This window comes from Eulemur rufifrons, chromosome 7 (assembly GCF_041146395.1).
Source record: "Eulemur rufifrons isolate Redbay chromosome 7, OSU_ERuf_1, whole genome shotgun sequence".
NCBI classification, from domain to species: Eukaryota; Metazoa; Chordata; class Mammalia; order Primates; family Lemuridae; genus Eulemur; species Eulemur rufifrons.
This window is the reverse complement of record NC_090989.1, coordinates 197,269,449-197,413,627: the sequence shown is the minus strand read 5'-3', so window position 1 is coordinate 197,413,627 and position 144,179 is coordinate 197,269,449. Positions and strand designations below refer to the sequence as shown.

The following is a 144,179-nucleotide window of genomic DNA, read 5'->3' as shown; positions in this document are numbered from 1 at the left end:
CGCACATGAGAAACATCCCCAGATCCCATCTCCTCCTCTGCTGAAGTTTGCCCAATAGCGCTGCATGCAGAGACAGTGTCCAGCCATCTATTTCTGCATCTCCAGAGAGGCGAGCTAACATGTTCATTGGAAATGCTACAGCAGAGCAAAAATTCCAGGCAAATAAAAAAACAGTATCTCATAAATAAGAGCAGCATTGTACCTGATAAATTGCAGAACTCTAATAAGCATGGAAAAGTCCAGACCTTTAAATTATTGTGAAAATTATAATCATCAGCCTTTGTTATGGAGTAGAGTCTTACAGAATATAAAAATATGACTATGGCACTGATGTGTTGTAAGCTTTCTATGCTGTTGGATGGTTTATCCATGAATAGACTAATGTTGGCAGCAGATGAATAATTGCTCTGCGTGTACTAAACATAACAGAGCAGCAGAGAACATCACTTGTCAGCCTTATTTGTTTAAATGAGAAAAATGCTGACAGCAGTTATTGCTATAATTCCCCTATTTGCCAGACAGGAAACACTAGTTACTCTTAGCAGGGCTAATCCTACTGGGAGACTAGAAGTTAGAGAATTTTCAAACTAATTGAAGGTATATGCTTCATGGTTCAAGGAAGGAAAATGTATAAAAGAGCACAGGACAGAAATAAAGAAGGAAAGAGAATAAAAATAATTTATTTCTGGTCAACTTTTAATAAAAGGGCTACAGTTTTAGTGTAAGATCCTAGCTTGTTCTGGAGAAATAAAAGACTTCTGGACTAGTATTTATTAATAACATCCAGGACCATGCAGACTCCAGGCTGGTACCACGAACACCTGGCCCCACGCCTGTTATCACCTGCTCATTGCCACGTTGACACAAAGCCTGTGGCAGCATCCTTCCCTGCTTACTGTTGCCATCCAGTTCCCAAATACACCTGGTGACTTGGGAGGAGCTTGACACAGTTCTCAAATGCTTACCTGTCCTCTCGGCCTCATGTTCTTCAATCATTTGGACGTTCTCTGTAGCAGGATGCTTGGCGTACTAAACTGAATCACTAGGTCCAACAAGAAGTGAGAAGCCCTCTTCTCCTCTAAGATGTTTCTCTTATCCCCAACCACATGGAAGCAGAATAAGACTATCCAGTTAGGCTTTTTGGTTGAATTGTTTTCTCATCCCAGTCTCTGTGCCTGCTTTCCTGGGCCCTTTTTGCCTACAGTGTTCCTCTCATCACTCTGTACCCCATTTTCTACATTGTAATGATTCATGATTATTCAGCTTTTCATAAACCAAGCTCCAAAGAACTATTCCAATACACCTTCATGAGTAGCATAGGGCCTCGCTCAGTTCTTTGGGAGAGAAAAAAAAATAACTCCCTATGAAAAGCAACAGTCTCTCGCTAACACGCCATCACCTCCCCAAGTATTTCAGCTCCTCCGATACCTGGACTTGGCTCTGAGGTAGTTACTTCTTACTCCCTGTCTACTGAGCAGACAGAAAATAGCCCATTGAGTGGGAAGAAGTGAGTCTACCACTTATGTAAGGGAATGTCTTCCACTTGTTTCTTACTGGTTCAGGACTAGAGCCTAGAAAATATGCTTGAACAATGGGAATAGCCTTCATATTTTGAATATTGCTGTTATTATGAATTGATATTTATCTATTATATTTGCTAATGCCATCACGTCTATTATCTAATTTCATCTTAACAGTATGTTACTATTATTTCTACTTTTAGTATTACTATTTTGCCCCAAGTCCTATACCATGAGAGATAGATCAAAGATGTCATAAGGTTTGCAACACATGTTTATTTGAAAAAATAATTATTGAGTGCCTCATATGTACCTGCCATTGTGCTAGGTGCTGAGGATATTGTGACAAGAAGATGGTCAAGACCTCTGCCTCAAAGAGCTTCCAGGCTGGAGGGGAGACATTTCAACCTGCCCCAAGAAGCCTGTGTGACAACTGCTAAGACACCAGAAACACAGAATGCTACAAGTGCATACAAGAGGGGCTTCTAACCTCTCCATGGGATGAGGAAAAGCTTCTAGGGGTGGGTACCACCCTACCTAAGACTGAAACTCTGGTCTCATCCAATACATAGCTTGGTTTCTAGAACAAGGCTCTAGGATTCTGGTACAAACACATGAATCTCTCGAATATCTGAAGTTTCAAAACTGAGATATACGGAAGAAATGTCATGGAACTGTGTCTCCATATCTTGGAGAACCTTAGATGTCTTCATGCCACTATCTACCAAGAACAGTAAATTAAATATAGATAATTGAAAGACAGAATGATATTTCATTTTACTGGCAAATGATTAATTAGGGCTAAATATCTTTTACCACCTCATCCTAGTAACAAGGTAAAAATGTATTTTGACCAAAAAAAAAAAGTCATCCTTTGAATATTCATGTACACTATACCTATTGAATACTCTTTAGCTTCCCTGGGATAATAAGCACCCCGTATATTCCTCAGAAGCACCACGAGTTCCGTCTTAAGTACAGAAATGAAGAATACACCCAAGTTCTCCAGTTTCTTCCACACCAGAGATTAGAATTGATCAGCCCAGAGGGGTCTGGCACAGGAAAGAAAATTAACTTGATAGTGTTGTCGGAGAACAGCAAGATGGGAAACTTAGAGGCAGAAGTGGACATGGGCGGGTTATTTAGAGGACAGTCTCATGTGAATGACTCACCCCCATGTCATTTTCACAACATGGTGGGAAACACAGTCATGATTTCCAACTCTGTTGCTCTAATCAATGACTTTCCATTCCTGCAGTCACTGAAATCACCTCCTGCTTGCAGTTTATGGCCTGAGGTCAGGGCAAATATCATACCACCTGTATGATCCACAGTGCTACTACCCCAGGCTCAGAGAGTAACATGAAGACACACTGTAAACTGAATGAATGAGTCACATGCAAGTAATGCCATGTTATTCTATGAAAGACAAATATTTACCTGTTAATAATATTAGCCTTTATATCTTTTTGGAATTTTTTTTTGTTTGTTTATTTTTCAGCTCATTATGGGGGTACAAAAGATCAGGCTATATACATTGCCCATGCCTCCCCATCCCCCCCGAGTCTGAGCTTCAATTGTGTCCATTCCCTAGACAGTGCGCATCACACTCATCATGTAGGTGTGCACCCCTCCCCTGCCCCCACCATGTTATTCTATGAAAGACAAATATTTACCTGTTAATAATATTAGCCTTTATATCTTTTTGGAATTTTTTTTTGTTTGTTTATTTTTCAGCTCATTATGGGGGTACAAAAGATCAGGCTATATACATTGCCCATGCCTCCCCATCCCCCCCAGTCAGAACTTCAAGCGTGTCCATTGTCCAGACAGTGCGCATCGCACTCATCAAGTAGGTATACACCCATCCCTTCCACCCAGCCCCGAGCTCTGTCCGATACCCAATTGGTGTTATTCCCAAATGTGCACTCAGGGAAACCAGTTTGCTGGTGAGTACATGTGGTGCTTATTTTTCCATTCTTGGGATACTTCACTTAATAGAATGGGTTCCAAATCTCTCCAGGAGAACCAAAGAGATGCCATATCACCATTATTTCTAATAGCTGAGTAATATTCCATGGTATACATATACCACATTTTGCTAATCCATTCATGAATCGATGGGCATTTGGGTTGTTTCCACATCTTTGCGATTGTGAATTGTGCTGCTATAAACATTTGGGTGCAGGTGTCTTTTTTATAGAATGACTTTTTTTCTTCTGGTTAGATGCCCAATAATGGGATTGCTGGATCGAATGGTAGGTCTACTTGAATCTGTTTAAGGTATCTCCACATTGCTTTCCACAGGGGCTGCACTAGTTTACGGTCCCACCAGCAGTGTATGAGTGTACCTATCTCTCCACACCCACGCTAACATGTATAGTTTTGGGACTTTTTGATAAAGGCCGTTCTCACTGGGGTTAAGTGATATCTCATTGTGGTTTTGATTTGCATTTCCCTGATGATTAGAGATGTTGAACACTTTTTCATATGTTTGTTAGCCATTTTTATATCTTCTTTTGAAAAATTTCTATTCATGTCCTTTGCCCACTTTTTGACAGGGTTGTTCGATTTTTTCTTACTGATTTTCCTGAGTTCTAAATAGATTCTTGTTATCAGTCCTTTATCTGATGTGCAGTATGCGAAAATTTTTTCCCATTCTGTAGGTTTTCTGTTTACTCTCGTGACTGTTTCTTTGGCTGTGCAGAAGCTTTTTAATTTGATCAGGTCCCATTTATTTATTTTTGTTGTTGCTGTGATTGCCTTAGGGGTCTTCTTCATAAATTCTTTGCCTAGGCCAATGTCTGTAACAGTCTTTCCTACATTTTCTTCTTGAATTCTAATAGTTTCTGACCTAAGGTTTAAGTCTGTTAACCACCGTGATTTGATTTTTGTGAGGGGTGAGAGCTGTGTGTCCTGTTTTAGTCTTCTACATGTGGATATCCAGTTTTCCCAGCACCATTTATTAAATAAAGAATCTTTTCCCCAGAGTATGTTTTTGTATGCTTTGTCAAAGATTAGATGGCTACATGAGGATGGTTTTATATTTGGATTTTCTGTTCTGTTCCACTGGTCTGTGTCCCTGCACTTGTGCCAGTACCAGGCTGTTTTAAGAACCACAGCCTTGTAGTATAGTTTGAAGTCTGGCAAATTAATACCTCCCATTTTGTTTTCGTTGTTTAAGATTGCTTTTGCTAAATGGGGTCTTCTCTGGTTCCATACAAAGCATAAAATTATTTTTTCTATGTCTGTGAAAAAAGATGTTGGTAATTTAATAGGGCTTGCATTGAATCTGTAGATAACTTTGGGCAGTATAGACATTTTAACAATGTTGATTCTATGGATCCATGAGCATGGTATGGTTTTCCACCTATTTACATGTTCTGCGATTTCCTTCCTCAGTGTTTCATAGTTCTCCCTATAGAGGTCCTTTACCTCCTTAGTTAAATATATTCCTAGGTATTTTATTTTCTTTGTTGCTATTTTGAAGGGTATTGAGTCCTTAATTTGGTTCTCCGTTTGACTGTTATTGGCGTATATGAATGCCTCTGATTTGTGTGTATTGATTTTGTATCCTGAGACTTTACTGACTTCATTGATCAATTCCAGGAGTCTCTTGGTTGAAACCTTGGGGTTTTCTAGATATAACATCATATCATCAGCAAAGAGTGAGAGTTTGATCTCTTCTGTCCCTATTTGGACTCCCTTCATTCTGCTCTCTTGCCTGATAGCTCTTGCAAGGACTTCCAATACTATGTTGAAAAGTAATGGGGACAGTGGGCAGCCTTGTCTGGTTCCAGTTTGAAGTGGGAATGCTTTCAGTTTTTCCCCATTCAGTATGATGTTGGCTGTGGGTTTGTTGTATATGGCTTGTATCATTTTTAGATAGGCCCCGTCTATGCCTATTTTGTTAAGTGTTCTTATCATAAAAGGGTGTTGAATTTTGTCAAATGCTTTTTCTGCATCTATTGAGAGAATTATATGATCTTTATTTTTGCTTCTATTTATGTGATGAATTACATTTATAGATTTGCGTATGTTAAACCATCCCTGCATCTCTGGGATGAAACCCACTTGGTTGTGATGGATTATTTTTTTGATAAGCACTTGGATTCAATTTGCTAGAATTTTATTGAGAATTTTTGCATCTATGTTCATAAGAGAAATTGGTCTATAGTTCTCTGTTTTAGTTGCATCCTTTCCTGGTTTTGGTATCAGGATTATGTTGGCTTGGTAAAAAGTGTTGGGGAGAATCCCATCCTTCTCTATATTGGAGAATAGTTTATGTAGGATGGGCACCAGTTCTTCTTTGTAGGTATGGTAGAATTCAGGTGTGAACCCATCTGGTCCAGGGCTTTTCTTTTTGGGAAGGTTTTTTATTGCTGTTTTGATTTCAGATCTAGATATCAGCCTATTCAGGAATTCTATTTCTTCCTGGTTGAGCCTGGGAAGGCTGTGTGTTTCTAAAAATTTGTCCATTTCCTCCAGGTTTTCTAATTTGTGTGCATAAAGATTTTTGTAGAATTCATAGATGATATCATCTATCTCTGTGGCATCAGTTGTGATTACTCCTTTCGTGTTCCTGATGGACGTTATAAGAGATTTTTCTTTTCTGCTCTTGGTTAGTCTAGCCAGAGGTGTGTCAATTTTGTTTATTTTTTCAAAGAATCAACTTTTGGTTTTATTAATCTCCCTTATGGTTTGATTGTTGTCCTTTTCATTTAGTTCTGATTTAATCTTAATAATTTCTCTCCTTCTGCTGGGTTTGGGATCAGTCTGTTCTTCCTTCTCCAGCTCTTTGAGTCTATTCATTAGATTGTCTATTTGTAAGTTTTCTGTCTTTTTGGTATAGGCATTTATGGAAATAGATTTTCCTCTCAGGACTGCTTTAGCTGTGTCCCACAGATTTTGATAAGTTGTATCTCCTTTGTCATTTAATTCAAAGAATCTTTTGATTTCCGACTTGATTTCTTCATTTATAAAATGATTGTTCAGGAGAAGGTTATTTAGCTTCCATGACTTTGAGTAGAAGTGAGGATTTCTGTTAGGGTTCATTGTTACTTTTATTCCACTGTGATCTGAGAAGATGCATGGTATAATTTCTATATTTTTAAATTTTTTAAGACATGCTTTATGTCTTAAGATATGGTCAGTCTTGGAGAATGTCCCATGAGCTGATGAGAAGAAAGTATATTCAGTGGTTTTTGGGTAGAATGTCCTGTAGATGTCAGTCAGGCCCATTTGTTCTAGCGTTCTATTTAAGTCCACTATTTCTTTGTTTATTTTCTGTTTGGAGGATCTGTCCTGAACTGTCAGCAGCGTGTTAAAATCTCCGGCTACTAAAGTGTTGTTATCTGTCATTTGGTTCAGATCAAGTAGGGTTTGCTTTATGAATCTGGGTGCACCTAGGTTGGGTGCATATATATTAAGTATAGTTATGTCTTCTTGTTGAATTGTACCCTTCACCGGTATATAGTAACCATCTTTGTCTTTCTTTACTTTTGTTGATTTAAAAACTACGTTATCGGAGATTAGAACCACCACGCCAGCTTTCTTTTGGGTTCCATTTGCTTGGAATATTGATTTCCACCCTTTTATTTTCAGTCTAAATGCATCCTTGCAGGTTAGATGAGTTTCCTGAAGACAGCAGATATTTGGCTTATATTTTTTTATCCATTGGGCCAGTCTATGTCTCTTGAGTGGGGAATTCAATCCATTCACATTTAATGAGAGAACTGATAAGTGAGACAGATTGCTGTTCCTCATGTTGGGTTGAATTTCATTGATCTGTTTTCTCTCTTGAGCCATTATGATAACTGGGTTCTTATATTTATCTCTTGATTAGTGTTACATTCGAGGGTCCTTCTTGTGCTGGACCATGTGTAACTCTGTTTTGAGTACTTCTTGGAGAGCTGGTCTTGTCTTGGTGAATTCCCTGAGTTTTTGTTTATCTGAGAATGTCTTAATTTCACCTTCATATATAAAACTGAGCTTAGCTGGGTACAGGATTCTAGGCTGGGCATTATTCTGTTTCAGAAGAGTGAGAATGGGGCCCCAATCTCTTCTTGCTTGTAAGGTTTCAGTTGAGAAATCTGGCATGATTTGGATGGACTTTCCTTTGTATGTTACTTATTTCTTTCTCCTTACAGCTTGAAGAAGGGTCTCTTTCGTGGATATTTTGGTCAGTCTGATGACTACATGACGTGGTGTCTTCCTATTTGGTATGAATCTCCCAGGGGTTCTTTGAGCTTCTTGAACCTGAATCTAGAAATTTGGCAAGGCCTGGGAAATTTTCCTCAATTATATCTTCAAATAGTTTATTCAACCCTTGCTTATTGTCTTCTTCACCCTCAAGAATGCCGATAACTCTCACGTTAGGCTTCTTCACATAATCCCACATTTCTTGTAGATTCTGATCTTTTCTCATGTTTCTTTGCTCTAACTCTGTGACTGTCTTATTTAATTGGAAAGTGTTATCTTCGATCTCTGAGATTCTTTCTTCTGTTTGTTCTACCCTGCTCTTGAGACTTTCCACTGTATTTTGTAGCTCCTTGAATAAATTCTTCATTTCCAGGAGTTCAGTTTGATTTTTCTTCAGTATTTCAATTTCTTTGGTGAATTTTTCTTCCAAGTCCTGGATCTTTTTTGTGTTTTCTTTGTGTTGATTATCCATTTTTTCTTGCATAATGTTCAGCATATTTATGATCCATGTTTGAAATTCTTCCTGTGACATGTTGCTATTTGGAATCTGGTTTGTGTTAATTGGTGGAGAACTAGTAATCCTCTTTGAAGGCAAGATTTCAGCTTGATTCTTTATACTCCCAGAGTTCTTTCGCTGAGCCCTTCCCATCTGGATGAATCCTTAAGATCCCTTCTTTCAGCTTTCGTCTGGATAGGGGCACATCATGAGCACCAGGTAAGCTGCCTCGTCTGTCGCTAGGGAGAGCCCTTCGCGTGTTGTTCAGGATTTTGCTACCTCCGCTGGGGGGGCTGCTCCTCTTCCTCTCCCGAGGTGGTTTCCGTCTCTCTCTGCGAGAAAGACAGTGGATAGGGGGAGGGGAGCGGCGCCCTCATTCGCCCAGTGCCCCAGCTGCTGCAGTTCCCACGGGCGATGGTCCGCCCCGCCCCAATGTCCGCAAGGTCCACGCTCCACTCTCTCGTGACTGGGGAACCACTCAGTGTTCACACAAAGGCTGAGCTCCTAGTCGGGGTCCGTGGACTAGGGAAGGGAGCCGCCCAGGGAGCCACCCGGTACCCAATCGCTCTGCAGCGTTTAGGCTGTGAAACCCAGCAATGGCGGCCGCCCTTCTGCAGATCACTGTCGCTGGGGTTGAACGCTCAGGGACCGGCAGAGGCCAGAGGAGCCGGGACTGGGAGAATCCAGCCGCCCTCCTAAAGGAGACAGATGGGCGTCTGCTAGAGCCGGGACTGAGGCAGCCCCGCCGCCTGAGTATAGGAGACAGTTGCTAGGCGCCTCGGCCGCACACAGCGCTCCAGGGTCCAAAATGCCTCCTGCTAATGTCTCCTCTCTGCAGAGTCCCATGTCTCCCGCAGCGATTCTGCCCTGACTTCAGGCAGATCCCCAGTTGAGTGGGTGTGGAGGTCAGAGGGGGAAGAAGATGCTTTCCTGTGGGGCTGAACCCACCCCACTCTCTGGTGAGGTGGATACAGCCGTCCTGCGCTCCCTTCTTTATTGACCATCCCGCACTCTCCAGATTTACGCGATTTATTTCCCGATCACCTCAGTCCTTTTTCGCTCTCTCTCTGTCCCACGCTGATTCTCCATGGATTCACACCGCCGTTCTTGTGGGGGAGTGAACCTCTAGTGTTGTGGCAGTCCGAGACCCATGCCTTCCACTCTGGGAGCACGAATCCAGGAGGTCACCACCATTCCGCCATCAAGGGCCTCCTTCAGTCTTCTTTCTTTTTGGAATTTTAAAAGCACATAATTATGTATTTGTTTTCTGAATCATAATTACCAGCCACTTGCCTCTTTCAAAAAAATAATAAAATACCAATTTTATATTCACCATTTTAGGGGCTTTCTTTTTCTTTTCTTTTCTTTTCTTTCTTTCTTTCTTTCTTTTTTTTTTTTGAGACAGAGTCTTGCTCTGTCACCCAGGCTGGAGTGCAGTGGTGTCATCACAGCTCACTTCAGCCTCAACTCCTGGGCTCAAGCAATCCTCCTGCATCAGCCTCCTAAGTATCTGGGACTACAGGCACAAGCCACCATGCCTGGCTAATTTTTCTATTTTTTATAGGGACGGGGTCTTGTTCTTGCTCAGGCTGGACTTGAACACCCGAGCTCAAGTGATTGTCCTGTCTTGGCCTCCCAGAGTGCTAGGATTATAGGCATGAGCCACCATGCCCAGCCAAGGGCTAACTTTGTTTGAATACTTGCTATACAAGGGTCCCTGGGCTAAGCGTGTCATGTATATTAGGTGCTGTAATTCTCACAGCAATGAAGGTGGATACAATTTTTATTACTGCCATTTTACACATGGGGAAACAGATGAAAGGAAGCTAAGTAACACACATACCCAAAAGAATTTATAAATGAAGAGCCAGATTTCAAACATGGTGCCATCTAACATTAACACCCATGCTTTTAACCACTATGCTATCATCAGATTTCAAGTGTGTGTGTGCGCGCGTGCGTGTGTGAGTTTTGCTTTTTTTTAGATCCTTTAATTCCCACTTAAGATGTGTTTGGCTTGTTGCTGTTGTGGATATGAATATGTGTGTGCCTGCCTACTATACTAAAGCTCTTAATTTCCGTGTTACTGAACACTCCATCCTTTTCACAGGGGCATGATTCCTGGGTTGAGATTGCTTCTCAACTCTAAGCATCCAGATGTTAACAGAGAAACACCACAAGGAAGAAGAGTTCCCATATTTCCAAATGAAATGAGGCAGAACAAATGAAAGAGGATCCCTTAGCTTGTGCAAGTGTACATTTCTAAGAGGCATAGCCTTGTCTGTGGGAGCACAGTAATTCATGTCAAACAAATTGTATTGATACTTTTTGTACTCTAGCTCTGGGTTTTCCAAGCTAAATTGCATAAAGACATGCAATACTTTCTCTTCTTATTTGAACTGTTAGATGACAGGGCCAAATTACCAGAAAGACCAAAGGCAGTTTGCAGCCTTTAACAATGGAAAGGACTTATTGCTTTCAATTTAGGACACACAAGATTCTGTGTCTACTCCAAGCACTCCCAGGTCTTATGCATTTCCCATTAGTTCTGTGAAGAAAGCAAGCCTGTGAATGAAAAGAATATCAAAATCCTCTGGAATTTCAAAAATGGAGGGAACATTTTCCAAAGACATATAAGGAGTTACTTCAAATAACATGGACAGTTCTCTTTCTTTCTTTCTCTCTGGTCTAATGTGGTCCCACTGTCCTTGGCTTCTAGGTGTCATTCACTCCTACTGGACTAATCACTTCACCTCCCAGAAGCCAGAGGGATTGACCCTCAATTATCTCAGGGATCTAAGTGCTCCCCAACTGGAGCCTACACCTGTGCTTTTCCTTCTGCCCAGGATGCAGATGCTCCTGTTTTGCTTCTGGCCCATTCTCATCCTTTAGGTTCAGCTTAGTTGACACATCTTATGTGAAAGCTCTCCCTGAGCCCCCCAACTCTGGGTTGGTTACATTCCTCTTCCTTGCCCTTCCATAATACTTTGCACCACTATAAAACTATTCATCTATATCAATGCACCTTGCTCTAGACTGCAGGTCCCACGAAAGCAAAGAGTGTGACACTCTTGTTCATTATATATATCCCCAGTAGCTAGACAGCTCTGAGATTCAACACAAGCTTGTCAAATAATTTTTTAAAATCAAAAACAAGTAAATGAAGCCATGAAAAAACTTCTCACTGTTATCTTTGCAATAAAATGTACTGAGTGCCAATGACGCATTGCTAATTTGTTTTCAAAAGGACTAAGCAAATTGATATAGGTACCAGCATTATAGGATTTTTATCAAGTTTCCTCATCCTCACAAGCTTTAAACATGATCTTTCTTGAGATATTTGTTAATTAATGGGTAAAAGGGATATCAATCATTTAATATATACTTCTTAATTACTAGTAAAGTTAAATATTAAAACATGTTTATCAACTATCTTCATTTATGTTCTTCTGAATTGCTTTTCATTTTTTGTCATTTAAATTTTATGTTTTACTGCGTTTTCAGGAAATTGTAGCTGCATAATATCTAAAAATAAGTAAAACATAACTTGAATGTATAGATTCCACTGTTTTATCATCAAGTGCTTAAATGATACCAATAGTATCTTGCATTTTAAGTTATTTCTTCCAATTTATTAATTCCTTCATTACTACATTTTTGAAAAGAATTTTGTGTTACAGCATCAGGAGATCGGTTTCACTACTCCAAATGCGACAGAATTTTGACAAGAATAGTTAGCTCTAGACTAAAGAAGGTCTTATGCACGGAAGAACATACATCTTAAAAAAAAATCAATGTTTTGTGTGGAAGATTCATAAAGAAAAGGCAAAAGAAACAAGATTTGTTTTACATTTCTTAATGAGGTGACCTTTTTTGCACAACAAAGTCCTTCTTCTGGAAATCAGCTAAGATGTTGATATGAGGATAAAGTTTTGATGCTCATATGAAATCCTTTAATCCCTTTGTTATTTTTCTTAATACATGGATTTAGTTGAGTCTGTTGGGATGTGGTATTTAGTAAAGACTGACAATACGCCACATGGCACCAGTGTCCAGCAATAGAAGCTGTGTCCGGATTTAACAGCATCTGATTGGGATGTGGAAGCTGTACAATAGAAGGGGCTTAATTTCCTTATACTCCTAAGAGAAGATGCTAGACACTGTCAGAAACAGGTTATTACCAAGTTGTATTTGAAGCACAAAATATTATTACTCCTGATAAATTTTATCAAGAGGCAGCCTGGTACAGGGGAACAAATGTGAGCTTTGGAGTTAAGACAAAGCTATACTCAAATCCAGGCTGTCTTATGAATTATCTGTATGGTCTTAGGCAAGATATCTAACCTACCTTAGCCTCTATGTTTTCCCACATAGAACAAGAATAATATAGTACTACAACGCTATTGGGCACATTCAAATAGTTAAATATGAGTGAACTGCAATATTACATGGCATATGATAGGCACTCAACCTATAATAGGAATTATTGTTAGGATATTATTATTAATTAAAGAAAAATTAAAGGATAGATGGCTGGTGAAGGATGAGACACAGGGAGTTGTATCCTGTAGAGTTTTGTTTGTTTGTGAGGGAGAAACTGCTAGAACAAGAGCCCCGTTTACTCAGCAGCACTCCAGGAAATGCCTGAAAATTTTACATATTTTTTCCTTACAAAACAATATTTAAGATTATAAACCAGTGACCAATTCTGGGGCCTCAATATTCTTAAAGGCTACTCGCCTTTGCTGCAGTGTGTTTGTAGAGCTTTATGTGCATCATTTGAAGACCTGCAGTTATACCTCAAGAATTTTGCCTTTGACTTATGGAGCATAAAAGAAAAGCAACAACAACTAAAAAAAAAAAAAGCCTACTACATACTTGAGTGGCTTAGTATCACCTATTACCTAATCAGTGTAACTGTAGTGGGGTGAAGCATGGTGTGCACACTGTCAGCAAGAACGGGGAGGAAAAGAACACTAATAGAGTGAGTTTAATTGCATTATGTGAGTTCATTATTTAGCTCTCTCAGCACCTTGTCTCCATGTACAAGTGAATATGAATCAGACAATCATGTGCATGTTGCTGGGCCTTTGTTTGCTATTTATCATCAATAGGTTGATAGCTTGCAAGTATCTATGGCTTATAGCATGCACTTAAGTTTGATGGCACCCAAGGTCTGGGTCAGGACATTGGTAATGACCTGTATTACTACTGAACAGGTTTTGCAATTAAAAGAAACAACCAACACTAGTTAGTACTTTGGGGGAAGGTATTAAACCATCAATCAAGTGGGTCAATGTGCCCTAAGAGGAATGAAACATTCCCTAACACTTAGAGGTAACTTCCAGAGCAAAGATATAGGGAGTCCAGAGAGCATCAAAATTTTCTTGTTAGGTTCAGTGAGCATAAGAAGAAGGGAAAAGAATGGATGTTGATAACATTACACTATTATTTTTTTCTCCTCTAAGAATTTTTTTTTTTGGTACCCTAAATATACCTTAAAATAAGTTTGACTACAGTGTTCTTCTGGTCAAATACAATTTCTGTAGCCATTCCAAATATTAAATTACAGAAACAATGACACTGCAAAATCCAAGGAAGGACATATTTTGTGGTACTTTTACTTAAAAATGGAACTCATACTTTTGATATATGGTTTATTTCTATCTTTCTTTTTTTTTTTTTTTTTTTTTTTGAGACAGAGTCTCACACTGTTGCCTGGGCGAGAGTGCGGTGGCATCAGCCTAGCTCACAGCAACCTCAAACTCCTGGGCTCAAGTGATCCTCCTGTCTTAGCCTCCCAAGTAGCAGGGACTACAGGCGCTCACCACCATGCCTGGCTAATTTTTTTTTTGTTGTTATTTGTTTCTATTTTTATTTGCCAGGCCAATTTTTTGATTTTTAGTAGAGATAGGGTCTCGCTCTTGCTCAGGCTGGTCTCAAATTCCTGACCTCAAGTGATCCTCCTGCGTTGTTCTCCCAGAGTGCTGGGATCACAGGTGTGAGCCACTGCACCCAACTTCAGATATGGTTTCATCTAAATAAGTAAACACAGTTAGTTTTAATTGGTCTTTAAGTAAATCTAGAACTATCAACACAAGGTCTCTCAAACAGAAGACCAGTAAAGGTGCTTATAGTTGATGTCACATTAGGATTAGGCTTTCGCATAATAACAACAAATCAGAAATAAAGCACACTTAATACCTATATATGAAGACAACATAACATCATTAAAAGACACCAAAATCAGCATTTAGACAGTTTTTACAGTTGACAGTATAACATAGACAATGGAACAACAGTGTCAGACAAAGCTGAGAAAAAGAACATTACAAGTTGCTCACTGGAAAAAAGCCTAGCTATATGCTACATTACCATTTCATCCCTATAATACAATTTATGGAATGTAACACTGAAAAAAAATTGAGACTCAGAAATTATTTTTTCCATTGATGGATGATAATATATTATGTCAACTATAAACATTACCAATTGCTCCCAGAAGTCACAATAAACCTGATTGGGCATCATTATGAACTGAATATTGTGTCCCCGCAAAATTCATTTGTTGAAAGTCTAATGCCCAATATGATGATGTTAGAAGGTGGGGCCTTTGGAAGTTAATTAGGTCATGAGGGTAGCGACCTTATGAATGGGATTAGTGCCCTCATCAGAAGAGCCAGGAGAGCTTCCTCTCCCTCTGCTCTCTGCTTTGTGAGGACACAAGGAGAAAATAGCCATATGCAAATAAGGAAGCCAGCCTTTAGAAGACACCCAATCTTCCAACAACTTGATCTTGGATTTCCCAGCCTCCAGAACTGTGAGCAATAAATTTCTGTTGTTTAAGCCACCCAGTCCATGGCATTTTTGTTATGGCAGCCTGAGCTCACTAAAACAGATATTGTCCATCTTTCAGGAAAGAGCCTCAAGAATACAATGATGATCATCACATGCAAGGAATTCAAATCAAAACAATCCCTCCTTGTTCATCTGCTACATATGGCACTAGAAAAACAAGAGACAGCTCTGAAGGCTCTTGAAATAAAGAAATTGGGGGAAAATCCTAAAAGTCTCAATTTGGAACAAGGAGAAAAAATATAATCAAAGAGCAGCCTACAATTTTTACTAGTGAATATGTAAGAGTGCAACTTACAGGTGTTTCTTATTTCTTTAAATATATTTTTCCTATGTTACACTCTATTATAGAGAGACCCCCATTATAAAATGTGATGAAAACAGAAGTAAAGGCTCACAAACTTTTGAGCCATCATGAATACAAATAGTCATTTATGCACTCATTTATAGACAGAGCCAGAGAGAAAGCCAGCGTGCCTGGAGCAGAGGGAGTCATGGAGGGTATTGAGTAGTCAGCTAGGTCAACATACAACATGCACTGAACAAAACTGGACATTTATGTGCCATTTAAAAATAATGGGGGGGGCATTTGAATACTCAGAGGAAACCGGCATATATGAGATAAGCATTTATCCTTCTTGGTTAACCTCCTTTTCTTAGATGGCAGAAAATAGATTTTCTTCATATGGGGAAAATAATCTTTCATCTATCAATATTTAAAGTTCTTGGAAATAATTCTATAGAGATTAAAATGTTAACATTGTGAAAAACAAAATTCACTGGTGTTTCTTTTTACCCATGAATGTAGTCCCCCCTCCCACCCCACATTAATTCCAGATAAAACAATTGTAACAACCACGTCAACATTTCGGGAAGAAGAGGCCACAGATGTAGAAATCCACTTGCCTTCCAAAGTACGAAATGCTTTTGAGGCAGTGTCCATGTGCAGAACCAGCAAAGGTGGGTGAGCCCGGCTCCCGCTCTTGTTCTAGCTGCAGTGTCCAAGGGCTCTGAGGAATGTGCTGCTCTCTCTGGGACTACAGGCATCAATGTAAACCTTCAAGATAGATGTGGACCCTGGATTTGGTTGAAGGTCTAGGCCTGTTGCAAATGCAGATTACTAGTTTTCTAGTAGAAAGTGGAAAACACCAGACCCGAGTTAGATTAATTATACATCAAAGCAATGCTCTCAATTGACAACAGACTTAAAGGTAAAACCACTAGAACAGAATCATGCTTTTCCCTTTGTTTCTCAGGGAACTATTTCACTGCTGGGCCACTGTTACTCTGCAGTGATTCACAGAAGAATGTGATGCTTAATGAGCCTGATATGAAGATAATCATGCTTTAGAGGATGTTAGGAAAGGCATAAAGGCCTGGGTGAAGGGACTGTGAGAAAGGTGGATATCTGGCATTCCTGCAAACAGGACTTGGGATATGATTGTTTTCAGCCGGCCGCACACAACAGGCTTTGGAATGTATGCAAGCCTGACTGGTGTTGGGTCCCTGCCTTTTTCTTTATGGCCTTAAGGAACAACAAGGGAATAACAGGATAATTATAAATTTAATGTATATCACTAAATAGACTTGTTTACAATATGCTTACTATATGACACCAAAGATTTTATCTATATGTTCTTTACTGTAAACATATATACCTTTCCCTATAATAAATATGGAGATATGGAGAGGTTTGAGGGCTCTTTGAAACGAAGAGTCTCTCCTCCTCCTCCAGCCTGAGATTGTGGTCTGGAGCATTCTCCGTTGGCCGTGACACTAGTAGAGTCGCTGGACGATCTCTGCACATGCCAGTTATATTTGGGTCACACACAAAATAACACACTGTATTTGTAGACTATGAACACTGCAGGGCAGGGAGAGAAAAGAGTTTCTTTTTAAATAGCTGAACTAGATTATACTGTGACTAAATACCTTTGAAGGGACACATTGCTCTTCTGCCTGATTAAAACAACAAAGTGAGTTGAAAAGAGCACATTCCTAATTTCAGGGTTCCAAAAAAAATTTGAAGTTGTTCTGTAACCCCAACTAGATTTTAACCTTATGACTGCCAACCGAATAATCAGATCTCTCATTTCTTGAAAATTATCCACTTATACAACAGTATCTTTTCATAGCTGCTGTATTTGATTGTGAATTAATATTCCAGATAAGCCAACACAACTGCACTATTGTAATTATGAATAAAAATAAGTTTTAAATCACAAAGCAGTTAAATACTTATAGATCCACTTAATATTCGTTATTATGTTAAGTTGCTAGATACCAAAGATAATCATTAATTGGTAATTATTATTAATCAGGTTTATTCAATTCAAGAAAGTTTTCAGAGCAAGAATACAATTCAATATTATGTTGTGTTTTGAGAAAACATGTGCTTATGAAAAAAATTTAGACAGATATTTGAGGAGTCTTTGTCATGGAAAAAGCAGAAAGGAATAGAGTGGACCAAATCTAGCTTTGGAATCAATGCACACTAAGGCTGCAAAAGACCATACAGATCATCCAATTTAACTCATATTTTACAGACAAGAAAAGTGTCAGTCATAGAATCTAAGTAACTTGTCTTGGTCTAGTAGGTAGTTAACAGCAGAGTCGAGGTTAGGAGACTAGAAACCCAAAGTTCCACAATACACTATTGAGAGTCAAGTGAACAAAATCTGACATATAAACCCAAAGTTGACTTAAACTATTTCTTTCCTTCTAGATGAAACTTCCTCTCTTTGCATAAACAGCTCACAGGGTAAAAATATCCCAAGGCATTTCAGGAAATGGTTGAAATCACCAGCTCATTGTAATCATCTTCACAGGCTCTTGGAGTTCAGTGAGGGCTCCTCTCATCAGAAAAAAGGCAAGTGAAACATCTATCTTTGAGGGAATTTAGGTTCAGCTCCACATGAGAGCTCATCAAAGACTAGGAGAATTGAGTTTGAGTCAGATTACTGCCAAGTGGGTGCACAACTGATTAAAAAAGTGATTCCTAAAAATCAGATTTTAGACATCCCAGTATGACACCCGTTACCTAAAGCACTGTCACAGAATTTATTCCAAAAATACACTCAAGCAAAATAAACATTTTAAAATATTAATTTTAGAATTAGCAGATATTATGCAAAGATAATAGGATTAGTAGGGGTGTTGTGCATAGTGCTTGTGCGGGGAGTATGGTATCCTGAAATCTAAGACTGCGTGCTCAGTTATGTGGGCTGTTCCTCAACGGGTCTCAACTTTAGTTTCTCAGGGAAGCACATAAAGCCTGATAGCTGATCACCGCTTTATTGATTGATTGATTGACTGAATCTCGCTCTGTTGCCTGGGCTGGAGTACCCTGGCATCAGTCTAGGTCACAGCAACCTCAAACTCCTGGGCTCAAGTAATCCTCTTGCCTCAGCCTCCCGAGTAGCTGGAACTAACTACAGGCACTTACTACCATGCCTGGCTAATTTTTTGTTTCTATTTTTAGTTGGCTGGCTAATTTTTTCTACTTTTAGTAGAGATGGGGTCTTGCTCTTGCTCAGGCTGGTCTCGAACTCCTGAGCTCAAGTGATTCTCCTGTCTCAGCCTCCCAAAGTGCTAGGAGTACAGGCATATGCCACTGCACCTGGTCAAATTTTTGTGTATGATGTGGGATAAGTGTCTAATTTCATTTTCTGCATGTGGATATCGAGTTTTCACAACACCATTTATTGAAGAGGCTGTCCATGCCCCATTGTGTGTTCTTGGCATCTTTGTCAAAAATCAATTAACAGTAAATACATGGGTTTATTTCTAGGCTCTCTATGTGTCTGTTTTTATGCCAGTATCATGCTGTTTTGATTACTGTATGTTTGTAGTACATTTTGGAGTCAAGTAGTGTGATGCCTCCAGCTTTGTTCCATTTTTGCTCAAGATTTCTTTGGCTCTTTGGGTTCTTTGTGGTTTTGTATGGCTTGTATGATTTTTTCTTTCTGTGAAAAATGTCATTAAAATGAAATCTGTAGATCATTTTGGTTAGCATGGACATTTTAACAATGTTAATTTTTCCAATCCATGAACACACACTATCTTCCACTTATTTGTGTCTTCCTCGGTTTCTTTCATCAATATTTTCTAGTTTTCAATATACAGATATTCACCTCCTTGGTTAAATTTATTCCAAAGTATTTTATTTTTTTCTGGTTATTGTCAAATGAGATTGTTTCCTTAATTTCTTTTGGGGATAATTTATTGTTAGTGTATAGAAATGCACTGACTTTTGTATGTTGATTTTTGTATCCTGCAAGCATACAGAATTCATTTATCAGTTCTAACAGGTTTGGGTGGAGTCTTTAGGGTTTTCTATAAGATCATGTCATCTACAAACAGGGACAATTCAATTTCTTCCTTTCCCAGTTGGATCCCTTTTATTTCTTTCTCTTCCCTAATTGCTCTGGCTAGGACTTCTAGTACTTTGTTGCATGAAGTGGCAAGAGGGGGCATCCTTGTCTTTTTCCTGATCTTAGGGAAAAACCTTTCAACTTTTCATCATTGAGTATAAAATTGGCTGTGGGTTTATTATACATAGCCTTTATTGTGTTTAGTTGCATTCCTTGTAAACTTAATTTGTTGAGAGTGAAACAAATGAAAGGCTGCCAAATTTTGTCAAATGCTTTTTTTTGCATCTATTGAAATGATGATACCAGTTTTGTCCTTCATGATACTGTGATATATCATATTTATTGATTTGTGTATGTTGCATCCCTAGGATGAATCCCACTTGATCATGATGACAGATCCCTTTAATGTGCTGTTGAATTTGTGGAAGATTTTTGCATTTATGTTCACCAGGGATATTGACCTATAATTTTTTTTTTGTAATGTCTTTGTCTGGCTTTGGTGTCAGTGTAACACTGGCCTTGTAAAGTGAGTTTGGAAGTATTTTCTTTTATTCATATTTTTGGAAAACTTTAAGAAGGATTGGTATTAATATTTTAAATGTTTGGTAGAATTCAGTAGTGAAGCCATCAAATCCTGGGCTTCTCTTTGATGGAAATTTTTTTTACTGATTTAATATCTTTATCCATTTTGTCTGATGTGATTTTCTATTTCTTCATGATTCAGTCTTGGTAGGTTGTATGTATCTATGAATTTATCCATTTCTCTTAGGTTATCCACTTTGTGTATAATTGTTCATAATAGCCTCCTACAATACTTTTATGTCTTTGGTATTAGCTTTAATGTCTCCTCTTTCATTTCTTATTTTATTTATTTGAATCTTAGCTCTTTTTTCCTTTGTCTAGATAAAGGTTTGTCAATTTTGTTTATGTTTCCATAAAACCGACTCTTAGTTTTGTTGATCTTTTTTGTTGTTGTCTAGCCTCTGTTTCTGTCCTGAACATTATTATTTCCTCCCTTGTACTAACTGAAAGCTTAGTTTTTTTTTTCCTAGTTTTTTGAGATATAACATTAGGTTTATTTGAGCTCATTCTTCTATTCTTATTTGGGTAATTATTGCCATAAACATTCCTCTTAAAACTGCTTTTGCTCCATCCTATAAGTTGATAAGTATGTTGTGTGTGCATTTTCATTTGTTTGAAAGCATTTTTTAATTTCCATCTTAATTTCTTCTTTTATCCATTGGTGGTTCACAAATGTGTTGTTTAATATCCATGTATTTGTGAATTTTGCAAAATTCTTCCTGCTATTGACTTTAATTTTCATTCCATTTTCATTGTAAAAGATACTTTTTTATTATCTCAATTTTCTTAAATTTGGTAATACTTGATTTGTGGCCTAAATATGATCTATTCTGGAGAATGCTCTGCTTGCACTTGAGAAGAATGTCTGTTCTGCTGCTGTTTGATGGAATGTTCTGTATATGCCTGTTAGGTCCTTTGGCCTAAATAAAATCTGATGTTTCCTTATGGATTCTCTGTTTGGATAATCTTTCCATTGATATAAATGGAATATGCAGTCCTCTACAATGATTGCATTGTGGTTTCACTGTTCCTTCAGGTCTATTAATATTTGCTCTCTCTCTACACACACACACACACACACACACACATATACATATACACACATACACACATATGTATGTGCTCCGTATATATGTGCTGCAATGTTGAGTGTGTATATATTTATAATTGTTATATCTCCTTGATAAATTGATCCCTTTATCATTATATAATGACCTTTTTGTCTATTTTTACATTTTTTTTACTTAAAGCCTATTTTATCTGATTTAAGTATGTAGCTACCCCTGTTCTCTTTTGGTTTCCTTTTGCATGGAATATCTTTTTCCATCCTTCCACTTTCAGTCTGTGTGTGTTCTTAAATGTGAAGTAAATTTCTTGTAATCAACATATAATTTGATCCTTTTTTTAAATCATACAGCCATGTTATGTCTTTTTTGGGGGGGGGTATCCATCAACTCAGGTGTTTATTATTTCTTTTTTGTGTTAGGAACAGGATATCCATAGGCAGAAGAATGAAATATTTCTTTTAATAAAGAAAACTTTTAAGTCCAGATGATTTCACTGGAGAATTCTACCAAATGTTTAAAAAATTAACACCAATTCTACACGATCCCTTTCAAAAAAACAGAGGAGGAGGCAAAACCCCAATTAATTATATGGCAGTAGCACTACCCAGCACCAACACCAGTCTCACACACACACAGTCCAGGATCTCTCGTGAAAATAGAAACAAAAATCTCCAACAAAATACTGCAAATCAAATTCATTATACATATGGCATGATTAAGTGAGATTAATTCTAGGAACGCAAAGCTGATTTTACTATTCATTCAACATAATCTTTTATATTAGCAAAATAAAGCCAACTTCATTGGAAATTCATTTTTGGCTGGGCAAACTATGCTGATTTATTGAAATTGAAACAGTGAAAGTTCTGAAATGATTTGAGAAAGTAATTAATTTGATTTATGGACTGGACAGATTTGACAATTATAATTTTTATGTTTTTGTTAAGAACTCAAACTAGCGTGTAGGAAATATGACATAATTTTAATATAGTCATTGATGAAAGCATAAAACATATTAAAAAATTTATTCTCTTTTTTTTTTTAATTTCAGAATATTATGGGGTACAAACATTTTGGTTACAAGTAATGCCTCTCCCAAGCCAGGGCTAGAGGCATGCCCTTCCCCCATACAGTGCTCTCTGTCTTCATTAGTTGTGAGTTTATCCACCTCCACCCCCCACCTGACCGGCACCCAATAAATATTACTGCCATGTGAGCACCTTAGTGTTGATCATTTATTATCAATTTGATGGCAAGTGCATGTGGTGCTTATTTTTCCATTCTTGTGATACCTGACTTCAAAGGATGGTCTCAATCTCTATCCAGGATAATATAAGAGGCGCTAGATCACCATTGTTTTTTGTAGTTGAGTAGTATTCCATGGTATACATATACCACATTTTATTAACCCACTCATGTATTGATGGGCACTTGGGTTGTTTCCACATCTTTGCAAAAGCAAATAAAAATATACATTGGGGAAAGGAATCTCTATTCAATAAATGGTGGTGGGAAAACTAGATAACCACAGCAGAAGATTGAAACTGGATCCCCACCTCTTACTTCTCACAAAAATCTCAAAATGGATAACAGACTTAAACCTAAGGCAGGAAACCTTTAGAATTCTGGAAGAAAATGTTGGGAAAACTCTTATGGACATTGGCGTAGGCAAAGAATTTATGCAGAAGACCCCCAAAGCAATCACAACAGGAACAAAAATAAATAAATGGAACCTGATCAAATTAAAAAGCTTCTGTTCAGCCAAGGAAACATCATTAGAGTGAATAGACAACCTACAGAATGGGAGAAAATATTTGCTCTCTACACAACCAATAAAGAGCTGATAACAAGAATCTATACAGAACTTAAGAAAATCAACAAGAAAAAAAATCAAACAACCCCATCCATAAATGGGCAAAGGATATGAACAGAAACTTTTTGAAAGAAGACAGAGTAACAGCCAGCAAACATATAAAAATGTGCTCAACATCTCTAATCATAAGGAAAATGCAAATCAAAACCACAATGAGATATCACCTAACTCCAGTGAGAATTGCTTTTATAAAAAAGTCCCAAAACAACAAATGGTGATGTGGATGTGCAGAGAAAAGAACACTCCTACACTGCTGGTGGGCCTGAAAATCAGTACAACCCCTGTGGAAAATAATTTGGAGATACCTCAAAGAGCTAAAAATAAAAATATCATTTGATCCAGCAATCTCACTACTAGGCATCTACCCAAAGGAAAAAAAGACATTCTAAAATAAAGACACGTGCATGCGAATGTTTATGGCAGCACAATTCACAGTCTATGTCTTTTGATTAGAGAATTTAATCCACTTGTGTTCAAGGTAATTATTGATAGGGAAGGTCTTACTACTGCCATTTTTTTAGTTGTTTTCTGGTTGTTTTGTAGATCCTTTGTTCCTTTCTTCCTCTCTTGGTGTCTTCCTTTTTAATTAAGTGATTTTTTCTCGTGATATGTTTTGATTCATTACTTCTTAATCTTTTGTGTATCTATTATTGGTTTTTGCTTTGTGATTCCTGTAAGGATTACATAAAACATCTTCTATTTATAAGATGGTATTTAAAACTGATAGCAACTTAAGTTTGATTGCATAAAGAAAACTCTACATTTTCACTCTACCCCCTACGCATTTTATGTTTTTGCTGTTACAACTCATATAATTTATATTGCATATTCCTAAATTATTATAGCTATTAATATCTTTAATGTTTATCTTTTAACCTTCACACTAAAGACATAAGTTATTTACACATCACATTTGCAGTATTAGAGTATTCTGAATTTGACTGTGTACTTAGTTTTACTAGTGAGTTTTATACTTTCATATGTTTCATGTTACTAAGTAGCATCATTTTCTTTCAGCTTGAAGAACTCCCTTTGCATATCTTGTAAGACAGGTGTGGTGGTGATGAGGTCCCTCAGCTTTTGTTTGTTTGGGAAAGTCTTTATTTCTCCTTCACTTCTGAAGGGCAGCTATGCCAGGTAAAATATCTTTGTTTGGCAGGTTTTGCTTTCAGCATATTGAATATATGCCACTCTCTTGGCCTGTGAGATTCCTACTGAGAAATCTGCTGTTAGCCTTATTGGAACTTAAGTGATATATTTATTTTATTTTGCAGGTTTCAGGATCCTCTCTTTGTCTTTGATTTTTGATAGTTTGATTATAATATATCTTGGTTAGTCTATCTGGATTGAGTCTTATTAAAAACCTTTGACCTTCCCGTATCTGGATATTTACATCTTTCCCCAGCATTGGAAAGTTTTCTGCTTTCGAGTTTTCTGGCTCTTTGTCTCTTCTCCTTCTTTAGCTTCTGTAATTTGAATATTTGTACTTTTGATGCTGTCCCATAAGTCCTATAAGCTTTCTTTGTTCCTTTCATTTCTTTTCTTTTTTCTTCTCCATTTTCAAATAATCTGTCTTTTAAGACACAATTTTTTCCTTTGGTGGTCCCTAATGTGCACTTACGCTTCAGTGGACATTTTGATGCCTGTCAGGAAGATACACACTGTACCTGTCTTCACAGAGCTCGCAGTGTCACAGGAAATGTAGACATACAACAGTGTTCATGTCTCATCTAATTTATGATTATTCTTATTATTTACCCCAATGTGCTTTGTAAAAAGTAGTTCAGAATCACCTTCTCATTAATGTGTTCTTGTTCTTCCTCAACAAAATACTACCAAGTCTAACCCAGAAACTTATAAATGTTATTATACTTCATGACCAAGTAGCATTTGCCCTAGAAATTTAAAGTTGGTTCAACAGATAGAAATCAATCAATGTGACATACCATATTATTAATAATGGAATAAAGGACAAAAATCACTTTGCCAGTTTATTGTTTCTTCAGAGGACAATTCAAGGCATTCACATTTATTGAGAGGATTGATATTTGGGGTAGATTTCCATTCATATTGTTGGGTGAATTCCTATTGTTTTGTTTTACTCCTCAAGCCATCATGGAATCCAGGTTCTAGACTTTAACTCTTGAGTGATTTTACTTTGGTATGTTTGTTGGCTATTAGTCTATCTTATTCTGAAAAGTTTATGTTCATGTCTTCTCCCACTTTTTAATGGAGTTGTTTGATTTTTTCTTGCTGACTTGAGTTCTTTATAGATTCAGGTTATTAACCCTTTGTCAGATGTATAGCATGCCTTATTTCCTTTCTCTTGCCCAACCTTCCTACCAAGCAGCAAGCTCCAGAGACAATGACTGTCATTACATGTGTCAGTAATTGGTTTAAATTCTGATTGATTTAGTGGAAATTGACGCAATCCATGCAGATGAAGACCTTCACTAATCAGCATGAGTGTTCTGAGCCTTGAGATCTGGCAGGCATGAAGCCTAAGATCGTTTTATGTCTTTCCTGGCCATGCATCATATCCAAGTGTCTGTGTATGTGCCTGTGTGTGCATTTTTTCCAATTCCTCCATACACATGGATGCTTTTAAAGGCCCCAGTTTCCCTGAGAGTATTGCCCCTTGCTTCTCCTACCCATGGGTACTTAGCTGTTCAGTGTCATTCTTCTGTCAATGATCTCTTCTCTGGGAGTGTCTGGTAGTCTGTCCTCCCCTGTGGCTTTCATGAGCCATGACTCCTTTCCGTGGCTTTTCCTAGCCTGAAATCTGAGCTGCACTACCTTTGGCTGTCTGAGCTCTGCCTTAGGTGGCACAGAGACTAATCCCTCGGGCAGTCCCCGGACAGGACAGAATGCTGCAAATCAGGTCTGCTCTGCTCTCTCCAGGTTGAGAAAGAGAAGTGGGGATCCGGCCACCACCTCCGCCAAACTGCACCACGCCCCGTCAGGGAGGTGGTGGGGCACGGGCGAGTAAGATGCCCTGAGTGTGGCTTTTCCTCAGTTGCGCATTTGCTTGTCTCCAATGGATCTTTTTTTTATTTCAAAATATTAAGGGCGTAGAAATGTTGTTGTTACATGGATTCATTGTCTAATGCCAAAGTCAGGGCTTTTAGTGTGCCCATCACCAGGATAGTGTTCATTGTATCCAGTAGGTGAGTTTTTACCCCTCACCTCCCTCCCAACCTCTCCTCTTCTTGGTTTCCAATGTCCTTTATGTATCTTTGTGCCTGTGTGTACCTGTTGTTTAGCTTCCATTTATTAGTGAGAACATGTGGTGTTTGTTTTTCCATTCCTGAGATACTTCACTTAGGATAATGGTCTCCAGTTCCACCTAAGTTGCTGTGAAAGACATTATTTCATTGCTTTTTCTGGCTGAGTAGTACTCCATGGTATATATATGCCAGACTTTGGTTCCCAGAGTTTCTATCAAGTTATTCTGGCCAGTCTCTGGTTGTTTATTTAATCTTTCTGTGGGGAAAGGAGGGTCTAGAACTTCCTATTCTGCCATCACGCTGACATCACTCTCCTTTCCTGCTCTGTTTCAGTCATCTCTTTTTTGGTTCAGTGTTTCTCTGATTGCTATAAACCTTTGATCTGCAAGTTAAACTCTTTCTGACACTCACTGAGGTGTTAACACCCCTGGACGTTTGCACCAGGAATCACTCATCAGGTGGAATCTTGAATGTGTTTTCTCACATGTCATAAAAATTATTACAAGTAAAAATCATACAGGCTTATTGTACATGTAAGACATTAATTTGTTATATGTCATTCTTTCTGCAGTTGGTTCTTTTCCGTATCATTTTATAGGTTATACAGCTTTATTGATATAAGAATCTACAAGAAAAAAGTAAAGTGAAATACATGAAAGTTTGCCTGTTATCATATTAAACAAAATCAACCCATGTAGATGTGTGTGAAGCTAAACCTGAAAACTATACATGCCAAGGCTCATTTAGGATCATATGCATAAATATACACATAAATATAGATATCTTTTAAAAGTTCAACACAATGTTATGGGCATTTTCACATTGTACTTACATCTAATTCATACTCTAACAGTTGCCTGGGAAAACATTTTATCTATCTAGTCACCCATTAATGGCCTCATGTTGTTTTCAAACTTCACACTATTATAAATATCATTTGATAGGAACATCCTTGTTTATAAATCTTTACATGGTATCTGATAATATTTTAGGACAATTTATGAGGGGGTGGAATTGTCAATTAAAAGATAAGATATATTGTTTGGGACATTTTATGATTACTAGGCAATATGACTTCTAAAAGCTAATGTGTTTTTTAAAGAGAACAAAACTTTATACAAATTATATTTTTTCTGAACCACCTCATCATTGTAATATATGACATGAAATTAGAACAAGTATTTTATTTATTTTAAACATTTCTTAAAAATCCCAGTGGTCAGCTGGTAGAGTAAGGTGCACATATTGGAAAGCTGTTCCACTGTTGGTCTCGATGGGATGTGCCGACCTGGGTACAAGTGGAAATGCCAGAGAAGGAGGCGAGGCTGAACCTCAGGTGCTCAGCTTGGCACAGGCTAGGAGGGAGACAGTGCTACTGAAGGAGATCAAAAATTGTACCCCAGAGTATAGTGCTTGGCATATTTTGAGATGGCTGTTCGGAGGGCCTGCAGACAGAAGTCTCTCTGCAAAGCTAGCTTTTGTGGGGGAGATTTGCATTGTTGAGAACCTGCATTCACACAGCCCGGCTTTCTGGGAGGTCCTCTCTTGTCCAGATCCAGGAAAGGCTAACTCAGAGTCTGAAAGAAAAGGTCTGAAAAGAAACATTTCCCATCTATTCTCTCGGAGGGCTGCTCCCTGTGAGGTTTCATCTATCTATACAAGACCACCTCTGCTAGCCAGGCCCCCTCTGCCCTCCCTCCCATAACATGACTTACTGCCATAGCCTGGTTTGGCCATGCTCGGAACCCCCACTCTTTCTGCAGCCTCATGATGGCATAAAAGTGTCAACCATCTCACCACTTCTTGAGTTCTCCTATGTTGTGTCACTCCAGAGCACGTTGATAAATGTGTGTGTCTTTTTTCTGTAAATCAGCCTTTTGTCAGTTGATTATCAGTGAAACTTCAGAGGGTGAAGGGAATGTTTTACCCTTGGCCCTGACACTTCCTTAATTTGGGGTTAGGAAACACACTGGGAGGATGCCCAGCTCACATCTGAATACACTGCATGGAAAGGAACCGTGCAGCAGTCAAGAAGCGCCCAACTGGCCGTGGAGTCCCCATGCGGTGCGCATATTTGCAGGAATGTCCAAGCTAGTGATGGGGACAAGGGAGTTAGCGTCATTTTAGTAAGTACAGTCCAGGGAGAGACAAGATGACTCAGGAGCAAGTGCATTGAGAAGAGGACAAGCTCCAAAGCCCCACGTTAAGGTGCATCCATTTACAGACAGACCATGAAGGAGACAAAGAAAAGGCAGCAGAAAGGTAGGGTGAACCAGAAGAAAAATGTTATAAAATAACTGGTCAAAATGTTTTAATCACATTCTGCAGAAAATGTTCAATTTTAGGACTGAAATCAGAGAAATGTCTGTGAAGGATGAGGATGAAAATTAGACTGGGGAGGACTGAAGACAGGAAAACAAGCAGAGACAAGTGGAGACCATTCTTTTATGAAGCGAGAGAGACCCTCTATGATAGTTCATAAGGAAATAGGGTCAAGAGAGCATTTGTTTGTTTTTATTAATAGAAGAGTGACGTTTAACTAAGTGTTAAAGCTGATGGGAAGGAGCCAGTAGGAAGGGCAAAGTTGAAGACTCCAAAACAAAGGGGCTAATTCCCAGGCAGTAGGAGTAGGCAGATTTGACTTTTCTGAAGGGAGGCCTCAACTGGATGGGAAAGGAAGGGCCATCAAGAATGCCTGGGATGAGGGACAATCTGGGAGCCATGGATCTGAATCTGGAGACAACTGTCAGTGAGGCCTTTGCGAGACTGACTACGCCTTTGTAGAATGTCCACTTGTAGAACGTGTCTCCCTATCTCACAGCAACTGCAACAAATTTCAATTCCAGAGTTTACTACAGTGAGGAGTCAAGACAGAGCTCTGGCTGACGTCTCCTTAATGCAATGACAGTACATTCTATCATCTGGACAATTCAGAAAGCCAGCAGCAGTCAGTCTTTATTATGTTGGCAAACATTTTCAAGTAAGTCTTTGCAACTAAGTAAACAATGTTACCAGGAAGGCTACTGTGGTGTTTTGACATAGATCTGTCACTTGCCTTCTATCTTTTATTTTTTTTGTCACCTACAAATATCATTACATTTATTTAGAAACTAACAATTGGTTTTTTAAAGTGTTTCTCTGGTCCTGTTGCAGTTTCCACATGAAAACACAATACTCTGAACAGCACAACTAGTTTCCCAGTGAGGCTGCATGTACGAAAGGACCGTGGCCAGACCATATGTGACAGCAGAACCCTGACCCACAACCTCTGCAGCAACCCGCCCAGAGCAGTCAGGACTTGGTCAACGAATGCCAACTGCCTTATTTTGCACCCTTGTTTCTAACTCAGAAACATCCAAAGAAGGCCAAGAATGATCCCCCAACCAATCACATAAGGTGCCTCTGTTAGCCTGGTTAGTTCTAGTTTACACACCTCCAGCTTCCCAATCATAGATCCCCGAAGCCTTCCCTTTTGTTCACTTATAAAACCTTCCCACTCCTCTGCCTGTCTGTGGGCCTCTGAGAAGCACAAGTGACAGTGGCTGATTTCTTTGCTATCAAAAGCTCCAAGTACATAACCTCTGATTATTCTCACTTGAGTCCTCTTTATTTCCACACCAATAACTAATTATAGAAATGTTACCATCCCAAGAGTTAGGACACGAGGGCTAGGGATAAATTCCAGTGATGGCAGCGCTGATGTTCAGATGAGAACACAATTACCCTGCTTTATTGGAAGAGAAAACGGCACCATCATTCCATTAGACCACATGTAGCATCTGTTTACTGGAAATGGATCACCAGCACTACGCTTCTCCAGACAGCTTTGCATGGCACTAAACCATCACTGTCCATATGTAAGCAGCAGGTTTGAGGTTATAACTTCCTTATTTTGTGACTTGATGTGTTCTATCTAGGGCAGTGCTTCTCAAATTGAATGTGCTTAAGAATCACCAAGGGATCTTGTTAAATGTAGATTGAAACAAGCTCCTGTTGCATGCTGAAGTCTGGGGAGTAAATATCTAGGGCTATGGTGCCCATCCCCGGGTTGTGGACTGGTACAGGTCTGTGGCCTGTTAGGAACCAGGCCACACAGCAGAAGGTGAGTGGTAGGTGAGCAAGCAAAGCTTCATCTGTATTTACAGCTGCTCCCCATTGCATGCATCACTGCATAAACTCCGCCTCCTGTCAGATCAGCTACGGCATTAGATTCCTACAGGAGTGCAAACCCTACTATAAACTGTGCATGCAAGGCATCTAGGTTGCACGCTCCTTATCAGAATCTAATGCCCGATGATCTGAGGTGGAGCTGAGGTAGTGATACTAGCACTGGGGAGCAGCTGCAAATAGAGGTTATCATTAGCAGAGAGGTTATGTGTAATAATAGAAACAAAGTGCATAATAAATGTGATGCACTTGAATCATCCTGAAAGCCCCCACACCCCACTCCAGTCCATGGAAAAATCATCTTCCATGGAACCAGTCCCTGGTGCCATAAAGGTTAGGGACCACTGATCTAGGGTATTAAGGTTGCTCCTACACATGTCTGCTTACAAACAGAAAATGAATAGATAATTATGAAAAAAATACTAATCAGTATATCTAGCTCCATAAACACTCTCACCTGAAATCCAAGACGAACCTAAATAGAATCAATTTAACATTGCAATGAGTTTGCTGAACTGTAAAGTCTGAGGGCACAGTGCCACAAGACTGTCCTAACTGCAAACACCAGCCACAAGTTCAGGAGTTCCGAGGGCCACCCTCACTGTAGACTTACTGACTACAAATTCAGTGATTCTGTAATTCACTAGCATGACTCATAGAACTCAGGACAGTGCTCTATTTATGATTACAGTTTTATTATAGCAAAATGATAGAAATTAGAACCAACTAAACTAAAAGGTGCATAAGGAGAAGTATGGAAAGGCGCCAAACCTGAAGCTTCTGTTGTCCTAGGGAACACATCACCCTCTCAGCATTAATGTGTAGCATATACGCAGAGTACTGCCAATCCGGCAAGCTCACCCAAGCTTCAGTGACCAGAGTTGTGATTTTATTAAGTAGGCATGATTGATTCAATAATTGCCCAGGTGGTTGAACTCAATCTCCCGCTCCCTCCTCTCCCTAGAGGTTGGGCTAATGTCATATCACTCAAAGTCCCAGCCCTCTAATCATGTGGTTGCTCTTTCTGGCACAACCATCCCCTACTATGAGTGTGGTGAAGCCCACACTCAGCTGTCTCATGAATGTAAATAATCAGGTGTGATCCCAGGGCCCACCATGAATCACCAAGACATTCCTATCACTTGGGAAATTCCAAGGTTACCCCACAGGAGCTGGGGCAAAAGCCAGACCTCTATTTAGTTGAGGCCAAATTCCTATTTACATAACAAGACAATACACATGAGACATATATTATTTCAGTTTTTTTTTTACCAAAAGTAAATTTTGTCATGTTAATTTTTTTAGATGACCATATTTGCCAAAAAAATGCCAGTAGCCTAGTAGAAGTGGTTTTAGTAGGCTTAGACCACTTCCCCTTCCTCTGCATACTTCCTTGACATGATTTACTCTCAAACGGGTGGTTTCATGTCAGGCCACATATTCCTGCTTATTACTGGGTAACATGCACTTAAACAGAACCACATTATAACTTGTGTTGAACATTGCACTTCATCTTAAATTAGCATGTACTTCATTATGTTTTCAAAATGCCCATTCCACCTGATGTGACTCTCAGAATGAGCTTCTTAAAGGAAATTCTGCATGCTCCACCATAAAAATAAAACGAGAGAATTCTGCCCAGTATGTAAAAATTTGCTTTCAGTGTTCATCAAGTGTCAGTGTCTCAGCAAGTACTTGGATCAGCTTCTCAAAGTCCCAAGTTCACTCTCTCAAGCAGTGTCACACAGGCGTCCCTGACAAAGTGGACTCCTTGGATTCCGGGGTCTTGGGAGGGAAAATGTTAGGGAGGCAGCCCCTCCTGTAGAAATCTGTCCCAATGAGACTGTTTCCTTTTAATGTGCTGCATTTTACGTTAATGAACTGTGGATTATGCATTTTATGCATTATTTTCTTGAATTATGCTGCCTACATGATTGCAGACAGGATGAGACATTTAGCATGATATAAGTTAAATATGAAACATAATTAATAGTTTGGCTCCAAAATAATAAAAAATAGGTAGAGTTTATTGTGGGTTACACTACTATTTACTCAAATAATACATCATCACTGATGTGGTGTCCAATATGCAGGGGACCATTATAAAACTCTTCTCAGGTAGGACTTTGACGTCAATGGCGTGCTCTGTTATCCACAAATTCACACAATCCTATTTATGAACCAACTATCCCCGAATCACAAATGTGTCTAAATATAGCTGCAGTGCCATCTGCCTGGGCATGTTTTGATGTGAAGGATAAGCAGCCAACACATCTGACTGTTCTGGAGAAATGGAGGCCCATATGGAGCTGCATGAAAACCCTAAAACTACAAATACTCAAATTACAGTCTAACCCCAAATACGACACTTCCCATGTTCCCTGGGAGAAGATAAAAATCAGTATTTCATGACCAACCTGACTGAATGTATGAACTATTAAAGACACAGATGACAAAGCTTCTTTGCTTAGCCAAACTTTAGTCAGGATCTTGAAGCTTCTCCTAGACCCATCTGTGCACTTCCTCGTGACACCCAGTTTTAGGAAGGACCCTGCTAATTCAGATTCGCAAGAATCCCCTATTGTCGCCCATGGTATCTGATCACATCCCTTACTGCCCACTCTTGGCATCTGATTCAGAGGAACTGTCACGTCAGTTCCGCCAGAATTATCTCCAGACCTGATGTCTCTTCTTAGTAGTTTCCATCCACCAGCCCCTTTCTCCCAACTCCTTGGCTATAAATGCCCTCCTGTCCCTGGCATATTTGGTGTGGAGCACGGTTCCACACTGTGCCTCTCTTCCCCTGTTGCAATAGTCCTGAATAAAACCTGCCTTCACTGCTTAACTTCTGTTTGGCTGGGGTTGTTTTTTTGTTTATTTGCTTTATATATATATATGAAGTAAGTGCATTTTTGTTTAGACTATTTTATTTATAAGCATGCATTTGCATTAACACTTTAAATCATATACAAGATAAGAGGTTAGGCTTGAAATATTATTTATTTCTAAACTCACACTTCATGAAAATGCTTTCATTCATTCATCACACACATCTCTAAGGGCCTTCATCCTTACCTGAGCCACGGTTTGAATCATCCAACAGTTTTCCAAAGCACTTAATCTTTTCCGCCAGCTAAATTGTTAGATTGGTGTTGAATCCATGGGTGACTCTGTGATGATGCTGTCCCTCAAATTTTATCCCAAATTACAAGTTCTTAAATACAAACTGAGATTTCCCCCTTCACTATTACTGCTTTCTTAAGTAATTTGATTATGAAAGATTTATTTACAAAATATTCAAAATCACAATGAGAAGTCTTACCTCTGGGAACAATTACCAAATCTGTGTTAAATATATTTGCCTTAAAATCCATTTACCAATTCCTTTTGGTTATCTGTATAAATATTCAAAACCAGCGGAGTTTGATTGTTTGGTTTTGTCATCGTTGTTGTTGTTTAGTCAGGTTCATATAAATAACCAAGAACTCCCTTGCCTCCAAATTCATCTTCCTCTCCTGGAATACTTACCTTTCTAACAAACGTATAGCGTGCATTGTGTGGCAGGCAGGCACAATCCTAGGATCCTAATGCTATAAACTCCTTTATTATATTAGGATTTTAATATGTGTCTACTCTCTTTACTAAGAGATATTTTTCTTCTCAAAAAACAAACACAATCTGGCATTATATTCCTGCTACAAGTGTCTACACCTGGAGGAATGAGAAATAAATGGTGGTTTCTATAAATATCTCAAGAAAATTAAATATGCTCTATGTTAAAACACTCCAAAATGGTGGAACAGTTCAGGTCTTGGCATCTCCGTCTTTCTATTAGGAAAGGAAAGGAGCAGCTAAGTCTCACTTTTCTTCCTGTATGAGCAGTGGTGCGACAATTTGTTGAGATATTAGATCATGTATTATTTCAGTGTCTCTCCTTCTCACCTTCCAAAAAAGGGCACCGAGCCTTTGTGTCACCTTCCCTCCAAGGAGGCGCCTGCCCTTGTCTGCAGTAGAAATGTCCTGAAGGTCACCTCCCTTCCTGGCTCTTGTTTTCTGAAACCCTGTGGGGCTTAAAGGAGTTACGTAATAGGGGAGAGGAAAGAGGCCAGTTCCTTCAAAAAAGGACAGGTAGAGGAAGAGGAGGATGATTCCCAGGGACTAAAAGCAGAACTTCAGATCCCATGAGAAGTGGAGTCCCCCCGCCATTCCTGGGAGGCCCAGGGGACGTGACAGGGTCCATGAAGTGAAAGCCAGAAGTTAAGAGAAACTTTATCAAGAATTCCTTCACCCACTCTTCTGCTTCAATTATCTCCTTCAGTGTAATGAACCACCCCAAAGCCAAAACAAGGGTGAACATCCCGGGGTACGCTCTATTGGGGCCATGAATGTCACAGGTCACCACATCTTTTTTTTTTTTTTTTTTGAGACAGAGTCTCACTCTGTTGCCCAGGCTAGAGTGAGTGCCGTGGCGTCAGCCTAGCTCACAGCAACCTCAAACTCCTGAGCTCAAGCGATCCTCCTGTCTCAGCCTCCCGAGTAGCTGGGACTACAGGCATGCGCCACCATGCCCGGCTAATTTTTTCTATATATATTTTTAGCTGTCCATATAATTTCTTTCTATTTTTAGTAGAGGTGGGGTCTCGCTCTTGCTCAGGCTGGTCTCGAACTCCTGAGCTCAAACGATCCGCCCACCTCGGCCTCCCAGAGTGCTAGGATTACAGGCGTGAGCCACCGCGCCCGGCCAGGTCACCACATCTTGCAAAGGAAGTGCCATGACCTTGAGGGATTGTACAGATTTGGACGTGGAGGTGTCAGCGGCTGGTGGGCATGAGGTGAGCAGCAGACCATGGGGCTTCTCCAGGTGACACATGAGCCTTCTGGATCCTGTGCTGCCCCCAGAAGAGACCCCCACCCCACCCAGCCACCATCACCAACAAAAACAAAAATAAAACAGGAAAGGCTGAGACAGATTTCCCAGGCAGGTAAGTATGACAATAGTGCAGCACAACAGTATGACAGTCACTGCGGAGATTTCAGATCAGCCCAGACAAGGCCAGGCCAAATTTCCCAACACTCAGCTTTGGTCTCATTTGTGTATGGCTGTCATTTGCTTTCCTAGCCATCCGAGTAATACTGTAGTAATATCAGTTTCCTTAAATTACTCTGGGAAAAACCCGGCACAAGCGCACGGTGGGGAGGAGGGGGCGCATGTGCACTCCAGTGCCTTTCCTGCTCTGTGCCCACCCCTGACCTGCCTGTACTCCTAGTGCCCTGTATCGCCTGTGCTTTGCCAAAGCTGAGCCAAGGCTTCAACGGGGTTCTCACGACCACTCAAGGGGGCTGTTCTCATGACATGTTTCACGGCCACATAAGTGAATTAAAGCAGCACTTCGTCATCACAATAATTTGACTTAGAGCAGATATAACACACCAAGAAGAAATCTTACTGGAAAATAAAATGTTGCTTGGAATCAAAATCCTGTATCATCATAAAGTATCAATTTTTAAAAAGTATTATCATTATACCTATTTATGTCACATATTTTCCACTTGGGCTATTTCTTTGTCCTGGGTTACTAATTATACAATTGAGACATGGACTTATACATAATTCAGATTTCACTCTTCCGTTAATTAATAGAGTTGAGAGTTTTTGTTTCTGCTTAGCTGCTGTTATTTTTTATTGTCACTATTGTGCCACATTGTGGCAATTTGGAAATTCAATTACTTAGTGTTAAAAATCACTTTAGGTGTGACTATCTCTTAAAAGCTATTTCAACCTGCAAAACATCTAATACAGTAGTGTCTGCATATCTGTCTCATTTGCTGTTCTGAAGATAAAAATTAAAAAAAAAAGTCCAGCCATCAAGTTCCCCCTGAAGTGCATATAAATTTGAGTGAATCCCTCTCTTCTTGAAGTACTTAAATATTCTAAGGTTTCTGATCTGTCATGAAGTGAACTACCTCACTCGTTTGTAAGTCTGGCCCCTGTAAGTTAGGTACCAAGACAGTTTTCTCAAGAGAGAATTGAAAGCATTGGCTCCATAATGCCAACTTTAGTTCCTTAAAAGTTGCTGGTCATAGCTGATTAAACAAACATTATTCTCAACTACGACATTCTGGTCAAAATCTCATTGTATAGTCAATTTTTCCAATTATATCCCGCTAAAAAGTAGGGAAAATTGCTGCTGAATTTATGTAAATAACTATATTTCCATGCAAAGTAAAAGGATTCAATGAAGGTGCCTGAATTATGGGGTATGTGTGTTGGAGGGGAGTTCAGTACTTACCATTAAAAATATTTCATTACAGTTTAGAAAAGCGGAGTTTGCTAAATTATTATGAAAGGTTATCGGTCCACAGAAGATGAAGAGTTAAAATGATTGTGGTTTTTTTATTAATGATAATCTTCAAATGTGAAAGTTGTGATAAGAGTTCATAACAAGAATAATGCAACTGATAAGAAAATTTGGCTGATCCTGGGGCATGCAGAACAAGATAATAAAGCCAATTCCCCCCCAAAATTTTAGACAAAATGTCTCTAAGCATACCAATTAAGTGTATTTTCGAAAGACAGCAAAAGTTACATATCATCTATAAAAATGGATGAACATAATTTTTATAAAAAGGAAAAATCTTGACATGTAAATTAATAATTGTGAGATATACATATTATATCATGAATATACCAACATATCAAATAAAGACATTTGATGGAATTTGGAGTAGGTCCTAGACATCTGTATTTTTATAAAACCTCATAGGCAAGTCTGATGTACATACCCAGTGGATAACCACTGGCCTACAAGATGCTAGATTCAAAATGAAAGAGAAAGGTTGTAGCCAAGTGAGCATTTTAAATAACAATTTAATTGTTAACACTAGACTGCTGTTGCCTAATATCAGTAGAGAAAGCACCACCAGGACTCTGAAAATATAGGAAAACTCAACTCAGTACTAACTATTTCAGTGTTTTCCCTGATGTTGAAATATATTATGAAAAGTGGGGACATTGACAAATTTCTGGGGACTTCCCATGACATGTATAATTTCTAAAATATTTTTATTAATTAAATTGTATTTAAATAAATTTACCTTAGGGAGCACTGAGCATCTCTCTTGATCTGACAACTCTTCCTATGGAACTCATCAATAGTCATATATAAAAAAGAAACTATTTCTAGCAGCCTTCTTTTTATACAGTACAAGCATAAATCTTTGTGAATTATCAGGTATCTTCAGAGAATTTAAGAGCTTTATGTACAAAAGATAACTCAAAGATTTTAATTTATTTTTATTATATTTAGGATCTGATTTTATGAAGGCAAACTTTTTTAAGTTGCCAGAGGAGATTTGAATACTTAATTAAGATAGGATTATAGGTGCCTCAAAAACAACACATTTAATCAAAGCAACAACAAATCATCTACAAATAAACATAGAAGTTACCATGATTGTAAAAAACCTTCAGTCATAAGTGAGGAGGCTTTGTTGCTTTTTTTAAATAGTAAAGGAGATAATAAAGATGATATAAAGCAGAGAAAATTATTTCAGTAAATGCCAGAATTTTCACTATCTAATCACATTATATACACCCACACACGCAGTAACCCTCTGTAGTAGGCAGAATTTAAAGATGTGCCCACAAGGTTCCTGAGCCCTGGTTAGTCAGACACTAATTTAGACAATGCTATGAAAGGACTTTTTCAGATGGAATTAAGGCTACTAATCAGCTGACTTTAAAATAGGGAGATTATTCTGGATTGTTCAGTTGGCCCCAGTGTGATCTCAGGAGCCCTTAAAAGTAGAAGAGAAAGGAAGCAGAGGGGGCTGCAGAGATGAGGTAAAAGTGGAGGTCAGAGGGATCAAAATGGGGGCCGTGACCAGCCATTGCCGGTGTTGAAGATGGAGGACGGGTCCCTAGCCAGGGAATATGGGTGGCCTCCGGGAACTGAGAACAGCCCCCATCTGACCTCCAGAAAGGAACTCAATCTTACAGCCACAAGGACTGATTTTGAACAACAATCGATCAACAATAAGCTTAGACGCTAACACTCGCCAGGACCAGAAAGGCAGGTAACCCTGTCAATACCTCGATTTTGGCCTGTGAGAACCTGGCAGAGGACTGGATAAGCCCAGCTGTGCCTGGACTTTTGATCTACAGAACTGTGAGATAATAAACAAGTGCTTGCTGCTTTGAACATCTAAGTTTGTGGTAATCTGTTATGGTGGCAATAAAAAACTCATAAACCATTCACACTGTAGGCAAAGACAGCCAATAGAAACTGTCCCTAATGATGCCCAGATGTAGGACTTAATAGACAAAGATTTTAAATCAGCTTGTATTAGTTCCCTACAGCTGCTGTGACAAAGTACCACAAACTAGGTGGCTTTAAACAACGCAAATTTCTTGTCTCACAGTTCTAGAATTTGGAAGTATAAAATCAAGGTGTTGTGCTCCTCCAAAACCTGTAGGGAAAAACTTCCTGGCTTTTTCATGGATTCTGGTGCTTTGCTTACCTTTGCCTACCTTGGCTCACAGCAGCAGAACTCCCTCCTTTTTGCCTGTGTTATGTGGTGTTTTCCCTGTGTGTACCTATCTTCATGTGACCGTTTCCTTATAAGGACACCAGTCTTACAGGATTAGGAATTCACCCTACTCCAGTACAACTTCTTCTTAACTTTAGCTATTATATCTAGAAAGACCCTATTTCCAAATACGGCCACATTCTGAGATACAGAGGGTTAAGATTTCAACATACTGCTTTTGGGAGGACACAAACCCATAACACAGCTATTTTAAATATGTTCAAAGAACTAAAGGAAATCATGTCTAAATAATTAAAGCATGAGAATGATATATTACCAAATAGTGAATATCAATGAGGAAATGGAAATTATAAAAAAAGGAAACAGAAATTCTAGAATTCCAAAGTACGATAGCTTCAATGAAAAATTCATTAAATCGGTTCAACAGCACATTTGAACAGTCAGAAGAGTCAGAAAACTCGAAGATATGTCATTTAACATTATTTGGTCTGAAGAACAGAAAGAAAAAAGAATGAATAAATATGAACAATCCCCCAGAGATCTGATGGACATGATCAAACCTACCAACATGTGCATACTGGGAGTCCCAGAATAAGAGATGTGAGAAGGGCAAAAAGAATAATTGAAGAAATCATGGCCAATCCGAGAAACTTAACGAACTCCCAGTGGGGTAACCCAAAGACATTACACCAGGACACATTGTAAAGAAACTGTTGAAAATCAAAGGCAAAGAAAGAATTGTGAAAGCCACAAAATAAGTGACTTATCATGTGTAAGAGATCTTCAATAACAGTAACAGTTAATTTCTTAGGCAAAAGCATGTGGGACAACATATTCAAAGTTCTGGAAGGAAAAAAAAAAACGTATCAATCAAAAATTCTGTATCTGGCAAAACTATTCTTCAAAAATAAAAGAAGAATCAAAACATTCCCAGATAAACAAAAATTTCGAGAGTTTGTCACTACCAGACCTGTCCTACAAGAACTACTAAAGGGAGTCATTCAGTCTGAGATGAAAAGATGCTAGATGGTAACTTGAATCCACATGAGGAAATAAAGAACACTGGTAAAGGCAACTGCTTAGGTCAGTATACAAGACTGTATAAAAGGACTGTAATGTGTTTTGTTTGTAACTCCTTTTTCTTAGTTAATTTAAAAGGCAACTGCATAAAGCAATGATTATGATTATAAAACTGCTGGTGGGCACACAATGTATAAAGACATAATGTGCGCCAATACACCATGAAGGGGATGTGTGAGGGATGGAGCTATGTGGGAACAAAAGGTTTTTATACTGCTGAAATCACGTTGATATCAATCCAAATAAATTAATATATTAATTATAACCCCAAAGCAATCATTAAGAAAATAGCTACATAATAAATACATGGTAAAATAAATGACAAGGTAATTTAAAGGATACAGTAGAAAATATCCACTTAACACGAAAGAAGACAGTAATGGAGAAATTGAGGAACAAATATAAGTCAGACGCAAATAGCAAGATGGCAAGAAGGAAGTCCTACCTTATCAATACATCAAATGCAAATGGATTAACATGCAGAAATTATCATACTGAATTATAAAACATGATCCAACTATATACTGCCTACAATAGACACTTTAGATTCAGAGACAAAAATAGGCTGGAAGTAAAAGGATAGAACATGATATTTAATGCAAAAAGTTAGCAAAAATGGAGAGCTGAAGTGGCTATGCTTATTAGACTTAATCAGAATTTAAGACAAATATTGTTACTATAAGAAAGAAATCTTATAATGCCAAAGGATCAATTCATCAAGAAGACATGACAATTATAAACACATATGCACCTAACATCAGACCATGAAGCAAAACCTCATGGAACTGAAGTGAGAAATAGAGTTCTACAATAAATGCTGGAGGAGAATCAAAGATGGCGGAGTGGTGGTGACGGCCCGAATCTGCACTCCCGGGGAGGAAGGCATCGATCCGGACCTGCCACAACGCTAGAGGACCGCTCCCACACAGGAACAGCGGTGTGAATCCACGGAGAATCAGCGTGGGACAAACAGAGCGAGTGAGGTCTGAGGTGAACGAAAATTAGGAATGCGGGACAGACACTAGCCAGCGGAGCGCGGGTTGGTTACACTCGCCCCCAGCCGGGGTGGGTGCAGCCTCTCGGGAAAGCGGCTTGCCCTCCGCTCCCAATTGAACAGAGCCCTGACCCAGGCCAGCGCAGAATCACTGAGGGATACGTGGCGCATTGCAGACAGGAGGCTTTTTTGCGAAATTACCTTAGAAACTGGGGGATCTCAGCTGAGACAGCGCTTGGCGAGGAGGGACGGATCTGCCCCAGGGCGGAAAAACACAAAAAATTCCCGGACAGCAAATAGCGTCGTACCTCGTGCTGCCTTTTTCGGCAGTTCTCCAGCTGGCCACCCCCGGTGCGTGTCCTTGCTGGCCAGCCCCTGGGCAGTGGCGGTCTCTGCCTGCCGGGGAGCCGGTCCCCTCCAGCCCCAGAGCTCGGCAGGCGCCATCTTGAAAGCGAGGGCGAAACGGCTCGGGAGCCAAAAAGTGCCCAGCGGCTCTTTCTGCCCGTGCTGCCTTTTTCGGCGGTTCTCCAGCCGGTGACCCCCAGTGCGCATCCTTGCTCGCCAGCCCTTGGGCAGTGGCGGTCTCTGCCTGCCGGGGAGCCGGTCCCCTCCAGCCCCGGAGCTCGGCAGGCGCCATCTTGAAAGCGAGGGCGAAACCGCTCGGGAGCCAAAAAGTGCCCAGTGGCTCTTTCTGCCCGCGCTGCCTTTTTCGGCAGTTCTCCAGCTGGTGACCCCCGGTGCGTGTCCTTGCTCGCCAGCCCCCGGGCAGTGGCGGTCTCTGCCTACTGGGGAGCCGGTGTCCTCAAGCCCCGGAGCTCTGCAGGCGCCATCTTGAAAGTGAGGGCGAAACCGCTCGGGAGCCATAAAGTGCCGAGCGGCTCTCTCTGCCCGGCGCCCTCCGCTGGTCTCTGAACCAACGCCAGGAGTGCGAGATATGCCGGGGACGCGCTCGGGGTGAAGGGGCAGAGCTGCGCTAAGGCATTAAAAAAAAAAAAAAAACAAGAAGAATAGGCTCGCCTAACTGTATATTTTATTCTTGGTAAATTTCTTCTGGGTTTTGTTTGTTTGTGTTTGTGTTTGTTTTTGTTTTTTTTGGTTTTTTTTTTTTTTTCTTTTCTTTTCTTTTTCTTTTTTTTTCCGGGCCTCGGCAGGCACCTTTGCCCTCTGGGCCTCTGGCTGCCGCGCCTTTTTGAGCGCGGAGGTTGGATCCCCACCACCCTCGGAGCTGTGCGGGCGCGCAGACGCCATCTTGAAATCCACTGGGAAACCGCCGGGGACCCAGCCGGGCGGGCGTGAAGGGGCGGAGCTGCACTAAGGCGTAAAAACAAAAACATTTAATGACCGCTCTGGACCCAGCCGAGCGGAAGTGAAGAGGTGGAGCTGTGCTAAGGCGTAAAACAAACAAACAAACAAAAAAACATTGAGTCGCTGAATTATATACTTCAGATTTGTGTATCTTTCTGCCTTGCGGTGTGGTGAGGTGCTATGTAGTTTGTTTTTGTTCATTTTTGTTGGCGTTTCTGGTGTTTTTTGGTTTGGCTTTTTGCGTTTTTTTTTTCTTTCTTTCTTTTTCTTCTTTTTTTTCTTTTCTCTTTCGTTTTCTCCTCTTTCTTTTCTTTCTTTCCTTTTCTTTTTTCTTTTCTTTTTTTTTTTTTTTTCTCTTTCTCCTCACTTTTCGCCTTCTAACTGGGGACCCACGGTGAGCTTCGGAACGGGCCAGGTCCCTGGCTCTGGTACATACCGGATCCTGAGCAGTCACCCCCAGGGCCGGCGATCTGCAGGCACGCAATCGCCATTCTAGGGCCCACAGCCAAGTCACTGCGGAGCATTAGGGTACCAAGAGGCTCCCTGGACGGCCCTCTCCCCTGGTCCACGGACCTTATATAGGGTCCCCGCCCAAGTGTAAACACTGAATACTTCTCCAGAAGCGAGAGTGTGGAACCTGATCCCTGGGGCATTGGGCCAAGACAGACTTTTGCCCGTGGGTGCTACAGCAACTGGGGCGCTGAGCAAGTGAGGTCACCGTCCTCTCCCCATAGCTAGTATCTTGCCTGCAGATAGAGTCAGAAACCTCCCCTATAGAGGAAGAACCAAAGGGAAACAAACAAACAAACAAACAAACAGAATTTCGGTCTACTATTAGTGTGGACCCTGCCTGCCTTCTGAAAGACCACAACACAGTGTCCTAACTCACCAAAGCGGTCTTGGATCACTCCAATCCTCTAGGATTGGACCCATCGGAAGCAGTCCCTCAACGGAAACAGAAAAATCTCTAAACAATACACAACAGTCTCCCCCTCTTGCCAAAAGAAGCAACATACCTAGACTGTTTCACAGCCTAAGAATAGAGCACAAAGAATCCTGTTAACCAGACTAAATCTATAAGTAAAGATCCAACGATAAATCTAGATGGGAAGGGCCCAGCGAAAAAACACGGAGAGCACAAAGAATCAAATGGAAAGCTCATCCCCAAAGAGAAATACCAGCTCCCAACCATTTGACACAAATCAGACTCAAAACACCAGCATGTCACAGGAAGAATTCCAATTATGGATTATAAACAAGCTGAATAATATACAAGAATCAATGGATAAACAACACAAGGAAAACACAAAAAAAATACAGGATTTGGAGGAAAAATTCACTAAAGAAATTGAAATATTGAAGAAAAACCAAACTGAACTCCTAGAAGTGAAGAATTCACTCAGAGAGCTACAAAACACTGTGGAAAGTCTCAAGAGCAGGGTAGATCAAACAGAAGAAAGAATCTCAGAAATTGAAGATAACTCCTTCCAACTAAATAAGTCAGTCACGGAGATAGATCGAAAAAGTAAGAGAAATGATCTGAGTCTTCAAGAAATGTGGGATTATGTGAAGAAACCTAACTTGAGAGTTATTGGCATTCCTGAGGGTGAAGAAGATAATAAGCAAGGGTTGGACAAGCTATTTGAAGACATAATCGAGGAAAATTTTCCAGGTCTTGCCAATACTCTAGACATACAGATTCAAGAAGCTCAAAGGACCCCTGGGAGATTCATAGCAAATAGGAAAACACCACGCCACGTAGTCATCAGGCTGACCAAAATATCCACTAAAGAGTCACTTCTCCAAGCTGTAAGGAGAAAGAAACAAGTAACTTACAAAGGAAAACCCATCAGAATTACGCCAGATTTCTCAGCTGAAACCTTACAAGCAAGAAGAGCCTGGGGCCCCATTTTCACGCTTCTGAAACAGAATAATGCCCAGCCTAGAATCTTGTACCCAGCTAAGCTAAGTTTTCTATACGAAGGAGAAATCAAGACATTCTCAGATAAACAAAGGTTGAGGGAATTCACCAAGACAAGACCAGCCCTCCAAGAAGTACTCAAAAGAGAATTACACACGGATCAGCACAAGAAAGATCCACGAATGTAAAACTACTCAAGAGCTAAAGATCAAATTCCAGATACCACAATGGCCCAGGAGAGAAAACATCACAATGAAGTTCTACCCAACAAGCTGAACAAAAAACTGTCTCACTTATCAGTTTTCTCAATAAATGTGAATGGCTTGAACTCCCCGCTCAAGAGACATAGACTGGCCCAATGGATAAAAAAATACAATCCAAGTATCTGCTGTCTTCAAGAAACTCACCTAACCTGCAAAGATGCATTTAGACTGAAAATAAAAGGATGGAAATCGATATGTCAAGCAAATGGTAACCAAAAGAAAGCTGGTGTGGCAATCTTAATTTCCAATAACTTAGCTTTCAAACCAACAAAAATAATAAAAGACAAAGATGGCTACTACATACTGATTAAAGGCACAATTCATCAAGAAGCCATGACTATACTCAATATATATGCACCCAACCTAGGTGCACCTAGATTCATAAAGCAAACCCTACTAGATCTGAACCAAATGATAGATAACAATACTGTAATAGCTGGAGACTTTAACACCCCACTGACAGTACAGGACAGATCCTCTAAACAGAAAATAAACAAAGACATAATGGACCTAAATAGAATGCTAGAACAAATGGGCATGGCTGATATCTATAGGACATTCTACCCAAAGTCCACAGAATATACATTCTTCTCATCAGCTCACGGGACATTCTCTAAGATTGACCATGTCCTAGGACATAAATCATGTCTTCAAAAATTCAAAAAAATAGAAATTATACCATGCATCTTCTCAGATCACAGCGGAATAAAAGTAACAATGATCACAAACAGAAACCCTCACTCTTACTCAAAGTCATGGAAGCTAAATAACCTTCTCCTGAATAATTATTCTATAAAAGAAGAAATCAAGATGGAAATCAAAAATTTCTTTGAATTAAATGACAATGGAGATACAACTTATCAAAATCTATGGGATGCAGCTAAAGCAGTCCTGAGAGGAAAATTCATATCCATAAATGCCTATATCAAAAAGACAGAAAACATGCAAATAGACAACCTAACGAATAGACTCAAAGAGCTGGAGAAAGAAGAACAGAACGATCCCAAACCCAGCAGAAGGCGAGAAATTACTAAGATCAAATCAGAACTAAATGAAAAGGACAACAAAGAAACTATAAGGGAAATTAATAAAACAAAAAGTTGGTTCTTTGAAAAGATAAACAAAATAGACACACCCCTGGCTAGACTAACCAAGAGCACAAAACTAAATTCTCTAATAACCTCCATTAGGAACATGAAAGGAGAGATCACAACCGACGCTACAGAGATACAAGATATCATCTATGAATTCTACAAAAATCTTTATGCACACAAACTGGAGAACGTGGAGGAAATGGACAAATTTTTAGAAACACATAGTCTTCCCAGGCTCAACCAGGAAGAAATAGAGTACCTGAACAGACCAATATCAAGAACTGAAATCGAAACAGCAATAAAAAACCTTCCCAAAAAGAAAAGCCCTGGTCCAGATGGGTTCACACCTGAATTTTACCATACATACAAAGAAGAACTGGTGCCCATCCTACATAAACTATTCTCCAATATTGAGAAGGATGGAGTTCTCCCCAACACGTTCTACCAAGCCAATATAACATTGATACCAAAACCTGGAAAGGACACAACAAAAATAGAGAACTACAGACCAATTTCCCTCATGAATATAGATACAAAAATTTTCAATAAAATACTAGCAAATCGAATCCAAGTACTTATCAAAAAAGTAATCCATCACGACCAAGTGGGCTTCATCCCCGAGATGCAGGGGTGGTTCAACATACGTAAATCTATAAATGTAATTCACCACATAAATAGAAGCAAAAAAAAAATCATATGATACTCTCATTAGATGCAGAAAAAGCATTTGACAAAATTCAACACCCTTTTATGATAAAAACGCTTAACAAAATAGGCATTGATGGAACCTACCTAAAAATGATACAAGCCATATATGACAAACCCACAGCCAACATCATACTGAATGGGGAAAAACTGAAAGCACTCCCACTTAGAACTGGAACCAGACAGGGCTGCCCATTGTCTCCATTACTTTTCAACATAGTATTGGAAGTCCTTGCGAGAGCTATCAGGCAAGAGAGCAGAATCAAGGGAGTCCAAATAGGGAAGGAAGAGATCAAACTCTCACTTTTTGCTGATGATATGATGTTATATCTGGAAAACCCCCAGGATTCAACCAAGAGACTCCTGGAATTGATTAACGAATACAGCAAAGTCTCAGGCTACAAAATTAATATACACAAATCAGAGGCATTTATATATGCCAATAACAGTTAATCAGAAAACCAAATTAAAGACTCAATACCCTTCAAAATAGCAACAAAGAAAATAAAATATCTAGGTATATATCTAACTAAAGAGGTAAAGGACCTCTATAAGGAAAACTATGAAACACTGAGAAAAGAAATAGCAGAACTTGCAAATAGATGGAAAAATATACCATGCTCATGGATTGGAAGAATCAACATTGTTAAAATGTCTATACTACCCAAAGTGATCTACAGATTCAATGCAATCCCTATTAAATTACCAACATCATTCTTTACAGACATAGAGAAAATAATTATACACTTTGTATGGAATCAAAGAAGACCCCGTGTAGCAAAAGCAATTTTAAGCAACAAAAGCAAAATGGGAGGTATTAATTTGCCAGACCTCAAACAATACTACAGGGCCGTGGTTCTTAAAACAGCCTGGTATTGGCACAAGTGCAGGGACACAGACCAGTGGAACACAACAGAAAATCCAAATATAGAACCATCCTCATATAGTCAACTAATTTTTGACAAAGCGGGAAAGAATATACTCTGGGGACAAGAATCCCTATTCAATAAATGGTGCTGGGAGAATTGGTTAGCCACTTGTAGAAGACTGAAACAGGACCCACAGCTTTCACCTCTCACAAAAATCAAATCACGGTGGATAACAGACTTAAACCTTAGGCGTGATACAATCAGAATTCTAGAAGAAAATGTAGGAAAGACTCTTACAGACATTGGCCTAGGCAAAGAATTTATGAAGAAGACCCCCAAGGCAATCACAGCAGCAACAAAAATAAATGAATGGGACATGATTAAATTAAAAAGCTTCTGCACAGCCAAAGAAACAGTCCAGAAAATAAACAGACCACCTACAGGATGGGAAAAAATTTTTGCATACTACACATCAGATAAAGGACTGATAACAAGAATCTATTTAGAACTCAGGAAAATCAGCAAGAAAAAATCAAGCAACCCTATCAAAAAGTGGGCAAAGGACAGGAATAGAAATTTTTCTAAAGAAGATATAAAAATGGCTAACAAACATATGAAAAAGTGTTCAACATCTCTAATCATCAGGGAAATGCAAATCAAAACCACAATGAGGTATCACTTAACCCCAGTGAGAATGGCCTTTATCAAAAAAACCCAAAACTACACATGTTGGCGTGGGTGTGGAGAGACAGGAACACTAATACACTGCTGGTGGGACTGCAAACTAGTGCTACCCCTGTGGAAAGCATCATAGAGGTATCTTAAACAGATTCAAGTAGACCTGCCATTTGACCCAGCAATCCCATTACTGGGCATATACCCAAAGGAAAAAAGGTCATTCTGTAACAAAGACACATGTACCCGAATGTTTATAGCAGCACAATTCACAATAGTAAAGATGTGGAAACAACCCAAATGCCCATCAATACATGATTGGATTAGTAAACTGTGGTATATGTATACCATGGAATATTACTCAGCTATAAGGAATGATGAAGATACGACATCTGTATGGTTCTCCTGGAGAGAGTTGGAACCCATTATATTAAGTGAAGTATCCCAAGAATGGAAAAACAAGCATCACATGTACTCACCAGAAAATTGGTTTCCCTGATCATCACCTAAATACAAATCTGGGAACGACACCAATTGGACATCAGACTGAAGTGGGGGGTGGGGGAGGGGATGGGTGTATGCCTACACAATGAGTGCATTGCGCACCGTTTGGGGAGTGGTAACACTTGAAGGTGCTGACTCGGGAAAGGGGGGTGGGGAAAAAATATGAAACTGTTGTTTTTAACTTGCACTGTTCACTTAATAATTTATCATGAATATTTCCCATATTATTTCATATCATTGTACAAGAAATAATGTATACATTATGAGGACATACTGTATCTAACAAGATATACTGTTAGACTCTTTGATTCTGTAAAATTAAATTAAAAAAAAATTAAAAAAAAATAAAAATAAAAAAATAAAAAAAAATAAAAAAAATAGCCAAAATGTGAAAACAAAACAAAAAAAATAAATAAAAATAAATGCTGGAGACATCACTACCTCACTTTCAATAATTGGTAGAAGCAGGACAGAAGACTAATTAGAAAATAGAAGGCTTGATCAAAACTATAAACCAACTAGACCTCACAGACATCTTTAGAACTCCATCTACCAACAGCAGAACATACGTTATTCTGACGCAAATACAGAACATTCTTGAGAAATGTCAGGCCAAAAAAAAAAAAAAAAAAAAAGTCTGAATAAATGTAAAAGCACTGAAATTACACAAAGCGTGTTTTTTGTTCACAAGGGAATGAAACTAGAAATCAGTAACAGAAGAAAATTTGGAACATTTTCAAATACATGGAAATTAAGCAACATACTTCTAAAAAACCAATAAGACAAAGAAGAAATCACATATGAAATTAGAAAATGCCTCGAGATTAATGAAACAGTACACTATACTAAAACTTAGGGGATGCAGTGAAAGCAGTGCTCAGAGAGAAATTTATAGCCGGAAACACTTGTTTTAAAAAGTAAATCTGATCTCAAGTTATTAACTTAGTCTCTCACCTTAAGAAAGTAGAAAAAGAGGGAGGGGCGCGGGGCAAGGGCGCTGTGACCCGTGGCGGCGTCACCGTCAGACCCCGCGGTCCCAGCGAGGCGCGGCTGCAGCCGCGGCTGGCCGGGGGCGCGGGGACGGCTCGGGGCTGCCCTCCCGGCAGGTCCCGTTATCCTGTCGCCGAGGCAGCGCCTGGCCCAGCCGGCTGGCCGTCCCGCAAGAGCCGCAGACGCGGCCCGTTTGCGTCGGCTGTGCGGGTGGGAGCGCTGCCGAGCCGCTCCGCCGACCCGCGGGAGGATGAGAAGGCGGAGGCGCCACTCGCAGGAGACTCCCAGCGGCGAGGGCGGCCACCAGGGGCGCACGGAGACCGCAGCCGCCCCGGAGTGACGGCCGGCGGCGCCCGCCAGGCCGGACGGCGGCGCCCCCAGCGGAGCGCGGAACCGGCTGGCGGCCGACCGGGCCGGCCTCGCCCTGCGCCGCAACTTGCCGACGGGCGGGGAGGGCGAGCCGCCCCGCGTGAACAACTGGCCGCTCTACCTGCTCTACTTCGCCGCGGAGCTGGGTAGCGAGCTCTTCTTCACCGTGTTCTTCCCCTTCTGCATCTGGAACCTCGACCCCCTGGTGGGCCGGAGGCTCGCGGTCATCTGGGTGCTGGTCATGGACATCCGCGTGCTGGTCATGGACATCCGCCGCTGGCCGCGGAAGCACAGCACGCCCGCCACCCGTGCTAAGTCCCGCACCGCCTGCCGCATTTCTACGGTCCCCCTCACCTACGGCTGCTGGCAGTGTCCTCTTTCTATGGACTGGTTCTTATTCCCTGCTGGCGTTCGTTCTCTAGTTCGCCTAAGCAGAATTTACACCGGGAATGCGCTCCATTCTGGGTAGTACTGTTGGATTCCATTTTCATCTTACCTGTCTTCTATCCATTAGTGGCCTGACTGACAACTTCAACCAAACTCACAAATATGCTCCATTAATCGTCATCGGGCTTCATTTTTAGCTTTGGGGATCTTTTCTTTCACTCTTGACACCTGGAGCACATCCTGAGGAGACTCTACTGAGATTCCAGGAAGTGGTGCTGGAATTGCATGTGGATCTCATGGTACTTGGAACATGGGTCTAATGGTGGGACTACAAGTGCGTGCCAAAATGCTGGGCTAATTTTTCTATTTTTAGTAGAGACAGGGGTCTCACTCTTGCTCAGGCTGGTTTCAAACTCCTGGGTTAAAGCAATCCCCTCACATCAGCCTTTCAGAGTGCTAGGATTACAGGTGAGAGCCTTCACTCTCGGCAGATGTAATTCTTAAGATTACTCAAAAAACAGTCATCAGAGCCCTTTGGACAGTAAGTATGTATGCTACAAATGCATAGAAAAAAATACAGAGCAGTAATTGTCCTTTTGAATTCTTATATCTGTGGAAGAATAGATTCCTTAGCACTTGTAAAGTATAAGCGTATTATAAATTCATACCATAAATGATAAAATTAAAATATTTCATTTCACTGAGAACTCATGCAATGCAAGGCCTTTGCAAAATGTAGTAAAACTCTGTTTCTGTTGGTTACTGTAAATTATCTTCTTATGGAACACTATGTGTTTTGAGTTCTGAATTGAAGGTAGTGGAGCAAGTCTGTCAAAATCAATTCAATTGATTTTTATTTATGCAGATGCATTGAGTTTTACAGTGGTTGCAGTTCTTTTTTGAATGTGTTACATTCCAGATGCTGAGCAATTTTTCATATTCCAAATCTTGTACCTCTTCTCTGATACTTTCCACAAATATTTTTCCTTAATAAATAATATGGCAAGCATGTTCACACTATGTTAACTAATTAGTTCTAAAATCGAAAATCTGAAGAATTAACTTTTCTAAAATAAGGTTACTGAAATGTAAAATACAAATAATTCTAATATCAGTGTTTTTATAGAATATTTATATGTTATATAAATATTTTTATAGGGGATAGGCAAAAACATTAACTAATAAGAGCTCTGGCCTCGAGTTTTGAGGGGCCTTCCTGAGACCAAACAAAGGCAAGCAAAGCTGAGAGATCAAAATAGGGAGAAGGACAACTGACACTCAGTTTGAACCCCTGGATTTCAACATTCCTGAAGTTAAACCTATCCCATTTGGACTCCTAAGTTAAATAAATATATACATTCTCTCTCTCTTTCTCTCTCTTTGTCTCTTTCTCTCTTTTTTTTGGAAAAGCTTGCTTGAGGTTTTTGTTCCTTTTGCTTTCAGTCAAAGAGATCTAATATATACATAGAATATGTGTGAACTTAATAGCATTGGGTATGACAGGCATATGTTTAGAGTATTAAAATTATATCAGTGGAATTTTATATAATATCATTTACAATGAGATAACATGTTTTTGTGATGGTTATTTTAGTGTGGAAAATGATAACTATATTAAATAGTCAGCATCATGTATTTTCATAAAATTTAAGAAGACGACCAGACCATTTACCAATACAATGATTATTTAATATTGATTTAATACAATAAAATGAGACAGGAAACATCAAATAAGCTTTATAGCTGCAGGAAAGAAAGATATAACTTTCTGATTTACATAAATAATTTGTGTATCTAGAAAAATTCAAGTCAATTAATGAATTCTCTCACTAAAATTAAGATGCATTTTATAATTAATGCATACATTTAAAGAAATACTGTCATTCATTCCCCTATTCACCTGTTAATCATAATAATAACCATTATTAAATTAGTAGTATTTCTTATCATAAATGGTGTCTGCAAAATCAAGAAAATATGACCCCTTTCTAATATGCCCTGGAGGAATGGTCTGACTTCTGAACATTGAAAAAGTATGAACGGCAAGACTGAAAATCACTGATAAATTGTCAACATGAGACCTAGGGAAGATAATAATTGTAACCAGTGATAGTGGTAAGTGGACGTATGCTGACCGTTAGCCATAAGCAAGGCAATATGATCAATAACCTGCACACAGTATCTCATTCACTTCTCTCAGCAGTATTATCAGATGGGTGGTATTGTTGTTATTATTATTAACTCCCATTTTGCAAATGAATTAAGTGGGGCTTAGGACTTCTAAGTGACTTTTCCAACTTCATGGAACTTGTAAGTAGCAGAACAAGTAGTTAAACTAAGTGCACGCGGCTCCGGGATGAGCAGAACCACATGTGGTTAGATCCCAGGCAGCCTTGAGGAGCACGGAGATTCTACTGTGTAACTTCGCACAAGTTGTTTTCCTCCCCACCCCTGTGTCTCACTTTTCTTATTTATGTGATGGGTATAACAACTAGAAGACTAAGTTAATTCCTGGAAAATGCTTACAGCAATGCCTGGCACAATCTAAAAGCTTTAGAAGTATGGGCTGTGATTAGTGTTCTGTGTTGTGTTCCTATAATTTGGTGAGTTGTCAACAAATACTGGTATTATTATTATTATGAAAATCTGATGGAACATAATTGACAAAAATTGTGAAATTTTATTTTTAAATTTTTTGAAAAAAAATCCATACAAATGCAGATGAAATTACCTAGGTGTACATTATTCCAGTGTATGAACTTAACATCTATTAATTAAACACAACGATCTTATGTAAAATTTTAAATTATCTGTGATGAAAAGAAGGGTAAATGATTTACATTGATTCTAAATAAATTTAAACATTGATTCAGCAAGACACAGTGATTTTTACGTCCCATCTTATATAGAGTGGCTGGAGAATGGTGTTACCTCATTTACTATCACTTACATGACTAAGAGACTTCACAACCCAAGTTACGCAATCAGATTTTTAGGACGTTATTTTGCAAACTTTATTGTTGCTTTATTCATACCCTCAATACGAGTGCAATAAGTTAAAACCCAATAACACTTTCAAATAATTGTTTCTAGATTTATTGCTAAATGGCAGTTAACTTTATTTATTAGAGTTGCAATCATTCACATTACACTTAGCATTATAATATTTCATAGGCTTCCTGCATCTTTAAATTTTTCAAAAAGTTGCCAGTGGTTGTTTATTTGAATATTTGCCTTAGGTGACCCAGAATAAACTCTGAGAGGTCTCCCGAGGGAGAAAAGGTGCTTTCAGCTAGTGAGTAATAGGGCACCTGGACTGACGTTGGCTAAAACACAGAGCTGCTGTTAGGGATATGTCGTCTCCCCACGGGGAAAAAAGTAATTGTTTTGTTGTGAGGATAAGCTTATGCCCAAAATAGTCTTTTTCATAAAGTTGCGCCAGTTGATTCTTTAAATAAACTAGAATTATTTCACGTAAGATATAAGAATAAAACCCTGAAATCATCTTATATTTTCATATACCCAACCTTGAATTAAAATTTCAGTTAGAAATTGTCTTAACTGGAGGGGGTTTGACATGATTTGGAATCTCTAATTATAATATTTGGGACACCACTCTTAGAATCAAGAGTGGCCAAAGTGACAGAGTTCTATGGTACATACAACATATTTCTAAAATGCAAAAGCTGCATAGGCAAGCTTTTGTAAAGCACTTTCAAACTGTTTATCTCATTCACAGTAACATGAAAGCATCGATGCCACTGTAATATACTTTAAAGATAAATTTTAAGAAACCTCGATTGTCATGCTGTTATTTTTACAGATGAGGGAAATTAAACGACATGCTTGGCTCTCGCCGGCGCCCTCCGCCTGCCGCCCAGCGCCCGCCCACCGACGCCAGGAGGTGCCCCCACCCGGCCAGGTCTCCCGCGCTAGGGCGCCTAGAGACGCTTTGTCTGGGGCGGGGCGGGCGGGAGAGGCTGCCAGGTGTCCCCCGCCGCGGGCTGGGGCGGTGGCGCTGGGCCCCGGGGCAGGGGGCTCCCCAAAAGGGGCCCCAAGCGGCGACAGCTGACATTGCGGGAGAAGTCCGGTCATCCAGGAGGTGGAGGAGAACCCGGACCTGCCCAAGGGCGAGATCGCACTGACCTTCAACATCCCGCCGTCCACGTCCACGCTGAGTACCAGCCTGAAGAACAGGCGCTCCATCCTGGCGTCGGAGCGCAAGGAGGGTGTGGCCTCCACCTGCCGCAAGACCAACAAGCTGTCCCCCTACAGCAAGTTCGACAAGTTCAAGGGCCTGCTCACCACCGCCTGGTTCCAGCAGATCCGCGCCGCTGCCTGCAGGTCAAGGGCATCATCCTCAAGGAGAAGGCGCTGCGTGTCAACGAGGAGCTGGGCGTGGACGACTTCACCGCTTCCAACGGCGCCAAGGTGGGGTGTCCTGCAGTGGCGTGGCCCGTGCCCTGGCGCGAAACTGCTGGCTGGCTCCAGCGGCGCCTGCTAGCCCGGCCGCGGTGCCCTCTGAGGGCAGCCGCGGGGGTAGGACAGGCTGGCGCGCTTAAGGCGAGCAGCCACCGTCGGCGGCGGCGGAGGGCTATGCCTCGCAGGACGTGTTCAGTGCTACCGAGACCAGTCTATGGTACAACTTCCTGCCCGACCTGGCTGGGGATGTGCGGAGGCGACTGGACTGCTGAGCCAGGCCACCCAGCGCCTGAGCGTCCTGCTGTGCGCCAACGCCCACGGCAGGGAAAAGCTGCCCAGCTGGTGGCTGGCAAGTCGGCAAAGCCCGATGCAGGCCAAGGCCGCCTGCCCTGCGACTGACTACACCGCCAACTCTAAGGGTGGTGTCACCACCCAGGCCCTGGACAACCGATTGGCTGCAGAGTCTGGACGGGTCCTGTTGCAGCCTGGCCGCTTGGCTGCCCAGTCCCTGGACGCTTCAGGCCTGTGGCATGTGCAGCTGGCTTTCTTCACACCCGGCACCGTGCATCCCCTGGAGCGGGGAGTGGTCCCACAGGTGAAGGGCCACTACCGCCAGGCTCTGATGCTCAAGGCCACTACCGCTCTAGAGGTCCAGGATTGCTCAGGCCTGCAGCTGGGCCTCAGGGAGGCCCTGCACTCATGGCTGCGGCCTGGCAGGCAGCGAAGCATTCCGACATAGCAGTGTGCTTTCTCAGAGCTGGCTTTGCAGGTGGCCCTATGCCACCATCGCTACTTCCCTCAAGAGTGAGGGGAAGGAAGAGGAGGAGGATGAGAAGAAGAAGAGGAATGTGAGAAGGAGGAGAAGGAAGAAGGGGGCAAGGAGAGAAGTTGGGGGAAGAAGAGGAGGTGGAGGAAGAGAGTGATGTTGATGACAGTGATGAAGATGAGGAGGAAGAGAGCTCCTCCAAGGGCTTGGAGGCTGAGGACTGGGCACAGGGAGTAGTGGAAGCCAGTGGCAGCTTCCAGGGTTACAGTGCCCCGGAGGAGGCCCAGTGCCCTACTCTCCACTTCCTGGAAGGTGAGACGGACTCTGAGTAAGACAGTGAGGAGGAGGAGGAGGAGGAGGAGGAGGTTGAAGAGGAGGTTGAGGAAGATGAAGATGAAGATGAAGACGATGCCGAGGATGGTGATGAGGTGCCTCTACCCAGCTTCGGGGAGGCCATAGCTTATTTTGCATGTATTGGTCAAGGTTCAGCTACAAAGAAACAGAACCCTCTCTACCCAGCTTAGGGCACAGTGGGGTCAAAGAGGGGTGCTGAGTGGCTCACAGAAGCAGAGGCAGGACTGGAGAAACAGAAACCACGAGCTTCTGGGAACAGCTGCCAGAGCAGCATCTCTGAACCAGGCCAGCGAGGGTGCACCTGCCCCTCTGCAGTCGGAAAGCCTCTGGCTCCGGTGCCTCACTGCCAGTGCCAAGATGGACCAACTGCCACCAAGAAGCTGCCTCCATCAGAAGGCCCCTGGGATCAGGAAACAGTCTGATGAGAAAGACACTGTGCTCCCACCCCAAGCTCACATCCCCTGCTGTGACCAGTCAAAGGGGTGCTCTGCATCCTGCCTGTTAGCATTCAGGGTCCGGAGACTGGACACTGCTCTGCTCATCCTTCCACGGGCAAGGCAGTGCCTCCGCCACCTTGCTCGCCAGCAAGAACAGCAGAGGCAGCAGGAGTGCGGCCTTCTCAGCACTCTGCCTTCCGAGTCTCAGGCCAAGGCATCTGACTTCCCAAACCTAAATCAAATCCAGAAGCCTGCCTGGAAAACAGTCTCAGAGGCATGTGTTTTATCTTCCCATCTCTGATGCACAGGAGAGGAGAGTGTGTGCAGAGCACTGTTTTTATATTCATCTCAGCTACCCTTTGGCTTCTCCAAATCCTTGTCTCCTATTCCCCCAACAATCACACTTCCTAACAACAGCAACAGCAATCTGCTCCTCCTAGCTGAACGCAACTCTTCTCCTCTCCTGGTATAAAAGGAAACACACCCGCCTTTTCCCCAGAGGAGAACCCGAGTGCCATCAGCCACTGCATGAGTCTCTGAGTGGTGCTCACATCTCACCAGTTCCATAAACATGCAAGATTGGAGTTCTGTAATCACCTAAGGGCTAACTTAGAATGATAACCACCAATAACAAACCCTAAATTAAAAACAAAAAGAGAAAGAGGAGGAAAATGGGTTAACATATGTAAATATAAACTGAAAACTAAAGGAATATGTATATGAAACAGTCCTAATTTCAGCAATTTGCCATGAGGCCAATGGTGGTATAAGATAGATAGATAGAAAAGAAGCTAATATATATCAATTTATTATTAACTATTCATATATGTGTAGCTGCTTATTGATATATAATTCACACATTATAAGTGAACAGTCACTAGTTTTTAGTATATTTGCAGACTTGTGTAAACACAATCATAATGAATTTTAGAACATTTTCATCGACCCAAGAGTAAATTCCGTATCCATCAGAGTCACTCCCCATTTTACTCCCAAATTCCCCCATTCCCGTGCTGGACATCTATTACTCTATTTTCTGTCTCTTGAGATTTTTTCCATCCTAGATATTTCATATAAATTGAATTATCCAATATGTGGTCTTCATTGACCGAATTCTTTTTACTTAGCATAATGTTTTCAAGGTTCATCCATGTTGTAACATGTATCAATGCTTCATTAATTTTTATTGCTGAATAATATTCCATTATATAGGTACACAATATTTTATTTATACATTCATCAGTTGATGGACATTTGGGTCACTTTTACTTTTTGGCTGTTATGAATAATGCTGCCATGAACATGTGGGCATACGTTTTTGTGTGGAGATGTGCTTTCATTTCTCTTGGGTGTAGCTTAGAAGTGAAACTGACTGGTCACATGTTAACTCTCTATTTACCCTTTTCAGAAACTGCCAGACAGTTTTTCAAAGCAGCTGCGCCATGTCACATTCCCACCAGCAGGCCGTGAGGGGTCCATTTTCTCCACGTCTTCACCGGCCTTTGTTATTATCTGTCTTTCGATTGTAGACACTGTAGTTAGCGCGTAGTAGTATCTCATAGTGGTTCTGATTTGCATTTTGCTGCTGCTTAATGAGGTTGAACATCTCATGTGTTTCGTGGCCATTTTTATATATTTCTTGGAGATATTTTTAGTCAGATCCTTTGCTCATTTTTCTCGGACTCCTGAGCTCAAGCGATCCTCCTGCCTCAGCCTCCCAGAGTGCTAGGATTACAGGGCTGAGCCACTGCGCCCAGCCTCATTTTTCAATTAGGTTGTTTTATGTCTTTTTAAAAAACTAAGATGAATAGAGACTAAGTATGTATTGCTGGAGTTTATTATATTAACCTTATTTACCATTTCTGGTGGGCTTCGTTTGTGTCTGCGGATGTGTGTTACCACTGGGTGCATTTCTTTACTTCAGTAAAGCTTTGCTCCCACCACCTCCTTTGTGCTCTTATTGTACATGTCTATATGCTACAGGCCCCCAAACACATTGCATGCACACTACTTTATGCAATTGCTCTCGAAAACATTTAAGAGCATAAAGGAGAATAAATATACATTTATACTGCCTTTCATAATTACATAGAGACCTGTACCAGTGCTGTTTGATTTTCATGTGTGAAGGTTTGAGTGTCCCTCTGGGGTCACCTCTTTCAGCCTGAAGAACTTCCTTTGGTCTTTCTTATAAGTCTTTCTTCTAGGAATGACTTTTCCCCATTTTATTTATCTAGTGATGTCTTTATTTTGCCTTCACTTTTGAATGATAGCTTTGCTGGCATAAGATTGCTGGTTGACAGTTTGTTTTTTTTTTTTCCCTTTCAACACTTTGCGTATGCCATCCATTGCCTGCCGGCTCTATTGTTTCTGATGTGTAGTCACCTGTTAAGAGTATGTGGGAGGGTTCGTTGTACATGACAAGCTACTTTTTTTCTGTTTTAAAGCTTTTGTCTTTGTCTTTCAATATTTTTACTATGAAGTGTCTGGATGTGAATCTCCGAGTCTATCCTACTTGAAGTATGTTGAGCTTCCTAAATGTGTAGATTAATGTTTTTCATCAAATTTGGGAAGTTTTCAGCTGTTATTTATTCTAATATTCTCTCTACCCCTTTCTCTCTCTCCTCTTGGTGTTCCAGTACGTGTATATTAGTGTGCTTAATGGTGTTCCACATTTCTCTGAACCTCTGTTCATTCTTATTCATTCTTTTCTCTCTCTCATCTTTGGATTGAATAATCTCAATCAGCCTGTCTTCAAGTTTGATGTTTGTGCCAGTTCTAATCTACTCTTGGAGCCCTGTAATAAATTTGTTATTTTAGTTATTGTTGTTTTCTCAACTCCTGAATTTTCATTTGCTTCTTTTTTATAATTTCTATATCTTTATTTATTGATATTCCCTATTTGATAAGACATTATCATCATAATGCCTGTCTTTATCTGTCTTAGCATGGGTCTTTATTTTAGTCCTTTGAGCATATTAATAATAGCAGCTTTAAAGTCTTTGCCTGGTAAGTCTAACATGTGGACCCTCTCCTTGGCAGTTTTCATTGCCTGTTTTTTTCTTGTATATAAGTCACAGTTTCCATTTTCTTTGCATGTCTCAGAATTTTTGTTGAAAACTTAGCATTTTAGATAATGTATTGTAGCAACTTTGAATACGTATCACCCTCACACTGACACATACACCAAAACACATGGTGGTATTTTTTGCTTGCTCATTGATTTAGTGGCTCAACTGATTTCATTAGTTCCCTTTCCATGCAATGTGAAGCCTCTGATCTCACTCCACAGAGGGCTCGGTCACACATGCATATGACACTTATCAGTATGTGTACAGTCACCCTGGGGTGATAGCAGTTTTAGTAAGGCTTTCTTGGAATGTTTCTTTTCTGAGCTCTGTGTTAAGATGTATGCCTCTGTTGGCATCACATGCAGGTCTTAGACTCCATTAATTGTCATCTGATGGCTCTATTGTTTTTGACAATGCTTTGGTGGCATAAATTGTGTCACAATCTGGTCCAATTAAATTTAGGTCCCTTTGTAAGCCAGTGTCTGAGGTTTGTTCTGACTCAAATAGGGCTCCTTTTAGCTATCTCTTTTTCTTGTAAACTAGTTGGCCTATGATTCAGCTTTTTTCCTTTCTGGACCCACTGGCCTCCTCTTAATTGCTTACCACCAAAATCTCCACTGTTTTCAAGAGTAACGCTTAAGTTTGAACTTCATAACACTCTTCTAAATAAAGCCAGTTCCTTCAGGGTAGCTTCAGAGCTCTCTCTTATTATTGTCTGCCTCTCTCTCCTTACAAAATTTCTGAGCCACTTCCCCAAGCTGGGAGCAGGGACAGTGGCCCACTTCTCTCTTGGTGACACCCCACTGTGCAAATAAGGTGCTGTATGGGGGTGGTAGCTTCTGGTCTGCTGGGCTTGCCTCTCTTGGGAGGGAACTTCCACCCTACCAGCAAGGGCAGCCCCAGGATCCTCAGCCTGCCACGCCTGAGGTGCAGCCTTTTCCCTGTGAGTGGGGACTGGGTGGGGGAAGGGAGCCCCAACCTCTCAGCTACACTCACCTGGAATTTAGCATCTGCAACATGGATCTGGGACAAGGGGAATGAGAAATGCTGGTAGCCTCCCCTCCTGGGGACATATTATGGCCCTTGCCTTAGCGCTGGGGAGAGAAGGAGCCCCATCCTCTTTCCCACATCGACCCAGAGTGATCCATCCATCCACCACCCTGAACTGAAGGCAGAGGGAGGAGACAGCAGTTGTGGCTCTCGTGCCCCAGACTGTTACTGTCCCTACCGAGATTAGATTTCTCTGTATGCCACTAGACAACTTCCAGAGATTTAAACTGTAAGCTTTTAAAAAGTCATTTAAACAGCATTGGTTGTTTCTATGGGAAAAGGAGGATGACGGTCTCACACTGCCATTCGACAGCACAGGGTTCCGTGCAGCGCCCACTCTCGGTGCTCACCCTGTCCTTTCTCCACCACGTGGTCTGTGAGCCCTTTGCATTTAGCCGGCCCCTCGGCTGGTCAGTGCTCTTCTCCCGGGCAGGGAACCTTTACTCCTAATGGCTTGGAGCCTTGAGGTCCCACCTCTTTTGATTTTCTGCAGTCTCCCATTGACCTTTGTCACCAGACTTGGCCATAAAAGGTGAGGGTCCCCTGAGCTCCACCTGCCTGCCACCATAGTGTAGCAACAATTCGATTTACATTCTATTCAAAGGAGCCATCACTCTAGCCAAAAGAGCAACCACCTGCTTTTTCCCTTTTGATTCAAGGGAATAAAAAACCCAAGATGGTAGGCTCAGCTTCCACTTCAGTGGAATCATTATTTTGTCCCCTGCTGGAATGATTTTCCTCTTTAGTACCAAGTCCACTTAAATAAGCAAAACCCAAAAGTAAAAAAAAAATGGAAGTGTGTTATTAGGTGAAATGGTGAAAGATGCCACTCCCACTCCTCCGCTTAGCTACAGGAGAAGTTGTTCTGGTTACCGAAGAGCCGGGCCCATGTGTTGGCTGCTGGTTCTAAGTACATGCCTGACCTGCTGGACGATATCTCAGTAGAGCAAGGCGTTGTCTTCCAGCTGATGCTGTTGTAAGTCCTCAGTGGACCACTTGGCTACTCTACAGAGTCAGACATTCCTGGTTTTATGGGTGTATGGAAAGATCAGAGAATCCTCTGTGCATCAGCACATTGCCTCACCTCTTTTAACTTAAAATTTGTCTGTTAGCCATAAACAATATTGCATGGAACACTATGACCATACACAAAGTATTCTGTCAGTTCATGCACAGTTCTGCGTTTGCAGAAACAAGGCAGACACAGAAGGAAATTCCGTATAAGAAATAAATATGTCTTCCACTAAAGAGGAATCACCAAGTCCCCCAGGATGGACAGAGTCTAATATAATTGACCTACCATGGGGTAGTTAGTGGGACTTTAGGGAATGAAGCCATACTGGGGGTTCAGCACAGTTCCTGCTGCTGGCAGATTGGTGGCTCAAGAGTGAAAGGAGCCAGAACAGCCCTGCTGAGGGAAAGTTCATGTTCCCAAGCCTGTGCTACGGAAGCATGCTTGTTCACAAGCCCACTGGTGTGGCCAGGGAGGGGAGTTAACCGGCCAGACTTCACACTTGTGTCCCTGGAGCTTTCTAGGCCCTAATTGGCTGAACATTGACATCATCTGAGAAGATTTTAGGAGTGGCCAATGCCCAGGTCCCAGCTCAGACTGATTAAGTGAGGGTTTCTGGCTGTGGAACTTAGGCAACAGTAATGCTTAAAGCCTCCTCCCCCACCCGGTGATCCCAATGCACAGCCAGGGTTTCGGAACCACTGCCCTAGCTGTGGGCATGGGAGCCTGAGAGGTTGTCTGGGCAGGACAGCCCCTGCCCCAAGGGAGGTCATCACAGAGCTCAAGGGCTGCAGCCCCATGAGACCTGAGGCCACCTCCACAGTCAGGAGGGCTCCGTCCACACTTGGCAGTTCTAACAACGGTAGCACATCCAAGTCCAGCCCATTCTCAGGATTCTGCTTTTTCCCAAGGAACAAAATAGAGAGCACAGAAACAAAACAAAAAGCATAGGAAGATCATATGTTTGGGAAACCACGGCTGTCAACTCCATGGGGAAGACAAGCTCCAGCCCTTCTCACGGCATCTGTTCAACCATGTTGAAGAAAATAGCTTTGTATACTCACACCCTTCTGTATGCCAAAATAAACTCCACCTAAGACAAGATTTGTAAGTAAAAGCAAACAATAAATGTACTAGACTAAAACGCCATTTTTTAAGTTTTGCCATCTTGGAGTGGAGAATACTACTGCATAAACTGAAATAATCATAAACTGAATCCACAGAGGACCTATTTGAAAACTTAACAACATAGATATTAAAAGCCTTTGTGTGCCCCAAATATCACTATAAACAAAGGTAAAACAAAACAAATTATTTTAAAATATTGGTACTTGTGTAACAAAATACTAGTTTCCTCAACAAAGAAATTATCACGAATCAGTAAGAATAGAAACATTGACAATTTTTAACAGAAAAATTAGCAAACGATTTTAACAGAAAGATGGTGGAAAAAGGAAAAATGATCAATAAATATGTGAACATATGTTCAACATCACTTGTTGGTTAAGTGACACTATAAATCTCACATATATATGAACTAGCATTTAGTGCAGTGGTTGCAGGCTGGATCTTGGGGAGAATTTGCCTGGGTGTAAACCTTGGCTTCACCTTCATGGTGGTTAATTTTATGTGTCAACCTTGGCTGGGATAAGGGATCCCCTGATAGCTAGAAAAACACAAAGTTATTTCTATGAGGATGTTTCTAAAAGAAATTAGCATTTGAATAAGAGTTAAAGCAGATGGCCCTACACAATGTGGGTGAAAATCATTCCACCTATCGAGGGCCCACATAGAACAAGGTAGAGGAAGGGGAAACTTGCTGTCTCCTTACATCAGGGCACCATGTCCTGTCCTCAAACATCAGTGCAACTGGTTCTCCGGTCTTTGGACTCTGACTGGGACTTGCAGCACCCACTTCCTAGGACTCCTCGGGCTCCATGCTCAAATAAGCCAGTCCCTTACCTTAAGTCTTTTTCTACGGCAAGTTACTTAACCTGCTGTCATTTCCTCACCTGTAAATGTGGTAATGACCATTCCTGTCTGATGGCTGTCGTGCAAGTTACATGAGATGAGGCACGTAAAGGGATAGAGCAACTCTTTGGGGCGCCCTGTGTTTATGAGGATGTGGAAAATGCACATTCCCACATGGAACTGCTGGACTCACACACTGGCACAAATTTTGGAGGTCGATTTGCCAAGTCTATGGGAATGTTGAATGAGTTGCCCTCATTTGCTCTGCACACACGCGTGCAGAGTTGTGTGCATCAGCTCAGTCAGGAAGAGTGAAAGCTGGAGACACATAGACCCTGTCCACATGAGGCCAGGTAGGTAAACCGTGGTCCGTGCTGCAGGGTACACCGCAGTCACACCAAGAAGCAAAGCGAATCTACACGTGCTGATGTGGAATCATGTCTGAGACATGTAATGTATTGTGATATAAAAAACCATAGAGTACAAACAGTATGCACCATCATGTCCGTCTGTGTGCAAATGCATCCCGCATACACACATTGCTGTGCAGAGAACGTTTCCTACATGTTGCACATGGAACTATTAACAGTGACTACCCCTGGGGAGGGGGATATTTGAATTTGAGGGGTGACAAGGACTTTTCTGTATCCGTCATGAAAATCTCTGCTGTTTCCGAGTTGATTTTTTTTTTTATAAGAAGCATGAAATTTTCTTACATATGTTTCAAAACGTGGTGGTCAGGTAGGCGCACAGCAGCATACGGAAAGGGGGGCAGTCTCGGTGGTGGACGGAGACCACGTTGTCCCAGAGGCGGAGGCTGCTTGAGGGGCCTCAGGGGGAGAAAGACTCCTCATGTTTCCTGACAAGAAATGACCCTCGCTGGGGACACCTGGGTTTCTCCTCCCAGGCTGTTTCAGACAGCACGATTGAGCAGAAAGTAAGACCAGTAAGGAAAGGAATCCAAGTCATTCCACTCACATGGAAAAGCGGCTCAAGGGCAGGGGGTGGCCTATGAGGGCCCCGAGGTCCTGGCCCAGGGCAAGGTTTTCCTTCTTAAAGGAAGCCCCGCCCCACCGAGACAGGGGAGCCCGTGACACAGGCCCCCAGACGCCTTCTCCTCCCCTCCTGACCCGGCACTCCTGTGTGAAGACACTCTGGGGGGGGGGGGGGGGGAGGAAAGGCGAGTCGTTAGCCGGAGTTGTTCAGCCTGGTGAGAGAGAGCACACACTCTTCCAAGAACTATGTTTTATTTAAGGAAAATCAACTCAGAAAATACAGCAAGTCGGTAGAATGAGCACATTGACCTCCACCTCTTCAGTAGCTCTTAACATGACAGAACACAGCACACACCACACACGCCACACACACTTTCACACCACACACACCCCACACACACCACACATGCCACACACCACACACACTTTCACACCACACACACCACACACACCTTTACACCACACACACTATACTCCACACACACCACACACACCACACCACACACACTTTCACGCCACACACACCTTCACACCACACACACCACACACCCCACACACTTTTACACCACACACCATACACACCTTCACACCACACACTCTATATTTCACACATACTTTCACACCACACAAACCACACACCACACACACTTTCAAACCACACACTCTATACCCCACACACACCACACACACCACACCACACACACCACACACCTTCACACTGCACACTCTATACTCCACACACACCACACACACCACACATATCACACACCATACACACCTTCACACCACACACTCTATACTGCACACACACCATGCACCACACACATCTTCATACCACACACACTATACTCAACACACATCACACACCACATATACCACACACACACGCCACATGTACACACACACACCATACTCCACACACACCACACACACACCTTCACATCACACACATTATACTCCACACGCACATCATGCACCACACATTCCCCTGCACAAACTCACATTCCTACACACTCACACACACATGCACACCTACGCACACATTTACACATCACACATTTCCACATGTGCTCATACACTCACACCCCCACACACATTTATACACATATCTACATGCACTCACACCTGCACAGATATTCACACACCCTTACACATTTACACCCCCTACACACATACACCTGCATACACACCCACACAACACACACCTGTACACACATACACACTTACCTGCACACACCTACACACACTCACACGCATAACCACACATGCCACAACGGCTCTAAACCTTCCCCACAGACTCCCCGGGAACTCTTGCAGCAACACCAGACAGACAGATGCAGTTTGATGCTCGTTCTGCCAAAAGGGAAACAGAGGCATGTCAGGGTCCCATGGCTAATAACGGACAGGGCCAGACTCCAAGCCCGGGCAGCCCAATGCCAGTGACCTTGCCCTTCACAGCCACACAGTGCTGCCCACAGTGCTGCCCATGGGAGCCTGTCTCAGTGCCTGGCAAGGGGGGAGAGGAAGGAAAAAGGGGAACTACTCTCTGGAGTCATTTCTGTGTCCACGTCTGTGCTGCAGGCTGTGAGGCGCTCACTGACATTGGTGGCTGAGAGACTTGGACCTGTGCCCTGTGGCTGATGATCTTGTAGGAGAGAACAATGAAGAAGTTAACACACGCAACGTAAGCAAATTGTGAAAGATCCTAGCAAAGAAATAAAGAATCCAACACAGAGGAGCTGAACAGATAGAATGGTCAGACGAGGTGCCGTCAGGAAAGGGGACGGGGTGTGAAGGTGAGAGGGACGTGCACTGGGCTCAGGGACAGCGGTGACTGGCAAGGTCTCAGCCCAAAGTCCCCTGCTCCATCAACCACACCAGGGGTCCCAATCGTCCTCATGCACCAGAGTCACTGGGGGGCTTGTTCAACACTGACTGCTGGCCCCATCCTGGAGTTTCCGACTCCGCAGGTGGGTGGGGGCACAAGAATGTTCATCCTTACAACTCCTGGGGTGCTCCCTGCTGCTGCTGGTCCAGGGAATCCACTTTGAGAACCAGTGTGCTACACCCCATTAAAGTCTCATCTCTCCAGTCGCCTCTCAAGTTCAGGATTTCCTTCTCACATGTCAGAACCTCAAGCTTTTCCCAGCACAGAGCTCCCCATGCCGTGTCTCCCAGTGGCCAAGTGGCTTTTGTGGACCTAGGAGGACACACCATGCCCCAGAGAGCAGCAGCTTCCTGGGATTGGTGATCTCAGCAGCCCAGACATTAAGGGCTGCCCCGGCTTTCCAGAAACTGTTGTTCTCTGCTCGCATAAAAACAGCCAATTCTCATAAACTATTTGGTAGGACTCAGCTCACATCAGGAACCATTAGCCACATGAAATGGGAGCTTTGTTATTGGTCAGGGAAGCGGATGGAAGGGAATAACCAAGGCCAAAGTCCCTCTCATTATACTTCAGAGAAAGGAGGCATTTCAGTCCCCAGTCAGCAGGGGAACTGAGCGCCCAGCTGGACGGCGGGAGGGCAGGGAAGGCCTCTGCTCCCCGCTAGTGGATGGTCACGCAGCGCTTCTCCCGCCATCAGGCTGAGCGAAGGGCCTGTTCTCCACCTTCCCCTCGAAATCCTGTGTGGCAGGCCGTGGTCCTCTGCCCACTCAGTCTGACTGTGGGATCACCAGAACCCCGACAAGTTTCCCATTTCACATTGTCTTACGCAGTGTTCTAACAGCACTCTAAAAACCCCTGTTACCCAGCGTCAGGTTTTCACGGGGAGATCACTTGAGGCTCTAGGATTGCAGCATCATGAGCCTGCAAATTTGTAAGAGTTTTAGGAATTTTTTTTTTAGAGAAAAGGTCTTGCTGTCTCACCCAGGCTGGAGTGCAGTGGTGTGATCACAACTCACTGCATCCTCTAACTCCTGAACTCAAGGGATCCTCCCACCTCAGCCTCCCAAGTAGCTGAGGCTATAGCTGCACATCACTATGGCTAATTTATAGATATTTTCTGTAAAGCTGGGGTCTCACTGTGTTGCTCAGGCTGTTATCAAACTCCTGGGCTCAAGTAATCCTTTTGCCTCTGCCTCCCAGAGTGCTAGGATCATAGGCGTGAGCCACCACCCTCAGCCATTTTTAGGAATTTAATATCAACACATACATTTTATAAATAGGTTCACTCTGTGTATGTGCACCTCTTCGTGGCTCCTTTTGAAAGGATGACCAAGCAGTCTTTCCAAATGTTAATGAGTAATACAGTGGTATTGTATTTTATACACTTGTAATTACAGTGTATATTTGTAATATAGTGGTCATTGACATATCTATTCCATTATCTCTGTATTCAGTCAATGATCTGACAAAGATTTCCTTAAATATATGGCTCCATAAGAAAAACAAAAAGGGATAAAGGGTCCTTTCTCTAAATCTTCCAATAGATGCTGCTGGGGGAAGCTAGTACTCTCAGGAGGGTCAAACCCAAGACAAACATGTGGGCCAGCCACTCAGAGCATCACCAGACCAACCTAATCACACAACCCCTAAGTTTTGGAGGTACAGGGCCTCTAGTGCCTGCCCTGGCACCAGCCAGATGCTCCAGGAACTCAAGGTGCTATCTCATCTGCAGTGGGACTGAGGAATGTGGGGGGTGATAGTTGGTTTACATATGCTGCTTGCTTGTAAAAGATCAGTAGCTTCTCCCTTCATCAAACACTCCTCTGGTTGTTATAAGTGTCCCATGTGGTTCCAGAGTTCCAAACTAGTGGATTCCAGTGTTGTCTTTCCAGCTTAATAGTTGCTTCTTTAGAGAGACTGAGACACAGGGCTTCCTACTCTGCCATTTTGTGTGATATCACCCCTGCTTATTTTTAAATTATTTTACATCTTTATTTAATCAGTCCATCTTGGTGGCCCCTAGTTTACAGTTATTGAACATATAAAAGGGAATATGATGTATTAGAGATCTGATGGTGTTGTAAGAAGCACAAGGGATTTAGAGCCCAACAGATCCGTATTTGCATTCTAACTCTCTGGTGTAAGGTAACTAGAAATGCCAGTGTTATGCCAACATTAGTTCCTGTTCCTGTTTGATTATCAGTTGCTAAGCACTTAGTGCCAACCATCTTATTAGATGCTTTATGTACACATTCCCAGCAATAGTTTTGTAAAACAAATATTTTCCAGTATTTTTTTTTTCCTTACAGAAGATGAAACCAAATTTAGCAATGTTTCAACACTTTTCTTGATGTAGAAATAGGCATCAAAAATAGTCTGGGCTTAGAAGTAAGCGTTAAAAATGGGAGCCCAGGCCAGGGGTGGCGGCTCACTCCTGTCATCTGAGCACTGTGTGAGGCCGAGAGGGAGGATCACTTGAGGCTGGGAGTTGGAGGCTGTAGTGGGCTATGATGATGCCACTGCACTCCAGCCTGGGTCACAGAGTAAGAACCTGTCTCAAAACAACAATGACAACAACAACGACAACGTTGCTTTCATCTTCTTTGACATGAACAATATTACAAAGTAGTTTGTTGAGTTTACCAACGGGATGAGGCTTGTTTTGACCTGTAGGTATAGCAAGGGACATTTTTCTGCACAAAAAATTGGCAAAGAGAAAAGTATGAAGGCAGTTGAAAGCAGCAGTGTGTGCATGTGGAGTGAGAAGCCTCCCTCAAGCAGAAGGTGGCGGCCACAGCAGCGTGGGGAGTGGAACACGTGATCCTTCGAGCACACGCAGGGGCTGAGGGAGCAGGAGCAGTGAGGCAGTGACGCGTGTGGAAGTGCACACAGTGTGTACCCAGAAGCACAACTCTCGGACCTGAGTATTTCACAGGGCTACGGGCATATATGTTCTGTTTTACCTTTATTGAGCATATCGAGTGCTTTATTCATCTATTCAACAAATACTTCTCAAGGGCCACACAGTCTAGCTGTTTCTTTAAGCACATTGTTTTGAATTATTAGCAGCATAATGTAGAAAGAAATTGGGAATCCAGATTTGTTTTGGATCTCTCAAGTTCTGTGGCTGCACCCTCACCTGGGGAACAGTGACAGCTGTTCTGCTGCTTTCCAGCCCGTGGTGGGGGTCAGATGTGCGGGCGCGTTTGCTAGCACGTGGAGGAGCTCCGCTCAGTGTGACTGCAAGACAGTCCTTTTACTCCTGTTCTCTCTGACAGCCGCATATCCAGCGTGTCCAGCCTCTTTCTGAACACCCACTTGAACTTCAACACTTGATATTTGTCTTTCAACATTCCTCGCAAATTTGTATCTTGTGGTTAAATTCCTTTGAAATGCTAGATAATTTAGGATTAAAATTAAGGCAGTTCTGTTTTTTCAACTATAGGCTCTTAAGGCTTGGCAAGTACTGTGTGTTCTTTGATTTCCTTATCTTTGTGTATTGCTGTGTTGTAGGACACATCTTGCAGAGATGGCCTTACATTCACCTCTCACACCAGAGGTTGCCATGGAAGTGAACAGCCTGTCTGTGCTGTCGTTGGCAACTACCGGTTCCTCGGAAGCCTCGGTGAGGGGGCTTACAGTACGGTAAAGCTAGCGAGGCACGTGCTGACAGCAAGAGAGGTAAATGCAAATTATGCTTATTTCTGTTAAGACACTTGCTCTGTTTATTTCCACGTGAGAGAAAGAGGAAGAATATATATTTGGGCTTATTTCTAAGCTAATCAAACTTTTGTAAAAGAACACAAAACACATGTTGTCTGGGAGTTCTTTTGCTTTCACGTTACTTTAAATGTTGTACATATTATATTGAGTGTTTGAATAGTCTTCACCTTTAAAAATGGGTAGTGTTTTATTCTTTTTCAGTAGTAAATGTCTGCCACCACAGTAAAAATTGTCTTGAACTTCAAGTACGCACTTCTGTGTATGTGCTCATGGTACTTGCAGATGCATAGTACTGTGTATATTTACAGATTTATCCTCAAGAGGTCTCTTCTCTCTCTAAATACTTTCTCATAGCTGTGTTTGATGGGTTAGAGTGCAAGAAGGCGCACACCTCCCTAACCTCTGTCATACTGGCTTTTTGCTCAACCTTACTCCTTATTTATCAACATACACCCATTCAAACCATGAAATTAACTCTTGCTCACATTCTTCTTGTGTGGCGTGGAGTCTGCTTTGCTGCTTTGTCATAGTTTCCTGCATTTAGGTCTTTGCACCTGCCCTTCTCTCTGCCTCAAATACTCCTCACCCTTCCGTGTAGGGATCACTTCTAGGAAGTAGTCCTTGACAGGCCTCTTTCCTCAGGCATGGGACTGGGCAAAAATCCTGACACTTGCCTTGTAGGACACAAGTTACATTGTATTGGAATTACTTATTTGTCTTTCTCCGCATCCAGTCTGGTAGGCTATCCCTAACCTGGAGGGGCAGGCAGAAGTACTTAACATAGTGCTCAGCACCTCTTAGCCACTTAATAAATATTTGTTGAATGAATGTGATAATGCTTTTGAAGGAAGCTTTTAAAAGAAATGCTCTCCCTGTCCCAGACCCTCCTGGTGGACGTGCCAAGACCGTGTGACGGAAGTGCCTTGGCACTGATGCCCACAGATCCCTGGCTTGGGGCTGCTGGGGCAGGAGCCCTGGGCCCGGCCTTCTGCCCTCAAGCAGCCCGTGTGCAGCAGCACAGCCTACAGATAGCCTTGTTTTCTGTGTGTGCCGGGACTTGGGAAAGGGCGAGAAGCACGGGTCTATGCTAAGTGGAGTCTTAAGTAAAGACTGGAACCAGAACTTTGCCTCTTCACAATTCACCTCAATTTTAGTGACAAAATCCCTTTGGATTTTTAGTTACGACTCCTCATGGTTGAGTTGCTTGGACTGCTTTTGGGATCTAAAGAACAGGAGTGGGTAGAGCTGTCCCTGCAGTTCTTCCTCAAAATTTTCTTGAGATAAGGAACCAAACCTTGGAGTTTCCTTCCCACCAGTTCCAGGTGGTTGGTTCCCGGCCAGTTTCCTTCCGTGGGCAGAGATGGCAGGCTAACAGGGCAATGGGGCAGAGACAGACCCTCTCCCCTTTTACTTACATTGGCTGGAGTCTGACTGGCTGTGTTCAATTCTAGTAGGCTCTCTCTCCAGAAATGCTTGAATAGGACTAGCAGAGTGGCTTAATTTAAAAGTTTTTGCAGTTTTCTAAAAAGCTGTCAGCAAAACCATTTTACTCCTATTTTTTTTTTTTTTCCCTATTGTGGGTATGACCCAAAATCATATAAAATATAAATATAGAAATCTTATTATGCAGAAAGTAAAAGTTCCTTGAAATTTTTCTCTTCAAAGAAATCACTTTCAGCAATTTGGTATATATCCCCAGAGATTTATAATATAGACATTAACTTTTTCTTTATTTTAACAAAAAAGGGGCTCTAATGGAACATAATGGTAAGTTTTTTTTTTTTGAACTTGGTAATGTAAGTTGACCGTATCTGGGTCTCAGTACTCAGAGATCTAATAGAACTCAGTTTAATGGCAGCACAGTCTTCCAGTGCATGGGGGAACCATAGTTTATTCTCTGTCAGTGGGCGCTGGGGTTGTTTCTCATTATTTTGTTGTTAGAAACAGATCTTCAGTGAACATTCTTTTATATAACTTTGTGTGCTGTTGTTAAGAATGTTTGTGAGGGATAAATTCCTAGAAATGGAAGTCCTTGGTCAAAGCAGGTGAATATTTGACATTGTCATAGATACTGCTAAATCAGTTTTGAAGAAAAAGGATGTACCTACTTTATTGCCGTATCAAAATGAATGAGAATGTCCATTTTGCTACACCATTGTCACATTGTAGATAATTTTTATCTGATTGTTTTAGTCTGTTTTTGCTGCTAGAACAGAACTAGAGGCCCGGTAATTGATACAAAAAAGAAATTTATTTCTCCTAGTCAAGGAGGCTGAGAAGTCCAAGATTGAGGGCCTGCCTCTGACAAGGGCCTTCTGGCTGCATCCTGACATGGTGGAAGGGCAAAGAGAAGAAGCCTGGAGTGGGGGGGAAGATGGGGAGAGAGAAAGAGAGAAAAGAGGGCAGAGCCCTTGTGGCTTAGTCACCTCTTGAAGGTCCCACCCCTTAATACTGTTTCCATGGCAATTAAATTTCGACCTGGATTTGCGAGGGGACAAACATTCCAACCAAAGCCCTGATGGGCAAAAAATAACGTTAAAGAACAAAAGTTACTTTTCCCTGATATCTACTTATATTTATGATATTTTCATATATTTTTGCTGTTCATATTTTCTTTTTAAAATAGGTTTCCTGCTTGTATTCATTGTATATGTATTTTTTTTTTTTTTTGGTCTTTTTTAATCTGAGTGATTTAAACTCTGTATGTTTCAGTCATCTGTCTGTTATATAGGTTAAGGAACATTTTCCCTAGATTATTCTTTTTACTGTTTATTATATCTTTTTTAAAAGAAGTTTTAAGTTTTTATGTAGTAAATTTTTTTCATCTTTTTTCTTGATTACATTTGTGTTTCATGTCTTGATGAGAAAGTTTTATTTTGTTCCCTACTTTAAAAAAAAAGGCTGTATTACCTTCGAATACTCCTCCTATGGCTCACATTTGGACATTTAACCCATTTGGAGTGTATTTGAAGAGGTTGGTATGAGATGTGGGGATCTCACTTTTTTTTTCACGTGGATGAGCCCTTGTCAGGAACCCTCTGTTCTTTCCCCACTGATTGAAGATACCTGCTTTACCACACACTAAATTTGCGTGTATGTCATTTTGTTTCTCTGATCTCTTATTTAGCATCATGCCCATGCTATGGTGTTTTTATTCCTGCAGCTTTTGATCATATGTTTTGAAGTATAATCCTCTACTGATAATTCTTATTTTTCAAAATTTTCATAGTTTTCTTTGCCATTTACTTTTCCAGTTGAATTTTATTTTACTTTTTATTTATTTATTTATTTTTTTGAGACAGGGTCTGGCTTTGTTGCTCTGACTAGAGTGCAGTGGCATCTTCACAGCTCACTGCAACCTCTGACTCCTGGGCTCAAGTGATCCTCCTGCCTCAGCCTCCCAAAGTGCTGGCACTACAGGTGTCAGACAGCTCACCCCACCCCGGATGAATTTTAGATTCAAATTGCCATGTTTTGAAAATGGAACATGGAATTTTGATTAGATTATTTTGATGGGATTAGTTGAGTTTATAAATTGATTAATTTTTTGGGGGGGGAATCAGGTATCTTAATTATGCAAAGTTTTTGCGTCCAGACATGTAAATTTTGTCTCAGATTTATTTTCAGTGTTTGTAACTTTCTTCATCTAGGCTTTGTACAATTGTTGTTAAATTTGTTCTAAGGCATTTTATAATTTTTGTTTCTATTGTGAATTTTCCCCCCTAGCCCCTGTGAATTTGTGAGACAGTCATAACAGTTGTGTAACATCTTGTATTTGGGTGAACTCAGTGTCATTCAGAATATTGAAAATTCAGCTTATGTTATTTTAAAAATTGTACATTTTTAATTTTAGTGTTTAGTTCTATGAATTTTAGCTTGTGATAGATTCATGTTACCACCACCATGATCAGAATACAGAACAGTCCCATTACTCCAAAAAAAGTTCCTTGTGCTGTCTGTTTAGGGCTAGTCCTCCCCACCCCTACCTCCTGCAACCACCTGTCCTTCATCCCCACAGTTTTGGTTTTCTGGGAATGTCAAGTCAAATGGGATCATACAGTATGTAATCTTTTGAAAGTGGCTTCTTCTCACTCAGCATGATGCCTTTGAGATTCATCCAGGCCGTTGCGTCTATTGATCATTTGTTCTGTTTTATTGCTGAGATGTGTTCCCTTGTGTGGCTGGACAACAGTTTGTATCCACTCCTCCGCTGCAGGCCATTTGTTTGTTTCCAGTGATGGCAGTTATGAATAGAGCTGCTGTACGTGTTCCTGTGCAAGGTTTTATGTGAACATAAATTTTAATTTCTCTCGGATAGTTCCCCAGGAGCAACATTACTGGATCATCTAGTAAAAAAGTAAGTGAACTGTTGCTAGAAAATTGGTTTTATTATAGGTTTATTATGGTAGAGTGTAATATTCCTAATAGAAAGAAACCTAAAACCTCTGGTCTATTTACAGGTATTTTTATCACTTACTACCATCCTCAGCCCACTAAAAGCTAGCGTCTGTATCTTGGCCAGTGTTTTCCTGATGGGTACATGAGGCAGCTTGCCTGTTGAGCTAACAAAAACCTCCAAAGAAAACCCAAAGGGTTGCAGGAAGTGGTACTGGAGATTCAGGGATTTAATTCATTCTGAGTCGCTGTAAGATAAAGGGTTATTACATGTTGTGTTGAGACAATTTTAACTGCTATCCTTGGGGTCAGAACAGAGATGTAGTAGAATTAGGTCATGGAAGGAATTCCTCAGAGAAGGGAGTGTAAGGGTCATCTATGTCATCCACTTAAGTCATAGGATGTGAACATAAAAGGTAGTCATGAAAAACTATGCATTCTTTGGCAGAAAGGCATTTTAATTTAACAAACATGTTATGATAGTGAATTATAACCAAGGTATATATGTACATGCTGGGACCAGAATCAAGTCTTTAAATAAAATGGTTATGGCATAGTCCAATTTAGATAGACTTCACTCTCTAGGGTGATTCTTAATTTTGAATTTTTAGACCATGAACCAATGAGAAATGGGCATTAAAATTCTTATTTTATATATTTTTAAAAACACAAGTATCATTGTGAAATTCATCTGATGTAGCTCTTGGATGAAAATGCTTCCCATTATCCTTACCGTCATGGGAGCGTCTGTCCCATATTTACTGTGAATTTGGGGATGTTAGCTGCCTCCGCTGTCTTGCTTGTGGCCAACTTTTCACAGCTTAAAGTGATTTCGGCTTCTGGAGTATTGTTTGTTCTTATACTACAATTTCTTTCAAGCTTAAGATTTTCCTTTAAGTTCAATCCCCCCAACCCACTGGTTTTCATAGCCTCTCAGAGATCTTTCCCCTCATGTGAACTGCAAGAGTAGTTTCTTGGGGGTGGTGGGAGACAGCGATTAATTGAATTTTTCTTTTTTTCTTGAGACAGAGTCTTGCTCTGCCACCCCAGCTAGAGTACAGTGGCATCATCATAGCTCACAGAAACCTCAAACTCCAGGGCTCAAGTGATCCTTCTGCCTCAGTCTCCCAAGTCTCTGGGGCTAATAGGCACTAACAGTCTCCAGGTCCCTGCCACCATGCCTGGCTAGTTTTTTCTATTTTTAGTAGAGACAGGGTCTCGCTCTTGCTCAGGCTGGTTTCAAACTGCTGACCTCAGGCCATCCTCCCGCCTCAGCATCCCAGAGTGATAGGATAACAGGCATGAGCTACTTTGCCCTGCCTGAATTTTTATTTAAAACAACTAGTGACTGACAAAAAGAGTTAATGCCCAGAATGATTTGCTTCAATTAAAAATTAATAGTAGCTGATTAGGAAGCAAGCAAACAGAAGGGTGAAAGAAAGCCTTAATGTTCTGTTAACAGTTATAACTAGAAAGCATAAAGATTACCAGCATGCTTGTAGTACAATTTGGAAGTATAATTTATGTGCAGAAAAAGCCTCATATAAGCCTAATTACTGCATATGAAAAGTCACTTAATTATGATAGAGTTGTGAATACTTTTTTATTGTGGCAAAATATATCTAACATAAAATTTATAATTTTAATCATTTTTTAAACATATAGTTCAGTGACATGAAGTACATTCGCACTATTGTGCAACTATCACCACTGTCCATTTCCAGAACAGATAGTTAGCACTCATTTTGGGAGGATTTTTATTTGCAAGTTCACCTACTGGATAAAGTTTATCCGTGACCCCAAAATCCCTACAGTGCTTTGCCAGACATTTTTGAAGGTGTGTGCACATCTTCAGCTGAGTTCAACAAGGCAACACTTTGCCTTTTGTTTCAACCCTCATAGCATAAACAAATGTCCTTTTTATGGTCTATTTAATGCCACCTGGTTTTTGATGTTTTTGTTTTTTTGTTTTTGTTTTGTTTTGTTTTGTTTTTTGCATTTTTGTGCTTTTTGTTGAGGATTTCACTATTTAAGATGGCCCTCATGGTACTGAAGCACTATCTAGTCTTCCTAAGTGCCAGGCTATGATGTACCTTACAGAGAAAATGCTTCAGTTGGGCGTGAGTTACAGTACTGTTGGCAGTGAGTTTGGTGTTAACCAATAATACATGTAACAGAAGATGTGCTTCGACAGATACACTCATAAAACAAACTTATGTGTTGATTAGTTGATGAAAATGATTTGACCAGAGACTTGCAGGAACTTAACCCTGTATTTTCCTCTAGGAGCTAATGGTACAGTATTTACTAATTTGATGCTCACAGTGACTTTGTAGAATATTACCATGCATGACAGGAATTGACTATATCCCTTTTTTTTTGAAAGAAGAGGCCTAATTATATCTGGTGTTTTCCCTTAACAACACATGCATGGACAATGGTGTTAGGAAAAACCATAGACTTTCCTCATTTGTCAGAAGATTTTTTGATTCTCTGTGAATGTTGTCCGAGTGGAGCCCTAAGAAGCAAATTGAGAGTTCCCTGTACGTGGGGTAGGGTATATGGAAGGCACTGCTCAAGCGCCTGGCTTAGCTTCATGGTGGCTGAGGGGACAGTTGGCGTTTACATTGGGACTTTCCACCTACACAACACAGAGTTATTTTCTCTGGACAGTGGAGCTTTTCCTTCGCACGCTCTAGCCTTCTCTTCCTGTACCCTGCTGTGAGTGCCACTCTACCATCATAATTTTTATTTCCCAGAAATTTTGCAGCCACTTCTCTACTGTTGGCACCTCTTCCCTTCTCTTTGCCAGTCTTGTCATTTTGTGTTTATTTTTCAATTGGCCTATCAGGTGGGAGAAGAGAGAAATGCCTGTGATCAGTCTGCCATCCTTAGCCAAGCATTCTCATTATGGTTACAAAAACCTTTTCATTTAGTTGTTATTCCGGTTATAGGAGGGCTGAGGGGGAAAGTATCCAGCCATTGTTAATATAAGGAGAACATTCTACATGGCTGGATACTTTCCAGACAGCCCTTGTATATCACACAGTTTAAAGAGTCAAGGCTTGTTACAAACAATAATTCCCTAGACCCCCATTCTCCCCCACCCCCTGTCCCCCCTCCCTGTCTGGCCCCATTTCCTAGTCTCCCGGGATGGCCACTTTGTCTTTTACACTGATTATTTAGGTTTTATTTTTTTTTATTTATTTTTTTTTTTAACTATTTTTTTTTTGTTTGAGACAGTCTCGCTCTGTTGCCCGGGCTAGAGTGAGTGCTGTGGCGTCAGCCTAGCTCACAGCAACCTCAAACTCCTGGGCTTAAGTGATCCTACTGCCTCAGCCTCCCGAGTAGCTGGGACTACAGGCATGCGCCACCATGCCCGGCTAATTTTTTCTATATATATTTTTAGTTGGCCAGATAATTTCTTTCTATTTTTAGTAGAGACGAGGTCTCGCTCTTGCTCAGGCTGGTCTCGAAGTCCTGACCTCAAGCGATCCACCCGCCTCGGCCTCCCAGAGTGCTAGGATTATAGGCATGAGCCACCACGCCCGGCCTAGGTTTTACTTTCATATGTTTATAACATGCTTGTGTTCTTGCTTATTTATCTTTCAGTTTTGGGCATTGTCTGTTGACTTTTTATTGTGGTTTTGTAAAAGTCATCATTGACATTTAAAACCCAGAAAGTCTTTTTATTGAAATGTAACATGCATAAAAAGGACTCAGACCATGAATCTACAGCTTGATGAATTATCACAAAGTAAACAGATTTGCATAACCATGACCCAGGGCAAAAAATATGCTCTGACCCACACCCAGAATCCTCTGCCTGCTGTCCCTTTCTCATCACTTCACTGTCCTCCCTCCCCAAAGGAACCACTGTGCTGATGTCTGATACCATAGATTAGTTTTGTCTGTTTTTTTTTTTTCAACATTGTACTAATGGAATCATACAGTATATTATTTTGTATCCACTTCTTGCTTGTAACATTCTTCCATGCTGACACTTTCTTTTGTAGCCAACTATTGTAGTTTGGCTTGGTCTCCATTTGCTTTGGATTGAAGTGTATTCCCCCAAAGTTGTAAGTTGAAGCCTTAACCTCCAGTGTGACTGTGTTATTTGATGATAAGGTAAAGGCTCAATGAGGTCTTAGGTGTGAGCCCTGATTGATAGGATTAGTGTCCTTATGTGAAGAGTCACTGAGAGCTTGCTCTGTCCCCTGTGTGAGTACGCAGTGAGAAGGTGGCTGTCTGCAAGCCAGGAACAAAGACTTCACCAGAACCATTCGTGCCATCACCCTGATCTTGGACTTCCAGCCTCCAGAATTGTGAGAAAATAAATTTCTGGTGTTATGTTATGGCAGCAGAAGCTGACTGATACATCATCCTTCAGGCTACTGTATCCCCCTAAAGGATTGGGGATCTTTTTTTGCTTGCTCTTCTGGTGGTTGTGGATGCTTTAACACCTTGAAGGAGCAGGGTGTTAGGCTCCTTAGACCGTCAGTGAATTGACAGAAAGTGGCAGATAAGGATTTTTTTCCAGTGGGTATTTACTGTGAGTTTGTTGGGCCCTTTTGGTGGAGGCTTGTTGGGGGAAGCCTTTGTCATATATGAGCTGTCCTTATCCCTGTTTTGTAATTTTCCACTTTGTTTCTGGCATCAGGGTAACTGAAAATGGAATTTCCCAGAACTTCACACAGGAGGTGGCAGTGGCACTCCTCTTTCCTCATGTAGTGAACCCCCTTGGCACTTACTGTGTCCCCTTCACCCAACCGCACAACCATCAGAACGAGTGGGTGGTCTTCTCCAGCCTCCACCTTTCTGAGGCACAGTAACCAGTGACACTGACAGTTCCCTCCTCTTTGGTGACCTTGGGGTCTCAACCCTGTCTGAACTCCCCAGGCTCCCGCTCTGGCCCGAGGTTACTTTGGTTGAGTCTTTCCGGCAGGGAGCTGGCAGGAGGAGGGGATTAGGAACTTCCCCCTCAGGCTTCATCCCTGCACATACACATGTCACCTTAGATGATGTTTCACTCTGGGGACGCTGTTGCTTTTGATAAAATGACCGTTTTTCTACCATTTGATTAAGCTGAATGGAACATATTTGAGCTTGTTGCTTTAGATGCTACTTGAATAGCAGTACCTGAAGAGCAAAATGTATAAACACAGAATCAGAAGAGAATCCTTAGATTAGGAGGATATTGAGCAGAACCAAAAGAAACTGCTGATTGAGTGCAGTCACGAGAATAGAGAGCAGTTCTCGGAAGACCAGAGGGAAGAACTGGAAAGGCAGCCTGTTGGACATATTTGTCCAGGAGGAGTAGGAGGGAAATATGATGGAGGCCAGAAAAGAACAGAATATCTAACAGGTTTCTTTGGAATTGGGGGATCCAAATGTACCACATAAAATTGGCAATGAAAGTAAAGTTTGAAGGCAATTATTTCATTTGCCTTTGATTTATGCAATTTTTAAAACCACATTGTTCTGTGAAAACACCAGAAGCCCAATTTCTTCACTGCCCTGTTTCCATCTCTAACTGATTATGGTGTTTGAGGCCTCACATCAGCTCAGCAAACATTTATTGAGTACTCCTGTGTACCAGGTAGTGTGCTAGAGCTATAAAAATGAATCAGGTGTCTCTTCCCCAGTTGAGGTATGCACAAGGTAATTAATGTTTGCGTGTTTCAGCAGCCATTATTGTCTTCTGCTTGTTTACTTTTTCCATTGAAACACACATTCATTTACTCTTCACTCCTTCGCCAATTCTGATTTGCCTCCCCTGGGTTTGGGAGTGATAGGCCTTCCACTCCAGGGTAGGACTCCCTGGATGCCTTGCCGCAGTGTGTCCTTTCTATACCTCTTCTGAAGGTTATAGATTCATAGGGAATAAATGACTAGGGCACACGGAGACTTTGAACCGAGTTAAACAGTTTTTAAAAACATAGTGTTAATATGCATAGTGTGGCCCGTGTCAAAAATGGCATGGGGTCACCTGAAGGTTTTCTGAGACCCTTTTAAAGGGCCTGCAAAGTCAAAACCATATTTGTAATACTATTAATACATTAGCTTTTTTCATTCTCTCTTTTACAAGTGGAGAGTAGAATTTTCCAGAGGCTACATGATGCGTGATAATCACAACAGACTGAATGCAGAAGCACAGACGAAAATTTCATAAAAAGAAATTACTTACGTTAACATGTGATAGGTTTATTGTTATTTTGAAATGAATTATCAAATATTTATTTTTATAATTTCTGAATTTTCATTTGTAATACGGTAAATAGCCATTAATATAACCCACATTTGGGGTCCTCAGTAATCTTTAAGAGTGTGAAGGGGACCAAAAAGTGTGTGAACCATGGACAGAGGATGTCCGAGCCCTTTCCCCATTTTGGCTGCAGATGCTCCCTCAGTGCTGTTTCTTGGTGGACGTGTGCTCTGCAGGATGCACAGCAGGAAGCATGGCCTCTCTGCTCCTAGGGGGCGGCTCATTTACTGACGTGGCCCTCAGGTTCACAGCTGATTTAACTTATGCTTCCTGTCATGGCAACGCCTCTCTCCACTTATGTTCCCTTCTCTCATCACTCCCACCCTCCCCTCATTCTGGATACCCAGAGTCCATAGAAAGTATTTTTATCCAACCAGTGACAAGCCAACCAGGTGAGGATGTTGGTACAGGTCTTCTTGGTAAATATTGGTAAAACTGATTATTTCTTTAAGATAAAAAATGCACATAAATAGAAGCTATAGTTCTTTCTCCCTGGATCCTAGGGGCTTATGTTTATATGCTGTATAGTCACCCGTTTCTGAACAAAGGCTGCCAGGTGGTCCTTTTGTTGCCTCTGTGCTTATTTCCCTTTGTTAGCCCACAGATTTGTCCCCTCTCCTTGTTTAACTGCCTAAAGGGCTTTTCTATTTTTTTTAATAAAATGATTTTAAAGTTTTGAGATTCAACACCAACCTATTTCTTTATTTATTAAGCTCTCACTGTGAGATACACTCTGGGAGTATTCTGCACTATGTAAACCTATAAAAGCTATAGTTCCTGCCCTAGGATCATAGAGTCAGCTAAAATTAAAATGTCAGTACATAGTGAAGAAAAGCTTTGCTAAATTGTGTATCTTTTTAGAAGTCTTTTCATTGTATAATATCTCTTTCTGTTTTCTTTTTCTTTACTTTGAAGGAGATAATTCCCCTCTTGTCTATAAATATAAAATGTTATAACCCTTTTTTTATGAAGCCACTATTTTCAGTTGTACATTTTTATGAAGTTTCAACTACTTGTTATAACCAGCTAAGTTTTACATTTTCAAGTTTGTATGCTGCTTGCTTTTTAACAATGCCATATGTTAGTCCATAATTACTAAATTCTTAACATTCTTAAATATTTATTGTTTTTTTCTAGGTGGCCATTAAAATACTTGATAAGACCAAATGTAATCTAGCAACTCTCCAAATGGTAAGACTGGTACAGTATTCAGTATTTTAAAAATGATTTTCAATGCTAATTGCCATCTAATTTTTCCCTTAAGTACCTCAATCATAATATTACTTTTATTTATTATGTTTAGTGCTCTAAAGCTTCCTATTCCTCAAATGAATACAACTGAAATGTAGTATTTGATAAAACTAGTTGGGTCATCTTCAGTTGAAGATTATGATTTTTAAATGTTCTTAATAGCACAAACTAAAGGCTGTACTTTCTGTGTATTTTTAATTGATTTATTATAGATGTACAAGGCTGTAGTTTTTAATCCAATATTCTAAATTTTGACAAAATAGAGTTTTACAAAATAATACAGTACAAAAATATTTTCACATTATTGGTTATTGTGTAGATTTGTGCACCTTCCTTATAGTTAAGACTGAAATCTTTCAAGTCCCCACTTGGCTTCTTAAACTCTTGACATGCCATGTCTCAATAAGATGTGATGACTAATTAATATAAAAGGGCAATGTAAAAGTAGAACCGAATAAGAGTGAAAAAGCATGTTTATAAAGCTCTGTTCCTGTTTGTAACATTTCCCTTAGATCAGAAGATCTCTGCCCCGGGCAGATTTTGAAAGTCCTAATGCCTGGACCACAGTAGAGATTGCATTGCTTAGGAAGGGCCTGGGCCTAGGTAATTCATTGGCGTATCCGTAAATAATTAATGATCTTTGTAATAAAATCCTTCTGGTTTTTTTTTTAGTTTTGCAAAGCCTTTTTGTATACTTCATTGGATTTCTAGATTTGGCCTACAGTAGTTGGGGGGTACGGAGACCATGAAAAAGGAACAGGAAATCCTGAATTTAAGTCCCTCAATTTAAGCCACTTAGCTGAATGTCTAACTTGACCTTGAGCAAGGCACTGAACCTTTCTGGACCTTGGGTTTCTCATCTTTAGAAGGGAGATAATTTTATCTTCTCATGATGGATATGAGTACTTATGAAATAATGCCTATAAACGAGCTTTGTAAACTGCAAAGCACTGTATAGTTGTAAGATATTTTGATAAGGGTAATTCTCTATATGCATTGCTAATATACTCCTAATGGTTATTTCTATCCTGATAGTTTTGAAGCCTTGTCCATGTTATATGTGTGGGAGGTGGGAAGGGAGATAGACTTTCTCTTGCACTGAAAATGTGTTTGAACGAGTGCTTCTTTGTGACCTGCAGCCCATATTGGGCCTTAAGCCTTCTGCACGTGGCCCTGGAACAGACCTAAAAATTCCAGTCCTTTGTTCTGAAGAACAAAGATCTAAAAATTCCAGTCCATTTCCTTAAATCTTCATTCTTCATTTATCTAAGGACTTGGTACTACTAAATAAGTTAGTAGTTACTCAAATTTGGTATTCAGAACTAAAATGAACATATAAAGAAGCTTGCTGAGGACTCTAATTCAGTATTCTACGATGTTACAAATTTTCCATTATCCATATGTACCTGGATATAATTGGAATTCTAGCCATTTTCCAGGAAAGATTTTATCCTAGTAATGTGTCCAGTTGGCTGCAATTTTCCCTTACTTCTTGCTTGCTTGCTTTCTTTTTTCCAGTATTTTTCTTGTAGTTTTTAATTGCTGCTATTCTTTTATGATGATGATGATGATGACAACTTACTGTTTGTGTCATTGTCATCAACTTAGTTCATGGTAGATTGTCTGGTTAGCCTGATAGTGTGATTTGGCATATTTGCATCAGCATTGTTTGGCTTGTAATTTGGCTTATAATAATCTAATAATTTCAACATCAGGACTTGTTTGTGGTCTAGTTCAAGTATGAACCATCCACAGAAGACTTATGCTAGATCTATCCAAGTTAAATAACCTGATAAGTATAATAGTTTCAGTTTATAGAGCATTGTTTAAAATTGTGTGTGTAAGTTCATATTCTTCTAACGTAAATGAGAAGCATTCCATGTACATTTGTTACAGAGCCTTTTTCACCGAGTTCTTTTTCCATGGAAGACTGGCAACAAGGTCAAGAGCATAGGCAACTTTGGCAGCCCCACTTGGAGTAGTTGTTCTTGCAGCCTTTTTTCTTCTCAGATCATTCACAATTATATCATGCTTGCCTCGGGAATGCTTCTCAGCTAGCGATTTAAAGCCCTGAAGCCACAGGAGCTAACATTCATTTCAGGGAACATTCTGCCATGAACAATATATAATCTGTTCTTACTGCCACTACCAAAAAAGGTGGACTGGCTAATTCAGGCAGCGTTTGAACACACGTGTTAAAATAGTGTCAATTTAACAATGTTGAGGCTTGCGCATTGGGTCATGTACTTTTACTAAATGTATATAAGTAAACATGGATTGACTGCATATTTACAGATTGTTATTATTTTCAAAGATGAGTCTCTTCATTTTTCCTTTGTATTTTTCCAGCCATTGGATTAACAAACATTAGATTCTAGTGAGGGATTTATTTTTCTCCATTGCTTTTATAATTTTTAACTCTTTTTTTTTTTATAAAGAGATGGAGTCTCTCTCTATTGCCCTGGCTGGACTTAAACTCCTGGGCTGGTCTTCCCTCTGTAGCCTCCCAACTAGCTGGGACTGCAGGTGCATGCCACAGCACCCACCTATCTACTTTTTGATCTGTAGCTACTATTTCTGGTATACTAGTCTCTTCATAAGCATCTTTTAGGTCAGCTTTTACAGAACTCTGTAATGTGTACATATAATGGTTTTGAAAACAGCAGGAATAACAAAAATGTTAGTCTGCTTACAAAGTCACTTTCAGTTTCAATGTGCTTATTATACCAGGTAATTCTTCTGGGTCTTGTTTTATGAAATCTGAATCTGTCATTACGAAGCAAGCATTGCTCATTTAAGAAAACATGTTCACTTGTTCAAAAATATTTAATACTAGAATTTTTTAAGATGTGCCAGTGTACCAAGTGTAACCCAACTAAAGTTCCTAATGTTCTTTTTCAGTCTTGGGAGCAGACTGACTGTTAACATAAAGAAGGAAGGATGAGTAATGGTTAGGAGCATGGTGAAGCTAGACTGCATGGATTCCAAAACAGGCTTTTACCCTGCTTAGCTGTGCGATGAATCACTTAACTTCTCTGTGTCTTAGTTTCCCCATTTGTAAAATGGAAATTTTAATAGTACTTTGTAAGGGTTGTCATGAGAATTAAACAAGTTATCATTTTAAAGCACTTAGAGCGGTGGCTCACATCTTGGTTGGGAGGATTGCTTGAGACCAGGAATTCAAGACCACCCTGGGCAATGCAGCAAGACTCTGTCTCTACAGAAAATTTTTTAAAAAGTAGCCCAGCTGGTGTGAGGCTGGTGATGCTCCCCTGTAGTCCCAGCTACTCAGGGAGGCTGAGATGGGAGGATCACCTCAGCCCAGGGATTGGAGGCTGCAGTGAGCTATGATTATGCCACTGCACTCCAGCCTGGGTGACAGAGTGAGACACTGTGTCTAAAAAAAAAATAAACAAATATGTAAATAAAAGGACTTAGAAGAGCTTAGAATAAAGCCTGGGAAATGGTAAGGACTCTGTTTGCCATTATTGTGTGCTCTGCTGAATAGGTTTCTCACTTGCTTTAATTTTGGGTGTGGGGAATGTGTTTTGTTTGTTTAAATCTCCCCCCTCCTCCAAATACAACACACAGGAAAAAAATCAAAGCTTAAGAATTGAATGGTAGATTCTAGCTAGGTCTTTTTTGCAGGGCTTAATTCTAGTAGACTACTTTCAAGAATAACTACTAATATTTATGCATCTAGTATATGCTGAGCTGTTCTAAGTGTTTTACCTGTATTAACTCATTTAATCATTACTACTTCCTGATGAGGTAAGTTCTATTCGTAAGGAAAAAGAGCCATGAAGATTAAGTAAACTGCTCAAAGTCCCCTAACTCATAAGTGATGGGTACCTGGCTGGTCATCCTGCAATAGGTGTAGTTAGCTTTGAGTCAAGTGTTAGTGAACTCTAAATGAGAATATGTTTGTCATCGTTCAGGTGATAGAGAACGTGTGAGAAGCAGCGTGCTGGGCTCACTGCTGTATATTAGTTAACATGGGAATCCGTGGTCATTAGACACTACAGTGTGCCTCCCATGCTCCTACACTTCCAGCGTGACACTTCAGACACCTGCTGTGTGTCAGGCCCTGTTCTGTGTGCTGTGGGTACGATATTGAACCAAATGAAGTTCCTGCTTTCATGTAATTGACATACTGATGGGGAACAGCAATAAACAAATACAAATGTCATGTCAGTGCTATGAGGAAAAATGAAGCATGGTGCGGTAAGAGTTTTATTCTTACTTTCTGTAGTCTTGATGCTCTGGCATCTGGGCCCCTGCTGGTCCCTCTCAGGGTGAGCTAATTCTTGGAGGTAACAGACTACTCCCCTGTGAGAATGCCTTTCAGATGCAAACAGCCAATTCAGTGTCCTACTCCAAACCACCTCCTCTGTCTGGCTCTTTGATTCCAGGAGGCTGTATTTCTCTGCCCTGATCACCCCAGGGCCAGGTACCAGACAACTAGGGACAGCATCTGTATCCTAGAACCTACTGAAATTATTCAAGTGAGCCAATGCTAAGCCTCCTTACCCTGCCATGCCTTTCCTACTGAAATCATGATAGAGGCTTTGTCAGCACTTTGCTCTGGCTCTTTTGCCCCTGACCCACCCTGGTGCATTCCTGTGTGGCCCTGTGTGGTGGGGCAGGCCCTCTCCTCTTGGGAACTGTGAGGAACAATCCGTTATTTCAGTGGCAGTCATCTCATGATCTGTTGGCCTCACCATACCTGAATAATAATACAACCTACATTTTAAAACACAGGGTGAAGAGAGAGTATTGAAAAGAACTTACCAATTCCAAATGAAAAGTAGGGGCATCCTCTTAGTAATTCCTTTAAGAAACATCCTTATCCTTCGGAACCAAGCTTTGTGATGTCTCCCACAGGTCAGATAAGTGCTATTCACTTTGGGTCAAGCCACGTGGTGTGTAGTAGAATTTTATGTAGGCCTTAAAGGATCTAGAGTTTTCAAGTTTCCAAGTGAAAAGGAGAGGAAAGACCCTTGCAGAGCTCAATGGAGTGCTTGAGTGTGAGTTTTCCATTAAGTGTTGGTGGGAGGCTGACACACAGCAGCTGCAGGCCGCAGAGGCCCTGATTCAGTCTTCTCAGGGCCAGAGAATCAATGGTCACCATACTGTGCTACAACCAGTTTAAGTAGTACTGTCCTTTTTCTTTAACTGAAACTGCTTAATTAAAAAGAAAAAATTTGTGACATGTAATGAAATAATTGATTTTTTTAAAAATGTATTTTTGCTGGCTGGCTAGGTAGCCAGCCTTAAGCATATAAAGGGGTGGAGGCACAGCCTTGCCACAGGATCTTGTTCCAGTGTTCAGTATCTTTGTCATGAGAGCATTTTTCTCTTACTTTGGACTAGGATCTGTCTTCTAGAAACTTCTATGACACTGTTCTGTATTTTGCCATGTGGAGCTATAGAGGTTAAGTCTATCACTCCATACACAGCCAGCCCTTAGAGGTAGCTATTTTGGTTCTTCTTTTTTTCCACTTTCCAGAGTAAATCCTCTCAGCCTCTTTGGCCACCCATAGGAGTTGCCCTCAACAGAAGCCTAGTTTATTCCATCCTTAGAATTGATTTTCCTCCATTTCCTGAATTTGTTTAATTCCTGCTAAAATTCATTTAATTGGTTTCCTGCCATAATTCAAGTCTATTGGGGCATTTTTAAATAATGAATCTTTTCTATCTTTTCTATTAGCTGTCCCTTGTAGTTTGGTGTTATCTAAATTGAATATGGATGTCTTCATCCAATTAAGATATTCAACAAGGCAGGAACAAGACCCTATAATGGAGAATCCAGCCTTCTAAGTTGATGCTGCTGGGGGTTCATGCCTGTAGTCCCAGCGCTTTAAAGGGCCAAGGTGAAAGGATCACTTGAGGCCAGGAGTACTAGCCTGGGCAACATAGTGAGATCCCATCTCTATAAAAATTTAAAAATTAGCTGGGCATGGTAGTGCATGCCCATAATCCCAACTACTCTGGAGACCGAAGCAGGAGGATCCCTTGAGCTCAGGAGTTAGGGGCTGCATTGAGCTATGAAGATTCCACTGCCCTCCAGCCTTGGTAACAGAGTGAGACCCCATCTGTAAAAAATAAGGGGCAGGGGTGGAAGAGAGAGAGAGAGAGAGAAAGTTGATGATGATGCTGACCCAGTAGTAAAGATTTTTTGTTTTTGAGAGACAGGGTCTCATTCTGTTCCCTAGGCTAGAGTGCAGTGGCATCATCATAGCTCACTGTAGGCTTCAATTCCTGGGCTCAAGCCATCCTCCCCCCTCAGCCTACTGAGCAGATGGGACTACGGGCAGGTAGCTGGAACTACAGGTGCACACCAACATGTTGGAGTTATTTCTTAAAAATTTTTTATGGAGATAGGGTCTTGCTATTGCCCAGGTTGGTCTTGAAGTCCTGGCCTCAAGCAATCCTCCCACCTTGGCCTGCCAAAGTGCTGGGATTAGAACCATGAGCTACCGTGTTTGGTCAGTAAGGCATTTTTTGAGTAAGATTCATCCACCATTTTTGAAATTAGACTTTTTTGTAAGAAAGGAAAATTCCTGTGTTTGAAACACTTAATGAGATTTACTGAAGAAAAAAATACATATATGCAAAATACCCAGTAGATTGTCAGATGTTTATTTGAAGCATTATCGGGCATAAGAATCCTTTCATCGGGCTCTTTGTGGGGAAATCCTACTTACACCCACCTCAGTAAGCTTGCTTGCTTCATTCATTTCCCTCCTCCCTTTCTCTCTCTCCATCCCTGCCTTCCTCCCTCCTTCCTTTCTTCCTTCCTTCCTTCCTTCTTTCTTTCCTAGCTTCCTCAAACAACAGTTTAGTCCACAGAATAGAATAAGTTTCCAATGAGCTGAGCAAAGAGGTTGGCTTTAGAGACAGAGAAAGTATGAAGAAAACAGAAGCAAAGAACAAGGAATGTGTGAATCCTTTCAAAGTTACTTTTCTTATAAGACAGTGACAGGGAAATAGAACAGTAGAAGAATAACTGCTTAATTAACATGAAGTTACTTTTGGCTGCTTCTCTGTGTGTGAGGATTAAAGTGGAGGAAACTTTATTATCATGCCCATTAAACTGGCCTGTTTGGGAAATTGGCTGTCATCTCTCTCCTGATTTCTTGGAAGGTCAGATAAGTTAGTTTAGGATTGAAGATGTGAAACCTTAGCATTAGTGACTCCATTTTGATTATTGGTCTGGTCTTTTGGGGCCTAATGCAGTAGCTTAGTCCAAAACAGTGGCCTATGATTTTTATTTAATGATTCTCCCAATTTGGTCAAGCTCTCACCTGGGGGAGTGTAACTGAAACCTAGGGTGTCAGCACTACTCTCAGTTCCCCTCATTTTGGGTTTCCAGTCTCAGCATGGCACTTACAGGTTAGGGTGTCCTCATTATCTTGTGTTTCTTTGACGTTTTATTGTTCTAGCCAGAGAAGGGCCCATTGGAAGACTAGCATGACTGTCAGGAGGATAATACCAAGAGTTTGGACTATGCTCCCTAGGTAGAGTCTTCATGAATCGAACGAACTAAAATCAAATGGCCAGATGTGGAGTCTACCCATGTTAACCAGGTAGTCTGCTCTGCAATACCTGATGTATTTATTGCTGTCCAGAAAGAAGTGTCATCAACTGCACACATTCTTCCCTCTTTAGGCAGTAGGTAATCTAGCATTCCATGACCAGGTTAAATTAAAGCAGGGAGTGCAAGTTCCCCACAGAAGCGACCAACTGTGAAATTTTCTCTGCAGCATTATGCTGCCAGGTGAAAGAGGTAGGCATAAATAAGGAAAAATGAAGAGGGGGTGAGAGTCTTGTCGTGATGAGGAGTCTTGTTTTGATGGGTTTGGGCAAAGCTGTCCACAGCATGAAGTCAGCAACTTCATGTCATGTTGTGACATCGGGCATTCTGGTGAACCCATGCCTAGAGGCTGGGTGCAGTGGCTCGTGCCTGTAATTTCAGCTAAGGTGGGTGGATCACTTTAGCCCAGGAGTCTGAGGTTACAGTGAGCTGTGATTGCACCACTGCACTTTAGCCTGGGTGACACAGCAAGAACCTGTTTCAAAAGAAAAAAAAAAAAATAGAAGAAATGAGTTGAATTGCTCTTACTTAAATGTCCTTTCATAATCAAAACTTTAAAAATATGTTGTATGGTCCTTACAGGACTTTCCTTAAAGCACATGTTTTCCTTTCAATAAATTATTCCTTTCTAGATTTAACTATCTTTCGGCCATCTGGTTCCCAGATTATGAAATCTCTGGCATTTTTATCCAAATTGTCAACTTTTTTAAGAGTTCTATGCCAGTGCCCGCATGTTATTCTGGAGTTTTCGCTATCAGCAGCTTAAAAGTTGTTGATTATTTTAGTTGGAAATCTCTAAGGTAGCAGTGCGGATTCCTGAGATGAGCATGGACTTTGAAGCCAGACGTCTCAGAGTTGGCATCCTGGCTCCAGCGCAGACTAGCTGGGGGTTTGAACGCGCTGCCTCACCTGCCACAGTCTTCCTTCTCTGTAAATTGGAGATGATCGTATTCGCCTGGTGGGGTTGTGGTGATTAAGTGAAATGAGATTGTAGATGTGGAGCCACTGGCTCTGTGCACCAGGCACAGCCAGGGCTCGGTAACTGGTAATGGCTTCTTCCGCCCCGTGCTGCTCATCTCACATAGCGCAGCGTTCCTTACCCCAGTGTTGCCAGTGTCTGCCTAATACGGAATTCTGATAGTAAGGTGAACATGGAAAGTCATTTTGGTGATACCCTGACACTGCTCTCCTAGGGAGTCTTTGGCTGCTCTTTCTGCCTAGGGAAGTAAGCTTGCACTCGTCATCTCTGTGTGGTCCCATTGATCTTTCCTTTGTGTTTTCCTAGTGCATTCCTGGTGTGACCTCTGCTGTAACTCGGGTTCTCAAACTTCAATGTGGTGTCTGTGGTGTATTATCTACTGTTGTTTAAAAAAATTTCTCCAGAACTTAGCAACTTCCAGAGAAAAACACTCTTCATCTCACAGTTTCTGAGAGTCAGGAATTTGGGAGTGACTTAGCTGGGCAGTTCTGACGCAGGCTCTGCTCTGTCCAGAGGTTTTGGTTGGATGTCAGCCACAGCTGCAGGCATCCAAAGACTTGCCTGGGGCTGGCACGTCCGCTGTCCAGGGGGCGCACTCATGTGGCTGTTGCTGAGACTGCAGTTCCTCACCAGTGGTGGCCACATGGCCTCCCTCCATTGCCAAGTGGGCTATCCATGAAGGTGCTTGAATGTCTTTGTGACACTGGAGCCAGTGACTTGCCAGAGCAAGGAGGGAGCTGCAGTGCCTTCTAGGAGCTGGTGAGTCTCTGAAGTCCCTGCCACCACTTCTGCCATATGCTGTTGCTTGGGAGCAGGCCACTAAGTCCGGCCCACACTCAAAGGAAGGAATATTAAGGTCTGCCTTTGGAGGGGAGGAATTTATGGACATACCTTAAAACCGCCACACCTGAGGTGCTTGCTGAAAAGTAAGATTCTGAGGCCTCATTTCAGACCTAGTGATAGGTGGGACCCTGGAAGCTGCAGTTTGCCCAGGGACCCTAGTAGGTCTGATGCACGTGGTCTACAGTCCACACTTGGAGACACACTGCCCTGGCCAGAAGGGGTCACTTGGTCCTGGTCTTCCTTAAATGCCTTAATTGCTTGCACCTCCCCATCCTTGCTCACATACACAGAGCACTTGTACCGCACTTTCAACTGTGGACATCCTTTTTTAAGTCCTGTATAAATCTAGTACCTCCACGGTGCCTGCTGTCTGCGGCAGAAGTGAGCTCTCCCTCCCTTAAATTCCTGTCAGAGCCCATCTTTTCCCTGCTCTTTGGCTCTAATTCACTTTGGTTCAATTCCACTGCACTGCTAGCAGGGATTTAGAATGATTGCCTTCATTTGACCTGCTCTTCAGCCATCAGAACTATGATAACTCTGTGACAAGCATTTTGCTGTGCAGATTTAAAAGCAGTGTGGTCAGTAGGATGCTCAGGAGGCTGGCTCAAACCAGGCTTCTTGGTAGTGACGGCTTTCTTGCAGGCCTTTATCAAACAAAGGCATTCCTGTTGTGTGCCAGGCTTGGTTTTAGGTGTAGCAAAGGGAGACAGGCATGCTCCGTGTGCATGACAAGGTGATAATAAAAGGTGCACAAAAATGTATCATCACAACTTAAAAGACATTCTAGGGGAGAAGTGAACAGACGGCTATGACGTAAAACAAAGGAGACCTACTTAGATAAGTTTCCAGAGATTCTGCCTGAGACCTCAAGGATGACAAGGGAGGAGAGATTTAAAAGAACTTAGTATGAATGTGTTCTAGTAAGTGGAAGGGGTTGGGGTGACCAGAGCTGGTGCTGGAGGGTAAGCAGAGGCCACATGCTGCAGGGTTGTCGTGGCCGTGGTCGGGGTGTCACTCTAAGTGCAGTATCCTGAGCTATATTGATACGGTATCCAAATTGGAGATTTTCTAATTTAGCAGTCGTGGAAGTAATTGGGAGATCCAGATTAAAACTACCAACTCAACTACAACGGATTGGAAAACAAGATTTTTGTGGTAGCTTGACAGAGGGAAGCTAGAAAAGAACTCAAGGCTGATGGTTATCAGGGATGTGGGTGGCCGTCATCTCAGAACACAAAATGTGGGAGCGACCACAATAGCAAGGGGAGTATTTACTTTGGAGATAAAAGTGCTCCTGCCTTTAAAAATGAGCCAGTATTTTAGACAGGAAAGGTTATTCATCCGATTCCACGCTCTTAAGTTCTGAGCCCAGGTTCATAGCTTAGGTCTGTCAAATCCCACCCATGTCCATCTCCCCTGAGCTGCTGATTCAATTCTAGGTGAGACCCAGTGGCTAGGGACAAGTGCCGCAACAGTCCTGTGATCTCTCACCAGCTTCCTTTGCACGGGGCCAGCTGCTCCTCCCTCTCAAGGCTTTTCCCAGCCCTTGCCTCCTGTGGGTGGTACTATCCCGGGTCAACCAGGTTCTGGCCAAATTCCCCATAGAAAGAGAGCAGGGCCTTGGAAGATCTTTTTCTTTCTTTCCCTGGCATCCTCTTGTTCGCAAGGGAGTTGAATAAAGTGGCCTCTATAATCTTGTAGTTTTTCGAGGTCATACTAACCCAGGCCATGATAATATGACCTTTCTCTGAATTTATAACATGTGAATATACAACAACAATTTGATATTTCTCCTTACTCTGTGGGATGGCTGGGCCCCTCTGCTGGCCTTGGCAGGGCGATTCTTCGTAAGGTGTCACCTGGGTTCACTTGTGTGGCTGCATTCAGCTGGTGGGCTGGCAGGGGCTGGTTGCAATCAGGACATTGGGTCCCTCTGCCTACATACTACCCTTCATCCTCACAGAGGCTCGACCAGCTTCTTTACACTGCTGCAAGAGAGCAAGCCCCGCGATGCCTAACATCTTACCCAGCCTCTGCTTGCTTTGAATTTGCTAATGCCCCGCTGGCCCAAACATGCCACATGGCCACACCTGTCAGTATGAAAGAGGCACTCCACAAAAGCATGGACATGTGAGGCATGACTCATTAGGGTCACTAATGTAACAGACTATCACAGCCTCAGTGCTAAATTACCTGTCATCTGCAGTGAGGGTTTCCCACGGTGGTTTTTTTCCAAATAGTCTCATAGAATTATTTGGAATTATAAATGTAATACGCTCATGGTGCAATTCACTGGGACCATACAAAATTGGGACCCCTGGGTAGATAGTGAATCAGACTAAATTTAATCATAACAAAACTATTTTTGCCCGAGTCTAATCTTATGTTCTCGAGATAGCAAAATGAAAGTCAGGGTGTGGCACCTTCCCTCTTTGAGACCTCTGCTGTTTTTCATAAATGGAAGTATTTGGTAATAATTTATAAAGCTACTTGAAAGTGACTCTAGACTTTGATATTAGTTTTAGATATGGAATAATAAACATTAACAATAAATTTATTACCTAAGAGAATTTACAATTATATTGCAATGGTGGAATATAATATTTAATAACTTATATTGGGGGATTGTTTTGTTTTGTTTTTTAGATCAACCGAGAGATAAAAATTATGACGATGCTGCATCATCCACATATAGGTACTTTCTGCTTTTTAGAATACTTTTGGGTCTAAATGCATTGTTGAAAGCATGTCATAAAGATAAATATGTATTCAAGAAATGGTAGAAAGAGATTCTTTCCCTTCCCCTACCCCAGATAGGGGAATAGAATACATATCCAAACTTTTGATCATTTGTATTAGATTTTTGAAATTACTGAAGAGAGGCTTAAAAGCTTAGGTGTTAAACATTTGAATTTAAAGCTTTAATGCAGTAGAAACATCTGTAATCATAACTATAATTTTCTGATTCTTTAATATATTAGAAAATATAATTATATTTTATTAGTAGAGAGAAGGGAAGTATAGGAAGTCAGAATTAATATTTTTGAGAATTCTGCCTCCAGACTGTCTTCTCACTCAAGGCTGCAAAATCAGTTTTTTCCTGGATCTCCAGCCTGCCTTGCAGATTTTGGACTTGCTAGCTACCACGATTTCATGAGCCGACTCCTTAAAAATAAATATCTCTCTCTCTTTCTCTAAAAAAAGAAAAAAAGAAAGAATTAATATTTTTAAGGGTATAATACTTTGTGCTGTGACTAAGTTCTAGAGAAAATACTTGTACACTGAATCATATTTAAAAGATGGGAAACTTGCTATTGAAAGGGATTTTGACAGGAATTCTTTCATAAAGCAAAGGTTTGTTTCATGTGCCCTCTGTGTGTATAACTCTGTGTTAGGTGCTATGAGGTCGGTTTAAAGATGAAGAAGTACCTCCCCTCATAGTAATTATAAGAAAAAAATGAACATATACAAATTACTCAATACTGACCCTACACTATATATACTCAATGGAAACTTTTGATCCCACATATATCACAATAAGGCTCTTTTTAAATTATTTAACTGCTTTATATATAACATATATCTCAAAATGTATTTTATATGTCAGTGATAGCTCCTACAATCTACAAAGAGTATTTCAAGAGTGAAATCACTCTTAAGACAGTCCGTATAAGTTTAGTATCAACGTCAGTTGTAGGAAATGAGAGGGGTAATGTTCAGTGTTAAAGTTAGCCTACCAAGAGTACTTGAGGCACGTGGAATATAAGAATAACATGGAAACACAGGCAGGAAAAAGCTTTTACACAGAACTGCTGGTTTTGATTGTATACTTTAACAAAAGGCTTAGGCTCTGTTTCATCAAATCTAAGCCACCATCATTCAAAAAGGCATTATTTTTTATATCCTACTAAGAAAGGAAAATGCTACCAAGCCATCATCCTAGTATCAGGGATAGTAATTAAAATAGAGATCTCAGAATCAGTGAAATATAGGATGTTTGAAGAACAGGATGGTACGAGGAATAGAATAGCAGGAAGAAAACCTCCTTTCTCTGCTTTTTCTTTCAACCCTTTGGGCCAGCCAGCCAGCCAACTCTGGATTTCAAATTCCAACTTTTCACCAGAAAACTTTATCACTACTGCCTAGGACTAGCTAATGTAAACATATTTATTTTGTCCCTTAATTACTTCAGTTATACCCCAGTTAGAGTTCTTTACTTACTAAATGGCATATCTTTGATAATAGACTGAAATTTTTAAAAATTCATTTTGCATTAAAATAGTCTTCCCTGAAGAGCCAAACTGTGCATTGGAATATTAGAAAGGTTTTATTTTTATGCTGTTCAGCAGCCACGTATGCCTTAACTTTCTTAAATGGTTTTTCTTGGCAATTTGAACATATCAGAGTCTAAGGAATGGACTGATGGTTTTATTCATGAGTTCGTCAAACATTTATTGATCACCATGTGAGGCACTTGTTTGGCCTAATACTCTAGTAAATCCTCAGAAAATCACGTGAATATAAAAGACTAGTGTGCCCCCTGCCTTTTTCTGTAAATTTCATTTTAAAGTAAGTATTAACACAATCAAGTAGATATGCACAGTGGTCACTTGGTAGCCTGAGAGATTTGCTTCAGTTTCATTTAAAAATGTGTATCTTCCTAATTGATGTGTTACAGTTTTATGAATCAGCAGCAAGAGAAATAGTTCTATTGGTTACAAAGGGACTGCTGTAGCAAAATCACACTGACCTACTAAAAATCATTCCTGAAGAAAAAAAAATTTTTTTCCAGTTAATTGCAGTATAATCCATTCTACTTTCTTTCCTCTCTGGCTTCAGAATAGTAATAAAGGAAACTTGTTCTTTGGGAGTTGTGGTAAGTTTTCCAAGCAACAAGGGTCTGAGGTGGAATTATATCCTTAAAGCCATAATGACAAGTGAATGGATGTCCAGTTATAGGAGTCGAGTAGATCTGAGCGATTGCTGCAGGTTGTGAGAAATGAGACCACTTTTCCTCAGGCGCAGAGGGTGAGCTGGTGGGAGGGCAGGTAGCCAAGAAGCAAATAAAGGGCACTGACAGCGACGACAGAGGAAGAAGCAAGCACAGATAGCCCTTGCTCGACTGCCGAACGCATCCTGAAGTCTCACTGAGTACCCAGAAATGATCTTCATTTTTATGGAATTCCATGCTTTTATAAAAACTTTTCTGTTGTGTAGTATTTGCTAAAATTCCCTAAAAGCATTTTTGAGAGGGCCAGCTGTTAAAATCTTTAACAGGGAAACAGTTGCTTTTGATAGTTGCAGCTTATATGTGCATGGCTTGTGCAAACAGACGTTTGTTTCTTTCTCTCCTGTATCCTCTCCCCTCCCCCAGTGCAACTGTATGAGGTCATCAACAGCGGGACCAACATATACCTGATTATGGAATATGCCCGTCATGGTAAGAACATTTATATATTATATATTGGGGTTTTCTTGTTTCTTCCCTTTTAAAAGAATACACAAGCACACTGCCCATATAATTGTTAAGGTTTCATTTAACATCCAGAGTCATAAAATACTAGGATGAGAGTCCAAAAAGCTGACTCTTAGCAATTCTATGGGTTGCCATTAAGTGTTTCCCTATTAGCTTTGTTAATTGATACAAGCCCAGACCCTGGATTTTTGTTGTGGAAAATACACATCACATAAAATTTACTATTGTAACCATTCTAGTGTACAGTTCAGTGGCTTTAAGTGTGTTCACATTGCTTTGCAGCCCTCCCCACCATCCCTCTCCAGAACTTTTTCATCTTGCCAAAGTTAACCACTCACCCCTCCCCCAGCTCCTGGCAACCACCGTTCTATCTGCCTGTGTGAGTTTGACTGCTGTGGGGACCTCACGTAGGGATCGCAGCACTTGTCCTTTTGGGACTGGCGCGTTTCACTCAGCTTAAGGTCTTCAAGGTTCATCCATGTTGTGGCAAATTTCAGAATGTCCTCCCTTTCTAAGGCTGAATAGTGTTCCATTATGTGTGGGACACACACATTTTGTTTAACCCAAGTATTTGGATTTTAAAATGTGTTAATGCATTAGTCTGTTTGAAGTAAATGTGTGTTGTGGCTTAGATGCTTCTCTTTATCAGATTTTAATATGTCATTGATGGCCCTCTTTTCTCAGGCCACAGATGACGGTTAACAGTACATAGGACTAAGTTTTCCTTAAAATAAAGATTGGTCACTATTTGCCTATAAGGTTGTCAAAATGTAGACATTTTCTGAAATGCACATGTATAGCTTCTCTCTTTTATAAAGATTCTCATCTTATGGTTGAGGTTGGGCTGGGGTTGTAGTTTGTGGGCCACATGTAGTTTCATTGTCTGTGGAGGGCAGAAGCTTTTTGTTTATCTTTCTGTGTCCCCTGCCTCTGGCACAGTGCCTGGCACAGAGCAGATACTCAACAAATAAGAATTAGATGCATGAAATTATAAACTATTGGGCGTGCCTTCTGTCGAACTCTACAGTAGAGTAGCTTTATTTTATCGTTAGTTGGTATTTCGGTCCACGTTGTAAAACCTGGAGACAGAACGTTACATCATGGCTCCATTGTAGTGAGTTTGCCATTCAATAAGAGACTGTAAACCTGTTGTGAGAAAGAATAGGTTTTAGTAGGCACACCTCTGACACCACTTTTTCATAGTCCTAATTAACTATTAGTTGTGTATTTTATGTTTTAAATGTGTAGTTTGGGAATCTGGTTGGGATTTTCAAACTTCAGTTGTTGTAGGAAGCACTGAAGGTTAATTGCGGAGCCAAAAAATCTATATGGAGTTCTAAGCCTTGCTACTCATCTCCCAGGCAGACACCATAGAGTAATGTTTATAACCTTCTTACAGCGTGGGCCTCTGCAGTGTAGAAAGTGCTTTCTCTTACCTGATCTCCTTTGACTTTCACAAGGACTCCATGGTGTGGCCAGGCTGTGAGTGATGGGCTTTTACCCTTGAGGAAATGGAGGCTGGGCAGCCTCACTGTGGGCTCACTGCCTCTGGGATCCCCAGCCTCTGACAACAGGTAGCCTGTCTGGTTTGTCAGTCTGTCATTGCTTTCTCTTCCTGTCTATTTTACGTACCCAGGTCATAGAGATTACTCATGTAGGGACAAGACAAAAATATCTGAGAAGCATCCAGGTTTAATAGAAAGAGGACAGGCTTTGGAAAAGACAGACATGAGGTAAAACCAGCCAGTGGCCCTCATTGACCTGACAAGTAACATGCCACACTGAGCTTCACAGTGGGCTTGGTGACCTAGCCCTCCCAGAGGTCTCAGTGCGTTGTGCAGCATTATAACAGCATTTGATGGATGGTGGTGGTGGTTTATTGTCTTGGGCCATTTGCTGTATTGAGCTCAACCAAACACTGTCCATCCCCAGGACATCTGGGTTACTGTAGTGCTCGCCCTTGTGAAAAGTTTCATTAAACTGACTACCCATCGCCCTCCAGGCTTGTACCTTTTCATTTGATAGAATCCTAGAACTTGCGACTTAGAGAGAGTCTTAGACATTATCTAGGGCAACTTTCTAATTTTTACAGATGAAACTAAAGCTCACATCGTTCTATGCCAAGGGTTCCATAGCTCTGTAGTTACAGAACCTGAAGTAGAACTAAGGGCTCTCTGAACTGTGCTGTCCAGCACCCATCTAGCTACCTGTTCCCTGACCTGGGCAGGGGAACCATTGCTTGTTGTTCCCCCCCCTCCCCCAGTAAATAGTCTGAGGTTTTCATTTCAGTTACTTAATCGGAGTGTTAATACATTTTTAATAAAGAATAAAAACAAAGATTTAGGTTGAATTCCTGGTTTAAAAGTTGAACTCCTGATGTATACCTTAGTGATTATGAGTGTGACTTTATGTTTCCAGAAATCTCTTAACCAGCTTATATTGCATTTGGAGTTACAAAAAATATTTTAAAATTATATTGACACACTTGGGCTTTGTCTATGTTAGTATACAACAGCCAGTGATCTTAATATGTTAATTTTTTAAAGTCAAAAGTGTTTTCTGTATGATTGCACACATCTTTAGTTGTTTTCACTTATTAACCACTGGTTTTGACATTGTGTACATCTCTGCAAATAGAAAGGCCATTCGCTTAGGAAATGTTGACATTTTAGTGAGCTGACAGTTGACTTCATAATTCAACATAGTTAAATGAATAGACAGTATGTAATGCCTTTTAAAAGATCATTTTGCAATCAAATGATAATATAAAAATCTTTATGCTTATCCATTATTTAAAATTTATTTATGCAGAGTTACGGTTAAGAGACATTAATGTATAATTCAACTACAAGAATGTTTTAGTGGAATGTTGTCACAAAGGTGATGGAGGTATTCGTCATGTGTGTGAATTACGCACATGTTCTTTCCCAGAAAGAGTTGATATCTAATTTTCTAAAGCAGTATTCTTTTCTGTTGATTTCAGAGGTGGTGTTTCTTTATTCTAAATTGGTAAGCAGTTGACAGTACTAATAGTACATTCCTCAAAATGTCACCTCTCTTCCTCAAAGAATTAATATTGTATAAACTGCCACCAAGATGTTCATCCAAGAGTTCTGTTGACTGCACCCCCACTGTGTCCTGAGCCCCCACTTCTCACCAGCACTGCACTTTGCTCTCTCGTCCCAGTTGCTGTCATGCTTGGCTCCGTTATTGGACTAGTCTCCCAACTGGTCTCCCTGTCGCTGCCCTTCATCCTGACCCCCTTCCCCCCGACAGCCAGTGATCTATTTTTAAGTAGTTTCATCTTCTCTGCTTCTCATCGCTGTTAGAGTAAAGCCAGAGTCCTTACCAAGGCCTGCAGGGCTCTTCCTGGCCTCATCAACTACCTCTCTTCCCCTTGCTCTGCTTCTCCAACCCTATGGCCTCCTTGCTGTTTGTTACTTGCTATAGAATCTTACCCTAGATTACTACCTTGTGCACTCCCTCAAGTAGTCAGCAGAACAGAAGCAGGCAAGTCCATGTACACACACACACACACTCTCTCGCACACACACACTCTGGCACACACACAAAAGCACTCTCACGCACTCCACCTGTTTCTTTCCCCTACTTCTCCACAGCACTTGTTATCCTCTGACACAGTGTGTATTGGTTTGTTTATTGTCTGTCTCCCCCTACTGGAATGCAAACTCCATGAGGAAAGGGACTTTTCTGTGTTCACTGCTACTTCTCTTTTAACACACCTGACTTTATCCTTTTGACTTTCAATTTTCATTACTCACTTTTTATTAAAGGATATTGAAAACACATCATACCCTTTAAAATAAAAGTTATATAATTGAAGCACATGAGAATTTAATTTTAAGGCTTTTCTCCTGTTTAAAGATGTTAGTAGCGAACTTACATGCCTATGGTTAAACTTAAGACCAGCTTAGTTTAAATTCCACATATTCCTGGCTAACTTCATACCTATATTTAAAAATGAGAGCATTGCTAAAAGTGACACATTATCAATTGATGGGAAAATTAATGCTCAGAGTGGGCCTTCTGCTTACCTTTATTTCTCTCAATTGTAGGCGATGTATATGATTATTTACTAGAGGTAGGGAGAATGTATGAGGACGAGGCCAGGGAGAAGTTTCGCCAGGTAGGAATTATTGCATCTTTAGTTTGTTAACTTAATAGAGTTATCATGCTTAGACCCTGAAGCAAAAAGTGTTTGCCTCTGTAAGTGCTTAGAAGGCTCACTGGATGGCAGACTTTGGCCATTCAGCTGGACAAAATCATATGAAGTGCCCTTGGTACCTAAGGTACTGTGCTACTGTGCTAGAGGTAGCCATGGGTTCTATTCCTAGCTTTGTAATGTCAACATGAATCTCGCTCTTTGACTCTTCACTTTTGACTATTGGGCCTTAAAAATCTAGAGCTATAGATGTAATATCTATGATTACATTAATTAAAGCCATTTCAAAGTTTTAGCAAGAAGGATGGCACAATCCCAAAATTTATTAGTTTTGTCTTACAGAAGCCAAGACCAAATAGAACTCAATCTATTAATTAGTGATTTTCCCCTTTGCTTATCTTTACATTGCCTTTAGGGACACAGGGGCTTTAATCATCAGGTTTTTAGCATAAAGGTGACTTAACTCTTCTGTCTTTATTAGTATTAGTATTATTGATTGACCAAGCCAGACACTGGGATGAGTACTTTACCTACACGAATGTAAATCTTGCAGCAGCCTTGTGAGTTAAGAAGCATTATGCCCATTTGCTCCACATAAGACAACTAAGGCATGAGAAGAGGAAATAACTTGCCCAAAATTCAGTGCCTGTCAAGTAGCAGACCTTCCATAGATTCAGAGACTCTGGCCCTCTGAGTCTAAACCTCAAAGCTGTAACCATTATGTCGTGCTATTATTTAGACTAGGAATCAGCAAACTCTTCATGTAAAGGGCCACATAGCGAACATTATAGGCTTTGTGGTCCATACGGTCTCCGTTGCAACTATGTAACTCTCCTGATACAGCATGGAAGCAACTGTAGACAATACTAAATGAATGAACATGACTGTATTCCAGTAAAGCTTTATTTGCGAAAACTGGGATGGGCCAGATGTGGCCCATATGGGCCCTGATTTGCCAACCCCTGATGGAGACGAAGGAAAGGAGCAAGTGCTTTCCTGCTTTTAAATGAACTCTGTCTGCCCCAGTGACAAGGTCCACATTGAAATGGCAGTAGGGCCTCGTTTCTTGCAGAATTTTACAGTTGTATTTTCTTCACGTATAAGTTTGTCGTGATAGGTAGGAGACTTCAAGTTTTGCATTTGGAAAGGTATTTTTAGCTGATTTTCAAGTTTTCTCTGAACAGTGCCTCCTTTGATTTGCTTAGTTGGATGTTTACAGTTAAGGACTCATTTCTAAGTTTCTTAATTTCTATTGTTGCTTAAATTTAAAAGCTTAAGAAATCCTAATGGTACTTTGAATTAAAATCTATTAAATGTCAAAGTTGAAAGTACCTTTCGCTGTCTTTTAACTTCTCTGATCCTCAGTTTTTTCTAGCTATAAAAAGAGGAAATTCTACTTGATGAATTCTGTCGTTCTTTCCAGTTCTAATATTTGATTAGAACTGTGGTCTATGAAAGGAAATTCAGATGTTTCCTATAAAACCAATCTGGTCCTTCTCATAACTATACTCTTCATTTTTATAAATTAGCCAATATTTTTGCCTTATACAACTTAATTTCGCTCCTACTCAGATGACTCTGACTTGCAAACATTTCTGTGAATATGGTTTACTGACCTTGAGGAAAGGCTAATGGCAGCCAGAAAGAGCATGTCTGTGTCCGGACCCTCTCCAAGGAAGCAGTGTGGTGCTTAACCCCACAGCTTCGGTTCTCTTCCATCTCTACCCAGCCCCATCCATCTGTCACCTGGTGGGATCCAGTTCATCAGAAAGGCTTAGACCTCTACTCACCTCATTCTTGAGGCAATTACTCTGGGTTTTTTTGTTGTTTTGGCTTTGCTTTGTTAAGAGACGGGGTCTCACTGTGTTGCCCAGGCTGGATTCAAACTCCTGGGCTCAAGCAATCCGCTCGCCTCAGCCTCCCGAGTAGCTGGGACTACAGGCATGTGCCACTGCACCCAGGTTCTGGTTTTTATTTTAAATTCCCCACAGAAATTCTGAAGCCTTTATTGGAAGAACCTATTAGTTGGACCAGGAAAGATGTTGGGGTGTGTGTGTGTGTGTGTGTATGCTTTTACAATTAATGGCTGGGTTTACAGTGCTTAGCATTAATGTAATCCCTTCTCCTTCCTGCATTGTTTGCCTAAGACAGCTCCTTTAGACCTGGAAGAAACAACTGTGATATTGGTGCTTCTGCTTTTCTCTGTTTCTAATTGCCGTGCATTCCAGGAGCTTATAAGTCATCATTTCTTTGACTAAATAAAAAAGTTTTCCTGTTTGTGACAAGGATCATAGGCCCTTCTTTCCATATTCATGAGCAGGTGGGTTTTGCTTCACCATTCCCAGCCCAGTTACTACTTACGCCATTTTAGTCCTTTGATTGAGCTCTTGCTCTTTTCAGAGAAAAAGAATAGATTCCTGGCTCTATCTTTTTTGCTTACCTCTTTCTTGGAGGGCTGGTAATGTTAGTGCCTCTGTTCTTTCACGTATAACTGCAAGTGAATTAGGCTAACATTCATGTTTTAGACAACATCCAGGTTCTCAACCTTCTTTAGAAGTCACTATTCATAGCTTAAGAACGTGGCACACACCTATAAGCCCAGCTACCCAGGAGGCTGAGGTGGGAAGATTGCTTGAGCTCAGGAATTTGAAACCAGCCTGAGCCAACATTGCAAGACCCTGTCTCAAAAATAAAAGAATTAACATTAATAAATATACATGCAAAATACCAAAGAAAAGACTAGAAGCAAATACAAAACAACAAGAGATGCTGTCCTTCTTTAGTGGTAACACGGGCATATATTTCCATCTATTTTTCTCTGTTTCCTAAAATTTCTATGATGAGCATATAAAACTTTAATGTTAGAAAAGAAGACTGTTTTTAAAAAGTTACCAGTACATGCGAAATTTCAGTAAAACAATTGTTTAATTAACAGTGCTTTTCATAGTTCACACACAAAATTGCACTTTTCATAGTTCACATGCAACATTCATTCCTCCATTTTAAGGAAGAGGAACCTGACCCTCAGAGAGTGAAGTCAGTCTATTAACTTCCACAGTTGGGTTTTGAGTTGGTTATACAGTCATGGGAAGGTTGCACCGGAGCCATCTGGCCCTGGGCCTGGGGACAGCCAGGGTCCTCCAGATGCAGGCCGTTGGTTGCAACCTGGTGTTGGGCTCAAAAACAAGTGGAGTGTCAGCAGGAAGAGTCCAAGAAGATACTTGCAGTTACAACTGGAGAGAACAGGAACGACATCCTCACCTGTCTCTTCTTGCCCTCACCCCTGAATTTCTCCAGATTGAAAAGTTCAAAGCATAAGGAAATTGCTTTTAGAAATCCACACATCAGGGTGCTCACTGAGTGTTTTGCATGTGTGAACATTAACAAAGTTACTTTCATCTTAATTATGCATCTGCACCTGTGCGAACTGACCCTCTGTCTCTCCTTACTCAGGTGGTCTCGGCGGTGGAGTATTGCCACAGGATGTCTGTGGCGCACAGGGATCTGAAGGTACGTACCAGCGTCCTAAGTGTGTGCTCTATTTGTACGTGTTCAGTTCTCTCATCACACAAGTGAGGCGTAGATTAAATTTTATTAAACATAATGAAACAAAAATCTCATGATAATTGGATCCTTTCAATCAAGTTCTAGTAGAGCATTCGAAATAAATAAAAGTGAAGTTTATGAGAAGCATTTTACATTTCAGTTAAGGTGCTGGTGGTTGATCTCTGGAGGGACAGTCATCACACAGCCAAAGGGATGTGTGTGGTGCTTCCTCCGGAAGTGTGTGGTCACACCTGGACAGTGTCCTCGGGGCCACCTGGCATTCTTTTCTACTTCTCCAGGTAGCATTGTCTCCTGTTAACAGCAGCGCCTATTTGAGACTCTTTCACAGCCTCCGCCCCGGCATAGGATGAGGTTTCCTATTTCACAGAGAAAATGGAGACACCAGGCAGAAACTCCCTGAGTCTTCCAGCAGAACCTCGTATGGATCAGTACCTGCACCTGCACGCATCCTTCCCTGTCCTCATGTTACAGGAAAGCGGGCACCTCTGCTGACCCCGCCTCTGTGTTCCGGGTCCCCTCTCCCTCCGTGGGCTGTGCGCTGTCCGATGCCTCCTTCTCTCCATTTTGTCATTCACTCTCTCTCTCTGCTTGCTTCTCACCAGCAGCGTTTATACATGCTCAAGTGCATAGCTTCTTTTTACCAAAAGTCTTCTCCACCTTAGGTCCCCTTCCAGATACACCCTTTTCCTCTCTTCGTAGTCACAGTCTTTGCCCTAAACATTTTCTACACTCTAAGTCTTAGCTTGCTCCTCACCCCGGCTCTCTCCTTACATGATTGTCATTGACTGGCTCATTCCTCTCCGAGCCCACCCTCAGTGGCTTCGTGTTCCTACCATTAGCTACGGTGGCCACCTGTGTGCCGATGACCCCAAGTCCCTTCTTGCAGCCACGGGGCTCTCCCAGGGTCCAGGGGCCAGCTGACCAAGGGGTGTCTTTCTCCACCAGAGTGTCCCTCAGGCACCTCAGGTACAGCAAGTTCAAAGCCTAAACTCTTCCATCCTGAACTTGAACCTTCACTTCTCCTTCTCGTGACTAATGTTCCTGAGGTGTCCCTCTGGTTTGCCATCCACTCAGTGACCAGGTCCTTTTCCTGCTGTTGTCTTAAGTATTGCTTACACTGGCTCACTCTTTCCTGTCTCTGTTACACTGTCCCAGGCCAGACGCCGTCACCTCATACTTGATTGTAACTCTAGTTTCCTACCTGTTCTCTGCTTCCAATTTTCCCTGTCTCTTCTTCTCATGTGTGTTTCCACCTTGCGCCCAGAATGGACTGTTTTAAAACCACATGTAACATTGTTATTTCTCTGCTTAAACAACTCTGCAGGGGCTTCCCATCGCCCTTAGGATGAAAACCCAAACTTGCTGGGTACAGCCCTTTGTGATTCGGCCCTGACCATCCTCCCCAGCCATCTCTGCCTGACTCTCTCTCCCACACACTTTCAGTGTCTTGAGTGAAACCCGCGCTGTCTCTGTCACCTGTGTGTTCTCTGACTCTGCCTGAAACAGCACCCATCAACACACGCATCATGACCGGCTGCACCTTCTTGTGCTTCGACATGGCCTCCTCTGGGAAGCAGCCCCTCCCTTTCAGGTCCAGGCCGACAGCCCCCGTTCCTCCTCGGTTACACAGCACTAGGGTCTCAGGGCAGCTGCTTGTCTTTCTCCGTCTCCCCTTCCGAAGTGTGAGCTCCTGAGGGCAGGGCCCTATCTGTCTTGCTTATTATATGTCCAGACACTAATATAACATCTGTTGTGTAGTCGCTACATACATTGCAAATATTTGTTGCAATAAATGGAAGTGGCTGTGATTTGTCTCTTCAGTGGGATTTGGGATTCTTCCTTCCCCAATAGTAGCCATTTTACAACTTTGTAGCAATTTTTGTAAAATGTGACTATCCACTTCATCAAGTACCCAGGTTTTTTTTAAAAGCCCCTGATTATTTTTAATGTAAAAAATCTTTCAAAGGGTCAGGCATGGTGGCCCATAATCCCAGCACTTGGGGAGGCACAGGCAAGAGGACTGTTTGAGGCCAAGAGTTCAACACCAGCCTGGGCAACATAGTGAAACCTATCTCATAAGAAAAATAACATTACAAATTAGCCAGGCATGGTGGCACACGCCTGCAGTCCCAGCTACTCGGCAGGCTGAGGCAGGAAGGTTGCTTGAGCCCAGGAGGTTGCAGTGTAGTGAGCTGTGATTGCACCATTGCACTCTAGCCCCAGTGACAGAACGAGACCCTGTCTCTACAAAACAAACAAATGAAAAAAACCTCTCAAAACTTTTCTTTATCTTGGGGCAGTTGATACTTACATTAGTATACGAATTAATGATGATTATTCTAGCACTTCGTGTCTGGTAGTGATTGTTAATGTGATAAAATTAGGAGTTCAAATTTGTCTCCTGTTTTATTCTTCTAGAAGAAATGTTTTCTCATTTCATTAATTAGGAGATATTACATTTATATCATTACAAAAAGTTGCTTTATGAAATGCCTAATCGTGCATACTTCTAATTATATTTTGCTTAAATTTTATTTCTCTTGATGTTTTCCCTCTAGCCAGAGAATCTCCTCCTAAGTGCCAACAGAGAAATAAAACTGGCAGACTTTGGCCTCAGTGCACAGTTTACACCGGGCACTCCACTGACCACCTACTGTGGGACACCGTATTATGTCACGCCGGAAATTGTGGAGGGGAAACCATACCACGGCCCCTCTGCAGATGTCTGGAGTCTAGGAGTCCTCCTTTACATGTTTGTTACCGGCACCCTCCCTTTCAAAGGGGACAATCTTAAGGTATTGGAAGCGGTTGTTGCATCCACGTAGTACACAAAACTAGAAGCAGTTTTATAAAATTATATGGGTTTATATTTTTAATGTTCTATCAGTTTAGGGGTTTCCGTGGGTTTTCTGTTGTTTTTTAACCTAAAAGTTGACTCACTAGTTTTCTTTCCTCTCTCCCTGCCCACAAGAGGTAATGAGACAAATAAAACAAGGGAAATACGACATCCCCTCCTGTGTCTCCAGACAGTGCCAAAAACTACTGAGGGGTTTAATGGTGATAAACCCACTTGCAAGAAGCTCTGTCCAGGTAATCACATAAGTGGAAATAAGTAACTACTTTGGAGAGTTTTTAGAGTATTTTTAGAACTTAGCTTGGCTTGTGGGGCATACTGAATATTTATTTGCCTGGGACATTTTAAGCAGGAGTTGAGACATTGAAAAAAATTTAAGTTACCCTTTGGACTACAGTCAGTGAAATGTTGAAAATAAAGTTTCCTAAATATTGCGATTATCGGAATATTTTATTTTATGCTGCTAGTGAACAGTTCACCTTTTCAGAAAATTATGGAGGACAAGTGGCTCAACATGGGACACAGGGAGCCACTGGTGCCATACAGGGGAGTCAAGAGGAACGTGGACGATCAAAAATGCATTGGTAAGTACTCTGTGGTACGTGCTTGGGTGTGCCTGTGCTTGCATAAGTAACAGATTTCTCTCCTGATCCATGCGTGTGCCTAAAATGTGAATAATGGAACGTTAAGCCCAAGTTATATAATGAATCAGCTTATCTGTTCTGTCATATTTAGAAACTTAACTAAATGTAGTTTCCTACATCAGCACCCAGTAACTCAGAATCCAGTGCTCATTTGTGTAAGAAAATGTGTGATCTTTTAGATCTTATAAAGAAAATTGTTGTACCCTGTTACAGAATGATTTCTTACCCAAACCAAACACATAAACTGTATTTTACCCTTCTCTTTTAGAGATGCTACAGCAGATGGGCTACCAAGAAAAAGATATTGAGTCCCTGAAACAGCAACAACCAATTGAAATAAATGCTACCTACAAGTTATTACAGGAAAAATCTGTTGAGGTAAGAGTAACCAGAGAGGAAGAGCTGAAATACCCTTTATGTAAATGATCAGCTTATGTAAACTAGTAGTTTCTTAGTTTTTACTGTTTAGATGTGTATAACAAATTTGATTTATCATTTTTTAAATTTACCTGCAAATACCAACTCTAACTCCTATGACCATTATAAGCTACTATTTGAACTTCAAGATGATAACCCTCAATCAGTAAACAGAACACTTTAAGTTATTTGAAAAAGCCTGGAAAGAACATAGATATATAAACTTTTGTGATTTTTTTTCCGGCAGTGAGAAAAATATGTTGCCTGAGTTTGTGGGTGTCATTTTTAAACACTGTGATTCCACATCTCTCCAAATGAACTGTTTCTGAGAAGTCTGTGTGTTACGAGAACTTTAGTTTCCTAAGAAACCCTTTGGGTGTGTGTTGTGGTTTGTTGTTTTTCTCATTTTCTCTTAGCTGCATGCTAATGATTCCAGTTCAAGCAGCAGTCTTTCTCTCGCTAGGGTTAGGCTGAGCAGTGACCTCGACAACTTTGCTTTCAGAAATCTGTGAATTATTCCTTTACTGATTATTATAAACTTTTACCATAGTCGCCCTACGTTAGCTGTTTTTCATGTTCTTTTCTACCAGAAGAGAGGGTAGAAGTTGCTGTCCTTGTTCCCTTTTCTGATCTTTTGGCCATTACTATGGATGTTTTAGCATAGTTTAAAGACTGAGTACTCCTGTTTCTGTAGATGAGTTCTTTTTTTCTTCCTTGTACTGTACTTACCAAATAGTTTAAGACAAAAATGCCCTTTTTTTTTTTTTTATAGAATAACACGGGACCTGGTGGGACGCGAGTGGGAAGACAGCATAGGTACGTTTGCAGTGAGAGAACTACAGATGATAGATACTCAGTGATTCAGAATGTCAAAAAAACAAAAAGGTATAAAATTTTACCTGTTCTCAAGAAAATTTGTTTTTTCAGAAGAGAAATGGAAAGATTTCCATTTCTTGCTTTTTAAATCAAAATTCAGATAATAACAGTAAGTATTTTCTGAAGGTAAGGTAAATTTGAGTGGTAATTTTTAGCAAGACACTAGGATTCCAAATTCTTGTCTTGGGTACCATCCTCCTGGCTGGCTGGCTGTATATGATGATTAAAAGGATCGAGTTAAACCAGGGAGGTTTCCTAGAGGAGGCAGATAGCAAGTAAGCCATGGTTTCATTGTAGAACAGCCAATAGGGAAATAGAGATTGTTTTGTGCATATTAATAACTTGAGCAAAGGCAGGGAGGTGGTGGGGGAGCAGGATGAGGATCTGAGGCAGGAGCCACACCTCCCGGAGACATAGAGAACAAGGTCGAGAGAGGGAGTGTTCAGTGTTAAATAGTTTTTAAGGCTTCTCTAATTTCTTTGGAGTCATTTCCTGTCTGTGTTCCCCCTGCAGACACCTTCCTTATTGAAGCTGATGCCTCCAGGTCCTGACCTGGGCCTCCTTGTTTCCCTTACCATGAATGATTGAAATACTGTGCTTTTGAAAGTGTGGTCTTCATCTTTAGCTGAACAGAGCCTCAGCGCCAAAACTGATATGACAGTGCCCACAGCTGTAATAATGTCTGGATTTTTCTTTATTTCTATCTGAAAAATGAATTGAAAGACTGTGGAAAATAATTGAATTTGAGGGCTGAACTGCTGGTGGTCATATTTTTACCTTCAGATAAGGCACTCAGTGTGACAAGTGTTTGACCTTTAAAAATAATGCTCGTAGCTATGTGTGGTGACTCACACGTGTTAATCTGGCACTTGGGAGGCCAAGGCTGGAGGATTGCTTGAGGTCAGGAGTTGAAGACCAGCCTGAGAAAGAGCAAAACCCCATCTCTACCAAAACTACAACAATTAGCTGGGCGTAGCAGTGCAGGCCTATAGTCCCAGCCACTACGGAGGCTGAGGCGAGATGATCACTTAAGCCCAGGAGTTTGAGGTTGCAGTGAGCTATGATGATGCCACAGCATCCTAGCTAGAGCAACAGAGCAAGACCCTGTCTCTGCAAAAATGATGCTTGAGTCTTCAATTGGATGCATTACGCCTTCTCTGAACAGAATACTTCTCAGGCAGATTATTGCTTTCTCTTCTTCTCTCTGATCTATACATCTTACCCCTTCACTAATTGAAAATACTAGTGAGCTACAGGATGTCAGGACCTATGTTAGTTTCTGAAAGAAGCACATTAATTTCCATTTTTCAGCCTTCAATATGTTGGACTTTTTTATATGTGAGTGTTTATACAAAATTCTAACATGGGAATTATCATGGCTGATAAAAACTGTGCAAAGGTTTGAACCAAAGGCTCTATGGCTTTAATTGAGCCCTTAGTGAGGGAAAAATACAGCTAATCCTTGGTCTGGGGGCCAGGGTGCCTAGCTTTTGGCAAGTCATTGCTTTGACACAAGCACCTCTGGGTGGAATTCTGAGTAAGGCTCGTCTTGAAACCAGACGTGCTGCAGGTCAGCCTACTTTCTGTGGGAATCCTCACGATGCTGCTGTTCTACTTCTGTTGCCGTTTCCAAACATGGCCTGATCCCAACCATCAGACTGACAGTCGACATCAACTAGGTTTAGGCTTTTGAAGGTCTGATTACATTGTTAATGGTATGATTCTGTCCAGATGGTGTAGTTACACAGTGAGTCTTAAACCGCGGAGCACAGGCCTGACAGACAGTGCTCAACAAATTTTAGCTTCATTCTTGATTATAAACTGCTCAGGCAAGAATGTGAAGAGTTTTGTTAGTTTACACTAACTATACCTAATCTCTCAAGTTGCTGAAGGACCTACACAGCAGGGACGCTCGGCCCCACTTTTTCATGTGCTTTTAGATATCTGCATGAGGCCCAAAGCAGTAACGTGACGGTGTTAGGATAAAACGCAACAGGATCTTTTGAAAGAAGTTTGAAGTATGGGATCTCATTGGCAAAATTTTAAAATTGTCAAGTGGTTTTATTATTTTATCCACATAGCCACTTGTGCTGCACTGAGCCACGGAGATGGAGCATGACAGTTAACACATGTGTCATCTGGACTACATTTTTAAGTCTGCTTTTGCCCAATCACTGAGTATGCTTTCAATCGGCAGCCAAAACATTTTGTATCAGAATGGACTGATACGGGCTAGATGTTCTAGCTAACAAATCCAGAGTGCCTGTCCTTTAGGAACTTTAAGTGGATTAGAGTTTTAAAAAATATAACCAGTTATCGATACAAAACAAGAAGATTAATAGGAATTCAAATTCATGCAACCTGAATTTTAAGAAATACATTGCTATTTCTTAAAATTTAAATGTCATACAGCTACTGTTTTGCTTATGTAGATTGTTGTGGGCTAGACCGTGAAATATATCCAGCAGTTTGAATACTTTCCTAAGGGGAAAATATTGCTCAAACTTTCATAACTACCAACTCGATGAACTTTTAGAATATGCAGCCCATTGTGATATTGGGGCTGTCTGTTATAATTAGAAGTTTTCTGAGTTTCCTTGTACAGACTTGAACATCAGCAGATACTTCCTGTATTTACTGTTTCCTACATCAAGGCAGTAGGACGACTATAGAACTCAGAAAAATCGATTGGTTTTGTGGCTTCCTTTGTAGAACTTGTGATGTAACATGAATAAAATTTCTGAAGAAATATTTGCTTTTAAAATGGTTAATGTTATGTCACAAATTTAATAATTTATGATGAAAGTATCAGTTTACTTTTGCTATTTAGAAAGGTCTCTAACTTTGACCAGGGTTAGTTTATCATGGCAGGACATCTGTCCGTCCCCGGTTTGCCATGCTTATGTGCCCCACAGGTCTCGCCTGTGCCATGTCACCAGCCAGCAGTGTGCCGCATGGGGACAGATGGAGCAGCCTCTTGCTCTGTGGGTGGCTAAAATCCTTTTCTTCTCGAGAGTCTTCGGGACCGTTTGTACTCGCAGGGAAGAAGCTAAACCACTCCTGCCTCCCCATGTTCTCCTATTTTTCCTGGTGCATCCGTTGATCCTAAATCCTTATTTTGCCAAAGAAATGCCACCAGCTGGGTGGTGGGATGAATTTTGTTGACCATTGAGCTGCCCTGAAAGATAGCAGAGCACAAAAGACAGTTGTACTTATCTGTACCTTAAATTATGTGCACATGTGAGTGTTTACACACGTCTGTGTGCGTGTACTGGGAACGACCGAGCATGTCTAACTACTTGAATCAGTTAGGACTCTCTGTTGCAGGAGGCAGAAAACCCAGTCCCAACAGGCTTAAATAAAAGAGGGCATCTGTTAGGTCACGCAACTAAAAAAGTCCAGGCCTCGAGTCGGGGCCCATTTCCTAGTTCTGCCTCCTCTTTGGTAGTTCCTCGACTGAGCTCAGCACCGTCAGACCCGACCTCTTCCTCCACACGGCTCCCCTCAAGCCCAAGCCTGGGCTTGTCTCCTTGATCCTCGTGTGCTGGCCCTGGGCATGTCTGAACCTGTCAGTGGCCAGGGTAGCTGGGAAAGGTCTGGGGTGGAGTGAACATCATCTGCAGCCCAGAGACTTAGAGCTGCTTCCCCTAAAGTAAAATTTAAGGATTGCTGCCTCAGGAAAAGAATGGACGCTGAGTGGCAAGCGATGGAAACTGACGGCCTTTGTTCCCAGTCCTTCTCTGACTGTGTAGAGCCATTCTCCAAGGCAAAGGGCAGAATCCTCAAACAAAAATGCAGGGCCAGGCAGCTCTTCCTGAGCAGTTTATTTGAAAGCCCTGTCTCCCTCACGTTGGGACGACCAGAATCCCACCGGCTAGTTGATTAATCTGCTCTGTTACCAGGACATTTTCTGAGCACCTGCTTTGGCGGGCTTTCTCCTGACACTGGGGGCACAGTGACAAGATGATAGCTGTGCTCTGAGGGAGCTGCAGGAAGGAAGCGTCACTACAATACAATGTGGTGTGCGTGAACTAAATTCACAGCAACAAGTGATTTCACTCTCTTTTGGGGGGTGGTGCATGTGGGAAGCCTTCGTGGAGGAGATGACCTCTGGTTGAGTTTGGAAGAGTGAATGGAAAAATGCCAGCCCTTCAGGCATAGAGAATAGGTCCTGTAAGCATTCTCTGACCTGGTGCTTTACCAAGGCACAGCACGCCATCAGGAGGGCCAGAAAGTCAAGTTCCTGGATGAATGACAGAAGGCGAATCCTGGAGACATGCAGGGTCCAGGCTGCAGAGGCCCAAGTATGACTTGCAGGCCAAGGTGAGGCGTCTGAACTTGATCGTGAAGACTCAGCCTGCTGTAGAAGGGTTATGAGCAGATGAGCAACAAGGTCCCGTTTATATTTCAGGGTGTTCTCAGCAGTTGAGCGCATAGGCTGGAGGTGGGGGCAGAGGCAGGGAGCCCAGTGAAGATGAGGCCTGAGGCTCTGCACTGAGACCCTGGCAATAGCAGTGGAGAGGACGGGCCGGCTGAAAGGTGGTTAGAAAGGTGACACCAACAAGATGTCATGGTTGGTCTGGACATGGGGAGTGAGGGAAAGGAAGAACCTGCTAGTTTCTCATTTCAATCTTTTAGAAGGATTTTTGCAGAGAGGCGCTGGAACAATAGAAGCAGAATTGCAAATCTCTGCTTATCCTTCGGGGAAAGAAACTATCCCTTTTGAATTCTAAGGAGACAGTGACTGAGCTAGAACTCAGAGATAGTGTGGTCCCGGTCAGACTCCTCTGGACAGTGTAGTCCAGTAGCTGTCCCTGCCAGGTGGGTCTGCAGACTTCCAGCCAGTCTGTCGCTCTTTCTGTGTCTGTAAACAGTTAGCTTTTTCAAAAAGTTATTTTGTTTTTGAAAATTAAGGCTCTGTTGACCCCTTAGGGATTTTTAGAATTCTTTATAAAGGATAAAAGACTCGTCATAAAGGATTTTTTATACGTGTTCCTTAGGTAAGAAGATTTTAAAGTATCTAGTTAAAAACAACATAGGATACTCTGTTATGTAACGATGAGTGTTCATTTAAAGCATGTCTGTTTTGGAAACAGTTTGAGAGTACACTATACTCATGTTATATATTTACTTTGGACTTAATCTTGAACTGGGATATCTCTTAGAATAGGCTTCACTTTATGCATAGCTTGGAGGACATCATCACTCTCCCATAAACAAATATTCAGTCATGTCCGCTGCTATTTTCTTTTGTTCAAGGTAATAAACTTTTAAGATAACTGGGAAAAAGCAGCTACCAGTTACAATTGCTTGCAAATCTCCAGAACAGGTTTAGGAGAGTTTTATTCTTTGAAAAACATGAGGTGGTTTGGGGAGGCAGGTATGTGCGTTTCACAGCAGGTTGCTCTGTGGTCACAGCTCCATCAAACTGTTGTTTCTGCCTCTGCCTGAACCCAAACCCCTCCCAGCATAAAGAAATGCAGCTAGCCCTGCCTCAGTTTATACCACATCTTCTACCTGTTGGCTGAGACACTGGATGTTGATGTCCATGTCAACCTCTGGGCACCCCAATATGCTGTCCCCTCCAACAGGCAGTGAAGGAGGTAACTTCAAGGCTATGTAAGAAAAACTGCACATTCCTTGTGAGACTAACATGTGCCCACTGCTGCTTAATCTTGTGCTGGGCCTTATATAGTCTAAGATTTCCTTACAGTTGTCCACAAAGTGTCCTTCCTCATTGTGATCTTACTTTAATCACATCCTGTCTCATGGTGTCCTTGGTCACCTGTGTGTGTCTTTGTACCTTTGCATACTACAAAGGATGTAAGACGTTCCTGTCCTGTCCACGTTGCATGTGGAATTTTGTATTTACACCATTTGTGTGCTTCCAAAACGTTTTAGTTGCCTATTCATCAAGTATGCCTGCGTGTCCTTTATTTCTTTCATATTGGCCCAGTTCCCTGTGTGTAACTAATTTGAGAGGGAAGCAAAGGGGGAAAGCTTCAGTTAGCCATTGTCTGTGCTAGAATTTCCCTGCATTAACCTTGTCCTTAAAAGTATATATGTACTATTCCCTTAAACTCTAGGAGGCTTGTGTCATTCTATACTGTCCTTTTGCTGCCCTTTCCCACTTAACGTACCTATTGCTACTGACTCCTGTGAAATACCCCTTGGATCTGGATTGATTATACCTGATTTTCTCCACTGTGTGTGACAGATATTGTGATTGTGAATTTTTCTATGCTGTGTTTCTAAGAGTCTTTTATTTTCTGACCTCCACAGGACTCCCCCTCAGGAGAAAAGACAAGCCCCGTCAGACACGATTCCCAGTGGAAGCCCCCCGAGTGATGTCCCCTTCGCTGGGCACACGTCCATTGACACAGCGGCACATGGGCAGCCACAGGGCCTGCCACCTGCTCCACCTGACAGCCCCCCTGCCTCTCTTGTGCCATCCCGCCACTCTGCCCCCTCGCCCCCTGCTGTGCCGGCCAGAAGGTCCATTTTCTCCCGCTTGTGCTGCTGCACAGCTTCTGATTAACATCAATAAACATTTGTTAAGCAATATATGGCTTTCAGATGAGTATATCAAAAAGATTCATAATTTATAAAGAAAATAGCAATTTACCTTTCTTATTTGGAAAAGTCAACTTTAATGCGGGTCAGATTTTCGCTGATTCTCTGTGCGATGCTCATGTGCCTCGCAGGTCTCACCTGCACCGTCAGGCCCGTCCCCAACATACGGCACAGGGACAGGCAGAGCCGCCTCCTGCTCTGTGGGCTAAAATCCTTCCCTTCTCCACAGTCCTTGGGGCCATTTCTATTCACAGAGAAGGAATCAAACCACTTCCGCCCCCCCTTGTCGCCCTGGTTTTCCTGGTGCATCCATTGAACGTAGCTCTTTATTTGGGTGAAACAATAGCAGCAGCTGGGCAGAGGGATACATTTTGTTGACCCCTGACCTGCCCTGAAAGATAATGGAGCACAAAAGAGAGTTGTGGTCATCTGTACCTTAAATTATGTGCATACACGTGCATACATATCTGTCTGCACGTACTGCCATCAACCCGGCATGTCTTAACCACTTGAATCTGTGTGGACTGTCTGTTGCAGGTGGCAGAGAACCCAGTCCAAACAGCCTGAAATGAAAAGGGGCATCAGTTAGGTCATAGAAATAAAAAATCCCAGCCTAGGGTCAGGGTCCATCTCCTAGTTCTGCCTCCTCTGCGTTAGTTCCACCACTGAGCTCAGCATGGACAGACTTAACTTCTTCCTGCACACGGCTCTGCTCAAGCCCAAGCCTGGGCTTGTCTCCTTGATCCGTGTGTGCTGGCTCTGGGCATCTGGGAACCTGTCAGCGGCCAGGGTAGCTGGGAAATTCTGGGGTGGAGTCATCTTCATCTGTAGCCCAGGGACCTAGAGCTGCTTCCCCTAAGGCAAAATTTAAGAATTGTTGCCACAGGGAAACAATGGACACTGAGTGGCAAAGTAAGAAACCCGAAGGCCTTTGTTTCCAGTCTTTCTCTGACTACACAGAGCCATTCTCCAAGGCAGAAGGCAAAATTCTCACACAAAAACATAGGGGCAAGCAGCTCTTCTTGAGCATTTTATTTGAAAGACTTTGTCTCCCTCATGCTGGGGCTGCCAGAATCCTAGTGGCTAGTTGATTCATTAATCTGTTCCAGCGGGAGAACATTGCCTGAGCATCTGCTTTGTCAGGCTTTCTGGTGACACTGGGGGCAAATTGACCAGATTATAGCTGTGCTTTCAGGAAGCTCCAGTACGGAAGTGTCACTAGGATACTATGTGGCACGCAGGACCTGAAAACACTGCAAGAAGTGATTTCACTCTCAGTGGGAAGTGAAAGGAAGTCAGGGAAGACGTCATGGAGGAGATGAGCTCTGGTTGAATTTTGAAGACTGAGTAGAAAGATGCCAGCCCAGTTTCTGGTATTTTGTTATAGCAGCCTGACCAGACTAAGACAGTAACATATTTCTGAATTATTCCCTGTGTGAGCTGTTCCACCTGATGACTTATCCTCGAGTTCAGTATTTCCTGCCTGTGGTGTCCTGGCCGTCAGCTTGTTTCCTGCAGCCCTTGTAATGTGCTGTCAGGGACCGACTGCAAGAAATCATTCAGCTAGAAGGGAGAGGCAAGCCCTGCTCCTTACCTGGCCCGGGAGGAGGGGAAACCCCAGCCCAGCCTCTTTGTGGGGTGCAAGTGGTAAGCTCAGTGAGAAGAGAGGTTCCTAGCGCACCAATTTTGCACCTCTTTCATCCTGGCCTTGCTTTGAAAGGACTCATCTATTGTCTTCATGCCTCAGCAAAAGCAGAGATGAGAAGATTCTCATTTGGAATCTTTATTAGTATTTTTTAAAAATTATGTGCATGGTTGCCTCAATAAAATTAGAACTAATAAGAAAGAGTGTAGCTTTATTTGAGAGTCACGGTCAATGCAGGGACATTTGGGCTACGTAAATGCATGATGCTTCTCAGAACCTCCTTAGCTAGCACTGAACACACACGGTGGGTGGCGCACTGGGCATATTCCATGGATAAACAGTACAGGCTAAGTTTCAGATGTAGCCGTTGGAGCAGGACACACCTGGGTGGGATTATTGCATCTGACACTACTGGCTTTGTGATCTGGATCCTGCAATTTATTTTAACTTTCTCAGCCTCACTTTTCTCAGATGTAAAACTGAAAAACTATTTTATTTTTCACAAGGATTACATAAGACAGATGTGCAGAATATATAGTGCTTGATGCTTTCTCCTAAATGGGGCAATAATAACAATTAGTGATCACAATTAACTTTTTACACATTATCAGTTAGAAACTGCTTTCAAAATCCTTCTCTGAAAATTAGTTTCTTTGAAATGCAGTGATAGGTCATTTCCTCATACAGTGTATGAAACCTCGTTGTCAGTTGTTTTATTCCTTTGCAGAGTTGATTAGGTGTTGTGTGTTGCGTTGCCCAATCTGTCTATCAAACTCATTTGATTTATACTTTTAACTCTATCATTTCAATAGTGAAAGTGTTTGAGGATAACCTGTCTTTGAGAGAAGTGATGCAGTTTTTCAACATGAAAAGGTGACAAACTAGTAAAATTAGCTCAACCTATTTAATTTTCCAAACCTCAGAGCCAAGAAAAGCCCAATTCTGCAATACAACTGCGATGCATTATCAGTTCACAAATTACGAGGAAGCAGTAAAGACCCACGCAGTGAGAACAGCAGTGGTTTTGCCTCCAGTGGCTTCACACCCACCCAGGAGAACACGCTGGGTTCACAGAATGTGCAATCGCCACAGTGTGGACAAGACTTCCCATAGCACAAAGCAAAATAGCCTGCGTAGGCCTCAGTTTCCTTCCCTGCAAGGGGAGGTTGGGGCTGCAGAAGACTCGTGAGTTCAAATGTGACTCGTTCATTCAGTTATTACTGATTCATGTGTTCATTCAGTCAAGCGAGATTGGCGCCAGCATGGCCTAGTGGGAAGGGCTGGGCCCTGACACACACAGACCTGAATTTGCACCCAGCTCTCCCACATATTAGCTGGGTAACTGTGACGGGCATTATGTTTTCAGTCTGAGCCTGTTTCCTTTTTTTCAATTGAGACACTATCGTTCCAGTGCTGCTCAGAGCATTGTGTGATATCAGTGGTTCCCATTGGAGGCCATGCCACCTCTGAGGGGAAGCTTGGAAATTTACTGGGCACTTAGAGAGCAAGGACTGGGGTTCTAGTCGTCCTACCACATCTAGGATCCTTCAAAATCTGGGATACACCCTTCTACACCCTAGAAAACCATGCTATGTCCCAGATTTCTTTTGGATGTTTCAGCGAGAATGAAGAGGCTACCCAGAGTTTACTGCTAAGTAGGATGGTTTTATGTGATCGTGATTCGTGTTGACTGTCCACAAATGGATCTACCATAGAAATCAAGGAGAAAGTACACATTGCTTTGTCTGGCACTTTACTGAGAGTTGTTCGTTATTTTGGAAAAGTGTGCTGCCATCAAGAAGTTCATTCCTGGCATTTGAGTCACCAGTAAAGCACATTCCATCTGTCTGTATTCGCAGCTGTCCTGTTTACAGCGATTTTGCACACACACATGCAGCTTTAGCACTTATTTAAAAATGTTAACCATAAGGCTAAAGTGCCAAACAATGTTCAATTAGATATTTAATATTGCTTTTATCCCAATATTTATTCTGCCAAAACAGAGTAGAAACATAAATTTGTCAAATATTTTCCAAAAGAATATACCAATAGAGAGAGATATCAAGTACATATTGTACCTCCAAGACGTAAGGAAATGACTGGAAAAGAGTAATAATGTAACTGAAATATTGATGGCATTTTTGGATCAGAAGGGAAATTTATCACTGCTCCTTAGATAAAACCCATGTAAAAATTAATGTAAAATATGGCAAACTACATGATACTAGAGAAAATGATCTTATTAGCTGTATGAGTGACTATTAATACCAAACTGGAAAGAAATTCAAGAGAAGTATTTTTTTTCTTTTTCACCAAGTAATTCGCATGTTAGAGAAGAATTTTGAGGTGGGGAAAGATTTCAAATACAACTTTATCATGCACTGCAGTTCAGTAAGTTTTCATTATACATGCAGAAACATCTCAGGTGATAATGAAGATTTACTGTTTGCGTATATTAAATTTGTAAGAACTGAAGCATCACAGAGCAAGTGTTATTTCAAAATTACTGACGGTGGATATGAATAAACTTCCATTACATGAAACCCTTAAAATTCGTAGAGAGCAGTTCATTTCTCAGAGCCCTTGGCTCAGCAGCAGAGGGAGCAGCAGCCGCGCCGAGTCAGGGGAGCAGACAGCAGGAGGACTTCAAGAAGCTGCAAAGGTGTTTTAGCAACTGCTTGTCTTATGCTGCACACATGGGTGCCCAGAGTCACGGTGAGAGGTCACATGTCGCCAGTGTTGTTGTTACTGTTCCCAGTGATATGGAGAGTGCTCCCCACGATAATAGATTATTCTGTGGACTGTGCAGTGAAAGGGCAGAAGTATTTGTATGTCTTGTTCTGTACAACAAAAGAAGTAGCTCAGCTAAGGAGAACGGTTTTTTAAAAGAAGTTGTTCACTTTTTGATGGTATTAAATAACTTTTATTTGTTTATTTTCCTGGTTTTGTCATGGGATTCTTTTTCAGGTGCATGCAAGTGTTTATTTCCATAATGATTCAATGAACCAATGTTAATTAAGCATTTTTTTGCCAATTCATTACTAATATAAATGAAACCATCTTATTTAGCAATGCCAAGTCTCAGAAAAAATAATTTTTAAATGTAGTAATTGAAAAATTATGTGTTGAAACTGAAATTTAAAAAAAATATGGGATGTATTTTTCAGACATATTTAAAATGTTAAATGGATCCTTCCTAAGTTGTAAGGAAATTGAAAAGAGATTATCAATAACTGTATTATACATAACTTCATACACTGAAACTTGCATAAGTATACACATACAGGTTCTAATTTAGAAATACATTGCTCAGCTAGATACTATTTAAAATGTATAAAGGATTGATTTCTAGGCCTCTCTCAACTTAATCTACTATACCTGACTACTAATCCATTTAAAAAAACAAAACCAAAGAATATGTTGAGAATTTGCAGGAAGTTAAGTGACTTTGGGACCAAAATGTCTTAATGGTTATAGTTGGAAAAGATTCAGCACTTAAGATTTTCACACCCATTCATTTGAAACAAAGCTAAATTACTTATTTACCCCATTTTCAACTCTGTATTTTGCCAAGGATGGTTTCAGTGCAATAGGGTGGTTACTAAAAACAGCAGTAGAACCAAGTGCAAAAGCTAAGAGGATATTTGAGACTCCTTTTTACAGATGGAGAGTAAAATATTACCAAGTTACTGAAAACATAAGAAACATAGGGATCTCAGTGGATTTCATCAGTGCAGCTCGATTTAAAGCCATTTTGCATTGTTGACATCATATACATGTAATACACACTCATACACCGAGAGTTGTATAGCACAACGATAGGAAACGAGTGGTAAAAAGTGCATATTGGATCAAGTTAGGGGTTGTACTGTTTGTCAGTCCTCCGACCTGTCCTCCAGGCCTTCCACATTATCTCTTCATATACTCTTTGTTAACTGTTCATTTTTCCTGTACTCCCTCTCCTCACTGAGGGATACGGTCCCCACAGTGTGAACACAAAGCAGGATAAATAAAAACAACACACTTAGGATATCTTAGTCATACTGCAGGAGACTAAAGACAAACAGAAAGTCTTGAAGGAAAAAGAAACTTTACACACAGAGAAGCAAAGGTAGGAAGAGTTCTCATCAAGGACTATGAAAGCAAGAATAGAGTAAGCTGAACTACATAAAGTTCTGAAATTCTCCTTCAAAGCCTAGAATTCTGTGTCTAGAAAACATTTCCTTCCAAAGGGAAGGAGAGTGCCATCAGTAATATGGTGGCAGAGGAGGTCCCCAGCCCTAGTTCCCTCACGGAAACACCAATTGAGTAAGTACCCATAGATGGGACTGCCTTTGCGAGAATCGGGGAGCCGAGGCAAGGGGTAGCAGAACACAAAGGGAGCACAAAAGCTGCATCAGAAAGGGTAGAGGGAACAGTTTTATTTTGGAAAACTACAAGCTGCCTCAGCAAGAATTCAAAATATTTATTTTAAGTAAGCTCAATGAACTTCGAGGGATCACAGACACAAAACCAAACAAAATTAGGAAAACAATACATGAACAAAATTGGATGTTCAACAGTAAAAAATAAACCAATAAAAACATATATCCTAGAGGTGAAAAATACAATGACTGAATCAAAATCTATGATATCAATCTTCAACAGCAGACTCAATCAAACCAAAGAAACACTTAGTGAATTTAAAGACAAGTCATTTGAAATTATCCAATCAAAGAAGCATAGAGAATCAAAGAGTAAAAGTGAAGACTGCCTAGGTGAATATGGGACACCATCAAGTGAAACCACATGACACCAATGCACACTATGAAATTTCCAGAAGACAAAGGGAAGAATAAAGAGGCAGAAAGTCTATTTAAGGAAATATGACTGAAAACTTCCCCAAACTGGGGAGGGAAATGGATATCCAGATTCATGAAACCAAAAAATGTCTACGTACCTGAAACCTGAATAGGTCTACACCAAGACCCAATATAACTAATTTGTCAAAAGTCCAAGACAAAGAGAAATTTTGAAAGCAACAAGAGAAAAGCAACTTGCCATATACAAGAGAACTTTCATAAAACTAGCTATGGGTCTCTCAGCACAAACCTTGCAAGCCAGGAGAGAGTGGGATAATAAATTCAAGTACTGAATTTATTCTGGCAACCGAGGATACTATACCCCCAAAATACCTTCAAAAATGAAGGACTGATCAAATCTGTGCCAGATAAACAAAGACTTAGGGAATTGGTTACCGCTAGACCTGCTTTCCAAAAAGTGTTAAAGGGAGATTTTGTAGTTGAAATTTATAAAATATTAAGTAATAACACAAAAGCTTATTAAGGTTCAGATTTCACTGGTAAAGATAAATATGTGGACAAACACAGAATATCATAATACTTTAATGGTTGTACATAAATCACTTTTCACACTATAACAGTTAAAAGGAAAAAGTATTAATAACTATAAACCCCAAACTTGTTCATGAATACACAACATAAAAAGAAAGAAACTCTGACATCAACAATATAAAGTATGGAGGAGATAGAGAAATGATAAACAAATATATGAAAAGATGCTCAATACCCTTTGTCATTAGGGAACTTAAAATTTGAACAGGATACCTAAAATGACTAAATTGAAAAATTGGACAATACCAGTTGCTGATAAGGATGCAGGGCAACAGGACTCTCCGTCACTGCTGATGGAAATGTGAGATGGGACAGCCACATTGGAAGACAGTTTGGAAGTCACTTATGAAGCTAAAAATAACTTACTGTGCATTCCAGTAAATGTGCTCCTGAGTATTTCTCTAATGTGTCTGAAAACTTATATGAGCACAAAAACATTAATGCAACATTTAGGTTAACTTTCCTCATAATTGCCTAAAACAAAACCACCAAGAAGTCCTTCAATAGGTGAAAGCATAGACACACTGTGGCACACACATACAATGGAACATTATCAATTGGTAAAAAGGAATGAGCTAGGAAGACACATGAAAACATGAGGAAACCTTACATGCATATTACCAAGTAAAAGAAGCCAATCTGAAATGGCTACATGTAGTATGATTCCAATTATGTCATTCTGGAAAAGGAAAACTATAGGGATAGTAAATAAATACAGTAATCTTGGATTATAACCCAAAGTTTGAAACAAATACCTAGGGTTGCATACATCATATAATAATATATAAATTAATGTTTGAGTTAACAGATCAGTGGTTTCTAGCTCTGGGCTGATGGGAAGATAGCAAAGATTAATCACAAGGAATTATATAATTTATCCAGGTGGAGAGGGGTGAGGAGACAAGAAGAAAAAGTTTTAGTTGAAAAAGAAACATAGCTCAGGTGTCACCCGGAGGGAAACGTGTGAAGACCCAATGGATATCGCACAGGAAGAAGTTGGAGCAGAACAAGAAGGAGGAAGCTCTCTCTAGAAAACAAACCCTGAGACGCTTGAAGCCTGGCAGAAAGGCTGCTGCCAGTGTGTCAGGGGCTCCAGCCTGAGGGACACATGCAGTACCCAGCGGTCCACAGCAGAGTCACCCAGCGGACCACAGCATAGTCACCCAGCGGTCCACAGCAGAGTCACACAGGGGTCCACGGCAGAGTCACCCAGCAGTCCACGGCACAGTCACCCAGGGGTCCACAGCACAGTCACCCAGCGGTCCACAGCAGAGTCACCCAGCGGTCCACGGCAGAGTCACCTAGCGGTCCATGGCAGAGTCATCCAGGGGTCCACGGCAGAGTCATCCAGGGGTCCACGGCACAGTCATCCAGGGGTCCACAGCAGAGTCACCCAGCGGTCCACAGCAGAGCTGAGTGAGGCCTCCCATGACCAAGTCCCAGCCCCAGCCCTGGCCCTGGCCCCAGCCCCAGCCCGAGCAAGCTCTGCCACAGCCAGTTTGTGCCCCCAGTCCCCAGGCACATGGCCACTGTGGGGAAGGAAGTCTGTACCAAGCAAGTTGTGAGTGTGCCTCTCTGCCCAAGGATAGTTTCCCCTATGGCCACCAGCAGGAGTAGGCACAGGGGCCAGCTGCCATCACTGGAAGAGTTTATCCCGAGGCCTCCATCAGAAGGAGACATCAGGAGGGGGAAGAATGGCAGATGAGAAGCAGCCTGCAAACCAGCAGCTCCCAAGGAATGCAGAGTAAATGGAAAGCAGGAGCCACCTATGGACAGCGATTCTCAGAAGGAACATGGCGCAACCCCACAGAAACAACACGGCACTCTCTGGTGGGAAGAAATGGTGAAGGGGTGATATGTTTGATAATGTCAGAGCCCTTGTGGGGAAGATTAGCAGGATAGAGTGCTGGGCACTGTGCTTACCCTGCAGGCGCTGTGGACGAGTAGCCAGAGCGCTCTCTTTGCTGCCACAGATCGGGGACCTGCCTGGAGTCCGTGCAGAGTCATTGCACCTGACAACAGGTGTGGCGGGGGTCAGGCAGCAGGCAAAGGCATCCTGAGCTCTCAGCTGCTCAACACCACGTCAGCACAGGACTCGGCTTTGTGGCTGCAGCCTTCACGTTGCCCCCACAAGGTTGGGGAGGGAGCGGACTAACAGGAGGCACCTCTAAGCTGTACCCAGCGACTGGAAGCCAAGTGCTCCTCCCCAGCAGCACAATGGGATTGGAGCACATGGACTCTGGCCTGTGAGGCTTTGGGTCACTGCCTCGGTGGGTCCTGGGGTACAGGGAGAACTCCATGGTCTCTGAGCCACTGGAACCAACCTCTGCCCATGTGACTGGCCTGCAGAATAGCCCACCACCTGCTTGGCCCAAACTCTGCCCTCCAGGTCCCAACTGCCCACTGCCTCTTCAGCCCTGACCCCACCCTCCAGGTTGGATCAGCCCTACCACACCCACTGCCCTGCTTCTGGCTCTGAGGTCCTGTTCAGAAGCCTTGCCTTCTGGCTCCTCTCCAGTCTCAGCTCTGAGGCACATGTGCCATAGCCGAAGGCTCTGTGTCTCCAGAGCTTCTGCCAGGCCCAGGACACCACCCTGAGATTCCAAGTGTTGCACCTCGGCCCCAAGACCCCACCCTTAATCCTCCACCACTGTTGCAGGAACTGCTCCAAAGTCCAAAGCCCTGCCAGTGACCCCCAGCCTTGAGCCACCACTGCACTGAGACCTGGTTTGAACAAATGCCCACAGCCTGGAAACTCATGACCACCACCTGGATAGCCTCACCCAGCTGCCATTGTCACCTGTAGGGAGACCCTGGGCAGAGCAATCTCCCCAACACCAGCCTCAGTGAAGAAGGTCTTGCCCAGCTGCCAACTTGAACATCCTGCAACTATCTGGTGAACAGCGCAACACTCAGCACAAACAGTATCTGGCACAGGCTTCAACAGAGGCAATCACAGGTGAACAGATCAAATCAGAACAGCTGTGTTACAGACGTCTAGTGCACACACCTCTCCCCTGCTGTCAAGATTCCAGAGTGGGGGAGAAGCACCATTTAGGGACCTCCCCTTCTTCTAATTAATCAGGAGAGCAAGAAACCAGCAAAAGAGACCTGGGTGACATGAAAAATCAAAACAGATCAACACACCCAAATGATCACAATGGAGTCACAGTAGTGAATCCAAACTACAAGCAAATTGTCAAAATGACAGAAATAGAGTTGAAAATATGGATGACAAATAAGATGAGAGAAAATTGAAAACCAACAAAAAGAAGTCAAAAATTATTTCAGGAAATTAATGAAAAAGTCACTAAAGAGCTAGACAACATAAGGAAGGATACAATAGAACTCAAAGAAATGAAAGAGTCATTTAGGGAATTTCAAAACACAGCAGAAAGCATCAGCAACAGACTAAACCAAGGAGAAGAAAGAATCTCAGAGCTTGAAGACAAGGCTCTCAAGCTAACCCAGTCATTTAAAGAGACAGAGAAGAGAACAAAAATGTAGAACAATCACTCAGAGACATATGGGACTATGCAAAGTGAGCTAACATATGAATTATAGGTATCCTTGATGGAGAAGAAAGATCTAAAAGCATGGAAAATCTATTCAACAGAATTATTGAGGAAAACCTCCCCAGTATCACCAGAAATTACAGACATCCATATACAAGATGGTCATCAAACTCAGGGAAGATTCATAGCAAATAGGACATCTCTAAGACACATAGTAATCAACCTGGCCAAAGTCAAAACGAAGGAGAAAATTCTACAAGCAGCTGCACATAAGCAACAACTGACCTATAAAGGGAAACCCATCAGGCTAACAGCAAACTTCTCAGCAGAAGCCCTATAAGCCAGAAGGGAGTGGAGTTCCATCTTCAATCTTCTTAAACAGAACAACTGCCAGCCTAGAATTTTCTATCCTGCAAAACTAAGATTCACAATAGAAGGAGAAATGAAGTCTTTTCCAGACACGCAAACACTAAGGGAATTTGTCATGACCAGACCTAACCTGCAGAAACTACTCAGAATTGCATTATACACAAAGCAGCACAATAGATACCCACCAGTGTAAAACCACTGAAAAAAGCTACAACTCACAACTCTTATAAAGCAATAGCACAAGAAGGGAAACAAAGCAAGAAGGTACTACCCAACATGATGAACATAACAGCGTGCCACATATCAATTCTATCTCTTAACATTAACGGTTTGAATGTACCACTCAAAAGACATAGGCTGGGTGAATGGATGAAAAAACATAACCCAATTATCTGCTGTCTCCAGGAGATACACCTAAACCACAAGGATGCACACAGGCTCCATATGAAAGGATGGAAACAAATATTCCATGCAAATGGAAACCAAAAGAGAACAGGTGTGACCATTCTCATATCAGATAAAATTGACTTTAAAACTATAATAGTAAAGAAAGACAAAGATGGTCATCATATAGTGGTAAAGGGAGCAATTCAACAAAAACACATAACAATCCTAAATATTTATACACCTAACACAGGAGCACCCAGATTCATAAACCAAATCCTACTCAATCTAAGCAAAGGGATAAATGGCAGCATCGTAACTGCCGGGGACCTCAACGCCCCACTGACAGAACTGGACAGATCATCTCAGGAGAAAATAAATAAAGAAACACTGGGCTTAAATGGACTATACAACAAATGGCCCTAACAGACATTTACAGAACCCAAAAAGTACTGGATATACATTCTTCTCATCAACACATGGAATATTCCCCATGACTGATCGTAGTTTAGGCTACAAAACATGTCTCGGCCGGGCGCGGTGGCTCACGCCTGTAATCCTAGCACTCTGGGAGGCCGAGGCGGGTGGATCGCTCGAGGTCAGGAGTTCGAGACCAGCCTGAGCAAGAGTGAGACCCCGTCTCTACTAAAAATAGAAAGAAATTATATGGACAACTAAAAATATATATATACAAAAAATTAGCCGGGCATGGTGGCGCATGCCTGTAGTCCCAGCTACTCGGGAGGCTGAGGCAGTAGGATCGCTTAAGCCCAGGAGTTTGAGGTTGCTGTGAGCTAGACTGACGCCACGGCACTCACTCTAGCCCGGGCAACAGAGTGAGACTCTGTCTCAAAAAAAAAAAAAAAAAAAAAAAACATGTCTCGACAAATTAAAAAAAAATGGAAATCATATCATGTATCTTCTCAGACCACAGGGAATAAAACTAGAGATCAACTTCAAGAGAAACATTCAATCTACACAAAGTCATGGAAATTAAATAATCTGCTGCTGAATGATTATTGGGTTGATGATGAAACTAAGATGGAAATCAAAGGATTCCTTGAACTGGATGACAAAGGGGACTCAAGCTTTCAAAATCTACAAGATTCAGCAAAAGCAGTCCTAAGGGGAAAATTCATAGCAGTAAATGCCTACATCGAAAAGACAGAATGATCACAAATAAACAACCTAATGACACATCTCAAGGAACTAATCACAAGGAATTTTTTAGGACAGTAAAATTATTCTGTGTTATATTGTCATGGTGAATATAAGACTCTATGCATTTGTCAAGACACAGAGAACTTAATGGCATAAAGAGTGAACCTTAATATATACCAAAACAATCGTTTTTTAAAAGTCATTTGGGAAGGTGGAAGACCCAGATCCTAAGATAGAATGCAGATTGTGAGAATCTTACTATATTATTAATTTATGAGATCAACTTATTGAAGAATGTAGGGGAAAATATGCTTTCCCAAGTAACTTTGTGATTAACCAGATACTTAAGACTAAAAGAAAAATGGACTGTGTATAGGTACTGTATTCTAGTTGATAAAATAATTTCCCCTGGGGATGTGGGTTAAGAATTCTCATCCTGCTAGATATGTATATAGAAATTGAACAATTAATTAAATTGGTGGCAGATGGTAGGTGTCAGGTTCCTTACTATTAGAGTAGGAAGTTACAGACAAGCAAAGAAAGGAGGCTAGACTGATCCATGTGATCACGCATTAGAGTTGGGCACATTATGAACTCAGGGTTTGCTTAAAATATAAACAAATGGATAATGATAGAAACATATATACATGTAGGTATATATACAGGCACACATTGCATATGCATACTCCTCCTGACTCTGTCTAGTGAGAATGACCAGCAGCAATGACATCTCAGTAGCAATTATCATACCCAGCACCAAATCATGGTTTAGAAACCATTCCCCAATGAGAGGAACCAGAAGTCCTTGGAGAAATTTCTGACTCTGTGGCTGAGAAAGGAAGTATATAAGATGAACCTAGAGCATCTCATGGTGCCAAGAAGTAAGGAAGTATTCCCCTGAACTCCAACAGTGTGTCATGTCTAAGAGACACAGGGGCAAGCTGAAAGAGCTCCTGATGGCCAAAGATGGAAAAATTTGAGCAAAAAACCAAATAATGTATTGGTTACAACTCAAAGTTTAAAATATATATCTATGGGTCTATACTATAATTAATTAATTATACAACTCAATGACTGAATAAATAAATAAGTGGAGAAAAGAAAAAATGTGTAGTGCAGAATAAATCCAAATTATTTATGTAGATATCTCACTTTCATGGAGGTGGAGCTTCTCACTCCTTATATGTGGGCTGCACGTAGTGACTTCCTTCCAAAGAGTACTATGGAAACTGGGGAAAAGGTACATTACAGTGGAGTAACCTGACCAACACTGTTTGAGCCAGGTGATCAATTTCAACACCAGCAGTCTAAGTCTTGTTGACAGTAGGTACCTTTGATAGAATGCATTGAGAATGGCACTTCATTTCTGTGCCTTCCCTTCCAAAAATCATAACTCCAGTCTAATCATGAGGAAACATCAGATAAACTATAACTGAGGGACATTTTATAAAATATGTGACCAGCACTCCTCAAAACTGCCAAGGTCATCAAAAACAGAAAAAGTCTAAAAATTATCATAGCCAGGAAGAGGTCTAAGGGGACGTGATGACTAAATGTGATGTACCATTTTGGTTGAAATTCTGGAATAGAAAACAGAACATTAAATTAAAAAGTTAAAAAAAAAATCTAAATATAGTATGGACTTTAGTTAATAATATCATTTAATTAATTGTGACAGATTTACCTTACTAATAAGTCCACAACAGGTAAAACTGGGTGTGGGGTATGTGGAAATTCTCTTTACTGTCTGTGATGATTACATTTATGTGTCATCTTGGCTAGGCTAAGTTATCCAATAAAACACTAACCTAGGTGTTTCTTTAAAGGTATTTTATACATGTGGTCAACATCTACAATCAGTTGACTTTAAGTAAAGAGATTATTCCCTATTCTGTGGATAGGCCTCATTCAATCAGTCAGAAGGCCTTAAAAGCAAAACTAACTTTTCCCTGAAGAAATCTGCCTCAAGACCGAAGCATCAACTGCTATCCAGGAGTTTCTACCCTTCTTACTTACTGTCCAGATTTTGGACTTGCCAGCCCCCACAATCAGGTGAGCCAATGCCTTGAAATAAATCTCTTTATAGACAGACAGGTAGGTGATGACAGATGATAGGCATAGATAGAGAGAGACAGAAGTGCTAGAGAGACAGACAGACAGATCTTATTCTATTTTTCTGGAGAACCCTGCCTGATAGATTATCTTCACCATCTTTCTGTAAATGTCAAACTATTGTAAAATAAAAAGTTTATTTTGAATATCTATCATTACAAAATTATAATTTAAAAAATCTTATTGATTACCATTGGTAATTATCAAGATACCAACTCATTGTTCTAAACTTTTAAAAATAATTGGAAAGAATGAAGCATTTATTTCAGTTTTCAAAGTAGCCAGCTGTTACATAGTAAAAGGTTCTCTTTGTACAAATTCCAAGTAATAAACACTGATAAAATAATGAAATTATAAAATCAGCAGTTTCCAAAAACTGATTAATATGAAATTTCTTATTAGAAAGATCAGACTGACACCATCTAAATATTCTGTATACTCTTAGCATTGCTAGAAGTGAGACAATAATAAATTAAATTCCTCATAATGTAGGAAGTTCATAACATCACCTATGAAACATTGTTGAAAAAAATTAACTTAAACTAATCTTAACTCTGGGTCTCACTATTTGTGTAAAGACACTCGTTGAGAAAAAGGAGCCTGTTAAATGGTACCACAAAGAAGCAATGAGCCCAATACAGAATGAGAGGATTCCATGGGAAAAATGATTCAGATTCTCCTCTGACTTCCCCCTCCCCACACACACAACAGACAATGGGAAAAACTGAGCAGGTGTAAGAACCAAAAGAATGTATGGCTTTATTTGAATTCTAATTTAATCATGAAATGATATTTTTAAAATGATTAGGGAAATTTGAGCATGAACTCTACATTAGATAATGTACAAGAATATTTTAATTGTATTAGTTGTGATAATGGCATGGTAAATTTCTAAAAAGAAAGCATATGTTAACAGCACATGATGAAGTATTTATAGGTGAAATGGCGTGATGCTTGGGATTTGCTCTGAAATACTCTGAAAGGGCCACAATAGAACTGGGGAGATGAGTGAAACCAAACCATTATGAGCTGATCATTGTTGAAGATGGATGATAGATACAAGGGGTTTATTACAACAATATCTGCTTTGGGTATGTTTGAACTTTTCCATAAATTAGAAGTTTAAAAATATATTCTAAATATGTTTGAATTTTGAGGATGTTATCTTTTCTAGAAAAATAATATTGAATAAATTCTTGGTACTTATGTTACCGGTGAGTGATTGTCCTTGGTCCTTGTATTTGGAGACAAAGAATTGAAACCAAACACCAAAGCAGCAGAGCAGAGTGAAAAGGTTCACTAAGCAAGTATACCTCCAGACATGGAGGGGGTGTCTAGCAAGATTAGCCAGCGATAGTACACTCCAGAAGGGGGCAGGAGCGGGCACACATCCAAGCCCACAGTGGCCCTTGGGTCTCTCCCGGTTTCCCTTTTCTTTCTTGTGACTTCCTCATTCTTGTGTTGCCATCCCTCTGGCCAATGAAAATGTCATCTCCTCCCATCCATCAGGCAGGGGAGTTTTTATTTCATTTGATTCAGGCCTGGATGTGTCATGGCTTCCAAAGTCCCTTGGTAGGCGGCAATAATTGATGGTAATGATGGTAGAAGGAAGTCAGAGTTACCTGAGGACACTTTGGTCCTCCGTCTGCACAGGTGCCTGTGTGGGGTTTCCCCAAACTGGAGCACACAGGGTGTTTCTGTAAGGGTTACAGTCACGACTCGACCACAGCTTTTGTTTTCATTGATACATAACCCTAATTTTGTTCCTATCGTTCTGCCCACCTGTGGTCCCTCCTGCCTCACTTAAAAAGTTAAATTAATATTGTGACAGGTTACTTTTCTGAAGTGGCAACTTTTTCCTAAAAACATCTGGTGATGGGAATGCAGTGACTGAACCCTAAAGTTACACAGTTCTAAAATGAATAATATAAACACAACAGGAAAACAAAGGGTGAAGAATTCAAAGGAAAGAACAGAAAGAGAGGAAAGGAGAGAAAGGAAAGAAAATTATTGGTTGATAGATTTTCATCTTTTGAAAATGATTATTCCAGTAATGTGTCATATCGCTTTTAAAATCTTTCATAATCATTATTTTGCATAGCAGCATTTAATAAAAGAGTTTTAGAAAACCATAATTTGATTGTCTTGTTAAATATTTATACTGTAGAAAAAGCACCTAGTTTGAGTCTAAGGACAACAATATTGTGTACCAGTTCATTATCAAGATTGTAGAAATATCTTCAAAACACCAAGAAAGTAGATTTCACAATTTTCCATTGGTCTGAATGGAAATATGGATGTTGGAATTTACTAAAAAGTGTGTAAGGACCAAGATACTCTGCTCTTTGGTGGGAAGGACACACAGCGGTGTTATGTAGCGGATGCACATCCATCTGTGCTCACAGAGTCCACGCGTCAGCAAGCGTCCTGTCAGCGGGGACACCCTCTGAAAACTCACGTGACAGAGAAACACAGGAAAAAATAAGGTTTCAACAGGAGCCAAAGACACTGGTTAATTTGTTATCAGTATGGATTAATAAAATACATGACATTTTCAAAATTAATTATTGAAATTTTTTTTTTTTTCAGACAGAGTCTCACTCTGTTGCCCAGGCTAGAGTGCCATGGCCTCAGCCTAGCTCACAGCAACCTCAAACTCCTGGGCTCAAGCGATCCTTCTGCCTCAGCCTCCTGAGTAGCTGGGACTACAGGCATGAGCTACCATGTCTGGCTGATTTTTTCTATATATTTTTAGTTGTTCAGCTAATTTCTTTCTATTTTTAGTAGAGACAGGGTCTCGCTCTTGCTCAGGCTGGTCTCAAACCCCTGAGCTCAAACGATCCTCCCACCTCGGCCTCCCAGAGTGCTCGGATTACAGATGTGAGCCACCTCGCCCGGCCTGCATTCTCTTTTCAATTGGTTGGAACATCTTATAAGTTCTCTCAATTTTTTTAAGTTAAATATCTGACATATGTTCAATTTGTATTTGTGTGATAGTTGTTTACATTTTTTAAAAAATCCTTTCACACGATGCTGAGATTTATAACAATTACCTTTTGCATCATGTTTCCCACAGTTCAGTCATTTTTCTACATGGAAAAGTGTTTAGGGACTTACACCAGGATGTTTTCCAGGCTTCCAATTTGAACACTTGCTTGTGAAGACTGAACGCTGATCTTTTCTTTTCTCCAAAAAATTCCTTTCTAAGGGGGCCTGGTGAGTCACACCTACAAATGATAAAATCTCAGTAAACAGGTTTTTATGATGTGGTTTACTTCCCAACCTGGTTCCGCTATAGCATCACATGAAACATAGAAGACCCTTTTCTTAACTCAAGCATTCCTTGCCACTGATTCCTGGTCTTCTGGACAAAGCCAAACTCTTTCAGCCTATCGTCAACTAAAGAATCTCTAAATCCACCTATAACTTGTAAGCCCCCGCTCTGAGATGGCCCACCTTTTCGGACCCAACCAATGTACACCTTGCATGTATTGATTCATGATTTTACTTGTAATCCCTATCTCCCTAAAATGTATAAAACCAAACTGTAACCCAGCCACAATGAGTCCACTTGCTCAAGGCTTTTTGGGCATGGCTCCAGACCGTGGTCCCCTAATTTGGCTCAGAATACACCTCTTTAAATTATTTCACAGAGTTTGGCTTCTTCTCCGTTGACACTTGGCTACATCTGCTGGTTGGCTCTTTTCCAGGAGGTATCCCTGGGGGCCCTGTTCCTAGAGTGTCTCCAGTTGGGGAGGGTCTGCTGCTCCTTCCCCCTCGAATCACACGTGTTGAGCAGGAGCATCTTGGTCTCCACTGTCTTCCCCCCAGAATGGTCTTTTCTGCCATTAGATGCTGCTCTGGGGAAATCTGAGGACAATTTAGTTTTCCTCTTTTTAAGTAACTTGCTTTGTCTGCTTGTGGTCTAAAGAATTTTCTTTTTCATTAAAATTCACTAACAAATAGTGTATGCCTCAGTGTTGGGCTTCTTCTATCAATTTTCCTGAACTCAGTATGCCTTTGTGGTCTGTACAAGCAGTTATCCTTTTATTTCTGTAAAATTCTCTTTCATTGTATCTGAATAAAATTTTGCTTCCCTTTTGAGAATTCTTTATTACAAAGGCATTAATTATCTTAGTGTTAGATCCCCCATGTGTTGTCCATAATGTATTATCTCTCCTTTAATTATTTTCATAAACTTGTTTCTTACTCTGCATTCAGGGTGGTTAGTTAAAACCTTTTTTCCCCATATCTGTAATTTAGTTTTAAGTTATTATCCTTTTTCCTTTGCCGTTTCTATTTCTTCTTTTTATTCAGTGGTATATCGAGTTTATTTGTAATTTTCTACTCTCTACAATCTCTATCTTTAGCTATGATTATTTTAATACCACATGTTTGAGCTCCTTTAAAAATGAACTCAATATTCATATATTCTTCTACGTAAGGTAAAGTACTAGTAACTTTTCATTTCCTTCAATTAAGACTTTTTTCCTTCCTCTTTCTTTTGCGTCCCAATTCCCCTCTTTCCTCCCCCTTGCCGGATCTCCTGTCTCCCCCTTTCTTCCCCTTCTCCCTTAGGTAGTGATTGCTGCACAAATATCACTGTGTTGAAAGTGGACGGCTCTGCCCAGAGCTTCCATTTGTGCTAACATTTCTGTGTGGTGGATCCTCCTCATGCAGCATGGAGCGGCCTCACTTCCCCACACAGCACTGCGGTGACTGCACGCTCAGGGCCTGAGGTTCCACGCAGGGAGGGACAGGGCTCAGAGAGGACTGCGCGCAGCATGATGGGCCGTCCCAGATGCAGCCTTCTGCTCTGCAGTCCTCTTGAGTATCTGGAAGTCAAGGGAAGTGTCCTGCGGCCCACCCATGACTATGAACCCGATGTAGCCTTGAACCTTCTCCAGGTTGTGTCCTACCTCCTGGTTAGGGGCCTGTACCCACAGCCTCCCTCTGACTGAGGGGGCTGGTCCCTGCCCTCACCCCTCCCACCCCGCAGCTCTTGCCCCTCCTGGAAGCAGAAATGGGCTCAGTGGAAGGGGACTGGGCCCCTGTGGGGACTCCACAAGGCCTTTCTGAGATATTCTTGTGTGTGTCACTTACCTACAATCTATTTGCCTGAATTTCTATGCATTGCTCAAGACAAGTAGGTCCTTCCTTCCTTTGTTTCCTCTGGTTTTCTTCCTTGAGGAAGTCGCCAGTGTGGACTCTCTGAGGGCTGTGGCTGGGTTTTGCGGCTGCTGCTCCTGCAGGACAAAGAGGGTGGAAAGGCCACCCTCATGCGGCTCTCATGGCCTCTCCCAATCCAGGGCTCCTGTGAGCTCTGCCTGGACCTTGTCAGCTCCTCCCAAAGTCCCTCCAGGCAGCACAGGGGGAAAGCTGGGTTTTGAGTATTTTTAGAAAATCCTTTGTCTGATTCATTGCAGGCCACCAGCCAGCAAGGCATTCATTTAAATATGTGCTGTGCACTTTGTCCTGCCTTTCCCCAGGGTTCCTCTCCTTTCCACGTTCTCTGTTCCGGAATAGGAAGATTTTCATATCCAACTTCACTTTGCCAATTTAAGGCTGAAATCACACAATGCTTTCCTGAATTCTTGAGGCTGCAGGGCTGGGTGGCAACTTAAATACATCTATAGAAGTTGAGATGCACACAACAGCCCTGCTCCCTCCCTGCGGCCCAAAGGCACTCTTAAAAAGCCCATGGGGAGCTTCTCCAGCTCCCCTGCAGAAGCTGCAATAGCTCTGAAGTGTGACTTCTAGACTTTGAGAATGTGCTTTTTATAAGAGCAAATAATTTTGTCACCTTTCAGTGTCACCTGGATGTGAAAAGTTGAGTTTGAGCCAAACTGGTGTGGCCATGCTGGGTGGCCCTCAGCATAGTCGGGGCATTTGTGAGCTGAAACCTGCTCTGCCAAGAACACGCTCCTGCACTGACCATGGCCTCGCCCCTCCACCTGCTGCCAGTGGGAGGATTTCTGTCCATCAGGGGAGGTAGGAAACAGCTGGAGTGAGGATGGCCTGAGGACAGCAGTATGGGTCTGTCTTGAATGGCTGAGAAACTAGTGCTGACTAGTTAGGGAGGGGAGGGAGCTGGAGAGCGCAGAGGAGACAGCTTCCCACCTGCATGTCCAGTGATCCTTGTGGATTCACCCGGACCAGATTCGTTCCTCACGTGTAAGATCATCGAAGATCGCCAGAGAAGGAGGGTGCACAATGAACACACACATTGGAATAAGGCAAAGTAATGCATGGAGAAGAACTTGGAGAAAGAACATTGTGGCAGAGGGGCAGAAAGGTGACCTTCTCTGATAATGTTGAATTAGTCATAGGTTTTGACACATTTTCCTTCTAAATGCAATGCAATTTTTAAAAATAATCAGCAGAAATTCTTCTTCACATTTGATCAAAGAACTTGGTGCAAGAAAGGTAAGAGAGTGGGTCTGAGCTACAAGGAGATAGCTTGCAAGTGGAGAGACACATAGAGAAAACATTGAATGACCCTGAAAATTCCAAGAACATAGACAGAACATGGAAGGCAATTTCTGCAGGGAAGGAAAGAAGAAAACTAGCCTTATTGCCATTAGCCAGGCTCATATATAGGATGATTTTTTTTTCTTCAAGATAGAGTCTCACTCCATTGCCCAGGCTAGAGTGCCATGGTGTCAGCCTAGCTCACAGCAACCTCAAACTCCTGGGCTCAATTGATCCTCCTACTTCAGCCTCCCGAGTAGCTGGGACTACATGCACCACAACCCCCGGCTGATTTTTTCTATTTTTAGAAGAGACAGTAAACTTTGCATGGCAAACAAACATCACTACTACAAGTATAAGTAAATTAAAAGGCAAATGACAAATAGAAAATATATTTGTAATTCATCGCAGATAATAATTTCCCTAAATTTTAAAGAGCCTAATGAATAAAGCTTGAAAACAGTCAGTAGCCCAGTAGGAAAATGAGTAAAGGGGCTGGATGCAGCGGCTCATGCCAGGGAGGCTGAGGCGGGAGGGTCGCCTGAGGCCAGGGGTGTGAGACCAGCCTGAGCAAGAGCAAGACCCCATCTTTAAAAAAAATTAGCCAGGCATGGTGGCACATGCTTGTAGTCCCAACTACTTGAGAGGCTGAGGGAGGAGGATCTCTGTAGCCCAGGAGTTTAAGGTTGTAGTGAGCTATCATGATGCCACTGCACTCTAGCCTGGGTGACAGAGCAAGATACTGGCTCAGAAAAGAAAAAAAAAAAAGAAAGAAAGAAAAGAAACAAAAAATGAGCAAAGAATATTTATAGCCAGTTTTCAGAACCTCAACCTATACTCAAAAGAGAAATACAAATGAAAACTACATTGAGACTATAATTTTCCACTTATCAGATTGGTAAAAATATTAAAGTTTGGTGACCCCCTCCATTTGTGAAGTTATTAAAAAAAATAAGTACTCTCATACATTGCTAGTAGAATTGTAAATTGGTATAACTTCCATCAAAATTACAAATATATATACCTCTAACTCAGCCATTCACTTTTGAAAAGTCACTCCCTGCATATATCTGTACATATGTGAAATGACATGTACCAAGTTGTTAAATAAAGCATTTTGATAGCTAAAGACTGAAAACAATCCAAATGAATATGAGTAAGAACTTGATTAAAGATCTTATGTACATTATAAAGTGATTCTATGAAGGTATAAAAATGAATGAAAAAACTTTATATGAAACAAAGTTGAAAACTCTTCGAGGTGTATTTATTATATTCCATCAGTTTTAAAATGTACACTTTTTCACATTAGAACATCTCTGAAATTATGCTGTATCTTACAATCAGTAATATACAGTTACAATTGGCAGCATTTTCCCTTTCTTAGAAATACTTCAAATAATCATTACATTCTATTATATTTTAGAATCAATGAAATATGGTTTATTGAACAGAAAGGTACAAAAGCATGTTTAGAATATGGTATCTTTCAGTTCAAAAAGAATCTATCTAATGTAATGTAGTATCCTGGACTTTATCCTGAGACAGAAAAAATATATTTATGAGAAACCTGGGGAAATCCAAATAAAGTCTGGAGTTTAGTTAATAGTTCACATCAATGTGTTTCTCAGATGTGACAAATGTGCTATGGTAATATAAGATGTTAACATTAGGGGAAACTGGGTGAGCTCTCTGTATTATGTATAACTTTTCTGTAGATCTAAAATTATTCCAAAATAGAAGTGTTGTAATTTTTAAAAGAATCTCCATTTTTTGCAAATGTGTTTTTAATAAAATTCTAGATGGAAACATGAGAAATCGAAATCTGTGAAGGATATAAGGGTGGGGAGAACCGGACAGATGGGGGCGGGGAGGGGCCAGAAGAGACTGTTCACTTTATATTAATACTTGTTCTTAGAACCATGTGAATTTATTTACCTACCCAAAATAGCAAGTGTAAAAAATTATAAAAAGGTACCTTATGAGAAGGATGAATGGGATAGAGAAAGGGTTTTCTACATAGAGCTTGTATTTACAACCTAGAAACTGTAACAGGAATCCATGGCTTGGTGGGCAAGTCCACAACCCAATTCTCTACCCAATTTTATGATTTTATGCAAATGGATTCATGTACATTTTTCTCAGCAGAGGATCCACAAGGAAATAGATTATTATACTACCATATAATGGAACAAAGTATATCCACTAAAAAAGATATCCATGTTCAAGATGGAAATGGTGGTGCACACTTATAAGTCCCAGCTACTCAGGAGACTGAGGTGGGAGGATCACCTGAGGCCAGGCCAGGATTTCGAGAGCAGCTAGACAATGTAATGAGGCTCCTGTCTCTTAAAAAAAAAAAAAACAACAAAACCCATGTTTAGATATGTGTTTATTTATGACAATGAAAGATTCTACTACAATATATGAAATGGAAAAAGTAATGATATAATAATATTTGTAGTATTTATTTTGTTGATATGAAAACACTTCTCTGTAGACATATCTGTGTATCTAAATATCCACTGAATAATCTAAAAGGTTAAATGTGGTAGTCACTAATGCTGTTCACTAAATATTTCTGGCTCCCTGCTTAACAGGCACATTCTAGCCCCTTCTTTGTTGGGTGGGACCATTTGATGAATTCTGGCCAGTGAGCTGTGAGTGGAAAAAAGCATTTAATTGTTGATTCAAGACCCTCTACCACTCTTTTTCCTCTGGCACAGGGACCAGCAATACTGAGACTGCTGCTCCTCAGCCTAGGTCGCCAAACAGTCTCAACAAACAGAACCCCTGCTGACCCAGCAGATCTGAAACAGAAACAAGAATTAACTTTATTTTAAGCTGCTGAGATTTGGGGGGTTTGTTTATTATTACAACAAAACAAAGTCTAACCTAATAAGCACCCTTGCTGTTATTAGGATCATTGATGATTTTTTTCTTCTCTGTTTTTTTTTTTTTTTTTTGAAAAAAACAATGATCACCTGTATCATAGAAACCTTATTTGGCATTGGGAAAAACACATACATCTTATTTAATAGCATGGAACAGACACTGACTACATGGAGGCTATTATCATCACATCTCAACTAGAGCAGCTTCAAACCATCAGCTTCCAACCAGCTGCTGCATGGAAACCAGCAGCTTAACCATCCACTGAGATCCTCCAATTCCCTTTGCTCCAGTTTCATGCTCACTGAGCGACCTAAGAGCAGCGAGAAAGCAAAAGCGCAGGACAGTGGGAATGATGTGCTGTAATTTGTACGAGGGCATACAAACACACATAAATACATACACACATATATTTATAAATGCATAGAGCATCTTACAAGATATGAGAGATTAATAATGTTGACTGATTCTGAAGAAGGAAAATAGGAAAATGTCTTAGTCTGTGCTTTGTGTGTTGAATTTTAAATCATGCACATGTATTTCCTATTCGAATAATAAATAAAATTAAAAACTAAAAAGATGCAACTCTAGGTGAATGGGTATTAGTGCTGTCTAGTGAGCCATGTTTGAAAAACACAGGATGTCTCATAAAGGGCCATGCATGGACCAGTGATGAATATGTCATGAATCCAGAATTGTGACTGCACCTCAAGTATGTGGAACAGGCTTTAAGGGGAGGAAGATCACCAGCACTAATTCAAATAAGTTCTAAGAGCTGCCAACTGATATTCAAAAGACAGAAAAAATATTTCTAAAACTATTATGCTTCCAGAGTCAAGGCTTTTATTATTGAATCTTGATCCCATCTGAAAACTTGGGCACTGTTAAATTCCACCTCTTACAAAGTTAGCAGTATGACTTAACTTTTTCCCTCCACTAAGAACAACAGACTGAATTATTATTTCCAAAGAACAAATAAAAAGTTTTTAATAAAAGTGAGGAAAGCATCCAAAAAGGTACCTACGGAAAACAGCACTGAATTATGCCACGTGTGATAACCTGTGACTTCCTCACTGCCCATCTATATAATGCTTCCTAAAAGCATATGATACACAGATTATAAACTCTTGAGCAGTAGATTTATTTACTTTGAAACATTCCCAAGAGTACCTATTTACTTGTTGTCTGGCCTTGTTAGAAAGAAACGATTTAAGCTGGTTGACTTTACAGGCACAGACTCCATTTAGCTGAGGACACAGTTGTTCCTGGAAATGGAACTTGAACTGAATCTGCAGTCTCCATGGAGATCTATTCCTGGCATTCTACATTGGCAATGGCTCAGCTCTGCCCCTAAGTCAGGACCTGTCACTGGCCATAATTCTTCTAATCACACAATTATTAGTCAAATCTCCAAGCTACAGTGATGTTTATAAAGCCTTTCATGAAAATCAAACAAGTGCCAACAGTCCTTAATTACACACTGATCTTCGCCTGGCTTCCTTAAACATTTCCTTGAAAGGGACTCATTAAGCTCACCTCAGAACCATCCAGCTTAGTACCTACTCTTCCATTGGTTCTAACTAATCTGCAGTCACATGCACACCTTTTCTCAAGACTAGCTCTCAAAAATGCCCCACCAGGACACAACATAGTGACAATAACACACTCAACTTGGGGTAGTGGTTGAGCACTAACTAGCTAAGAACTTACAATAACAGCACTAAGGAAAAAATTAACAATAATATACTAGAATGCAGCAGGTACTTTAAGAACCACTCATGTCCCCTCCCGCTTTCAGCACGGTTTCCAGTAGCACCTCTGGCCTATATATCCATTTCTGTCCACCCTCACAGCACTTGAAAATCATCACTCGCCGCACCCCAGCAGCCGTCAAGCAGTGACTGGGGTATAAATAACCGAGCCCCCTCAAGCCTGTTAGGTTAACTCTGAAGCATGTGTCTTCTGCTGGATCCCAGCTTTCCCCTGTGGGATCCAGCTCCAGCTACCACAGTGGTAACTTCCTTGGTAGTGAACCATTTGTTGCCTGCCTTTCCTCACCAGCTCACTTCCCCACTCCCCTTCCAATGCTTCCTGGCTGGGACCATTCCCAAAGGATGTACTTGCACTGGAATCCTTGACTCAGCATCTGTTCTGGGGGAACACAAAACAAGACACTGACTGCAGTTTTATATACGCCTACTTAGTTTTAGTAAAATATTTCAAAAACAATATAATTACAACAAAACACTATTGCATACGGTTATGTTAAATGGAGTGTGTAACAGGTACACACAAAATTGGCATTAATGCTTTTATAGCATAAAATAATGAAATTTAATATTTCTATTCATCTCTATATTAGAATAATATTTGTTCTCTGTTTTTTTATTTTTTTATTTTTTTTTTTACAAAATTTGTTCTCTGAAATCATTTTAAAATAAGAGTTCTTAACACAAAGCTTTGAGGAAAAGGTCCAATTTTATTGGTTAGCTTTTTTCAGAATATACCCCGTCTTTATTTTGGAAATTCCCCAAACTGTAACATTATGAAAAAATTCCCGTAGTACTGTGGCTGGAAATGGTTATCTTCTGGATCCACAGATTTAAGCTATAAAAATTTATTTGATCAAAACAACCTAAATAGATAGGTCCAAAAGGATAAAGGGTACGTTGAGGTATGTCTGCCCTCCCCAGCAAGAGAGATTTCATTAATTTTTCATTTTGGTGCAAAAGTGTTATTTAATTCAGGTTAAATGTCATGTCTCAATGCTTGTTAGTGGCAGAATAAAAGAGCAATGTGGGACAGGTCTGGGGAGGTAGGAAGAGGATATTACCCTCATGCTGGGGTAGAGTCCATCCCCACCCAGCAATCACTCAGGAGGAGAAAGCAGACTCAGGTATTACTGTGATCAAGAACAGTTCCTGATAGTTCTGGAGGGGATAATAAGAAAAATCTTTAAAATCCAGCTCAAACCTCCTTTCCAAGGATCCCATTCATTCAGAGACATCCATCATATTTAACTAGCCCTGCTATTTGCAGAAGCTCCTCCATGCAATACAGTTGGCAGCACCAGGTTACACCTCGTCTTACCCAGTTTTGTGTGCTAGTGTCACTTCTCAGAGATCAGTGGTCAGGTCTGAAATCTCTATTGCAGCTCTTGCAGCAGCAACTGCAAGGATGAGACTATAAAATGCACTCAAATGTATCTTGATTGAATTTGTGCGTTAAGCCATTTAGTCACAGTGGTTTAAAATTAGACTCTATTGTTAGTAATAGTGGAGTTAAAATCTGAGCCTCAGTTATGTTTGCTAGCTAAATTCAAAGGATTTGTGACAGTTCATTGTCAAAAATGAAAGAAATGCATGTTAACATGCTTCAGTTTCATGTATTGGGTGCTTCCAACAAGCTATCTAATGACAGTATTACAATAATAAATTCCAAGAGCAAATTGAGAACAAGTTCCCAAAAATTTAATACTGTAATTTGAATTCTGTTATACATTTATGTCAAAGCATTTCTTCCTCAGCACCCATAAAAGAATGTGAAAATCAGAATGCTTTTCAGCTCAAGTTACACAGCTAAATCTAGTTCCTGAAATATTTAGGAATCTTTACCTTTAGTACCTTCAATTTAAGAAGCAACATTCAGCCTAAAAGGTGGTCTATAATTATATCTTACTAAGAATAAACAAAGAATCTCACTTTAAATGATATCCTCTGGGATAGTTCAAGACTCAAATTAGACATACAGAATTAATTGAAATGTAGACCTTTTACTTTGGATCTGTTTTAGTAGAGATAGGGTTTTCAGTAAGTTATTAACTATAAGTATTCATATATATATAGTATATATGATTAGTTATATACCAAAATGAAGCTTTTCCTTCATTTCTTTTAAAGGTTAAAACACACACACACAGAGACATGCATGCACACATATACACAAGAAAAGAGACACCATCAGACAGATCATTTTCACCAGATACTGGAAAAATTATTCACTTTGTATAAGAATTATCAAGTGACATTTCCAACACAAAATTCCCTCAAACTGACACTGTTTAAATGAAGAGAGCAAAACTACATAATGAATGATTCCTTCATTACCTGTCTTCATTGAGATGATGACTTAAGAGTGTATTCCTTCTTAATCTTCAGAGAAAAGGGGGCTAAGTTCCGTTCCTTCCCCCCTTCCTTTATAACACTTGGCTCAATTCCTTGTTCAAAGCAGTTACACAATAAATACTTGTTGAATGGACACATGAATTTATTCCATAGCACAATTCATACAAATGCAAATGAGAATAAATGAGCAAAATGCAGAGAACGATTTGGCTGAGATGGTGCTAAAATAGAGAGAGGGCTTTGCAGAATTCAGAATCTGTAATGATGTTATAGCATTATGGATTGGGTATAAAAAGATCAATGTCATAAACTGCACAGGAGTGCCAAGAAAGTAATTTTACTTTCAAATGAGAACTTGAAGGAACAACAAATATCAACATCGGGAACAAGATGTTTTTCTTTTGTAAAAAGTACACTGCCAACCAAATTTTAATGCT

The 144,179-nt window shown here is 41.1% G+C and overlaps 1 protein-coding gene and 1 pseudogene across 1 annotated transcript; both read left to right on the top strand.

Annotated features, from left to right (window-relative positions):
• Window positions 1-53,909: 53,909 nt before the first annotated feature.
• Window positions 53,910-55,779, top strand: LOC138385891 (major centromere autoantigen B-like; annotated as a pseudogene).
• Window positions 55,780-55,966: 187 nt separating this feature from the next.
• LOC138385890 (MAP/microtubule affinity-regulating kinase 4-like) lies at window positions 55,967-107,974 on the top strand. The gene is made up of 9 exons (XM_069472079.1): window positions 55,967-56,320; window positions 69,547-69,714; window positions 81,554-81,607; window positions 93,733-93,781; window positions 96,461-96,526; window positions 100,639-100,709; window positions 104,199-104,255; window positions 106,871-107,402; window positions 107,654-107,974. The coding sequence occupies exons 1-8, from the start codon at window positions 55,967-55,969 to the stop codon at window positions 107,135-107,137; spliced, it is 1,086 nt and encodes a 361-aa protein (XP_069328180.1). The 3' UTR covers window positions 107,138-107,402; window positions 107,654-107,974.
• The last annotated feature ends 36,205 nt before the right edge of the window (window positions 107,975-144,179 follow it).

What these genes read in the sequence shown, in the direction of transcription:
- LOC138385890 (XM_069472079.1), top strand. Translation starts at nt 55,967, where the DNA reads ATGGACCAACTGCCACCAAGAAGCTGCCTCCATCAGAAGGCCCCTGGG. An exon ending in ACGTGCTGACAGCAAGAGAG is followed by an intron (nt 69,715 to 81,553) that starts GTAAATGCAAAT and finishes GTTTTTTTCTAG; the next exon opens with GTGGCCATTAAAATACTTGA. An exon ending in TATGGAATATGCCCGTCATG is followed by an intron (nt 96,527 to 100,638) that starts GTAAGAACATTT and finishes TCTCAATTGTAG; the next exon opens with GCGATGTATATGATTATTTA.